Source organism: Alosa alosa, chromosome 5, assembly GCF_017589495.1.
Source record: "Alosa alosa isolate M-15738 ecotype Scorff River chromosome 5, AALO_Geno_1.1, whole genome shotgun sequence".
In the NCBI taxonomy this organism is placed as follows: domain Eukaryota; kingdom Metazoa; phylum Chordata; class Actinopteri; order Clupeiformes; family Clupeidae; genus Alosa; species Alosa alosa.
Window position 1 is genome coordinate 16233751 of NC_063193.1, and position 144179 is coordinate 16377929.

The window sequence follows — 144179 nt, forward strand, 5'->3', positions numbered from 1 at the left end:
ATGGCGATGGCGATGGCGATGGCGATGGCGATGGCGATGGCGATGGCGATGGCGATGGCGATGGCGATGGCGATGGCGATGGCGATGGCGATGGCGATGGCGATGGCGATGGCGATGGCGATGGCGATGGCGATGGCGATGGCGATGGCGATGGCGATGGCGATGGCGATGGCGATGGCGATGGCGATGGCGATGGCGATGGCGATGGCGATGGCGATCACCCTTTACTCCATTATTTTGACTCTTCTTTATCGCTGGCAAAGTACTCTTATTATCTGGACTGTGATGAGCCTTATTGTATGTAGACTCGCCAGATTTTTCCAAATCATAGAGCAGCTGCTGCATCACCATAGCCCTCAAAATTGATTTCTCTTTAAGTTGGTATTGTCGAGACATTTAATGGCAATTTAAAAGGCATATCTGGAATCCATTATGTCATCTACTGGATGAATGGAGCTAAAATGTTGTTTGATTTGTTCTCCTTTTAAAACCCCTCTCTCTCAGCCATTGAGAGAGAAGACAGCCGTGTGGCCCACTGGTTAGCACTCTGGACATGGCTTGGGAGGTTGCGGTTGAGCCCGACCAGTGGGCCTTGGCTGGGGAGCACTTATGAGCAAGGCACCCTAACCTCACTGCTCCCAGCCGTTGTAGCAGGCAGCTCTGTGGGGATTAGTGTGTCTTCACCTCACTGTATTGTTCACTGTGTACATGCTTTCACTAATTCACCCATTGGGTTAAATGCAGAGACCAGAACCTCCACAGGATCAAAAGTATATATCGCACCTTGCCATTTTCTCTCTCTCTCTCTCTCTCTCTCTCTCTCTCTCTCTCTCTCTCTCTCTCTCTCTCTCTCTCTCCGTCTGTCGGTCACGACAGTGTTTGTCTGCGAACACCCTTACTGATTTTAGCATAGTGAGCAGTCGTCGATCTGGACAGGCGGGGAGATATGCCCCACCATGCTGCAGCAGCTGGAGCTGCGCACCTGCACCGCCGGCCAGGACCAGCAGCCGGACGCCGAGCCCAGCCTCCGGCCTACCGACGCCGAAGGTAAATGGCACGGAGCATCACCATGCAGACAGTCTCTTCATTTATCTATTTCATTCTGTTCATCTGTTACTGTTCGGGCTTTTTGCCTTTATTTAGATAGGATGGTGAAGAGGAGTGAGTGGGAGAGATGGATCGGGAAATGACCACGGGGCGGGCAGCTTGCACTACAGCTGCCCTCTGTCTCATTTCTTATCTGGGTACAGAGCACTCTCTGGCTGAGTGGGAGAGAATTGAATGACTGTCTAAATGCTGGCTTACAGGTCATGTTGAGATCAGTGAGGACAGTGTAGTTGGAGGGGTTGGGGGAGGCAGATTTTGGGATCAGGGGTAATTCATTTATCCAGAGGTTGACTCTTTTATGGAAATGTTATAAATATTAACTCTCCTCCCATGCTTCTCTATGGTAGTGCATTGTGCATTCAGTTCTTTTAAAACCTGACCAAACTCCAACCTGTCCTTAGATGTCCTTGGTTAAAATTCATGGTAAGAGCATACTAACAGTGAAGTTGTAATAAAATGATCAAAGTAATGCACTGCATCTGTTTAGAGGTTTTTAGTGTAACATTGAGACATGTCTTTGTGTTTCTCTTTTTTTGTGAATGGACAGTTTGACTCCTGTGGTATTTAGATAAACCATGCTAAATGTAGGAAGCAGATGCGCTGCGTGGAGTGCCCCATGTAGAACTGGAGGCAGCTGGATATCATTTTTCAAAGTGCAAGTTCTCACTCAGTCTGTGGGTGCTTCACTTTGTCCTGTTGCTTGGACTGCATGCATGGAGAGCTGAAACCTCATTCGATCTCCGTTAAGGCTTTTATCCTTGTAGGTGACCTCTCTAATTGCTCCTTGGAAGCGGTTTTGGTTTTGGCAACAGGTCTCTCAATGATAGGATGTGTGATATCTCCTCTAAACTTTTTTTTCTTTTCATTGAAGCCCTAATGAGGCATACATAGGTTGCACCTCACCACCAGCTCCCTGCTATATATATATATATATATCTCCTCTCCTCTAAAATAAAATATATCTCTATATATATATATATATATATATATATATATATATATATATATATATATAATCCTATATCTATATATATATATATATATATATATATATCCCTCCTCCCTCTTCTCTCTCTATATATATATATATATATATATATATATATATATATATATATCTCCTCTCTCTCCTCTCTCCTCTCTCTCTCCTCCCCTCCCCTCTCCCTCTCTCTCTCTCTCCTCTTCTCTCTCTCTCCTCTCTCTCTCTCTCCTCTCTCCTCCCTCTCTCTCTCTCTCTCTCTCTCTCTCTCTCTCTCTCTCTCTCTCTCTCTCTCTCTCTCTCTCTCTCTCTCTCTTCCCTCTCTCCTCCCCTCCAACCCGGGAGGGGGGTGTAATCTCAGATTGATTGGTTATATACATAGGGAGGACAGTCCTGATTTTCAATGCCCTGTCCTGCGCAACATCAAGCAGGATGCTCTCTCTCTTTCTTTCTCTCACTCTCCACCAAGGCTCAGTGAAGAAGGCAGGAGAGTTGTCGCAATGTCACCCCAGAGCGAGCGAGTGCTGCTGTAGTGGTAGCCGCCGCAGTGCCGGTGCAGTTGAGTGAAACAGGGTGTCCGATTCGGTCCCTCTGTGTTCCTGAAACCCAAACCCAATCCCTGTGTGGTTGCTTTTTTTTTTAATTAGCCAGAAAGATATTATTGAATCTCTTCACAGCTTTGCGTAACCAGTGTTCCCTCTTTAGACCTTCAAACTTTTCTCTAGTTTCTAGGTATCAACAGACGTGTGCAAAACTTCTCATGTACTTTCCCCCCTTCTCTTTTACAGGTTTGTCTTTTACATTCACTCAATGTCATGTTGATCTTCATTAATATTTAAAGCATGGGGACTTCTGCGCCCTGTGTTCTCCTTCTCCTCCTTAGGATTTGGTGGATTGGATGGTGTACTGGGAGTCAGTGCACTTCCATGTGTGACCTTCTGTTTCTCTAGGTACAGTGGATGTAATATGTAAAAGGATCATGTTAATGAGACTGTAAGCTGGAGGAACCTTGTCCTAGAGGGAAGAGGTGAACGCGTGCTGACTTGCAGTGTCAGTTTGTCATTACATCTGCTCACAGGTCACGTTGACGGACACCTGACATAACAGTTCCTTCTTCCCTACTTGCACACACAGCCTGAGAAAGTAATTTCCACAGGGTGTGGCGAATTTCCGCGAGGCTTTTGTCTGTTTGTCTGTTTGTCTGTTTGTGCATTTTGCTCCCTAGCGTTGCTGAATTGAGTGTGACCTGTGAAGAGAAGACTGTGTAACAGCTGAAGGAGTGTTGCATACTGCTTGTATCTTTGTAAGCACTGTTGGCTACTGGCTGTTAACGAGCTCATTTTTGCTCTGTGTGTGTCAGTTTGGGGCTTCTCTTTGCTCGCCGTGACGGTGGTCAGTGCCTTTTCTTTGTCCGCTGTGTTTGTGGTGCCCCTGATGAAGACGCGCTTCATGCACAAGGTGCTGACGTTCTTCATCGCCCTCTCCATCGGGACCCTCTACTCCACCGCCATCATGCAGCTCATACCAGAGGTGCAGTATACACCTCGATCTCGCCCTCGCTCCAGAGCCACCGACTGCAAGGCCAGATCTCCTGGCTCTCGTTGTCTTTGCACCACAATCAGTCCAATGTGCTCAAACTCTCGGTTTCACTTCAGCTATATCTCACTCTGATTCTTTCACTTCCCTACAGAAAGGAAAGCCATACAAATTCTATACTCTTTCATCTTTCATGTTCATAATATGTATGTCTATCTATATACTTCTCTCTATGTCTATATATATATATATATATATATATATATATATATATATATATATATATATATGTGTCTCTGTCTCTGTCTCTGTATATCATTATATATCTCATATATATTTTCCCACATACACCAAAATAAGCTCAAGGCCATAATTAGGGGTCCAAGCAGCGAAGCTGTGGGAAACCTATTGTTTTTGTATTCATTGTTGTTCCATCTTTGTCTCTCCTTATCCCAAACACATCTAGTCTTGATGACTCTTATCCCACCCTCCCTCCTGCTCTGTCCTCTGGTCCTTCTCTTCACTTTTTTTCCTCTTCAGGGATTGACGTGGCGCTGTCTGATTCTCTGGAATCTGCCGGTGATGTCTTCATCTGCATGTGTGATTAACAGCTCCTCTGTATTCCTCCTGGGTAAACTGGGCCATCGATTTGTGTCCAACTCCTCCTCCACCTTGATAAATGGGACAGCTGTGTTGCAGTTTGTCCCGCCAGGTTCTCTCTCTCTCTCTCTCTCTCTCTCTCTCTCTCTCTCTCTCTCTCTCCTTGCTCTCCAGTGAATCAGGCTAGGCCCTCTCTCTCTCTCTCTCTCTCCCCTTAAAGCCCTGCTCATCCCCCATGAGCCCAGTGTACTCAGCCCAGTCCTTCAAAGGCTGCTTTGCCAAACGGCCAATGACAAAAGACCTGTGTTTTTTTTTTTTATGGCACACAGGGTTTGTTTATAGTTTACTTGCTAATTACAGGCTAGGCTGTGGAGGCTTTCCTGTTTCCTGTGTTCGCTGGCTGCTGTGTGGTGGCTCTCTAGGGTGTTCCGGGAAGAAGTGAGGTGGCACACACACAGAATCATTAGTGTCTGTATATCTGAAGGGATCAGCTTACTGGGTTCTGCCCTGTGATCTCGCTCCTGTGGTCAATCGGCCGGGTGTGTAGAGTAGGGTTGAGAAGTCGTGAGTGAGAAGATTGGTATCAGTGACCTATTAGGAAGCCATGCTCAGTCGGGCATGCCTAATAACCCGAGAACCTTTTTTTCTGTTGTTGAATAGGTCAGTATTATTGGTGCGTGTTCATGCAGGGCAACTCTTGCCATTACACCACAGTTTACAGAGCAGCTTCTTTGGCCAAAATAGTCATCACTTTGGCAGATGAATGTTGCTGAACATTTACCTGTGTGCTGTGCCCACTGTAGCGCTTGTAGTCCTCGTTGCCAATCCAGCTGCTGCCTTGCATGCTGAAAGCAGAAATGTATGACATGATAACCATGCAGACCTGGTATCATGTTCTGTTCTGTTCTGAAGGCACATTAATGGTAAAAAGCATCAGCATCTGGTTGTCATCAATGGGTTGTACAAGTATGTTACTTTTCCTTCTTATGGTTCAATAGAAATGTAGCATCACATACTGTACCAAATAGATTTTTTTATTTTTCACCTTTTTTTCCCTATCTTGAATTTTCTCTGTGATTACCATGTGATGGCTTTGAACAAGAACCTTATTTTCTCTCTTTCTTTTGCTTTTGGTTTGGTTCAATCAAGAATTTGTGCTACCTCTACTGTAATCCTTCACCATCCAAGAAATGAGGTGGAATGTGAATGAACGATATTCTATGATAATCTAAACTTTTTTTTTTTTTTTTTTTTTTTTTTAAATCAAACACATGTTCTCTGGGTTAATTTTTTTTCCCTCTGAAGGATTTACAACTTTATGTCTTTTTCATTGGATCTTTATTCCTAAATATCCTAAATACATTTTCTTTTTTCCCTTCTTTTCCTCTCGTTTCTCTTTCTCCCTATTGTGTATGGCGTGGGTGTTGGCTCCAGTGTGGGGTTATGGCTTCCTGTGTGTGACAGTCATCTCCCTGTGCTCACTGGTCGGGGCCAGCGTGGTTCCCTTCATGAGGAAAACCTTTTACAAGCGCCTGCTCCTCTACTTCATAGCCTTGGCCATTGGCACACTCTACTCCAACGCCCTGTTCCAACTCATCCCAGAGGTAGCGGGGGACGAGGGGTGTGGGGTGTGGGCCACTTTAAGCCACGTCTCAAGCCTCAGCGACTCTCCTGAAAGGCCCAGCCAAAGAGATAATAAAATGAGCTGCATCCAAAATTTTCTCAAAGTTGAAATTCTCTCTCAAGATTCTTTTCAATCTTTCAATTTTTTTTTTCCAATCGGTGCATTTAATCAGTCAAAATCAAAGTCTGGCGATTTATACAGATCTGGGAATATTGGAGAACTGTAGCAGCTGGGGACTGGGGAAGCTCTGAGGCACAGGTTCTTTGTTTTTTAACATGGGACCTATCGGTTATTACTGATATATGATTAATCAATTCTCTCTGCATTTTATATGTAATTAAATATACTTCACTTGTATATCAGTCAATTTTCTATGCATATTTAAAGCTGCAGTTGGCAAGTCTGACTGATTGAGGGGACTTTTGAATGTTTACACTACCACTGAGCACCTTCTCATCGGAGTTTGTGCTTGTCAGTGCGCTTCTGTTGGAGCATAGTGTTTCAGTGAATTTGAGGGCAGCCGTGGCATACTGGTTAGCACTTCGGACCTGTAACCGGAGGGTTGCCGGTTCGAACCCCAACCAGTAGGCACAGCTGAAGTGCCCTTGAGCAAGGCACCTAACCTCTCACTGCTCCCCGAGTGCCGCTGTTGATGCAGGCAGCTCACTGCGACGGGATTAGTGTGTGCTTCACCTCACTGTGTGTACACTGTGTGCTGTATGTGTTTCACTAAGTATATATACACAGTACTTATACTTACTTAATATGATCAAAGAAATCTTGCCAACTGCAGCTTTAATAGATATCCAGTAAAATGGCACAGAATCCCTCTGGCACAAATTGATCATTTAACTTGCTTGTACATAGAACTTTAAATCCACCATTTATCAAGTGTTTGGAGTTGTACTATAAAATATTTAGATTTGTATATGTTAGAGATTGACTGTATTTTGTAACTTGATAAGATTAATAGTTACATGTTAATATATTCAATACATCTTAATATATTCTAGACAATATATGACAGGTAAAAATGTTTGACTGATGACTGATGTTCTGTTTTATTTGCAGGCCTTTGGTTTTGACCCCCTGGTGGATTATTACGTTCCAAATCTGCTGTGGTGTTCGGAGGCTTCTACCTCTTCTTCTTTGCTGAGAAGATTCTCAAAATGATACTGAAGCCAAAGAGTGGAGTGAGTTATCATACATGATCTTTATTAGCCACACTACTGTAGGCATGAGCGTATTCCATTGGACACCTGCCCTGGTATTCAGAGGATGTCCGATCTGTTTCAGTTGCACGCTATGGTGTCATTTATGGTGCTGGGAGGAAAATGTGAGTGTAAAGACTTCACATTTTCAGATGTGGGCTAGGCAGGGCCAGTTCGACCTGTTTACCCAGACGGCACCCCCGGGAACAAAGTAACTGCCTACAATCTACATGTCTGTTGTACACTGCAGAAGCACATGTACGTGTGCCTGTGGGCTTGGCTTTGTGTGTCATACGTAGTATTGTTTGTTTGCCCTAAGGGTGAATTGTTTGCAGTCTTATCTGGCCCATGTGTGTGGTTTGGTGTACGTGGCAGTGTAACCAGATTAATTCATTGAGTGCCAAAAACATAATATTACGTTTTTCCTTCCCATGCGTTGAGTGCCAAAAACGTAATATTACGTTTTTAGCTTCTTTTTTTTAATTGCGAAACTAGACACACTAACACACCTTATATGTGATTTTGGGAATTCTGTGATGAATGGAAATGAAAAATATATGACGATCGAAAACTCATGAAAACGCACAATCTGGACATTTTATCATAACTCGGTTGCCGCTTTGGGTCGAATCAGTGACGCATGCACGTCATCTCAAAACCAGGCCATTTTTGTGGGTCTATCATTAGGTGGCAGTCTCGCCAGGTCTCGCTGATCACTTCCCGGAAAGTTTACAGCAGAGAATGTCTAATAAGGGACTCTGTTTACAGACAACACTTCATATTTCATGAAAGACGTTATATCTCCATTTCTAGAAAAAAAAATTTTGATGAAAACTAGCCACTGTTTAGCTTGTGATTTCTCAGGAACAGAGGCGTGTAGAAATACACGGTGAATAACACAGAGAGCTTAAAGTCTCACCTTTTTAAACGAGCCATTGCATGTGTTCATAGCTATAACACAGAATATGCTGTGGCTGTACAAAAATCATCAACAACGGTCTAGATTGCCGGCACTCTAGGACAAAGCTTCCGAAAACAGCTTGGCATTCAATGAGTTAAAGGGCATGCATAAGTGTGTTTGCTACAGAAACTACAGAGACACTGTGTGTGTGTGTTTTTGAAATTGAAATAAAAAGTAAGAATGACACTGGATTCTACGGAGCCCCTAAGGGGACATGAGCAAAAAAAAATCAAAAGTTTAGTTTCATGTGCTCACGCGAAACTTTCTTGTTTCATGTGCGCACGTGAAAGTTTCATGTGCGCACATGAAACTAAACTTTAGATTTTATTTTGCTCATGTCCCCTTAGGGGCTCCGTAGGATTCTGGACTTTTTGCTCTCTGCCGTTTCTCCCTGAACATATCCCCTAATTCCTTTTTTTTAACCGTACGTTTTGGTTCTTGGTTCTTATCTGACTATAGAGGTCAAACACAGGCTTTGGACTGAAATCTGTATTCTAACAGTCTTAATGGCCTGTGCACTTCTCTCTCATTCTCTCTTTTTTTTTTTTCTCTCTCTCTCTCTCTCTCAGGGCCATGGTCATGGCCACAGCCACTACCCTGCGGAGCGCTACACCTCCAACGGGGACCTGGAGGACAGCCTGACGGAGAAGCTGCAGAATGGCGAGGCGGGGGGGCTCTCCCTCTCCCGGGTGGACGGTGAGCTCAAAGGGGTCGGCGAGGACGACAAGATGCTCAGCACACACCAGACTTTACAGGTGAGGCGCCAGTCCGCAGATGGCACCGTGCGAGTGTGGCTTGATTTCCGTTTGACCCCAATTAAACAGGGACATGCTCCTCTGTTTCAACCATAAGTAGAGTGTTTTTTATTTATTTAAATTTTTTGGATTGTAGTAGCTTGGTTTTGCGTCTAGAGAAAGGATGGGCATTTGGTCAGACTAACTATAGCTTGACAAACTAGAGTTGGCACATTTACGGTCTGAAGTCTGTTCACACTTAAGCTGAGGTCCTGAGTCCAGGGTGGATGGCTCAGGCCAGACTGCATGGGAGGATTGGTGGGCTGGGTTTACAAGAGGGGGGCTTAGGGAGATCCTCTCTCATTTATCCCAATAGCATCTGCTGCATTGCACCTCCACAACCGCTATCTTAAGGCCTCTTCAGTAGTTGTTATGTAATTAAAGGTGGTGTAAGGCATGACTAAGTCTGCCATACTGAAGGGATATTGAAATGTGAAATGGGGAAAAAAAAAAAAAAAAAAAAAAATATATATATATATATATATATAAATATATAAAAAATATATATACACATATATACATACATACATACATACATACATACATACATAGTACTAAGAGCTCTCTATTGTTAGACCTCTCTAACAATAAGAAAGGTCACCTCCAACTTGACCTGGTTGTAACTCCAGCTCTGCCCTCTGCTCTGTAGGACACCCAGAGTGCTGGAGGTGGGGGTGGCAGTCATGGGCGCGGCGGCTGCTACTGGCTGAAGGGCACGGCCTACTCGGACATCGGCACGCTGGCCTGGATGATCACGCTCAGCGATGGCCTGCACAACTTCATCGACGGCCTGGCCATCGGTGCCTCCTTCACCGCCTCTGTCTTCCAGGGCGTCAGCACCTCGGTGGCCATCCTGTGCGAGGAGTTTCCCCATGAGCTCGGTAAGATGGGACTTCACCGTATGTGTGTGTGTGTGTGCCTGTGCACATGCGTGCAAAGAGTGTTTCAGTGTAAGATGCTGTTTCAGAGCCTTTGCATGTAAACCACAAAGTATAATCCATTTTAAATCTCTAATAAGCTACAGATTCATACTAAATCATGAAGGTCTTTAGAAGAAGGACTGGATGAAACCTGCATGAAAACGGTCTCCTTTTCCATAAATATCCTGTTTCCTTACGTGGAAATGAGGTCCTATGTCCAAAATCCTGAACCATAGTTAAGGGAAAACAATAAGGCTTCTCAAATTCCTTTACATTGACTAGCAACCTTTCTTTGAAGGTAGTTCCTCCGAAGATCAACTGAGTTTGCATGATGTGTGATATTGATGCGTCCCTGTTGTTGCCCGTGCTGTGTGCAGGTGACTTTGTGATTCTCCTCAATGCGGGCATGAGCATCCAGCAGGCACTCTTCTTCAACTTCCTGTCGGCCTGCTGCTGCTACCTGGGCATGGGCTTTGGCATTCTGGCCGGCAGTCGCTTCTCGCCCAACTGGATCTTTGCGCTGGCTGGTGGCATGTTCCTCTACATCGCCTTAGCCGACATGGTGAGCTTACAGTTAAACAAGCTGACCTGAGGTCAGGGGGGGTCAAAGACCTAAGTACAAGCTCAAACTCTATAGAGACCATTAGTCAGATAAGCTTTTAAAGGGTTTTAAAAGTTTTAAGTGCAGTATGCTGTAAACAGACAAAACAAAATTAAAACAATTTATGGCCATCTGTGATCAGAGAATTAGATTGGGATTTTATTTCTTTGTTTGATGTGTTTGAAAGCTAAAGACATTAATAGGCCTACTGGTTATGTCCTGTATTGGGCATCAAATGAAACCCTCTTAGTATGTCCTATGTGAGGTACCTTTTAAGTGTGGTACCTTTTAAATATTGCATTTTTGTAGGCATAATACAAACTGCTTTACAATTGAGTACTTACTCAAGTCATGCCATGCGCATGCGCTTTCTTTCTTTCTTTCTTTCTTTCTTTTCTTCCACTAGTTCCCAGAGATGAACGAGGTAAGTCGTGAAGAGGAGGAGGCGGGAGGCAGCGGTCCTTTCGTCACCTTCGCCATCCAGAACGCCGGGCTGCTCACAGGCTTCGCCATCATGCTGCTCCTAACCATGTACTCGGGCCAGATCCAGCTAGGGTAGCCCCACTGCACCTCGCCCCCTCCCTACATGGACCAGGGTCATGGGGCACTTACATGCCCCCCACCCCTCTATTGACCTAAGACCTGTTCCAAAGGGCTCAGAGGAAGTCCTTGGAAGACCCTCTCCATCTCAGGCCCCTTCTTGCCAGAACCTCCCCTCCTCCCTCCCTTTTTTTTTTTGGAACTGTTCATGGCAATGTCTGAAGGGACCCGACTTCAAACGCTAAAGAATATGCATATAAGTACTTAACTGACATAAGTACAACCTCTCTGATGCAGACTACCCTACGTTATTGCTTTTCATCTCATCGTTTGCCCTCACTGAACCTGCCTTCCGCCGCCTGAGGAGACACGTCTGGCCTCCTCTGTCATTTTGATGCAAAAAAAAAAGTACCGTATTTTCCGGACTATAAGTCGCTCCAGAGTATAAGTCGCACCAGTCAAAAAATGTATTATGAAGAGGAAAAAAACATATATATAAAAATATGTATGTTGCACCTGAGTTGCAGGACTGGCCATCTATGAAAGAAAGTGCGACTTATAGTCCGGAAAATACGGTATATACCGCCATCACATTGTAGTTTTGGTGTAATAGCAGTGAGGATGTGTGTCCTAGCTTCAATTCCCACCTAGTTGGAGCTCTGTGACTGTGATTCTTCCCAATGGAGCAGACGCTGTTGTTAAGGCAGTAATCCTTATTAATATTACTTGTGCAATTTCTTCTTTTCCTTTCTCTCCTTTTCCTTTTCAATGAAATGCAGAGGGAAAGAAACCTCTATGGGAGCCTGGATGGTCATGGAGTAAATGTAGCCTCGACTGTGTGTGAGACAATGGACCAGAATGGTTCTCTTGCAGGGTTAAGTCTCCATGGCTTGTAGAAACTGCCAATCATGGTTTTGGCACCATTTGGATATTTTAACATCATTCTCTGTACAGTGTAATTCCACTCCCCTGAAGGTATTTGCGTGTGCAAATAGTGATTTTTTTTTTTTTTTTTAGAAAAAAAAAAAGACACCCCTGGTTATACATTCTATACAAGGCATGGAGACCAAATATGAGCCTGTATGTGTGTGTTTTTTTTTTTTTTTTTTTTTTTTTTTTTTTTTTTTTTTTTTTTTTTTTTTTTGTCTTTATTTTTGCCATTCTTTACCTCTGTGTCTACCCAAACCTATCATGTAGGTTGTTGGTGGTAGGACTTCTGTTAAGTTCAGCCATGCGTGCCCCTGATCAAGTCTTGGTCAGGTTTCTACTCATTTGAAAAGGAAACTGTCAATAAGTTTTAAGTGCTGCTGTCAACATTACCAAACTGTTTTTAAAAAAACATATAATTTATTTCTCATTTAGTCCTTTGTGGTCAAATTCCCTAGGTGTGTGGTCTGTTGTGGAAAAAGGTGGTTTTTCACCATGTTTGTATGAGTATATTGTTACCCATGGTATTTCCTTAGTAAGGCGCTTTCCATCTCATAAGTTCAAGCTCCAATGTTGAACCGTTTTAAAGAGGGACAGAAAGCCATTCCCTGGAACATTTTTAGCTCCATGCATTAGCTGTGTTTTTTTTTTTTTTTTTCTTTCCTGAAACTGCCTTCTCGTTCATTATCCAGAAAGATAATGTGGGTATCAGAAAGACGTGAACAGACTAACTGTAGCATTATATCAGATACACCCATAGACTCCTCTCTGAATTAATATCCTAGTTAGATTTACTCTAAATGAAATTGATGCATAAACTCAATTGAAGAAAATGTTATATTCCAGTCAGAATATTCACACTTATTTTTTGTACTGTATTTGGAAAATCACAGGCTGTGTTTGTGTGGTAGAGTAGATTGTCTTTTCACATTTATGGTTAACCCTATAACTTTTACTTTACTTTTTAGTAAGCCATTCTCAAAACACTTGTTTTTTGATGTTGTTGATCCATTATGTAATTTAGATTAAGACAATGCTCACCCTGGCTAATTGTGAATAATGATCAAACTACTGCTTTTAAAATGCTTAAATGAATTGCTGTAATGGTTCCTAAGCTAGTCTGACAGTGGCACCCTTAGTCCCATCTGCCAAAGTAATGGAAATTGGAATATGTTGATGGCCTGGACCTATTTACAAAATATGCAGTGTAGTTAGTGACTGGTATGTCTCGTAGAGGCTCATAGACACAAACACTAAAATGGAGTGCTGTGCCTTTCAATTGTGTTTTGTCTTTTATGCAGAATCATGTCTTGAGTTTATGGCAAATTTAGAGCTCTGTTGAACTTAGTCCCATCAGAGCTTTTTCAAACATGACACATACACATACATTTGCATTGACACTGAGCTGGATGTTGCAGTATGCCAAGTACTTAACATCAAATGTGCAGAGTTTAGGTGTACTTTTAGAAAATCATCTGACATTTATTATTATTTATACTAATGAATCCTTGTGAGATCATTGCTTTTACCTTTATGGCTTGTGGTAGTGTTAGCTGTGTATAACTCAGAAGGTTTGTAAGCCTTGTATTATAAGTTCTTCTAAAACAGCTAAAACATATTGAGACATCATCAGTAACATTTTTCTGCAAGCTCAAAGAAGACTGACTAAGGCTATTTGTGTTTGTCACCTAATCTTGTCTTTAATCTAGAATTAACTAAACATTCCCACTGTGTTAATTTGAACTCAATTAGGGTCTGTTTCCCAAACATGAGTTAGGATCGGTCCTAGACTAGAAACTATTTTCAGTGAAATTCTCTTTTAGTCAAAATCTTGGCTTAATCTGTAAAACTGAACTTTAGATATAAAATGGAGATGTCTAGGACTAAGTTGGTCTACTAGGGAATCAAGCCATGTGCAAGAATGAGGTTCAATTTCTGTAGACTGACCGACACATTGTACTGTTACATATCGTTTCTGAAGTTGTTCTGGTGTGTTGATTGTACTGTCTTTGAACTGCTATGCACTGATTTAATTGTTTTTCAAATTGTGGATGATTGCTCAGCTTTTGTTTTATGAGTATTATATCTTAGCTAACCGTACCAATGATGACAGTGAGGACCCTCCCCATACATTTTACTTTATGTTGAAGGACTATTTGGGCAGATGATTTGGAAGCCAATTTTGTTCATCATGTGTGGACTGGTTAAGCTTAAGGCCATTGTGTGTACCCCTGGCTAGTTTTACTCAGCATATTTCACATTGATGGGACAAAACTGGAATTATATCGAAATGACTAACGCTTCAGTGCGCTCATTCTTTGCATCACATTAATTTCATTTTAAAATCGGCTAATTGTGACATATAACAATGTAAATGTGTAATGATGGAAACAATTTAACCAGCATTTGGATGACCGCTTTTCTATTAGGGGTTGTGGTGTCATCCATATTTTTTTTTTTTTTTCATTTAAGACAGTAAATAACTTACTATGAACTGGTCATATTTCATAGGTATACAAGTGTACACAAAACGTGAGAAATTGTAAAAACACAAACAATGTAATGACAAAATGTAATCAGGACAGCACAAAGTTATTATCCAAACTCACCCTGAAAGGTGTGCTATTATAGGTGCTGTTTATCTAGAAATAAAATTGTATCCTAGTGTTATGCAATCACATTGTTTAAACAGAACAAAATGGTCTGATTTCGAGCTGTGCAGGTTACTGTGTAACATTTGCTCATTGAGAATGGCCAGTGGTGTCATTGTGGCTTCCATGTAGTGTTTCTGGGTCAGTTTTGGGGAGAGCGTCTCAGGTGAACTTCATTCCAGTCCCCTTGAACAAGTTTTGTACAGTGAACCGAAATGGTGTCTTGCGCGTATGAGGATATCGTATAAGATGATGACTCTTTCACACCATTGTTTGAACTGGCGGGCTTTTAATAGTGTCTCCTTTTGGAGATGTAGGAGGAAATAAGCTGGTCTTCTCTTATTTGTGAAATAAAAATGCAAATATTTGTAAAATATAAACTTGCTTGTCTTGTTTTCTTTCTTTAAGAGTGTTCCTGCACATTCCTCCCATGTGTAATCTAGGGAGGAAACCTGACAGTCATTAGATTTAACTGACCGTGTGATTGTGAAGATGCCATCACTCACAGTAATTTCCAGTTAAACGCCAGTGACTCAAGTCTTTCTGATCTCTATTTCTCTCTCGGCTCTCGTCCGTTCATCAGCTCAGAGATTTAGAGAACTTCAAGTCTGAGTAAAGCCAGCTGGCCTGAAGTCCGCTAAACATTCTCAGTCAGGGTTGTGCCTTTTTAAAGCCCTATTTGGGTGTTCCAAGTGTGTTTGCTGGTGTTTTCTTAGACCTCGCAGTAAAGAGAAGCTTTTGCCACACTGGCAGCACTGGTACAGCCTCTTCCCTGTGTGGGTGCGCTGGTGATTTTTTTTAAAGGTTGCTTGCAATCTGAAACTCCGGCCACACACCTATTCTGTTCCCAGTGTGGCAAATCTCCTGTGTGAGTACTCCACACTGTGTTGACTCAGATTGCTCTTCTGGTTGAAACGCTTGCCACGCCGAGAGCAGGTGAATGGCTTTTCTCCTGTGTGAATGCGGAGATGTGTCCGGAGCTCTCCCTTCCTAACAAAGCTCTTGCCACGTTAGGAGCAGACGTACGGCCTCTCCTGTGTGAGTGTGCTGGTGGACTCAGATATTTGCTCCTGTGGTAACTCTTGCCACACTGGGAACACCAGTACGGCGCCTCTCCGGTGTGAATGCATGGATGCAACTTGAGATGGGATCTTAAGCTTTTCTCACAGACGGCACAGGGGAATGTTCTGTAAATCTCCCTCGTGTCCAGGATGGAGGAGGTGAAGAAGGAGTCCTGATGGACACCGCTGACCGCTGGGAGCCCAGAGGGAAGAGTGGAGGACGTGGAAGACAACCCTGTCTGATTATGTGGTTTTGCAGTTTTTTGTTAGCATTTTTAATACCACATTTTATATCACAAAAATCAGACTTCATACACCATACCTGGATCAGTTCAAGCCTAATGTCTGCTGCTGAAGAGTTGATGCTTTCTGTTCTGTGGTCAGTTCTCTCTACTGGAGGAATTAAAGAGTAACATTTACCATTATGGCAGATGTTTTTTAAAGGCTTACAGCACAGCATGAATGTATTCTTCGGTATGTGTGCACCATTTGTAACGGTAGCCAGCTGCTACATAGCTGTGCAGTACATGATTAGGTAATCCATGGATATCAAACTCAATCATGGGTCATGGAAAATGAGGAGACTTGTATCTGTGTGTTTGTAACACTTCCCTCAGCAGTACTTACCAGACTGACTGTACTCTCCATATCCATCATGGACTTCTTTAATCCCAGACACTGGACCCTCCAGCGGCCTCCGAGTGTCAGACAATACCAACGGACACTGGGAGTCACACATCCATCAGATTGTCAGAGTCAGACACGTTCATTGTATGACAAACAGAAATCAGAATTTTTTTAGTCTGCAATATATGCAGGTGCTGGTCACATAATTAGAATATCATCAAAAAGTTGATTTATGTTAGTAATTCCATTCAAAAAGTGAAACTTGTATATTATATTCATTCATTACACACAGACTGATATATTTCAAATGTTTATTTCTTTTAATTTTGATGATTGTAACTGACAACTAATGAAAATCCCAAATGCAGTATCTCATAAAATTAGAATATTACTTAAGACCAATACAAAAAATTGGTCTTAAGTAAAAAATTGGAAATGTTGGCCAACTGAAAAGTATGAGCATGTACAGCATGTACAGCACTCAATACTTAGTTTGCCTGAATTACTGCAGCAATACGGCGCGGCATGGAAGTCGATCAGTCTGTGGCACTGCTCAGGTGTTCTGAGAGCCCAGGTTGCTCTGATAGTGGCCTTCAGCTCTTCTGCATTGTTGGGTCTGGTGTGTTGCATCTTCCTCTTCACAATACTATCGTAACACCCCCAATTATCACCACTTTTGTTCAGAAATTCTAAAACAACGATGTTTTTTAACACTTCAAAATAACATTTACGAAATGAACCTTACATTTTTCAGTAGCCATAGTTGTGTAGATTTGAACAAAATCTGGTTTGGTTCCTAACGGGAGCATTTACTGCCTGAAATATCCGATTTTGTTTACCACGCTCGGAGTTATAGTGCTGGCCTGATGGGTCGCCTATTTACACCGTTTCAACGGCACATTAACGGTTAGACTGAGAATTCTCGTCGTGAAATTAAAATTCCACTGGAGCTCCAAGCGGTTGTGACACACGCAACCTTACAACACTGTTTACAGCTCCTCGAGTCACGGTAAAATGTCATTTTTGGTACATAGCTAATTTAGATACACCTATGTTGTGCGTGGTTGCGTTTCTATAGGAGTCCGCTGTCTTGGTTTGTATAGAAATGGATATTAAGTGACACATACACGCAAGACGGTGGAAATACGGGACCGGTGGAAATAGGGGGAGTTACGATATGGGGTTAAGGTCAGGCGAGTTTGCTGGCCATGGTCCTTAAACCAGGTACTGGTAGCTTTGCCACTGTGTGCAGGTGCCAAGTCCTGTTGGAAAATGAAATCTGTGTCTTCATAAAGTTGTTCAGCAGCAGGAAGCATTAGGTGCTCTAAAACGTCCTTTTTGTCTTTAGCCCAGGTGAGACGCTTCTGACGCTGTCTCTTGTTCCAAGAGTGGCTTGACACAAGTAACGCGACAGCTGAAACCCATGTCTTGCATACGTCTGTGTGTGGTGGTTTTTGAAGCACTGACTCCAGCTGCAGTCCACTCTTTGTGAATCTCCCCCACATTTTTGAATGGGTTTTGTTTCACAATCCTCTCCAGGGTGCGGTTATCCCTATTGCTTGTATACATTATACAAGTTTCACTTTTTGAATGGAATTACTGAAATATAACAACTTTTTCATGATATTCTAATTATATGACCAGCACCTGTAATACCCTGACTTGAACTCGAAAATGGCATGCTGGCAGTCGAGCCTGACAAAGCTTGAGATGATCTACCGAGAGCAATGTCAATCCTCATTTCAATCAATAATAAAATGTATTTTATACATTTTATTAACACACACTTACATCATCACTGTCATCACTTCACATACATACAGCACACTGCTTGCTACAGTAAGCCTCCTCTACATACTTGCTGCACACTGCCCACACACATACACAGCACATTGTCTTCAGGATCTTCTCCAACACACATCCTCTACATACTTACAGCACACTGTCTCATGAGGAAGCTTCTCCAACACACATATTGCACACTGCCCTCTCCCCACATACACAGCACACTATCCCATCTCCCTGTCATCCCCCAACACACACCAAGACCCTGGCAGTTGGGTTCCCCTTGAGCCCACCCAATCCCAATCCCCCCCCACCTTTTTATGCAGCCCTTGCCACTTAATCTACTAAACCCTCTTCTACTTTTTTTTTTACCCCCATTAATTTCACTGCATTTCTTACTTCCAGTAACTATATGCATGTGACAATAAACTTCCTTGTATCCTTGTATCCTTGTAATCAGGTAAGCATCACTTCATAGCTACCCAAAAAGACATGAGACTGTTATTACTGCAGCAGTGTCTCAACTGAACAAAGTGCCACTTGTCTGTCATTTTTATTTTGAACGAAACAAATAAATCATGTCCTCTCACAATTTGCAGTAACATTTGATTGTAGACTGATGAGAGAAAAAATAATAAGAGTGTGTATTACATCAACAACAGTACAGTCTGTCTGGTTTAACGAATTGAATGGGCACGCATGTGCTGTGACGTGTGGTGTGTAGCTGCAAGTGTCAGGAACAATAATACAAATTTAAATATGGCAACCATCCGTCCTCTTTCAAAATAAAAGTTTTAAATGGTAGAATAAAAGACATGTAAAGGGAAAAAAGTAATTCCGCAAAGGATATGCGCTCCCATGAGCTGGCTACACTTTCATTATCATTATTAGGCTACCATTCTTCTGCTTTTATGTTTGTATCTTACGCTTTGTTCATTTGTCAATTTAAGTTCTTAGCAAAATATTGGAACCAAACATGAACATTTTACTTTTATTTTGACGCTGTGCGTCACTAGTTACACGGAACTGATTTAATGACCAAAATAATAAGTCAGACATTCTCTGAAGTCACTGAATTTCCGCTATATCTCCCTTTTTATTGGGGGGCGAACTGCCGCTTTTCACATGTATATCTTAAGTGCTGGTAGTGTACAATGATTCATCTTTGCCATGTCAAGGGAAGACAAGATAAGTGAATCATGTGACAGCATTCACATGACATAACAGAAGTGAACGTCGCTTTGGTTCCTTTGCAGGCTCAGTCAGCTGCCAAGATGGTGCTGGTACTGAAGTGGTTTGTTGCGACTTTGTTGTTTCTGTGTGAGGCTCAGGGGTTCCCTAAGGTGGTTCGGGTAAGACATTCAGATTCACTTTCTGTTCTTTAAGGTTGCAACTGAATCCAGTCGTTTGATCAAAAGAAACATACATGTTTTGGTAAAGGCCACCTAACTCTCAGATGGACCTATAATTAGCAAAACAAAAGGTCAATGAAAAGAAACACAATTATTGCAAGCATTTTGAATTCAATCGACAATGCCTCCTAGCATAACCTAGCCTACAACATTGGGACTCTATATGTTTAACATGTGTTGCTGTTTTCCTTTGCAAGGTGTTGAATAATTTGGAGTTCACTGATCCCAAACCTGAGTTTAAAGAGAAATACTTTTCTCAAATTTTGGACCATTTCAATTATAATTCCTTGGGGAATGGCACTTATCTTCAGAGATACCTCATCACAGGTGAGTGAACTTCTATTTCGGTCGAGTCTGGCAAACATGTTTTTAATTTAAATTATTAAATAAGTATTGCTGAGACCATTCTCTTGTGGCTTTTCTTGTAGATCAGTACTGGAAGAAAGGTGGGCCCATATTTTTCTACACTGGTAATGAAGGAGACATCTGGGCATTTGCCTTAAATTCTGGCTTCATAACAGAGTTGGCTGAGAAGGAAGGAGCACTGGTGATATTTGCTGAACATGTAAGAATCTGTCCTCACGTGTGATCACCCATTACCATACATATCTTGTGACTGTGACAGTGTGACACAGATAAAGGAAGTAACTGAACTGAAAGATGTACTGGCAGACATGCTTGGACGCTGCCTTTTACCTCACCTTTGCTCACTGGTCAATTCAGTTGACCAGTCAATATGTCGATTTTTTTTTTTTTGTCATCCAGAGAGATGAGAGGCATTGTTTTGACCAATAAACTCTGTCTTTGTTGTAGAGGTACTATGGTAAATCACTTCCATTTGGCAATGACTCCTTCCACATCCCTGAGGTGGGACTTCTGACGGTAGAGCAGGCCCTGGCAGACTTTGCAGTGTTGATCACTGAGCTTAAGAAAGAGCTGAATGCCCAGGAATGTCCCGTCATTGTTTTTGGTGGGAGGTAAGAGAGAGTGTAGTCTCACATGTAGTAACATGAGTTGTCTAGGTGTGCAGCAGCATGCGCAATGGCAAAATCCTTTGAAACAGAAAACCTTAAATGTGAAATATTATACTCCTAACACATCCACTGAGCAACAAAACACTGTAATCACCTGTATCAACACTGCACACACTTGTGAAACTATTCCTTAAATACTTTTTTGTCACAGTTATGGTGGAATGTTGAGCGTGTACATGAGGCTGAGGTACCCGAACGTTGTGGCCGGAGCCCTGGCCGCCAGCGCCCCCATTCTGTCCACAGCGGGCATGGGCGACCCAGCGCAGTTCTTCCGTGATGTCACTGCAGTAAGTTCTGAGCTTGTGACGAGAAGGGAACTACAGTATGTTAGGAGCGTAAATGCTGCGGAAGCCAGCTGGGAAGGCTGCAGTTGTCGCTAACTTGTTTTTGTCTGTGTGAAGGACTTTGAGAATTACAAACCAGCCTGCCGGGAGGCAGTGCAGGAAGCCTTCCAGAAGCTACAGGCCTTGGCCCAGCAGGAAGGTATATTCACCCCACTCCACTCAGATGAGCTCAGTACTGTGTGTACAGTACAGTATGTGTACTATGGGGCGGTGGTAGCGTAGTGGTTAAGGAGCTGGGCTAGCATACAGTAGCCTGAAAAGTTGTGCCTTTAAACAAGGCACTTACCCCCAGGTTGCTCCTAGGACAATCACTACAACAAATTGACATATGTAAGTCTCTTTGGACAGAAGTATCTGCTAAATTATTAAATGTAAATGTACTATCTTTAGACAATGTGCAGTACTTTCAGATGTACTGGACTCAAGGACAATAATCATTTGATAAACATAAAGAAGCAATCAACAAGATGAAATGTTTAAAATAGCTAGATCAGTAACAAAGGCTGAATATGGTTTCATATGATGGATATCATCTATGGAGCAGTAAGAACAGAATGGGCATCTGTAACAGCACCGTGATATGCACGTCATGCCGGTTTGTGTTTCTAAAAAAATCACAGACTATGCCCGGATCCAGTCTGAGTTCAGCTTGTGCAAGACTCCATCGTCTGCAGCGGACATCCATCAACTAAGCGGCCTGCTGCGCAATGCGTTCACCCTCATGGCCATGCTTGACTACCCATACAAAACTTCGTTCATGAGCAGCATGCCACCATTTCCTGTTAAGGTGGGGAGCTTTTTCCACAAGTGACTTGCTACCACATCATTATTACAGCCCAGGTATTTCTCACCTTGACCCAGATCTGCCACCATCTCATATTTTACAGGTGGCCTGTGACACTATGTTGAGAGGGGATGACTTGATGACTGCACTTAGAGAAACTGTTGGTAGGTATAGTGAGGACATTTCACAAGTCATAAGAAGGAAGTTGCTCACTGACTCAAAAGGAAATGCTTTGTATTTTGCTTAAAATTCAGCACTTGTGATGCAGTCCGAGGATCTGGTCATTTTTTAGCTTTTTGCATCATGTACCCAATACATTTCTCTCAGATCCATAATTTTAACTCTTATGAACCCTTGTTTTCACAGGTATTGTGTACAACTCTACTGGAACACTGCCCTGTCTTGATATCTACAATCTCTATATTGAATGTGCTGATCCCACTGGCTGTGGTCTTGGTTTTGACAGTTTGGCTTGGGACTATCAAGTGAGAACCCAATTCCATCCATGTGTTTGTGTGCTGTTCCAGAGGTCTGTCCAGGCATATCTATGTAATAATAACTCTGGATGTGATGGTCGGCCAGATTTTGAATGAATGATGAATAAAGATGCACTGTTGCCTAGGTACTGACAGAAAGGTCCTGTGGGAACGTCTCCCAATTGGCTTCACATCCATTCTCATTGTTCCGTGGGAAACGCATTCATTGAAATGCCTCATGTCTCATGTCTATTTCTCTCTCTATCTCTTTTTCTAGGCCTGCACCGAGATTGAGATGTGCTTTGAGAGTAACAGTGTGTCCGACATGTTCCCTCCCATGCCCTTCACCCAGAAGCAGAGAGAGCAGTACTGTGCCAAGAAGTGGGCTGTGGTGCCACGGCCTGGCTGGTTGAAGACTCAGTTCTGGGGTGATGGTGAGTATCTGATGCAACAGCTGTCTGTTTCAACAATACTAATTGTTGGGCACTTTGGCGCACATCAGAAGGCCTGCTCTTACTCAGCATAACAAATAACCTGTATTACTGACCTGTTACCTCAACAGCCTTGTCAACTGCCAGCAATATCATCTTTTCCAATGGGGATCTGGATCCATGGGCAAATGGAGGGGTAACATTTAACTTACATTTATATATAATGAATTCTAAAGGACACACATTAAGTTCATAATATTAAGTGATGTTTTTTTAATCACTACAAACCTTACCAAAATGTCCTTTTTCACTGTAGGTTAGAAAATCGTTGAGCTCATCCCTGATTGCAATCAATATACCTGAAGGAGCTCATCATCTGGACTTGCGGTATGTATAATTTTGGTGTTTTGTTTATTGAAGAGAAGTCACAACAGAAGACCAGCTGTTGTTGCTTTATGTGTGGTTTGAGTGTCAGTCCTTGACTTTGCTATGAACAAACACTGATTTTTTTCAGAGGATCCAATCCAGCGGACCCCGACTGTGTGATCCAAGCCCGTAAAAAGGAATCCGAGATCATCTCCCAGTGGGTACAAATGGAGAGGAAAGAATCCCGGGGCCTTACATTGTAATGGAAAACCAATATGTGGGTTTCAGAGATTTGTAATGAAATGCTTGTCCTTAATTAAGGTTATCATTTTTTTTTTTATTATATATATATATATATTATATGAATAAAACAATATTTTTAATTTAGCATATTATTCTCACACATTATGTTTTACTATTACTTTGAGGTATATTTCTGACTTAAGGTTTGAATGTTTTGCTTTAATCAAATACCTGTACAAATTTGACTAAAGCCCCTATGGTTCTGGCAATTTCCACTCTTTTATTTATTTTATTTACAAGCTTAAGCCATCCTTACACCAGAACATTTTGACACGATTTGGGAAAGATTCTTGAAAGATTGTAGTCTTTTGAGTAAAGCATGCATGGGGGGCATTAATTAAAAGAAGCCAATAATCTTTCCCAAATCTTGTCAAAGTCTTCTGATGCATGGGTAGCATTCATTCAAAGATAGTGAAACCTTTCATTCTACCCAGAACGTTAGTGGTTAGATTTATAATAATAAAACTTTATGGAAGTCAGCCAAGTCAACTGGCAAGAGCTAGAGCCAGAACAAAGGATTTCTACTTTGGAGTCAAAGATCCATGCCCTTCCATCAAAGACGGAATTACGAGAGACATCTCATGAAGTGAGTACAGCAACTGGAAATGCAGAATGTATCCTGACAGGCTGATATCACTGCTGATAGAACTGATTGCATCGACTTACCAAATTTGAGTGTTGGCACAGGCCAGGTGCTAGATCCAAAAAATAAATAAATACAAAAAGAACTTTAATATAGCTCAACAACAGTCAATTCAGATGTTGCCAGACCTGTGAAATCCAGTCTTGGTATCAGAAACAGACCCAGATCAGCAGACTACAACAGCGCTTGCAGTCTTAAGGGAAAACCGCAGCCACTGAGACTGGCACAGATTTGAATACCTCCGGGACCTGGGAACTCTTTCTGGGAACGGCTCTTGGCACTTCATCACACATCCCTCGTTCTTGGTGACTGCTGTGAGACATCTAGAGGGGGGAAGGATGACTACTGTATATGCTGTCTTCCAAATGCATCTGTGTCTTACACAAAAAACTTGTAGAAATAGTGTCAAAATCTATCGAACGCATCGTTGTGCATGTTGGTGCAAATGACATTTACAAAGAATAGCTGTATGTCCAAAGGGATTTCAAGGAACTTTTTTTTATTTTCTATATGAGCTTGGAAGACAAATTTGTATCAGTTGTCCACTCCCACCGCAGGGAAGTTTTGTATTGGCTACAAGACCACTTTAAACACCTGGCTCACAAAAACATGCTTTTCAGTCTGAGAATATTGCAGACCAAATATCACAGACCTCAGTTGGATTGGAGCCAAAATCTTAACTGTCCTCTCATCACCACCCAGCCTGTTTTTCTGCCGACCTTGAGCTGGCCCTCTGATAAGTGCTCAGTAGCCGTATATAGACTTAGAAGGAACACGCCACCCAATGTCAGTAGTAATACATGTTCTTACCATCAGCAACTCTGCTAAACCAAAACACTCACCTGCACAAGCTGAAACAGCGAGACGCCAAACCCGCTCCACTGTGGGAGCCCTCTGATAAGCACAGGGCAGGTGGACATGCTGCCTCTACTGAAATTAAGACTTTGAAGGAACATCAACAGCCTGCTCAACAATGCCCAAAGCACGTCCCCTGGGACGTCACAAAAACGTGATAAGGAGGACACTGTCTTTTTCTAGCCCGAGACCTTCAGGCACCTCCACCCCCTACTGCTCCCCATTCAGAAGGAGCTCTTAAGCAGCAAAAACCTATTAATTCATATTCTTAGTTCATAGATGATTCACTGGATAATTTTAGTTGAGGATGGCAAATATAATGGATTATATTGCTCTACTGAAACTCAAGAGTCACAGGCAAACAGAAAGCACCATAGAAACAACCCAGCGGTTAATACAAACTTTAAATCCACCATGACATTTTCTTCAGCTGAACAAAGAAAAATCTGAAGTAATTATATTTGGTAAAAAGGAGGAAAAGGAGGGTTGCTACTCTTCTTGACACAAAAGGTCTTAAAGCAAAGGATTGTGTGCACATAGGCCAGAGGTAACCAACAGAAAACTAAGAGAGCAACCCCATGACTGCATTAGATGCATTGTGTATAAGCCACAGGACAGTGTTTTATGTTTTAACTTAAGGAACCAAAACCATATAGTAACTGCATCCATATTAATCGCATTACCTTATAGACCAATGAATCAGATCAGGGACAAATAAAAGAAATACCCCCTCATAGTTGAAGAAATTTTGCAAAATCAATGTATAAACCTCGGTTAATAGTCTGGAAATGATGGTAAATGAAAATCCCAAATTTAAGAAACAACACCAGTGTAAGGGTTCATTTTTTTAATTAATTTCTTGACATTAAACATTTGATATGTACACAACTTCATCATACAAAGCTCATGGCATAAAAATACAAGACACCAAACTCTTTTTTTTCCCAGAGGCACAAACAACCTCATTATAAAGATACCAAATTACATTATTTACGATATGAGGGAAACTATTTATCTGGCAGACATTACAGCTGAGAGAGAAATGTTTCTTCCTTTAGGTCCTCTTTCCACAAATGAATTCTCTGGCAATCATTTGAAAATAAACAAGGTCCGGGCACATCTGGTTTCTGACTGATGAAAAGTATACTCGTCAGACTTGTACACTGTAGCCAGAGAGAAGGCAGACAAGAAGCCCTTAAATGTGTGTGATTTAGATTTCTTTCTCTCTTGATGTATCAAACAGTAAAAAAAGCACAGTGATTCCAACATTCAAAAGTATACCCAAGGGAAACGTTTTGACAGATACAGTATGTTTGAGTCAAATCTATTCTACCATTTCAGTGGTAATCAGTGGATTAGAGAAATACTTCAATTCTTCCTCGTGGTTGCTCCAAACTGGATATCTCCTTTAATTCACCATCCCTGTCTGGATTCATAAGGTTTTCCCATCCTGAATATTTATACCAAACAATTCATAAATCAGTCTGTTTTGATAAACTCTACAAGCAATCACCACATTTTTTAACACAGTCAAAATATACACACAACTTTTAACAATGGTTCCCATATGGATTATCATCCAATGCTGCTTAGAATTGTGTGAAAGGCACAAGTGTAAATCAGTCACGGGGATGTGGATATGGTCGAGTAGCTTAGCCTTTTACAGGTACAGCTGAAATAAATTAAACATAGTAAATCATACTCTGGGGACAGTTTAACAGCCACATAATGCTATATATGTAAACCTGATTCCCATTTTTATATCTTTAAAATCCATCAAATAGTTAACATATAAGACATTCAAAAACAAACAACCCTATTTAATAAAAATATCTCACCCCCTTGGAAAAAAACTCAAGAATGTGCTAGAAATGATTTTGGTGAGTGACATTATTTTTCCAGTCCTGATCTAGTAAGAACCTCAATGCTGAAATTCTAAATTCCAGTAAAGTAACACGCTTTTGCCCCCCCTTTGAAAACTACAGCACATTTAAATCACACAATACAGAAAGAAAGCAAATCATACTCCCTGTACGCTGCACAGAGAAGACAATCAAAAAGGAAATAGAACTCTTAGGTTGATATGGTCATTGAAACGAGTAACTCTAGTGGGGGTATATACATACATATCACAACGGCACCAGTACTGAATTTAAGTAATCATAGGAATGGCAGTGAGGGTGAAATACATTACTCATTTCACAACTAATTCATAACAGAAATAAATAGGTCTGTCACAATCAAAACAACTGCATTGCGGAATGTAAAATCAATACTGTATACTAAAACGAAATACCACAAATGGCCGCTACATCATTAGATGGATAAACAGACAAAAAAATTCATAGACAGGCAACAACAGAGAAGCTCATTTAGGTTCACACAAATAAGATAGCAGCATATCCCTCATGATTGATGATGCTTAACTGGTGCATATAGACTTTGTGATGAAAACATGAAGACAGATTCACAGTAAAAAACAAACAAACACACATTTGGCTTACTATGGTTGTTTTAAGTCCGAGCCCATGTACTGAAGATGAAAAGCTGTAAAGGTATTGTGATTGGGTCGGCTTTCTACCTGACCGACACCTCTAGGAACCTCATGACTCTTCTACTCTGCCACTAACCTGATGCACCTGGATCAGCACTATGGGGAGAAGGAGGAATTGCAATCTGTTGCCTATAGCTACCGCTTCTCACTCAGGCCCAATGAAAACATGAGAAATTACAGATGACAGCGTGACACCACGCAACCATCCACAAGTGAACGTAGCACTTAGATCCGGTTGAAATACAATCGTTTCCTCAATTTTTTTTTATCTTTATCTATTACATGAGGAATTAATCCCAGAGAGAGAGAGAGAGAAAAAACAAAGCACCTTGTGAGAGACTACAGTTTCACAACAAGGGTATCAAAAGGAAACTAAAGCAAAACAGAGAAGCAGTCTGAGCCCTGAGATTGAGGTGTGTGTGAGTTTAAAGGACCCCACCCCACCGCGCGTCAAACGGTCTCGCCCGCCTCCTGAGGCCAGATAGGCAGAGGGTGGGCCTCGGTGTTGAAGACGTATTTGTCCAGGCTGATGAGGTCAGGGTTGTCTGAGAAGAGCAGGTAGAGGTACTTCAGCGTCTCTCCTAGGAAGAAGCTCTCCATCTTGTCCCGCGGACTTGGGTACTCAGGATCGCGAACGTTGTTTATGGAAGTGTAGCCACCTGTGGGAACCTTCATGGGACAGCCAAAAAATCCTCTCATCAAAACCCCATTCTTCACTTGGTCACAAGTATTTTACGGCAATAGCAAAACAAGCACGTAAACACTTGTTTGAACCGAGAATGGAAAAAAAAAAAAATCAATCATTCAACATGTCTGGTACAAGAATACACAGAAAAGTTTCTCAAAGCTTCAAAGTCAATTCAATGTTGAACTCACTCTTGTGTACTTGTTGAAGTTCTGGAGGATTTCCCATCCCCATCTCTGGTACTTCCTGTCCTTGGTGAACCTGTACAGGTAGAAGAGGCTCTCCACCGTCTCTGGACGCAAGAGGTTATGCCTGTCTGCAAGCTAATGAAGAAGCAAACACAGAACACTCTAACAGCAGGGAAACACATTACCCTAATGCTGCACTCTACATGAGACTGACTTAACATTTCTAGCACAGTCAAAGAAAAACATGTTTCCCAAAAGAAAAGTATGATACCCCTCCCTATATTGTAAAGCTGTCTAGATTGAATGACAAATACAGCTGTGGATGATAAATGTAGCTATGAATAGAAAGTCTCTACCTTCACATCGATGTCCGACGTGCTGCCTTGGTGCGTGTTGAAGTGGACGATCTCGGGGCTAAGGCCCGTCTCCATCTGGACGTACATCTGGTAGCAGCCCTCCATCAGCTGCTTGGCCAGCTCCAGGTGCTCCACCGGCAGGCCGTGGTGGTTGCCCAGCGCCAGCGTGCCCGGCAGGAAGCACACAAGATGGTCCTGATGAGAGAGAGAGAGAGAGAGAGAGAGAGAGAGAGAAGAGAGAGATGGTGAAAGACAGAGATCAGTTTATACTATCAATTTAACACAAGCCATCCAGACTCATTTAAGGAGACAGTTACCTCCCTCCCTCATGCACAATTTTTCCCCAAACAGAACCACAGATGTCAGTGAGTGAGTGAAGAAGAGAGAGAGAGAATTGAAATAGAAGTCAGAAAAATCAATGATGATATTTAACATTGGCAAATAAGATTCCCGGCTGTAAAAATGTCAAAGGAGAGCTTCGCAAGACTCCTGACCAACCATTTTGGAGCTGAAGTGGCCGTGGGAAAGTTCCCCGACGAAGGCGAGGCCAGAGGGAGAGGAGTGGCCCAGCAGGTGCTTCTTCACCCCCTCCATCGCCTGCAGGTAGTCCTCCAGCAGCCTACAGGGACGTCACAACCAAACCAGACTGATCAAGTTTACAACTTTGCATTTAGCACAAGCAGGAAATTATGGCTCATGAAAGGATTAATGCTTTTCACTTAACTCTTACATTTGTTACAAGTGCAGGGCAACAGAATGAAAATAAGTATAATATTAAAATGAATGAATAAGAATATTAAGTAGGCCTACTTGCTCAAAATGAAAAAGTAAAGCCTAGTATGACTGCCTGAATTCAACAAAACTGTCTGCAGCAGTCCTTTCAGAGATATTGCTATTTTTAATGTCTAAGGAGATGAACCAATGCAGCATGTTGACAGCTAGACATAGTTAAAAGCCACAGAGAAGCAGGCGGCAGCAAAATGGACAAAAGGTGAAAAATGCCCCAAAAAAAAAACCAGACAGGATGATGGCAGCTACACCAAGATGAAAGCCTGACAAATAATCTACAGACAGTATCCAATCTGATGAGACTAAATTACAGGGAGAGCAAGCAGAAGGACATCAAACACAGTGACGCTCAATAACAATTAGAGCCCTCTCCATCGTGCTGTTGTATGCCATTCATTTCACACCCCAGTCTAAGCCTCTACAGCCCCCCCTAATATACCCAGCAAATGCATCTTACCCAGGCAGACGTGTCTGCGGAGGCAGTCTATGTAACCATGACTGCCACTCTGCCCGATGCTTTCAGACAGATCAGTCAGCACATGGTGGGGTGGCCGCATTCGCAAGAGCACAGGTGAGGAGACGCTTCGCAAAAAAATGAGGCGGCATCACCTCGAGCTAAGAGACGAACTAGAAGCTGACGGGAGGGGGGATGGGGTGTGGCGTCGTTTGGACTCACTCGGTTTCCTTCTTGCCGCCCTGGATCCACTGCTTGAGGAGGTACTCGTAGTAGCTGTCGGCGCGGGCGCCTAGCGTGAACACGCCCAGGTGGGTGAACTGCCCGTTGTTGGTGTTGATGAACATGGGCACCAGGCCGTCCTGCTTGCCCTCCAGCTTGTGCACCCGCTTCATGACCTCGTTCACAGCCATCTGGCAGCACAACACAACAACAGCAACAACAACACATATCATTTACACAGCACTTTTCAAGGTGCCCAAAGCGCTTCACAGTGAAGGGGGAACCTCACTAAACTACTACCAATGTATAGCACCCACCCGGGTGATGCATGGCTGCCATTACGTGCCAGAACGCTCACCACACATCAGCTTTAGGTGGACAGTGAAGGAACATTTACACAGCATACAGACCAGCAACATGGGAGTAACTGTACGTACACACCGCCGCCGACTTGAGCTTCCAAAGTGTCAGGAAGTCATTCATTTTCAATGGAAGCCGGCTTCTCTCAGCTGCAAGAAGCGGCAAATCCGTCGTCATCGTCGCATTTGGCCGTCTTGAGCGACTTGAGCGTCAAGCAGAAAGTTGAAAGTCAGTCAACTTTATGGTAATGAGCTATGAAGCGGTTCAGCGACCAACGAGCAGCAACCAATCGAATAGACGGCCTTTAAATAAAGTGTTAAGATAGAACATGATCGAACGTAAAATGCTGTCATGTCAGAGCGGCCAAAGCCTCCAAAGCTTCCCTGTACTTTTTTGACAAGCGTCCTTGACAGGGCGACCAGAGCTTCTTTGGAAGCTCAAGTCGCAGGCGGTGTGTACGTACAGTTATATCACATTTCTTTTTAATAACAATTTTAACTGCTTAAGAATGAGATGCACTTCTCTTGTTTGAAACTTAACACTCTTACAGTATCTCAATAATTCATTTCTTAATCAACACATGACCAGTTACAATATGGGACTTTTATTTAACTGTAAACTTGTCCAATAAATCGACATTTGCATGGCAGGCACTGTAGACAAAAGGCTGAGAAGAGTTTAGGAATAACATCCATAAAGGTCCATTACACACTCTACCTGGTATCGTGAATCCTGGGTGACGTGACTCAATTCCCTGAACTCCAGCTGGATGCTGGTAACCTCGGCAACCGTGCTATCAGATGTCCAGCGGGGAGGGTGGGCTGTTCCTGCCCCGATGTTTACATCCGAGTATGGAATTTTGGAAGGTGTGTTGAATGCTGGCATCAACCTGGTTCCAATGTCAATCTGCAAAGGTGTTATGGCAGAGACAAGGTATCTCTCTCTCTCTCTCATATATATTTATATATATATATATACACACACGTCTTCTCCATTCATTTTTTTATGTCTTCACAGGAGACAAACTTTCCTACCCTTGCCCTAAAAGTCTGCTGCAGACCCATGTAAATCCCTGTCTCATTCTTAATAACATGTGGCACAGACACGGGAGTGGAGGGAACAGTGATAGCACTTGGCTGCCTCCTGACTCACAGCTTTTTCAAGGAACAGCGAGTCCCCCGTCAGATGGTACGTGCTGAGCAGGCCTCCCAGGATGCGAATGGTGCTCTCAAACAGATTAACGTCCACATTCTTGTTGAAGGAAAGCTCTGAAGCAACCCACTTCTTAGCTTCTTCAAATTCTACAAGAAGAAGCAGAAAAAAGGCTTTCATGCCAAAAATAACTTTCACTTTGCTAACCAAAAACTACTGTCATTTCCTTTCTAGTACAGCCATTCAGTAAACAGGAGTAAGTAAACCGACATCCTGCCTGAAAAAAACTGGCATCCTACCCTGCCAATCTAACAGCCAATTCAAGGAACAATTTTGGGAAATGCTGTTTGTTACCTTCTTTTAGGTCCAAGATCCACATAGTGTCCAGTGAATCGATCAGGGTCAAGCCTAGGCCAAACCACTCTCCGTACGTCTTGGAGAGTGGCTTCAGCTCGTCGTGGCCCCAGGCAAAATCTTTGTATCCCTTCCAGGCATGCCTAAAGGCCTCCCTCACCGCCTCCAGTCGGACTGACTCTGAAACACAGACAGACCAGCCAGTGAGGGGCCAGTGGAAATACAGGACACATTCAGCTCTATTAATAACACGGTTACACTGCAAAACCACAGGACAAGCGATGCACGTGCAGCTGAACTAAAGCAAAGCTTAACATTTTAACAAAACAATTTGATTTGATGGTAAAACCCTGAGGTTGTCACCGTTCACTGACTGTTCACAGTGCGATGAATTTGCACCCTGTGAATAAAGCCCAGTGTAGAAAGGGAGTTGGGAAACAATGGGGGTTGTTTGTGTTCCTATTGGGACTGTAATAAACTTGACTTCCAGACATCTCCTGAACGCTGACAAACACAGGCTGCGGTATAGTGTGGGTTTAAAATCCCTGCACAGGGCGAAGTCCATCACAATAACTGAGTTCTGTTGTAAGACACAAAATCCGCTCATTATGCTGTTAATAAAACCTGTCTGAAAACAGAAAATATTCAGGGGAACAGCAAAGAAAAGTCCACGAGACAGAAGCACAATACTTTTTCATGCAAAGCCTCCATGCAAACTGAAAGGCGTGAAAGGAACTAGCGTGCAGATTTAATTTAAGTCCATCTGTAATCCAGGAGTCACCCTTTGGCTTAATATATCCGTTATTACACAAAGTAAAGGCTGTATAAGCAGTAGACTAGCAAGAAGCCAATCATCAAACTGGTGCTTTTACGGTCACCTTAGCCTTCATACCTTTGAATCTTTTATGGTAGAGCACAGTTGCAAGCAGTGATACAGGATGAGGCATTTCTCAGGAGACAATGCCTCAAGGTATCAAACAGATCCATAGTGCAATTAAACTTAACCAATGAGAGTCTAGGACTCCTTAGCCCCATGGCACCTATTTGAGACACTGGCCTGGTCAGCAAAACCTTGAAGAAGAAGCTCTACTGTGGGAAGCTACCTGCCACCATACCTTAGTGTTTCCCCATTTATTCATCCTGAAACATGTCCTTTTTCATTAAGGTGTGAGCTGTAAGCAAGACTGACCTGGTTCCAAGAGGGATGTATTCTCTGCTTCAGCATCAGCCTTGTCTTTGTTCTCTTTCTCCTTAGCAGCAGGATCTGTCACTTGGTCCGCTTCAATCATGGCTCCACGCCAACTGCCAGATGAGATCAAAACAACGTGTTATACTCTTACCTTTATTACAGCTGAGAATCAGAATTCATCATCACAAGCATCACATATGTTGTGACACAACTAAGGAATCAGTAACCTGCTATGAATCTACTGGGAAACTAAGTATCCTTCGAACTTTTTTTTTTCAGTTCATCAGATCTGGCCTCCACTTTTTAACACAGCAAGCCCCCCAAGGCAGTGTTACTTGAACCAAAGGGAACAGCACTCAAGAGTACGCACACATTTTCCCAGGAGCCGACAGCCTTTCACAGTCTCACCTTACAACTGGTTTCCCATCCTCCTTCTCTGCATTCTTTGGCTCGGGTTTGCCTTCTGCCAGCAGGGCCGACGATGCGTTCCCCTTCTTCTGCTGGCGGTTCTGGAGCAGCGGTGGGCCTCGCTTGTGGGACGCCTTCCTCTGAAAGTCAAACGGGTGACAAAGACAAGGGGGGTGTGTGAGGCTGGAGTGCGGCAGATGGAGAGCCGACATTAGTAACACTGAGACGCCCCGAAGTCTGAGAAAAAGAAGGCCAGGCTGAAATGTAGGCTCCCGCCATCTCCTGCAACATTCATAAGCCGTGTCAAACTGACCTCAGAGGCCGGCTCTGGCAGAATGAGCCCAGGCGGTTTCGGAAGCTCCTGGGCGAAAGGCTTCGGGTCGCTGTCCTTCTTCAGCTCTCCTTCCTCCCTCAAAGCTCTGTCTGAGAACCCTGACAGCATGACATACGTGATGTAGAGGAAATGACATTATGTAATACGACGAACGTGAACTTAGCAAGTACAGAAGTTTATGTGGTGACTTTAATGATTTTATGATAATTCTTCACATACGCACCTCTCCAGTGTTCTGTTAGGGACGGGTATGTGGCAATGCCACAAATCAACACCAACACTGTTATGAAGAGGATCAAGCTGCGCTGTAAACGTGATAGCTGCTTCCATTTCTGGGTAGAACACATCAATTTATCACATACAAATATGTCCTGTAAGTCTCACACACTGACAAACGGAGGCATCAAATATCTACCGCCCACACACACAAACAAACAAACATACCCTGACACACCTTTTCTTTTGTTTCTTTATTTAATTTTTAGTCTATGGATGAGTACCCTTCACTGATGTTCAAGTCAGGGATTATAAACAATGAATGTGACAGTAAGGATCTGATAAGGTGCATGTTTTTTATCCCCATCATTGTAAGTATACAGGTGAGGAAGGCAGTACTCACTCTCCAGCACGACTGTCGCCGCCACTGCTTTCCATTGGTATAGCCTCTGCCCTGCTCGAGAAGGTTTAAGGATACCAATTCCTTTCTCGATGGCGAGAGCATCTCTCCACCCTTTCCAGGAAAATATCATACACACGGTCCCAAGCACGTCATGCGGGCTGGAAATGAGAGAAAACCAACAGATTTCAGAAGAGAACCACCCACCACGGAGGGTGGTACCTATCAGAGCAGTCTGACATCAGCCGTCATCTAGGACTACGTTAATGTTACAGGTTTTTATAAAATGTATTCTGTCAAGTCAACATTCAAGCACAAAAGGAGTGATAGGTTGGCATAATGTCCATTCTCACTTAAACACGAAGGGGGAAAAAACGATGTTACTTGGTTAATCTTACTTAGTGTAGCTATGCTGGGCTGACACCAAAAGTAGCGATAGGTTATCGTAGCTAACTTGCTGATAAGACCATGCATAAAGTAACGTTAAATTGAGTTCTAGTGCTAAACAACTAGTTACTAAACTGGGTACACCAAATGTACGTTAGCTGAATGAAATGGAAGCTGTACATCCAAACCACTAACACTGTCAGCTACCAAAAACTTACGCCATAACTTCCAAGTTAGCCATCTCATCCTGGCTAGCCCAACTTGTGTCATAGTCACGTCACTTAAAACTTAACGCTACCAACAATAACATACAATGATACACATAAAAAATGTGTTGAAGTAGTGGAACTGAGATAATTTAGTAACTCTGTTCTAAATTTACTGACATAATTTAACAATTGTTATCCTAGCTTGTTAGCCGCTAGCTAGCTTGGAAATCAAACTCCATTAAAAACAACATACCCTTTCAATCCTTAGCTTGCTTGCTAACGTTACAGCTAGCAATTTCAATAGATGACCTTACCTTTTCCGATGCTGAACAAGTCCTACCCTCACAGGTATCTTATATCAAAATAAATTCCACAGCTGCCCGTCAGACTCGTGCAGGATACAGTGGGTTAACAAAAAAACCTATGCATCCCTAAATGTTTTTGGCGTGAGCTAACGTTAACTCCTTGACAACTTCGTTAGCTAACATTAACGTTAAAACAATATTTTGTGAAAATCGACCCAATCCCTGTAGCGTCAATTCGAAAGAATTGCATTCTGCTTGTCATTGCAAGATGAAGATAAGACACTTTAGGGGTGAAAAAACCCCAGATATGTTCCGTAAGATTGCCCTGTAAGATCCTGACACTTCAGCTAAGTTAACATTGTGATAGGCTACACTACACTACAGGTTGTGTCATCTCTGTACCATGTAATGCCAGTCTTGCTTCAAGACAACGCCCCCTCTGTTCACATTAAGGAAATGCCGTTCACACCAAAGATTCAAGACCAGAGGTTCACACATCTGTCACACAGACTGTATAGAACTATATACTATGGTCTCACATTTAGAGTGTTAGTATTAAGTGTTTTGTGACAAAAAGATCCTGAAAAGTCATTCTTCATGACCAGTGACAGACCCCAGACCACAATGCAAGCTCAATTGAATCTCACCGACAATAGGCTATAGGCCCTTTGTGCTGAAAAAAAAGAAGGAAAAGAACATTTCTGATTCATTTCTTGCTCATGATGAAGTTTTTGTGGAGTTAACATAGAATCATCATGGAATTAAAGAAGGCTACTATTGTTCAATCTCATTCTATTTAAACTTTGAACACAGAATCAGTCAACACATCCAATAAAACCAGTTCGACTGAGTCTGTGACTCCAGAGACCAACTAAAAGCCATATTCTTATCAGCCACCACAATGCTGTCCAACGGGGTGATACTGGTTTCCTGCTCTGTTTTCCGTTTTGCCACTGGCCTCTCTCTTGGCCTCCCTCGCTGCTCTCTGAGGCAGTGATGGCCTTAGATATGTTGTAACAATGGAAGGTGTGATGTACCTCAGGAAGAGGTGTACGGGTAAAAGCTGAGGGTAGATAAATAGAGGAGGTGACCTCGAAGTAGTAAGGCACGTAGGCACGTAGCCCTCTAAAGGTATTAACGTAGAGATGCCGTTATTCCTCATGTATGAGATTAACGTGTCCCATGTGTTCAACTTTTTTCTCTGTCTCATTTCAGTTAATTGTGTGTGTGTTTATGTGTAACATACTGCCTGTCACAAACAAGTCCAATTTCCACTAGGATCGCAGGCTCACTGAAAACTCAGTAGGTGGGAGATATTCATATATATATATATATATATATATATATATAAACTTTCATCCACACAGCTCGGTGTGGATTAATTGGTAGTTCAGGGGGAACAGGTGTAAGATCAGTGTCGATCATCGATCATTTTGACAATGGAAAAAAAATGGAGTTGAACTGTGGCCTGTAACTTAAAGTATTGAGTAGTTTGTTTATTTGAAATATGTACATACAATTTGCACAATCATCCTGACAAAGAGGCAATAAATGGCATGTAAGTGCATGATAGTTTGAAAAGGTCTCTTGTCATTTAGTACAAATCTTATGAAACAAAATGTGGTGACCTGATTATAGCTATGAACATGTAAGCACTCTGCACTCTGTGTGGTCCAAACAAATAATGAAGACCACAGTTTTTTTGTTGTTGTTGTTCTGTCACCATTTTGTTTACACTCGGCATAGCCTACCAATTAATTTGAACATTTTAAGGTAATATTGCAGATGTTGCTTATTAAAACACAAAACATAATGCAGAGAAGAGAGGGAGAATGTGTTATCAGAAGGCACCACACCCCACAACTGACACTTCTTGACAGGTTCTAAAGTGTTATTTAACCTTGAAAGTGCTAAGCATAGGAACAGAGAGAGGATAATAAATCAAAAGCCTGGACCTGTAACACCCTGTAAACATCTTGATGGTGAAAATGATTCATCAGCTGAGTTTTTTTTTATATATATTACTATACAAAAAATTGTAATAAGATGAAATCTGGCAGTTATTGAGTTTAGGGAATGGTATGATATCTATTTCAATGACCAAAATGACCACACCATAAATTACAGTAAGGTTAAAAAAATTTAACCAATATACATCTACAGTAAGAAAATGAACAGAACAAAACAAATACAGAAGAAACAGCATTGTCTCAGCCAGCTAAGGCAACCACATCAATGTATACTTCATGCAAAACTTTAGGGGCACTATATTCCATCCAAAATCTGGGTCTGATCCATAAGCATTGGGAATCAGTCTAAGTCGAATGCCATAGTAAGACACATAACACAAGTTCATACTAGCTAGGTAGGTAAGTAGTGGAAAATCATAGATTATGTCATTATGACAGAAAGATATGTTTCCCTAAGTGATGAAGGTGTGCATGATATAATTGACAATGCCATGTGCACAGACAGACACCTGAAAAATACAAATGATCAGTCTGTTTCAGTTAATTATGCATCCTGGCAATATCAATGAGATTTTTAATTGCAGTCCCATATCAAAGTAAGTAGCACTTTGAGCACTGGCATGTCAAAGGTTTGTGTACAATGATTGTTGAGAAATCAACTAATTCAAAATAACGGGTAAATGTTGGAAGTTGGTGGTGAGGTTTCATATTGTTTATCAAAGTTAGCAGTGTCTCTAATTTAGAGCACATTGTTAGAGAGATCTGACACTGATTTGTCCACAGTCTTCTGGTCATGAACATACCTGATGTAAAAAAAAAAAAAAGTAAACCCAGCACTTGAAAGTACAAATAATCTTTACACAATCTAGGCAAAAGAATCATACACATAACCAACATATATAAATAAGCACCAGTATCAAGTTTCTAAAGCCTTTGTAAACAAAACATGATGTGATAATCTGCTTAAACCAAAATGTAACTGCCATGTGAAAAGGTGGACAAAGAGTTTATGATGTTCAACGGCAATTTCTTGCTGATACACTAGATTTCCTGGTCCCCGACAGCACAAAGTAGAGTACAAAACATCCTTGTCCTGGTCGTTGCCCTTTCATTTTCAGCTTTCCCCCAAATCCGCCTCTCCTTTGCTTGAGGGCCAAATGAAAAGCACTCCTAAGATCAGCTGTCCTCCAGGCTGAGCATATATGCAATTGGTCCTAACTGAAGCAAACAGGCCCAACAGTGAAGCTAAACTCTTCAGTGAGGTCACTGTTGCCAAACAAAGCCACGTCTCTGATTGGTAGAAGATCCAGGTCGTTGGTCTCAAACTGGAACACAGACTCCCGGGATCCAAGGTCGAACGCTGTACCAGGCTGCCAGAAGAATGAGGGAAATGTGAAATTAAAGCTGCAGTCAGTGTGCTTCTAGATCTAGAGTAATGACATATTTCTGAAGGATGATAGATTGTCCCTGTCTCTTCTCTGTATATTGATATTTTTCTAGTGTGTTTTTATGCAGAGGTCAGAAATGAAAGGGAACCCAGAAATGTAACACACATCAAATACATCAAAATGGCACTAAAAAAGATCAATCCTTTAAAGTTGAATTTTATTTTTATAACAATAAGGCGTATGGTTCTTTAAAAAAAAAAAACAAACATAGATACTGGTGGGAAAGATAAGTAAGTTTCAACACACATACCATACAATCACGTAATGTGCCCACAAAACTTTGCCTCCTTGTGTCAGCGAGGAATTTAATCTCCCTCTCTGTTGGTCCTTGCCTGCTGCCGGGCTGGCAGGTGAAGGTTATGTTCTGGCTGGCCAGGTTGCTGTTGAGTCTAAGGAACCTCATCTGCACCACGCTGCTCTCTGCGTACTCAAACTACCACAGGGCAAAGAGACGATTGGGTTACAGATATCAGAGAAGAGTTCAGAATAATCAAACGGAAGGTAGACACGGGCAAAAAAACCCTCTTGGTCGACAAAGTTACAGCACTTGAAGGCATATATAAAATGTATTACTGCAGTGCTGGGCTCAGTAACCTTTGTCCAAGAACTGAGTAGTGTGGTGTTTTTTATGGCCTACCTGAAAGCCACCTTCTTTATTACTGAGCCACTGAAATGAGTCTGCTTCGGAGTCCTTCAGCCAGGATCTCAGTGGTAACTGCGGGGGAAAGAGGCATACTCAGGTTTTACACTGATTGCAATACAAAAATTACCAGCATGTCATCAGAAATAACACTTGCGTGTTCATGGATATGATGCAGCAGCATGGAGATGCAAAACAAAACAGTATTCATAACTTACAAGAAAATCACATAAGAAGTAACATTTCAACAAAATTATTGGATTATTAAGTGATCATCAATAATTTGTTCACTTTTGTTTGTTAAATATAGATTGGAGATGAAGAGGACAAAAGTTGGATTGTCAATGTGCATTACATCCTCATCGCATACAAAACTGCCTGAGGTGACATCAGGGGATCACAGATGGTACCTGAGATTTCCATGGAGACAGGCATGTTTTTCCACCTGAAGTGAGGTCACAGTAGACCAGAAAGGCATCAGCAGGGCTGCCCTGATTTGGGTCAATGTAATACATCCCTGAAACAACAAAACATACTGTACAATGATCTGATTCACCATACTACAGCAGGCACAAACCAAACAGAAATACAAACAGAAATACAAACTGTACAACCAAACAAAATGTATACAAACAGAAATACAAACTCTTCACACAAACAAAAACCACAACAGAGAATTAGACAGGATTGCTTGCTCCGATTCTGACCACTGGTGAAGTTGGGCTGTGACAGCCACAGCTCAAGGCAGCTGGTGGCTGGATGCTCTTTGGTGCCCTCTGGTGGGTTTAAAAACCAACGCAGGTCCTGTTGTAGGGAATCTAGTAAGGTTCTAATCAGAGGATAGTTGGGCTTGTCTGCCAAGTAGGTGAGATCCTGGAAAGGATGACCAGAAAACAACATGAGGATGCTAATCAGCATAGCAGAGAATGCAAACTACAACAGTGACACCTGGTGGCTGTAATTCTACACAGAGAATGGTACATTAAAATAACAAGTCAGACTACATTGACTTAAGTAAAAGAATCAAAACAGCTGTGATTGAGCTGAACACTTGAGAAACAAAAGTCATCATCAACACAGAACAGCATGTTACTATGATATCAAAACGCAAGCATTGAGGAAAACTGGACAACTGTTCTCTAATTTCACAGATTGGAATACAGAACACATTGGAGTTTCTTTGCCACTTTAAGCTGTTAGACTCCTGTGTTTCCAAATAGTGTTTCAACACCACTTAAAAGTTCTCTGTGCTCAATTTGGATTGGCATCATACTTTTTAATCACAACTAAAAGATAATGCCACTTGACATAACATGCCTTCAGTTGTATCAGTGTGAGGTTCAGAGATATCCCAGGAGGTCCTGGTGCTCCCGGTAACCCCTAATAAAAAGAAAAGCACACAAACACATTATAAAAATGCATTTATAATAATATAGTCTACTGATGATACAGCACAGCAGCCGGCCTATGGACGAGTACTCACAGGTGGTCCTCTTGTCCCCTTTGGGCCAGGTTGTCCTTCATACCCTTTTGGACCCTGGAGAACAAGACAAAACAATGCTTTTTTTTGTTTTTACAAACAATTGTACTGTAAACCACTTTTCATGTACAGGTAATGCATATGTTAGCCATATAGGTGTACAGTACAAGATCACTTATTTGTTTGTATTCTGAATGCATGCTTAATGTTGTAACTAGAATGTAGAAATAATGGAAGAAAGTGCATATATAAATACATATATATAACTAAATCTACATTAGAATCTTTAATGATGTCCTAGTATTGATCCATTTTATCTACTGATAAGAATGACAGCCTACCTTTTCACCAAACAATCCCTGCAGTTGGGGGAGAAAGATACATCAGATCAGTATTTATCAGTTAAATCAGCTCTGCCACCAATAAGTCTGAACAAAATGGAAAAAAAAAATAAAACAGATAATGTGTTTAATATGCATGGTATGCTTACAGGCATGCCAGGAAGCCCAGGGGTTCCTCTTCGTCCAGGTGGGCCGATGTCCCCCTGAAAAAGAAACAAGATGAATTAAGCACTGAAATGGATGGACACCGATTGTATGGTAAATGTGATTTAAATACATGGAATTTCTTTACACCCAAAACAGTCCATTACCTGCTCCCCTTTGGGTCCGCCCTGTCCATCATTACCCAAAAGGCCCTGTGTTCCCTAAGAATAGATGTATCGATATCAGTGGTGCAAAGGTTTACCTGAATATGCATATAACACTCTGTCATGCTCTATTGCAACAATCCACTAATACATAAACTATTGCTTATTAACTATTGCTGTACATAGGTTCAAACACAAGATTAACTATCTACTCTTACTGACAATGTTCTATTTTTTTGGTTTCACACAATTTTGTGGATTAGGTAGTGCTGTTGTGGATTAGGTAGTGCTGCAGTACCTTCGGCCCTAGAATACCCGGAGGACCTGGCAACCCCCTCATCCCTGGCTCTCCCTTCAGAAAAACGTAATGTGTGAATAGGTTATACTATATATATATATATATATATATATATATATATATATATATATATATATATATATATATATATATATATATATATATATATATATATCTATATATCTCAACATGTAAATAATTGTCGGATGAGTGTAAGTTACATCCTGATCATACCTCCACACCCTTCTTCCCATTTACTCCCTTCTCACCGCGGATGCCTGGTGTGCCCTAATACCGGAGAGAAAAAGAGATTTGGATAAAAAAGGATAGTTTTAATGACATTTCAGTATGATCAGTACATCCGTTTTTCCTCTAATTACTTATATTTCAAAAGTGGTGCAATGTGTACTTGGACTCATAGGAGACTATGGTATGGTGCTGTATGGTATGGTGCTATACTTCATGGAAATAATGTTGTATATACTGTGTAATAATACTGTGTAATATACTTACATATAGCCCTTGTCTTCCTGGTGGTCCAATCTTCCCCCTATCCCCCTGTTTACCCTGTACATATTAATTACCACATTAAGCAGATGGCTTGTTCAATACTTCGATATCTGTGCTGTACTGCTGTATTTTCATAAACATATGCAATACATACAGAAACCAGCACACAGTAATAAATGATGCAAGACACCGTGTAACAGCATGAGATCATGCAAAATACACTGGTACGTTTTGTTTTCCTTCATCTACTGCTCCACACTCTCGGTCTTTATATGGAACAGGGGATAAAAGCTGCATTCCCGTCTCATAGGTTGAAACACATTAGGTGTGTATAGGGGCTCAGGGACTCCTTACAGAGAGCGAGTTGTGTTATTGAGGTCATAATAGCACCTTGGGCAATAACACATTTAAATGCTCAGTGGCCAACTCATCCCCAACTCCACTGAGGATTATATGCAAACTTAAATGCCAGCAGGACGGCACAGAGCACCCACTGCCTGAGCCTGGTGGATGTGAACATCAACGACTTTGCAGCTTTCCTCATGCTGTGAAAATGCTATTGTTTTTTGCATATTCATTGCAAAGGACTGAACCAACAGGCATGCAACTCAAATAAATTCAAAATATTCAGGACTTTGAAGGACTACAAAAAATGTCCTACCTTTTCTCCCGATGTCCCTCTAGGCCCTCTGATTCCAGCTTCACCTCTTTTCCCCTGAGAGAAAGATTAAACCTTTTCACTGCACACAAAGCAAGCAGTTGTGATAGAATACAGGAAAGCGGCTTCTTGTCTTACCCTTAGTCCACTATACCCTGTTTTTCCTGATCGTCCATCTCGACCATCTTTCCCCTGCAAGTCAGTAAACACTTAATATAATCGAGCTAGGTACATTTACATTGCTTGTAGTTATTTACTTTCCTCCTGGGTTTCTGTTGGGTATTAGCAAATGTCAGTGAGACTGTAAATCAGTAAATCAATGTAAATCAGGTTTATAGGCCAAGTATACTTGCGTATACAAGGAATTTGGTCTCTGCATTCATCCCATCACACACACAGAGCACATAGTGAGGTGAAGTACACACTAACCCGGAGCAGTGAGCTGCCTTGCTGCAGTGGCGCTCGGGGAGCAGTGAGGGGTTAGGTGCCTTGCTCAAGGGCACTTCAGCCGTGGATGTGGGCATTGGAGAGCAGTGCTCAACCCTCCCCTGCCCACATTTTTCCTACTGGTCGGGGGTCGAACCGGCAACCCTTCAGTTTCAAGCCCGAAGCCCTAACCGGCCACGGCTGTTAAAGATGACACGGATGAACTGAGTATTTTACCCTCTTCTCTATTGTTAACACAGAAGGTATGCAACTTTGGTCTGTCAGAAATATGCTCAGATGTTATTAAGTTCATTTATAACCTTATAATTAGGCCAGGGAATAAAATGGCCCATTTTAGCAGATATCTAGCGCCCCCTCATGCTTATCTGGCATGCTTATCCCCCCTTTACACTCCTGTCTGTCCTGTTCTTTCTTTTGTCCTGTCTTATATGTTGTGTTATGTATTATATGTCACTATGTCTGCATTGGGAAAATTGCCCCTCGGGGATAAATAAAGTTTTTTGAATTTAATTGAATTATGCTGATTGGCTGCCTTGCAGCCAAAGACTGTTCACAATAGGCCCCAGCAACTTCTTCAAAGTACGAGATTTGCATATGAAGGAAGAAACAACTGTGTTTCCCGTTCACAGCTTCTTTCATATGGCTTTGTGGCCATGCATCAAACTTTCCTAATTCAACAAAGCCCAGGTGTAAACATTTTCCCATGCTATGACATCTTTAAAGTAAACCTTGAGGATTAGTGATGTTCCTGAAATACAGTATGTGCAACTGGAAGGACAAATTACCGTAACACTAACTACAGTCAGAGCATTAAGCCTGCCTCTTTTTTCAGTCTGTCAGCTCTTTTTCCAAACACCTATCCAGACAGTTACATTTCCACATTTACATTTTTTGATTTGGCAGATGCTTTTATCCGAAGCGACTTAAAGAAATGAGGAATAGCATTCAAGCTACAATGCAGAGGAGACCTTATGAAGCATTTCATACTACATGAATCAATGCTATTACCAGAGGATGAGAGTGCAGATGTTATAAGTACTAGTAAAATTGTAGTCGAAGGAGAAAGTGCTAGAAGAGGAAGGAGGCAGAGGAGGGGAAAAAGGGAAGTGCAATAAGAGAGTAAAACCATATCAGGGGTCAAAGAAGGGTTTTTTGTCACCTTTTGTCCTTTCACACCTTGTCTTCCCTCAGGTCCTCTTTGGCCTGTCTGTCCCTAGAAGTGTCAGTAGATCTCTCATTAAAAATGATGTGCTTGCTGGTAGCACAGCTCTAAAAGTGTGAGCGCTCATTATTGACTAAATGTACTTGCCTCAGGTCCAGGAGAACCATTTGGTCCATCAGCCCCCATCTCACCAGGTGTCCCCTGCAAGAAAGACATTTTTGAGTCGTGCACAATTTAAATGGCTTAATTTTTAATCTGATGGTAAAATGATGGTATAACTGTGTTTTGATTGTGCACAGCTTCACACAACTTCTTGAATTTCCCCTTGAGGATCAATAAAGTATCTATCTATCTATCTATCTATCTATCTATCTATCTATCTATCTATCTATCTATCTATCTGGGGTATGACTGATAATCCTACGAGGGACTCCTTTACTACTATCCCATTTTAGAGTCTCAAAACAGGTGATTACATAATTATGAACACACTAACCCTTCTGAGCAGATGTGTAAAGAGAGATGTTGTACCTCTAATCCAGGAGGTCCGTTAGGTCCTCTTATTCCAGGTAAACCCACTGGTCCCTGAACACAGACAAAATGACCCTACTGCATTAAGACACTTGTGATTTAACACAAACTCACTACAATATTTATTACAGAAATGCATATGAATGTTCCTTACCATCTCTCCTGGCTCCCCTTTCTCCCCTCGGTCACCTCGAGTCCCCTCTTGACCAGAGAAGCCCTTTGGACCAAGTGCGCCATAGTGGCCTGGTTGCCCCATCAGTCCCTATGAAAGCAAGCATAGGTGAGCTACAGTGACACGCTACAGCTTTTCAGGAACTACTTTCAATTACATAACGAGTAACCTGTGGAATTTTAATAACACTATGTCACCAATACATGCCATACACATGGAGATCACATACACACCTTGTTCCCGAATTCTTACCTTTGGGCCAGGACTACCAGTGTGTCCTTTTATCCCCCTGTTCCCTGGTGGCCCCTTTTCAACAGGGAGTAAAGCATGTGGTGCCATTAAGACATGATCAGTACTGTACTATCTTGGCAATGAATTCAATCTGGTCTGTAATGACAGAACCCTGGTCATTCACACTTTTTTTTTTTACTTTGTCTACATTTATTTGAACTTGAACTGATCATTAAGCAATACCTGTTGACCTAAAGTTCCAGGGACACCTATTGCACCTCTTGATCCCACGTCCCCCTGAAAAAGAGGATATAATTACATTAGAGCATCAGCCACAAAGAATCACAGTAAACTGTGTATGTGGTGGTGTTGGATACCTTTCGCCCTGGAGGTCCATCAGGCCCAGGGGACCCCCAAGGACCTGCAACACCCTGCAGGTTGAAGTATCTCTTGTCAGAAAAATCTTATTTCATAGCCTTAAATATCAGAATCATAGATGAGTTATCATTAAGTGTCCTTCATGGCTCAAAGCATATAGCAATCCAAATAAAACCAACCTCTAGTCCCATCAAGCCTGAGGGTCCCACTTTCCCCATCAGCCCAGCTTCACCCTGTACAGCAACGCATCACACATTTGAGCATAACTATTGGACTTTGATGTTACACATGATACATTTGACAGATAGTTTTGATGAAGTCTAAGAGTAAGTGTTAATGTCTTGAATTACTCACAAGAAGTCCCACGTGACCCTTGTTTCCTTTACTGGCCCTGTCTCCTTTGACCCCAAACACTCCTGGGAACCCAGGCAAACCAGCAAATCCTTGTGCCCCTAAATCTCCCTTGAGATAAAAGACACGGTCACAGTCAGCGATATGTACAGTAGATGTTTTTACACTGTAGACATTCTTAAATTCAACAAAAGCAATACATAGAACTAAACAAAGATTTGGTCAATTGATGCATCAGAAGGAATTTGTTTGGTGACAGAGTAATGAGCTTGAATGCTGCAGGTGGACCAAAATAAAGCAGCCTCTTCTGCACTGGCATTTAATACATGCCTTAAAATGCAGATGGGAACCAACTACATGCACAAAAGAGCTACAATTCTCATGCATTTCTCAAACAATGTTTAAGCAATATTTACTTTTTCTCCTTTGGGACCTTTTTTTCACCAATATGGCCAGGAACACCAGCATCTCCCTGTATACAGTGAATCATCAGATATAATAGTGTAGAGACAGGCAGGCATGGCGTGATGGAGTGATCATCAGGACACTCGGGAATTGTGGGAAGGTAATAACGCTGACCTGTTTTCCTCTCAGCCCTCGCTCACCCTGGTGGCCTTGGACGCCCTGCAGCCCAGGATCTCCAGGAGGTCCTAGAGTTCCAGGCCTTCCAGACGGGCCTGACTCTCCCTATGATTCATTCATAGAGGGCAGATGATACAGGTGAGAAAGGAAAAAAGGGTAAAACCACTAAAGTACAGTAGTATTAAACAAGTATATGACACAAGTATTTGAGTACCGGTACATAGTTCCTGAAAACCGGTACATAACCGGTACATAGTTCCTGAAAATGGTGATAAAACACAACCAATAATGCAGTCCTTGGTGGAAAATGGTGGAAGTGTCTGGGACAGTCTACAAAAACCTCCAGTAGTGTGAATTTCAGTGATTGAGAATAAATCTCTCCTACCTGTTCACCTTTTTGTCCTGGCGGACCCTCTACTCCAGCACGACCTGGAAGACCCTATGAAACATAACATCAACTGCTTTTATCATGGCACATGAAGTAACACATAACATTAGACTGAGAAGAAATACAATGAAATGCAAAGTCATCTACGTGCATCTACATTGCACAACAAACAATGTTTACATTGTGACTAGATTTTTCTTTGTGCATAGAAGTTGGATGGTCAACCAAACTTATCTGAAATATGTTTCTTGTACTCTCCTGTGTATTGCTGGGTCATAGACCTCACTGACCTGTTGGCCATCCATGCCAGAAGGACCAGCATCTCCAGAAGGTCCCAATGTCCCCTGCAGGAGAGTTGTTTCATGAGATAACTTGCCCATTGTGGGACTCTCACTTTAATATTTAAAACATTTGTTTTACCTCTGCTGTTATTTCAGAACAACAGCACTATCTCGTCTGCGACAACACTGAAACTACTGTTAGTGTAACTGTCATTTAATCTATCACTTTATAAAAATGTGATCTTCTTGTGGGCAGACTTACCCTCTCACCCTTTCCCCCTGTTTGTCCCATAGGCCCATCGATGCCAGCTTTACCCTATGAAAGCATGGATGAGTTATTCATTATTATGTAATCATTCTCATTAATATAGCCGCAAGCGGCAATATGGGGGCCTAGCAGTACACTAGCAAAAAATGCATTGCCATGGCATGAGCAAGCACTCACGGCAACTTTCATGGCAATTGGATAAAGAATGGCTGAGATATCAGCTCATTTACTTTGTTACAGCACCCCTATAGCCCAAGTTACACCAATGCGCTTGTGCGTTCTCACAATCAAGTGTTAAGTCACAACTGTACCAAGTTTGACTTTAGTACATCAAAGCGTTACTGAGATATGAGCTCACTTTCCTTATTACAGCGCCCCTAGAGGCCAAATGACACCACTTTCCTTGCATGTCCTCACAATCAGGTACTAATAAGTCCTTGTACCTGGTTTAAAGGGTTAAACTATGTATATCAAAGCCTTACTAAGATATGAGCTCACTTCCAGTTTTTTTATGGCGGAAATTGACGCCATGGGGTGCGTGGAAGGCATCATCCAACTTTGACCAATTGGTGGCATGGAGAGTCAACTTTGACCAAGGTGCAGACATGAAACTTGGTGAAATTAATCATGCGATTGTCCCCAATCAGTGTGCCAAATTTCCGTGCTAGGCCCCCAATTTATGCACAATTAGTCATATTCTGCATGTTACTGCATTAAGGTCTAACTTCATGTCTCACTATATTCATTATAGTAGTCAATATAATAGTCTAAACTAAAGAGACTTTGAACCTGTTGATATTGTATCAGTAGTCTCCGTAAAATGAAACTGACACATTGTTATTTCTGGAATCAAGTGGCACCAGCTGAGGAGAGATATGATATCAGTGCACTCATGACCGATACCACTGAAGACATGAGGAAGGAGTAGGAATGGCAGATAGTTGTGTAATACCCACTCACTGGCAATCCAGCAGGTCCTTTTGGCCCAGACGCTCCCACAGGCCCTGGGGATCCTGGAGGACCTCCCTTTCCCATCACTCCCACAACACCTGGCAGGCCAAGGGGACCCTACAACCAGGAGAGTAGATATATTTACAAAGGGTGGGATTTGTAATACTTTACATTAACATTTTTAAAGTGTGTATTATGCTTTGAAGGAGGAGCAATCTGAAAACCTTCACAGACTGAACATTGGACATATATCGCAATGTTCAAAGAATTACATTACAGAATTCAGTGGGCAGAATTCAGGGGCTCATTTGTGCTGCTGGGACATTGTTTATCATGTGTTGATGAAACACTGGCACCCAGTTGCATCATACTATCATACTGCTGTAAAGAACTGAACTGAGCTACTCACAGGTGCTCCCTGAACTCCCCTGGGCCCTGGCTCTCCCTGGTGACCCTGAAGGAGAGGCAAAAATAACAGGCTTTGTATTTCTCTTCAGGCTGTACTGGTAAAGCAGAAGACAAAATAAAACAACAACAACAACAGCATGCAAATTATGTCACTTACCTGAGGTCCCGGAGGCCCTGCTTCACCCCGAGGTCCTGGTAAACCCTGGAGAACACAATTGTTATTAATGCTCTCTGTAAATGGCCACGTGATTTTCATTGCCATAGGATATGTGATTGACTATTACTAAGGGGTGATCTGTATGGTTGTACTGTACTGTGACATACTTGAGGTCCAAACTTTCCAAGCTGTCCAACATGGCCTCTTACTCCTTGATCCCCCTTTAGGACATATAACAAGTAACATTAGTGGTGTTGTGTTGACATGCATTATCACACAGGGCTTAAATTTCACTGCGGGATTGCGGGTATTGCGCATAATTTGTTCAAGTCCCGCAACTCTAGCCATCATAATGCGAGAAATTCCCGCATACACTTTTACAGCCTGTCTGATGACGTTAATATAGCCTAATCATTAAGTGGCATGAATGTGGTGCTATTGACCGGACTGATCAACTACCGAATTAATTTGAACATAGCCTCATGCAAACGCACACACACACGGAGAGAGAGAACCACTTTGCGCTTACGCAAATAGGCTACGCTACCATGGCAAACTTTTACATCTGGAAAGAGCTCCTTGGTAACTATCCTACTAGCTCAGGTCACGTCAACACATGATCCCAGAAAGATTGTCTTCGACATGTTAGTTTTTTGAACATTTATTGTATCTAATGACATAGAAAACATAATGATTTGCATACACATACCGCACTATGCACAACTTTTTATTCACTAGCAACTACAGCCTAAAACCCGTCAGGTTGAAGGGGGGCTAATTACTCCATAGAATTACTCTCAGGTATTTTCTTAAAGTGACAGGCACTCAATTACACCTACTCATCACCAATGTGCACTCAATTGGACCTACACACCACATTAAAGATATGCCTAAGTGTTATAGGTTAAACGTCAATATGAGGCATTCAAATTACTAAATATGTTTAGCTACTAGTAATTAGGCTACTAGTAAAATGCTATACTTTAAAAAATGCATTATTAAATAAATACACTCTATATGAATTCAAAAATATATGATAGAAACATATCACATAAGCTATCATTTTCAGTGTGTGTTTGTGTGTGTGGAGAGAGTCAAGCAGAATCTAGGATGTCCACTGTTGTGAATGATCCCACTACAGTATATATTACTGATGACGTCAGGGTGGTGGGGGCCCCAAAATCAAACACTTTTTTTTTAAAAGTATCAAAGTATTGAAATCGCAATTCTTGACTTGGTATCAGAATCGACCCCCCCTCCCCCCAAATTGTGTAAATCCCCCCTACATGAATAACCTAAGGGGGGAATTCCCCCCATTTTGAAAAATGAATTTTAAGCCCTGCTCACATGACACAGACATGCTCAAATCACATTCATACATAACTAGGGCTGCAACAATTAATCGATGATCCATTGATTAGTTATCAAATTATTAAATTCATTGCTAACTTTTGCTAACTAATGGTAATTGATTAATCAGAGTAATTATTTAAGGGAATAGATCCAACATTTCTGAAACTTGAATATTTGATGATTTACTTCAATGATAGTAAACTGAATAAATTTGGTGTGTAGACAAAAATTTCACATTATCTGACATTTTATACACAACAAATTGATTAATTGAGAAAATAATCAACAGATTAATCATTTATGAAAATAAATATTATTTGCAGCCCTATACATCTCTGAACATCAGTGCTGTATGTGAAGAATATTTGTTACCCTTTGGCCTATATGACCAGGTTGTCCACGCAAACCAAGAGATCCTGGGTATCCCTGTGAGAAGATTAACTCTTTAGACATCCACAAACAACAACATCCACAAACAACATTATTATGAAAAACTAATCGAATATAGTTCACATATATTAAAGACTCATGTCACATATGCCAACACCTTGTCTAGTGGGACTGGTAACACTTACATACATGCCTATAGGCCCCTGAGTTCCCTCTGAACCAGGCTTCCCAGAAAAACCCTTTTGTTCAGGCAGATAGAAAGTATACATTACAAAAAATTAAATAGAAATATCACATCAGTTCAATCTTCAAGTGTCTTGAGCAGAACTATGTGCCACATGGTTGGTCCTAAATGTCTGTAGTTGGGGTAGATCACAAGTATTTTTTGTCACATACATTTTGTTACATATACCACATGTAACAATTGACCTGTCACTAAGCCCCGCCCCCCATTGTTACCGTGTGAAAACTCGGACAAACAAACCAGACTTGATTAGAAATACATTGTGGATAAGGGTGGCGCTTAGCGACAGGTCAATTGTTACATATAGACCCTTTCAAGAGAGTTCCATTATCAGCATCATAGTTGGCCCCACAAGGCTTCCGTTTTAACATTCCATATGTTATCTTAATGCAGAGGAAGTAGATTGGGAACCAAATAGAACGTTCAAGCATTGTTTTTGTTTTTATTGTTGAAAGGGTCTATACATTTTGTTTGAAATTGTTGAATAGGGGATAATGATTTTGAATACAAAGAACCAAAAAGTGAAATCACTGCATCGCTGCTTAGACTGAAATGAAAACATGACAATAATTTAGGAATCTAAACACAAACATTTCTTTTCTAATTTGAGTGGTTGGACTTACCCTCTCACCCGGGGGACCCGGAATGCCATTTTGTCCTGGATGTCCAGGAGAACCCTGTGAAAATATGAGAAATAAGCCATCAACCATGCACCATATAACAAGGAGAGAAACAAATATGCAACCCCTTCTTAAATGTAACTTCCTAAATGGTTCATTGTACATTCAACACAGAATCAGCTGATATTCTGTGCAAAGGTTTAATTGGGGTTTGCTGATTTTAGCTCATGCAGAGCTAATTCAACCAACTTTAAGAAATTAGGGCATCCATTATCCACTAGCAGCCTAGGATGTGAATTGGGATTTGATCAGAGGGGAGCATGACAAGGATTTGAACAAATTTAAATAATTAAAAAAATAAAATAAACTAATTTAAGATTGAGAATTGTACATACAGGGCTCCCAGAAGGCCCTCCTTGTCCTGGTTCTCCAACTAAACCCCTGGGCCCCTACATTGAAAGGAACAATTAATGTTAATTAAGTTAGTCAGACATTACACTGTAAGATCACACTGACCTCCACTGAATAAGCTCAGAAATGTTCTGGTTCTTCTAAGCCCTCTTTGGGAAGCACTTCTCTACGGTTTTATAAACTGATGGACACATTGACCCCTGTTAAACTCTTTGTGACCTCAGGATGATATTTACAAACTTGTTAAGTTTTACCACTGCCCTGTTTCCACACTCACACCCACTTTGTCGCTAGTCTGACATTTACGTGCTTCTACAAAAAGGATGAGAAATGAGCTCTGGCCACAAGCTTGTGGTTAACTCCACAGAAAAAAGTTCATCTGATACTCTTCCTGACCAGTAATTAACATGTCTAAACATTATTACTCCTGTTTACGAGAATGCACAAATACTTTGAATGTTTTGTTGGTAACACTTTATTTTAATGTGTCGCTGTTACAGTGTACCTACCTAATTAGGTACAGTGGTACAACCTGTGTAACAACATGTACTATCAGGTACTATCAATGTACTTGCATTATGTATTTGTGGGTACCTACATATAGTTGTTACATTGTAATACTGAGTGCTTTTACAAAACTTTGCCAATTTGCCTACATTTTCATCAGAAGCAAAGAGCTGACCTGAGACCTGCTGGATGGGGTAAATCGGGTTATGATAGATTTGATATACAAAGCATGCTTAGCTCCAGTCAAGGCCTCATTGTCTTCAGTGTACATGTAACAGCTGTGCTGCTACAACCTTGTTACTCTTTGATACAGTGGAATTAACTGGAACAGGTCTTGTCTTGGAACAGGTCTACTAATTCACATGTACTGTGTGGTGTAACAGCAGACACGTTTCAACACATCAATTACAGGATGCATAACATCATTGACAGGATGTATATATGTAGATGTAAGTACCTAACTGGTACACTTTATTTTAATAGTTTATTCCACTGTATCAAAAGAGTAATAAATGTGTACCAACACAGTTGATACATGTACTACAGTATGTAGGGTAAGGGCAGACATGTTCCAAGACACCAATGAGACAACATACATGTAATATGTAATTGTAAGTACTTAACTGGTACACTTCATTTTAATGGGTTTATGCCACTGTATCAAAGAGCAATAAGTGTGTACCAACACAGTTGATATATGTACTATATAGTGAATTAGTAGACCTGTTCCAAGACATCGAAGACATAACATACATGTCATTTGTACATGTAAGTAATTAACTGGTACACTTAATAGGTTTATTCCACTGTATCAAAGAGTAACAAGGTTGTAGCAGCACAGCTGTTACATGTACTGAAGACAATGAGTCCTTGACTGGAGCTAAGAATGCTTTGTATATCAAATCTGTCATGACCAGATTTACCCCATCCAGCAGGTCTCCGGTCAGCTCTTTGATGAAAATTTAGGCAAATTGGCAAAGTTTTGTAAAACTCAGTATTACAATGTAACAACTATATGTAGGTACCCACAAATACATAATGCAAGTACAATGATAGTACCTGATAGTACATCCTGTTACACAGGTTGTACCACTGTACCTAATTAGGTAGGTACACTGTAACAGCGACACATTAAAATAAAGTGTTACCGTTTTGTTGTTGCTGACTGCAACAGGTGGTTTCAGGTGGCTCTATTTCCCCAAAATGCATTCCCCCACATCACATCAGATCCTTCTATGATGGTGTCTTATCTGAGAGTATGGCCATTATTTGTAAATATTTGTGTTCCTGTTGACATTTTGCCACTTTAAATTTGACAGTCTGCTTACGTACATAAGTCAAGTATTTGTGGACTTTGATACTCCCATAATGCTATCCTTAACAGACTAAGCATCAGCTGAATGTAGACTACTGAACTACTACAACTAAAAGTCAACATTCTATCAAACCTCCACTGAGCTTTTGCAATGACAATAACCATAGCTCTACAGTTGTTTTGATAAACTAAGCCCTCTTCATTTTTTGTCTTGGTAAAGAGCTAAAGACTCACAGTGACACCTCTGTCGCCAGGACTGCCGACTGGACCAACTGCACCCTGTCAATGACCACCAAATGCATTTGTGAATATAGGTTTTCAGGTTAATAATTCATTAAATAACTTCTAATCATTCCTAATGGCAATCGATGCTCCCATGCTGAAATTGGCATATATTTTGTAATTGTTATTATTGGTATTGACTGAATATTAAGTTATAAAATGGGAACCTGTGTACCAGGCTTTCCTTCTGGTCCTTCAATTCCTGGAAGACCCCGCAACCCCTATAAAGAGAGGGCACAATACACAAACTTGGAAACATGCAAGGTTTCTTGACCCTTCCATTGATGAAACCCTTTTGGGTAAAATGGATGGGTGGAATCCCATCCTATATATAAGGCTTAACATAGGTTAAAGATCTACAAGGTTAGGTTGTCGTACAGGAATTCCAGGAACACCACCAGGGCCATCCTGTCCTGTTCGACCCTGTAAAGAGCAAGGACAGGACTGTTAGTGGAAATGTGTACAATTTCATGCACCTCAATCTTGCAGCAAGAAGTCAATTTGATGACGATTTGATTAACTCTGATTATTAAAGGCATCCTATGCAGTTTCAGGTATTTTTGACAACTCTAGAGCTCCCCCTACAGTCGCGATATATTTATATTTTACTTTGCCGTTGTAAATAGCCTACTTCTTATGGCTTGTTCCCCCTGTACACAATGATGATTTTGTTGTGGAGGCGAAGGACTAAGAACAGGCAAAAACTATTTTCAAAGAGTTGTATCTACTGACAAGGTAATGTTTCACGATTCTCGCAACAACATGTATCCAGGTCGGCAATTCTTGAAGTTGCATTGCTGGTTCTCTCATTAGCGACTTTCTACAACTATGCTCTACGGCTATGCTAGGTGAACGATTCCCCTATTACAAGTTCGCTGACTATCAAATTGGCTTTGTAGAGGTTATATTAAAGTAAAAATCTGGCATAGTGTACCTTTAATAGATCATCTAACTTACAGTTGAATAATAATCACATACATACTTAGAATGCAGGTAATTGCCATGTACAGAATTGTATCTTGTTTAAGAGAATAGAAATAAAGAAATGATACCTTGGGGCCTTTCAATCCTCGACCTCCATCATGACCAGGAGTCCCTTTATTGCCCTTGGGTTCAAATGGAGAATAAGTGCGGAATGTATAATGAATGTTCAGTAACATTTTCAATGCATCTGAATATAACACAAACAAATAGAATAAACAATCATTTGCATAAACGGTAACACTTTATTTGAAGGGGTCTACACAAGGGTGACATGTAACCGTCATAAGAATGTCATGACACATGTCATGCACACTAATGACATAGTATTGATGTTTATGACTGTTGTCATTAAGTCTCATTCGGTTTTTGGAATGTCAAGTTGACATTGTTTGGGTGTCATCATTATAACAACTTGACATTAGGCAAGATGACATCATTTGAGGGTGTCTCTGTCATGACAACTTGACATTAGCTAAGAAAGAAATGCAAAATTGACATATAACTGTGTTTGGCCTGACTCATCTTCTAGGTTCGTGAAGTGGTGGGCCGGAATAATTGATTGACATGACACCATTATAATTGTGTCATGAATACTTTCCTTGGCATGATATTGTCATGACAACTTGACATATAACTGTGTTTGGCCTGACTTATCTTCTAGGTTTATGAAGTGATGAGCCTGAACAATTGGCTGTCATGACACCATTATAAATTAGATATACTCAACATATTGAAGGTGTATTGCAGATGTAACCCATTTGAAAATAGCCTACTAATAGGGATTACATTATTCTAGTTTAAAGGAGAATTCGTGTGATATTGACCTAAAGTGTATTGAAACATGATACCGAAAGTGTGAACGTATGTCTCATAGCCCATCTCGGCTTGTCCCCTGCACTCCAAAATCTGGCTTAGTTAGCCGATGCTACCAACAGCTTTTTCAATAGTGGTGCTTCGCATCGGCTAGCCATGCAAATAAATCACTGTTTTACACCCATTTACGAGGCTCAATGTATCTCCACACTTCATTGGTACTTCGAGGGCCCCGGACATTTAAAACGAGACATTGAGAACTTTGAAAAAGCACTGGTAGTTTACTTACAAGACGATTTATACAGACAGTATCTTCAATGGGTTTAGCGCTTGCAGCAATCTTGAATTTAGTCATGATAAGTTTCGAAATCTAGACGAAAGGTATGATAAGGATCAGATCCAAAAAATTCAGTGGAAATGCATGGATTCCAGTTTCTTCCAGTAGCAGCAACTGGAATCCATGCATTTCCACTGAATTATTTTTGGAATCTGATCCCTTATCATACCTGTTCATTTCTACTGCATCGCTAACTAGCCAGATTTTGGAGTGCAGGGGACAAGCCGAGATGGGCTATGAGACATAATGCTCACACCGGGTATCATGTTTCAATACACTTTAGGTCAATATCACACCGGAATTCTCCTTTAATATCTAATTTCTTGATTACTTTTAGTTATGTTTTCCCTGCACACCGTATTTGTCCAGTAGGTGGCAGTGGTGGAGCTGCATAGAGGGGAAACTGCTACACTGATTCTTAGAGAAGAAGATAGAAATCGCAAACAGCAGGACAGCAGAACGATAGTGAGCTGAAGCCTTATTTAGATTTTCCACACTGAGAAGAAAAGTTAAAAATAACATTGAAGAGCTAGTTAAAAGGAGTTTTCCCACCAAACCTACTTCTAAGGAAGGAATAACAGCAAAGGGTCGAAATTACGACAAGGAGTTTACTTAACTTGTATGAGTTTTCTCCAGTGAGTGTTTTACACGTGTTCGTCATTTATGTTAGTAGCAGACATGGCGTGATAGATGTGTTTAATGAGTTAAGCACGTAAAAGTTTTATTTTGCTGTAACTCAGTTGTTTAATGCATTGTGTGGAAATGTATTGATGGTACTGCATAAGCTAAAAACCAATCAGAGTTGAACATGAGTTTAATGATTTGAAGTGCTATTTCATGCTATGTTGAAGCCATGTTAACAACGTGATATGCTAGTGCTGAAGTTTCATGTAGGCTATGTAGTGAATGTATTGATTAAAAATAAGAATAAGCTACTACAGTTCATAAATATGAGTTATATTTCCAGATCTGCTAAAATGTATCGAGAGAGTAATTTAATTGAATTGTTGCCCTGCTATGCAGGTTGTTTTTTTGTTTGGATGCATGATTTGAGAGTGTTCCATTGGACAAATTCGCCATTGGACACGGGAGGCAGAAGAGCAGAGGGCGCGAATGATAATTTTGCCTGCGACATGAACTGCTTCTACTCAATATGTCTTCATTTCATCATAGCCTACAGATAAGCGCGAGATCTCACCAAAAAAAAAAAAAAACATACTACCCAGGTAGATGGACTTATTATTATTTTGGGGTTATTTTATCAGAGCTCTGAGGTCATTTTACTTTATATTTTTCTCAACATGTGTTTAAAAGGTTGAAAACTAAGAGAAATACTGATTTTCACAACTAAAAGGACAGAAAAGAAAAACAAGGTCATACTGTTTGATATTTGATGTTTAATAAATGCCGGCTATATGTTCTGGGTAAACTATTTTGGTACTTTCATTTGTCTACGCCTCTTGTGAAAAGTTCCTTAGAAAGGCAGCACTTCACTCTACATTAAAATAAGTGCCCCTTACACAGACAAATATATATGTCTCAGGGGAATCGAGTCCCTCAAAACACACCTTAAAATGATTGAATGGTACTACTGGTTAGGAATCCGTCATCGTAATGGTGTGTTGGGTAGACTCGTGCATGATTTGAAAAAGCTGCAGAAATGATGGCAATGAAATGGTGCTTAAAGACTAGTATGTGAATAGTTGAATGCATGTTCCACATGCACAGTTAGGTTAGCTGGCATGGTAACATGTCCATGTATTATGGTTTTGCAAAATGCATTGCTGAAATAAACTCTTAAGTCATGACTGAGTATAGTATTTGTTGTCATTATAGTTGAAATTAGACTCAATGTTCCAGAAATGTAAAATGTACAGAAATAGGACCTACATGATAGTGTAGTGACACTTAATGACATGTTCAGGAAACATCTCAGATGGTTCACTGTACTTTAGGTCAAAGGTAAGTATTCATGACACTGTCAGGAAACTATTTTGGTGTAATAGTTATTTGTGACAGCTTAATGACAAGTCAAAACTGTACCACTGTAGTTGAGGTCAAGGAAAGTATTCATGACACAATTATAATGGTGTCATGACAGTCAATTGTTCAGGCCCTTCACTTTACAAACCTAGAAGATAAGTCAGGCCAAACACAGTTATATGTCAAGTTGTCATGACAATATCATGCCAAACACCTTGCATTTCTTTCTTGGTTATGTCAAGTCGTCATGACAATATTGTAAATGGGTTACATTTTCTTGGCTAATGTCAAGTTGTCATGACAAAGACCCGTCAAATAATGTCATCTTGGCTAATCTCAAGTTGTCATAATGATGACACCCAAACAATGTCAACTTGACATTCCAAAAACCGAATGACACATTATGACAACAGTCATAAACATCAAAACTGTGTCATTAATGTACATGACATGTGTCATGTCATTCTTATGACGGTTACATGTCACCCTTATGTAGACCCCTTCAAATAAAGTGTTACCGCATAAACATTACTCATAGAAATAATTCAGTAAAAAATCCTCATGAGCTACAATTTTAAATTCTCTAAATTAAAACAAGACCGACCTTGGGACCTTCCTTCCCAACATCCCCCTGGAGACCAGCTTCCCCTGCTTCACCCTAGAGAAGAAAAAGATCCACAATCATCAGCAGTGATATGGCATAAATACCATTCATAAACAGGGTAATTTCTGCTTTAGATGGCGCATGTTAAAAACATCTGTTTAGCTGTTGAGAGCCATGGTTAATCATCTGGATTTTACGCATACCTGATTTCCTGGCAGCCCCGGCTGACCTCTCTGACCTGGTGAGCCAAAAAGGCCAATCTGACCCCTCTCTCCTTGAGGTCCCATGACACCAGGAACACCAATAAGACCCTTGTATGATGAAGAAACAGAAAAAGAGGGTATTAACGAATGGTCATCCGCATCATGTGCAAGATCGTTCTTTAGGTTCTTAACACCAGAATGGTCAAGCTATTACTCTTTATGTCAGCAAAACACATTAAAAATACTCTAGCAGATGAAGACATGGGATTCATTTGGCTCTATTAATAGCCCTTCCACCTCCACAAATGCTTAAGTTTCCATGTCAATATTTTGGAGTTACTTTTAGATGTACATACAGTACTTGCTCTCAAAAAACTATCTACATTGACAATGTCACATAGAACACCCTTTACAGTTTGAAAAGCGAAACTAAGTTCATACAGGTGCAGCATTATCTAGATGCACTCCAAAATGTCATGGGTTCTTGTTGGGCCCATACTACATCTTTCCACCATGTGAGATGAAAAATCGGCCCAGTTGTTTTTGCCCAACCAACCAACCAAGCAACAAAAACTGGGCATGGAAACATAACCTGCTAGGCAGAGGTAACAACTATGCTCTTGTGCTCTGGCATACAGATACAGATGAATGACTCCTCCTCTCCATGGCTGAAACATGGAAACAGGTATCACTGGTGTAATTAATGATTAAATTGAACTTTACATGGTCTCCTTTAGATCCAGCATCCCCCTTGTCTCCATTATCGCCCCTTGGGCCCTGTGCAAACAGAGTTCATCAGTCAGGAACATCACCCACCACTGCAATTTATTATGAGAAACTACTGACCATAAAAATGGCAAGATATCTTACTGGGTCTCCTCGAAAGCCATTTGGACCAGCAGTTCCTGTCACACCCTGAAAATGAAAAGATCAACTATATGATCACTCCCCAGAAGATGACACAGAGAGGTGAACTAATTGTTTTGCAAAACTAAATGTTTTTTGTTATCAGAGATATCAGACAAGTGGGTGGGCTACCACTTACACTGGAGACTAAATTAATGTCTTCCCTGTTGTCTTTGTCTGAAGACGTGGGCCATTTGTGCTTTTTGTATCATGTACAGCTATGACAGTTTGATAGCTTGCAAAAGCAGATATATTTAAACAATGCCATTTCTATTTTTGAACTTTTATTAAGCCAGAAAAAGACCACGATATAGAATAGCTGGCCAGGTCATGTAACTAGGTCAAAAAAACAACAGGGCAGCATGATCCAAGTATCATCAAGCCAATGTACTGTAACCTCATAGCTGTGGGGATGTGCCATGAATTTGCTGTAGCACTTTTGTTATGTGAATTGAAACATTTTGTAGTCATTCATTGCATAATTCATTGTACAGGATGTTGTCTTGAAACGAACCAAGGCCGTTAAAACTTGTACAATCTATCATACACTGTAAATGTAAATGTAGAAAGCTTGAAAACTAATGTTCTGCTGTATTCAACGGCCAGAATAGAGCATAGGTTGTATTGGGTTACATCCAGGTGTGTGTGTGTGTGTGTGTGTGTGTGTGTGTGTGTGTGTGTGTGTACAGCACAGTATGTGTGTGTGTGCATGTGACAAAGGGGGTGGGGGGAAAGACATGAGGTCACTCAGCCATTTAGTAAATACATTTTATTTAATTATCAAATAGAAATTAAATGATTAAATATATATATTTCATGCCCATAACTTACGGCTAATATCTGGTCACAGTTAGTAAGCACGTTTAACATTCCAACAGGCAGTGATGAATAAGTTCTGGTCAGGAGTAGCATGTCCTGTCATACTCACCATAGCACCTTCAATGCCCTGCAGACCTCTACTACCAACTGGCCCATCTCGGCCCTAAAGACAGAAAAAAACGTCTTATGACGATGCTCCTGGTGTTATCTGAATAATCCATTTTCTTTATATAGACAGCTGGGTTTTAGTTAAATAATAAAAAAAAAAACAATGACTGTGAGAAATGCTGATGTTAATTCAACTTACAGAAGGCACTTACAAAATAGTGATTACTTACTAGGTCTCCTTTAAGACCCTGAGGACCACCCATACCAGGCAAACCCTGTGAATAAGCGGAGGATTTATTTGTATGCAGAAAATGGAGTTGTGCAAGAGTGCACGACTTGATATATACTGTGTACAGTTGAATGGATATCCCAAACTTCCACGAACATCTTTCAACATGGCCTTGTGAATGTCTGTTCTCTCATGGTGACTTATGCATGACCTAGATATGGTTCCAAATTAGGTAATATTTTGACTTCAAGAGATCCTCAACAGGGAAATGGGTGATTCTACCCACAGTCCTTTTTATAAGGGCTGTATCTCATTACATTGAACTCATGAAGCTAGTTACACAGCTTTACAGCGTCTGTGGCCTCATCATTTGCCAAGATCCCATAGCAACACTTCATGTGAGAACATCTGGAGAAGAACGAAATGTAATAGGACAAAGCAGGAGAGTTGGGATGTTTAGGGTGAGTTTTCACATGCGCTGTGTTTTAAGGAGGTCTCAACAGACAGGCCATGGGGAGTTCCCCATTGTGTGCTGCTAGTGACCGCAGCTCCACGGCAGTGCAATAACATAGCTGCTGCTGGCTACCCGGCAACACTCTACACCACTGGGAGAGCACCATCCACTTGAGGATGCCTGAGTGAATACAACCACTAATGGCCTACTTTGGGAAAAACTGCTGTGTGTACACCAAAGGAGAATGTGAGGATTTTTCACACTTTGCTGTATTTTTTATATCGTTCTGGGTTCAAATTTGAACAAAAAAACATTAAAAAATGGTCCAGTTTAGAGTTGATGATGAGAATAATATAACCGGCAAACATAAAATTAATGGAATCTTATGCATAGCTAGCATGCACAGAAGTAAACCGCTTGATTTTGCCACTAATGGAGTCATATATGTTATTGTAAATGTAAATGTAAGCACAACATGAAAAGGAGCCCTGCAGAGACACGCCCGACTGTGTCTGTTTACCTAAATAAACGTAGGAAAATGACAATTTCTAGTCAGTTATCTAAATGAGAAGAACATGTAGCATGCATCTATAAAGTGAATCTCCAAAGCCAACATACTTGAGGTCCTCTGGGCCCTGCAGGCCCCCGAAACCCCTCAGCTCCAACCAGACCCTACATGACACCAATGCAGACAGTAAGGGTGGTTTAAAAAATAAGCAACACTGTATTGTATGGATTGCAATGCTAGAAGGACAACAGATTGCATTATGTACTATACCTGCGGGCCTCTGCGACCAATTGGGCCAGTGGGCCCGATATCACCCTGAAAGTGTGACAGGAGACAGGAGACAGTTTATCCACGTTATCCATACTCATTTGGAGTGCTGATTTGAATTCTAATTCTAATGATAAGCTCACCTCTGTGCCGTTTACTCCCTGTGCTCCGACCATGCCAGTAACTCCTGGGGCTCCCTGTTACACACACACACACACGTGCACATGCACACACACACATCCAAGTATTCAAATAAATTGAATATCTTTCAATAAAAGATGAATAGGTGTTACTTCAGGAATTAACTGAGTGTATGCTCACCACTGCCCCTGGTGGTCCTGATTTGCCACTGCGTCCAGGAAGACCCTAAAGAGCAGAAGAAACAGATGCTTATTAAATAGTTCAAGATAGTTCAAACAGTAATTAATAAATTACAATGTCCAAGTTACACACCTCAATTCCTGGGGTCCCTGAAATCCCTTGTATACCTCTATTGCCCATGGGACCCTAGGCCAAAATCAGGACATGGATGCAGTTAAATACTGCATAAAGGTAAGTAATTTACGTCAGGTTAATGAAACTATTAAACCAACCAAGTTTTTAGGTCCCACGTCATACTGTGTCCATAATATAATGTACTTATGAAGGTTATAAATGCAATGATTTGCTTTTCACAAATATGGACTTTTTACAGTACAGTTCTCCGGTTCATCTAGCAACAATACATACAAATAAGCATTATATTTATTGATTAGTATGTAGTAGGCTACTTGAGAACAATAAATATTAACTTTTTTTTAATTTCTGACATCCTTATACTGCTGTACTTACAGCTGGACCAACAGGTCCTGGTAGCCCTGGTTCTCCTGTGGAGCCCTGGAAAACAAAATGTTTTGAAAAAATATGCTTCACATTTCGATGTTTAGTCTATGATGAAAGATTACTTCATGGAAATATAGCATAGCAATATAGGCAAGGCAAGTTTATTTTTATTGTCAATTTCATAAACAGAAACAATTCAATGTGGTTTACATACTGTATAATATAGTATGAAGAACGTGTATTCTCAATACAGAAGGATATCAGTCTCAAATTCCATGTCTCAGATTCTCTTTACAGGTAACCTAATTATTTTAACTACTATGGTATTACATTAGTTCAACGGATGCATTGATTAATGCAAATGATAAACTGCATCCAATTCATGTTCAATTTCTTTCCACAGGGGGGCAATATTTTTCAGACATACAGTTCTGCACGCCCCCTAAGAGAGTACATGTGTGTTTTTAAAGTATCTCTTAAATTCAGTCCTACTGAGAACTACATGATCAGTTACCTTCTCTCCTTCTCTCCCTATATCACCACGGAGGCCTGGAGCACCAGGAAAGCCCTGTTTTGGAGGTAAAATACAGTATAATAGAGGTGCATCAATATTTCATTCGTTTATCTGTTCAAAACTCTTCACATTTCTTACCTGAAAGAAAAAAACATCCATATGTTACAAAATGTAGTTATATATAGCTTATATATGTATGTTATATATATACATTATATATAGTTGTTATATATGTTATATATTTGTTTTTAAGAGAGTGTGCTCATCTTCAAGCAACCTCTTGTCTTGGCTACTAATTGTGATATCCACTTTTCATGTTACAAAGATGAACAGATGGCAATAACGTCTGTGGAGGGATGGCAACACAATGACATGACAGCAGTGGTGTTTGTGATGTGTGAAGCCTCGTACCTCCTCCCCCTTCTCTCCAGGAGGAGCAGACTCTCCTTTGTCACCCCGTGGGCCCTGGAGTCATGGAGGAGAGATGGTGTGAGTCAGCACTTTAATGGATGCATATCTGCACATTATACATAGAATATCTTTCCAGATATCCTGCATTTAAATACTGAGAACATTGAGGATAATTTACCTCACTAGATGTTACTGTCTACAGCACACCTATCATTTAGCAAAAGGAGAATGGTGCTGTATCTTACCTTTAGGCCAGGTAATCCTCGAGGTCCAGGAGTTCCATCAGGCCCAGGTTGTCCATCTCTACCCCATGTCCCTGCTCGTCCACTCACTCCCTTAGGCCCAAAGCTGCCCTGGAACAAACACACTGGACACTGGAACATTTCATCTCTACAGGTCGGTCAACTCCACAGAGCACATAGCATTGCTTATGTACATCCACAACCGTACTGCTGCTCCTATCTATATGTGGTACAGGTCAGACATTGTTTGACCCTTATTGACTTTTGATTGAGCTGCAAACCCAACACCTCTTGCCGCCTCCTGGCAAGCACGAAGTCTAAGGACAAACTGTATTTTTGGATTGTGTGGGTATGGACAGTGGGCATGTGATGTCATAAGAGCCATTACCATGTCGCCTCTGTGTCCGGTTACCCCTCTCTGTCCCGGTTCTCCTGGAATGCCCTTATTCAAGCACAAACAGACAATAAAGCAATCAAATACTTTAACCCCTAAATGGGGGAACTACTTCATAATCAGCTTTTGCTGATAACTCCATACATTTAGTTTGTAAAGACTGCACTTACAGGAGGGCCAGGCTTTCCCATCTCCCCAATTGGTCCAGGAGAGCCCTGCTCTCTCTACAACATCAAAAGGGGGAACAAATTAGACAGGTCTTCATACCACGCAGATCATTATACTTCTCAATGTTTTTGGTCTGTTGAACATTTCATGTAGAGGCTTTGTTTTGAGGGAGGTCATGTGGCAGTGACAGGCCAATCTCGTTCACATGTGCCCAAATGTTTCAAACAGTAGGAAGCTATCTTGCACTGATGTCCAGGTAAATTAGTGTGTCTTCATTAGCAAGCAGGCCACAGGAAGTTTGTATGTCTGAATATGTGTAAATGTAGGTATTTGTGTTGTACTTACAGGCCATCCTGAGTGTAAAGCTTGAAAAAAGGATGTTCTCTGTTGATAGAACATAGAATGGGAGTTAAGATAGACATTGTACAAACTATCATCCATACGTAACTAAGATGGCTCAGACATTTTAGACATGTGTACCTCTGTAAGCTAAGAGTGAGCTACTTTCTCCTGTATGTTTGCCTAAGGTTTTAATCTAACACATAACATCTTGTAACGTGGGCTGCATTGGCCTACATTAGGATCCAGCCAAATGAGAAGCGCAAACGGCACAGTGTTGAGAGCCCCATGGCTAACTCCCAGATGGCACATAGAGAAGGTGGCACAGTGTAAGCTGTCACCATGGGCCATAAAAGTGGATTTCTGAATCTATATAGACATACAGTATATACATACATACACATATAAACACACACACTCAGACAGACAGACACACATACTTACATACATACATGTACACGCTTACACGCAAACACATAGACACACACAGTCTAAATGCAGGTCTATTGAATTGGCCATGGCTCTCTTGCTTCCCTACGATATTTGTCTTGGCTGGCGAGCCAAGTCTTGCCCTGGGGTTGGACGTAATACCGCTGCTGGCCCAGTGAAAGAGAGGCAGAGACAGGATGAGAGGGGTCAGACCTCCCCCACGGCACTCAGCTCTCTGCCGGCCCAGGCAGCCCTGAGGATCAGTGTGTCTGTATGTGTGTGTGTGAGTGTGTGTGTGTGTGTATGTGGGGTGGAGCGGGGGATATAACATCTGTCAGAATGGCCCTGTGTGCGCGGTCGGAACTCCCCGGCAACACTAGCTGCATTCACGGCGTACGCCGCACGCTCGGCCCCGGATCGCCATCAGTGCAAACAAAGCCCGCTGTGCAGACGCATGCACGCCAGGGTCACCGGCTTTAGCTTACAATGCTCTGAAGACAAATCATCCTTAATTACTTGGAGCTGCCCGCCACCCCAGGACCACACCGCAATCTCACTCTGCCATATCCATCTAAACAGACTCCACACACTCGAGGAAGGAACTGCACAACTGGGCCAGAAATAGAAACTAGCACAGGGCCCAAAGGTGAATCACATACGGTCTTAAGTTCTGTTCAAACCGTAACATGTTTGCACTGGATATGAGGAGATATTCCATTGGTACAGTAAATATCAATATCAATGCTAGGTCAGAAAAGTATGCCATCTCCAAATCTTCTGGATCACACATCCCTTGCCTACAGCGGTTGTCTGCCAAGTATACACAAACCTTCATAAATGCTCACTCGATGTACGGCAAAAAATGACAATGTAAGTTTGTTCGAAAACAAAACATCCATTGCACAAAAATGCAATTAGATCAGAGAATGCTTAGTTTGTGTGAAAGCGTGATTACAATAAGATGAGTTATTATGGTCGTGTCAGACACAGATTCTCCCAAATCAAAGCATGGCATACAGTACCTCTCAAACGGGGCATACATTGCAATCTTCCATGCTGAAGCATTTAGTTGATTGCAGCTATCAGCCTCAATCATGACAAAATCCATATAATGATTTGTTGTTTAAATGATCTAATCCAATCCAACATGGATCAAAGAATTTGGAACACGGCTCATAAATGCATTCAGACAATAGAATCCAATTATCACAAGTCCTCTTGGAGGCACAAAAACGTAAAAAGAAGAGAGCAGTGGTTAAAAAACATTTCTGAGACATAGAGCAGCAAATACTGCATATAAACTAGTACATGTACGCTACTGCAACATACTGCTCTCCCTGTGCTAAAGACCTTACAATTGTCCCACAACTGCTTCCAATTACATCACTGTAAATAGTATTTTGGATTGCGGTCTCACGGAATAGAGATCTGAAATTGAACATCAGAAATGGTCGGCCAGCCTCGGCACGGGCACAGAGATGCGGCAGGTCACTCTCAGGTCTGGACCAGTGGGCGTCAGCGTGGGTGCAGCGACAGTCTGCGCGGGTGCAGCACTTTCCCACTGCCAACAGCAGGTCCTTGTAAGCTGGAGCTGAAGCCTGACGAGGATAGCTCCAGCTCCAGCTCCTTGGCCTGGCGCGCTTTTTAATTTCCATGGCTCTGGATGTGTCCAACTGTCATGACTCAACCCTTGCTGGCGTGGTGTACAACCCCACTGAGGGCTGAAAAACAAGGAGTGTATAAAAATAAAGCGGACCAACCCTAAAAGCGGCCCAGTCCTCCGGGGTGTTCCTCCACAGATAGAGAGAGGGCAGGCCGGGAAATCCCGGGGGTCCAGGCTCCCCCCTCATCCCATCCCTCCCAACTGGGCCTAGAGAACCCTGAAAGCAGAAATCATGTCAGTATTAGACAGTATTATGTCCTGTGCGTCATAAAAGACTGAGAAAGAGGCAGTGCAGCTCTCGGCTGTATTCTCAGTTAGAAATGCAAATTAATTTGATTTGTGTGATATTCTGTGACTAATAAACAAAATACTCTCCTTTTTAAGGCAGTAGAATGAATTGATGTACATATCCCATACCTTGTCACCTTTGAACCCAACAAAACCTTCTCGTCCAGCACATCCCTGAAGAAACATATTAAGAGTTAATTATCCAATATGTGAATACAACTGACACTCAGTACAACTGACAGTTGAGAATAACAGAAAACAAAGTAATCATTGATGTCATGCCAGCCAACTGAATCCACTGGAAACTGGTACATATCCTTAGACAGCACAATTTCAGCAAGTCACCATCATAGGTTTTGTAAATATTTATTCTCTGGTCTGTAATTTTGCAAAGAGCAAAATAATATGCATGGTGGCCAAAGTCTATATTTAAGAGTTGTTTAAAATTTAGACAGTTTGAGAGAACAGAACAAGGATTTAAACAGGGGAAAAGATGTGGGTATGGAATGGAACAAGCAAACTGAATCTAAAATGTAATGTGGCAAACAAACGACTCATTATCATAAATAAATCCACATTACAATTTACTCTGACTTGTTTCATAACACAAACTGAGAGCTATATTATTTAAGCTTTAAAAAAAAGAAAGCTGGCAACGTCACTGTATCCCACCTTCAAGACATCAAGTGTCTACTGTGCTGACAGACAAGAAAATCACGGTAAATGTAAATCCTTTGGAGATAATGCATATTTCACATGCCATGTACATCAAGCACTGGGTGAATGCCTGGAAATCAGTGAATGGCTACTTGTTCAGAAAAGCTGCAGAGTGGACCCTTCACTGACTGAAGCTGCTTCTAGTCTTTTGCCGGATCTCATGCAATGCTGTAGTATCAAAGTACCAAAATAAACAACACATCACTTCCAGACTTTAAATGAACCAATACAGCTACAATTAGCCTCTCTTTCACACGTATTAACATCCCCTCAATTCAAAAACAGTACACGGTCTCTCTCCCTTTTAAATTGTAAACTTCAAATGAGAATAATGCAGTATACACAGACATGATAATGCCCAGTATACACAGACATTTATCATCAATCACTGGATGGATATTCTGCATGCAGGTCATATAAAGGGCAAACTCACTCTCTGCCCCGGAGGACCAAACGGTCCTGGCGCTCCTCTGAGGAGTCTATATTGCCTCCCGTCCAGACCTGTGATGATATCTCCATGCTTTGGTACAGCCTGTGGCACAGTGGTGTGCCCAATGCCAGTGACTTGGTTCCTGCCCTGTCCTCCATTGTCCACTGTGGTAATTTTTGATCCACTTTTCAAAGGATCAGTTGATATAGTGTGTGGCAAGAGGTCCTCTTCAGTAAGTACATTTAGGTCAGGTTGTTGACGTTGGGCTTTATTGGGGTGTCGTTCTAAATCAGTGGCGGAGGGAGAGTCCAGGTCAATGATTCCATCTGAAGGTCCTGTCTGTGTTATTCTGCGGTCTGCACTTGTGCTTGGACTCAACGCTGTGACGGAGGTGAGCACTATGCGGTCGTCGGTTCCTTGGCTGTGACTGTTTGTAGTGATTACTGGGTGCTTAGCAGCTTCCACGCCACTCTCCATTGCAAGACTGACATTCTTAAGGTCTAAGTTTTGAAGATCCCATTCGGTGTTATTCTTTGTTAGATCACTGACATTCAAGCCCGAGGACAGCTTTGGGACCTGCCAAAATAAAACAAAATAAACAAGTAGGAATAAATATGTAGGTGAGACAAAACAAGGAGTGAAACAGACAAAACATTTGAGAGAACTGGTGCTTTGAGGATAGAAGCTGACATGAGAAATATACATCATAAACATGACTGAATTTTTATGAATTTTTGATTACAGCTATTCTGGGTGGAGGGAACAATTCCACAGGGACGGAGTCTATGCCGGGAAACATAATTCAGTTGAGAAAGGGGCTTGATTAAAAATACCCCATGATTCTACACAAAAGACCAAAGGAAAATCTCAAATCTCTGAGTTCATGAATGACTTTTATATGTGCCATCAGACCATGAAGTAAGAGGGATAAGATTGCCAGACTGATGCCAACCACTCGTGAAAATACCAAAGAGTTTCTGCTTAAAAGGGCACTCCCCCGCCCCCTCCAAAACAACCCCCGGAGGGCTAGCAGCTGATTGACAGAAGGAAAGTGTATTGCCTAAATCATCACCCCCTTCTGCCTTATCTGTTGTAAACAATAGGCTTCTATGTAAGCAGCAACATAAGCAGCAGTTTGCTTTGAGAGACAGCCTGACTAAGATGAATGGACCACTTGATCCTCTGTGGGGCTAGACACTGTTTGTCCAGCTAATCTTTTGGACCCTCTCGATGTTGGTGGGGATGGTGGGGCTCTGTGTTTTGCCCTAACAGAAGTAGTAACTGGAGAACGATATGAAACACGTTGGTTAGTCAGTGTTTAAACTAGATGTTGCGTTGAGTTTGGACTGGAGCTGAGAGGAAATGAGGTCCTTTGAGTGGCATAATGTATGTAATATCAAATTATGGAGGAATGCATTTACTGCCCTGACATTTCCGAACACATCAGCCCCACATGGGCAATCAGGGGTTGTTAGTTGATATGTAATTATGATGATGGATGTGATGTTGGTTTGTGCCGATAGCATCAGTGATAACAGAACAAAAATGGTTTCCTGTCAATCCATTTCCTACAACAGTTTGATTCTGATAAGGGAGCAGTATGAACAAGCTGCCCGAGGCACCATGCTAGGTCCTGCTTTTGTGAGGTCTCAGGTCTCTTTTTAAAAGCAACTAAGATTGTCTCCTTCCAAGGTTCAATTAATCAAACCTCTATGCCATTCACAGCATAGCATATCAAAACATACATGAGCTAAATGAATTAGCAGAAAAAATAGCAATGTTAGTGTAAAATCAGCACAATTATCAGCCCGTTCTAAAAAAAGCATCTATCCATTCATTGTTTAAAATGTATCCATATTTATTTCTGTAAATTGTGTCCTACATATCCATTAGTTTTAGTGGAATTGTATTGTAAATATAAATGCCTAAAAGAAGGGTTAAAGATGTAACAACTAATTGCTCAAGAGAGTCCATCCTTTGCGGAAAAGGTCTATCCCTGAAGGTATTCTCCTGATAGGGTCACCTTTAAGGCCTTGAGTAAAAAGAGCAAATCTACCAGAGATTGTCAGAGATTAGCCCTGGTCAAGCCAGAGCGAGAATCCTGACCCCCAGAGAGTCTCCTCCACAGCGGCCTGTTATCAGTGCGGAGTGTGCTGCCGGCCTCATTGTGAATTATGATGTGGAGCATAAATCAAGGTGGCGACACTGAAATGAAAAGGCTATTTGTCGGCTATTTGTCTGCTGATGCAGCTGGGCAAACACTATGAGTCACTCTGAGAGTAATCACTCCAAGAAAGTTTGAGGGAGGGAAATACACTGTCCTCGAAAACAAATGAGGGCCAGGAAATGAGACAAGTCAGGCGTGGAAGGAACATGAGGAATTATTTCAGAAATATGTTTTCAATAATCTATGTCATTACTAATGCAAAGAGTAGAATTCCGCTGACTGAGAAGAAACTTGAAACCGAGTGACAGATTACAGTAATATCCTTACAAAAACAGAAATAAACACTTCATTAAAAGGACATTAAAATCTATTGATAAAAGTGCCATAGAAAGAGTCAATATAATGATATTTTGTTGATGCAAATATGAAATTATTACCGAATGGAAAGGTTTAAACCATACGATCATGCAGTTCCCACAAATTATGATCAAGCAGCAGAATTCCTTAAGAACACACACACAGATATAAACATGATGAGAGACAGGGACAGGTTGGCTCCCCTACCTGATCACTGCCCAGAGAATCCACATATAATCCAAGCAGAAGAATATCCAGCATCACCCAGCCTCTAGCCCTGGACTGACCGTGCATGGCTGCAAGGGCTGAATGCATCTCCAACCTCCCTCTGCATCCAAACTCTTCCAACATGTATAGGGGACACTCGACTCCGCAGCACTCTCCAAGATTGAGTCATTGCAGACCCACCCAGTTCGTACCTCTGCCTTCTCCCTGCCCACCAAACCTAAAAGGGTGGTGAACACTGCTCCACCCCAGTGACCCATCCAGTCAAGAGCATCAATAAGGATGTTCATGGCTAACTATAGCAAATGCAGTTACATAATGTCAGATAGAAAACAATTAATGGGGGCTATTTGTGAACTGTGGTCTTAAACCTCATGTCCCTGTCTGCTGTTGGAGTCTAAACGTATACTTATACTTATTCATTTGGCTGACGCCTTTTTCCAAAGCGACTTACAGTTATTGCAAGGACCACTCTCCCCAAAACATGTCAATCAAATCCATGAGATGATTGAACATAACCGTGCTTTAAAAGTACCTCATGAGCTGTGCCGATATTTTCTCTAGGAAACCAAACACATCCAAAACAGTTGGTCTGGAGCCTGGGTTCCTTGGGTTCAGATTCAAGAGACTCCAAGCCACCATGGTCCACAGGCAGCTTTTATCAATACTATTAGTGTACCAGCAAATTGTGTAGAAGAGCGAGTCATTTTCTCACCACATACAGTACAGATGGGGAAACCTCTAATCTATAGCAATTAATCAAAGGCCACATGAAAAAACACTGACGAGGGATAGTTCTAAACTATCTGATGAGTATATCCAGAGGAAAGAAAGCTGCATGAATCTACTAATTTCTCATTAGGGGGGGCCACTGAAGTGCTTTCCAAAAAGTCTCATCATGTCTAATTAGATTGGAAATGATAATTTCACTGTGGAGACCTACAGCACTCTGATTCAAAGCTGTGGGAGAGGAACGCAGCCAGCTCCTTCAAAGAGGCTGGATTAAACCATGACGACTCCATTCGCCAGTTCTAAGAGCAGAACATGGACCTCGTTGTTCTTTGACGCAACTGTATGCATCAGGCAAAGACCCTTAGGTTTTCACAACTTTAATAAAGTTCCCTTGAGGACATAATCTTGCTCAAAACAAACTCCCTATCTCAGCCATCGGCTATCCCTACAACTTATAATTGCTTCCAGAGACACTTTGCAGCCAAAAGGGGCTATAGTAAGCGCACAGAGACAGTTATGCTTCCCAGAGGTGGGTGGTGGTGGTGGTGGTGGTGGGGGGCTAAGTATAGATTACTGCTAATGTGATGAGATGACAACAGGTCATCAGAGCAATAAAGAGACCATTGACACCTCAGTGACATAACATTTACAGCAGGGATTTATTTAGCGCACAACTGGGGCATTAAATTACAGGTCGGCGAATATAATGACAGGTTTAACCGCTCCAAGACCAAAGACACTGATGATAGGTGCACCCTGCCAAGGGACAGGAATACTGAGAGCTCTGATATGAAATAAGAACAGCGTGGGACTCCAGTGAGGCCACCACGAGAGCCTCTAATTATTCCCCCTCTCCAGTGAGGTGTATTATCACTCGCAGGCCACCTCTAAAGAGGGAATGTTTCCACTGTGATGGTACACTGTGCCCTTTTGGGGCCAAATGCGCAGAGGATCATGGGAAAACATGCCTTCATCATTTAAAAGCATGCCAGCAATAGGAGCGCAGCCTAAACTTCATAAACGTGCCTTACCCAGAAGGCATCTCTCCAGCTGTGGGTTTTGGCCTTGGCACTTCTCAGGCACTTAACAGTGTTATTTAAAACCGAATGCCGAGGTTTACACTGTGTGCATACGATAAACAATAACCAGATGTAAAAGAGGCTCTGGATGTCATCATTGATGGTACAAGTAAAATAATTGCACTCTTTTCGCAGTGTGCTGTACGCAGATGTCTGAGTTCCACTTGGCCAAACTTACTTTTAGTGACCTGTAACCTAAGGGCTTTCCTCGAACCAGAAACGGCACGCTGTGAGGTCATAATTTGCTATTTTATTCAGTCAGGCACAAATGATGAATATGACTGTATAAGAGCTTTCAGCTCTATGGTTTTGTGGGGCTCTTACTATTATGTCATTCCATAACTTGCTGTCATCCTTCCCAGGAAAAGACTACACTAAAAATTAAACCAGCATGTTCTGCTCTGACTATATGAGGACACTGAACCATTTACACTTGTTTCTCAAAGATTTGGCTTCAGTGCACAAATCCCACTGAAAGGCACCAAAGAAACCCAGAACATACTGTATATATTAACGCTATACGTTTTAAACTTTGGATGCCTGTAACATTACTTCCCCCCTGCAGAGGAAAAGCCATCTTTCTGTATCTGTGTTTGGGTTCACCAACGACCCTGCAGGTTTGGATCCTTTCACTCTCAGATTTCAATCAGTGACTTTGAACTCATGCCTGATTGGTGTAAAAATGACGCTGCTCTGTGTCCTATTCGGTTGTTAAGTCCAAATAGCTTTTTGGTCAAAAAACGTTTACTAGCGCAGCCAGCCAGTTTTTGCAACTTATAAACCTTGTCACCATCACCTCCTTTTTATTGAGAGTAAAACAAAACCGGTTAACTTTAACAGAGCAATTACTATAGCTGTGCAGCCAGATGATACAATCAAGGGTTACGTGCAGGCTTCCGCAAAACATAGGATTTTATTAGGTTGAGGCAACAAGTGAGTAGTAGGATGACAATTTTCTTAAAGGCTACACTGAATAGCAGAAAAAAAACGTTTATTTTACTGTCTATGGAAAAAAACGAGCGACTTTGAAAGCCGTTGGACCCGGAAAAAGATTTATTAGCCAATTATTGCATCATCACTTAATAACCGAATAACCGCTACAAATTAGCAGTATGGTTTTATGGAGACTGTGTTATTGCTGTGGTACCTCTATTAGCAATTTGCTAAATTGCAAAAATGTTTTTATGGGGCCAATACATCTTTGAAGGGAATTCCCTTCCTCTGACAGCGACTGCACACCCTCTGTGTATGGAGAACAGAACAAACTTAATAAGATTACACGTTTCTTAACAGAAAATATATCTGTTGATAGCAGGGCAAAATATAAATTTGTATATCTTTAAATAGGGATAACATTTAGATGTACAGTGTGCAATAAGGATGAAGCAGACCATGTTTTCTTGTGGTTTTACTTGCCTGGTCATAACCACACAAACGCACTTTGGACTTCTTTAACAAGCACAATCCAGAAACACCTTAATCTCTCTGAAACAAGCCCTTCCATCCAAAGCACTAACACTTCAACACAAAGTCCCAGCCCTTTTGTAGCATTTGGTTCCATTGTAGTTAGGCAGTTCCCATGACGGCAATGAATCAAAACACTTTTTCCACTAAGGAAAATAAGCTACAGCTTTATGGGAACACATGAGAAATCACTGTAATCCCCTCACTTCCGTCTTGTCCATTTGGAGACTATTGGGGCTATCCATCTCCTCCAAGCTCCAGCTGAGGCCTATTTGCCCCCTGCTGGGGCCACTGATTTTGGCCATTTAGAGCACAGTCATTTCTCACCGTTTCCCCTGACCCAACTCCCAAGGTGAAAGTGTTCTAACACCCAGCTGCAGCTCACTGTCATTCAGAGATGGGCTACTGCAAGAGTATCCGCGCACTGGGGATATCTCACAGTTGCCTATGCTCACCCATACTCACCGGAGCCTTCGTTTCTCTGATGCCGGGCCTCACATCTTGTGTCGCGTGCCCAAGAACTGGGCCTTCGTCATCAGCGGAGCTCTCTGTGAGGTCTATTGGCTGCCCAGAGGAGAATAAGCTCCCCTGCAGAAAATAAACGGCAAGAAAAATGGAAAATGTAACATAGTCAGTTAGACATCTTAGACAACAATGTATAGTGTTGTTATTCTCTGTTATAGCCTATGAGAGGGTTTCTGACATGTAAATCAATTATATTGTGCTGGTTTAGATGTATAAATGTATTGCTTTACAACTGTTTTTTTTTTTCTTTTTAAAGATTTTCCCATCTTTGCCATGCTTTTTTGAGTGCTTATATTACTCTGTCACAGGGTCAGCTCTCGTTTACCTGTGTTTTATCTGTGGACCGCAGGGTCTTTGAGACTTCGCACTCCGTGCTGTAGAGGCTGCAGTGATATTTGGCGGCGTCCGAGTCTCCCATCAGAAAGGTCATCTGTCTCAGCTCTCCCTGCAGGGATAAGCACACATGTCCATTTGCTCCGGCCAGAGGTGCAGAGCCATGCAGCTCTGTCCACCCAGATAAATACACATCTCTCCCTAACAGGACGTGGATCTAGTTCAACACAGTCCACTCCCTTTGTGCTTAACATGACTTTTTTTTTCATCTCTGTGTTGGGGAGTAGCCATAAAACTGACACTATTGGATGACAGGTGATTGCTTTCTGAAGGGTGAGGGCTTTGGACTCAGGCACACACGGGCCCTTTTAGCACTTGGCACTGACAAGCGACAGATCCTTGGATGTAGCCCATTTCCTAATTTGAAAGACAAGTGGGGAGCACATTGTTCAGACCTAGTTGTCCTGGTTCCAAAATAGACAATAGGCAACTTGGCTTACTCTAACACTAATGCCGTAACACAAGGGATTAAATATACTGTATCTGGAGACAGCAGCTGCATTAACATATACTTAGCCTTGATCAGATAATGATGTGATCTTGATCATGCTCACATGACAGGAGAATGATGTCTACCAGCTTCTCCAGTTTGGGAAAAATTACAATTTCTTGCTTGTAAAAATACTAAAGGAACAACTGAGTCACATGTTGGGTAAAGTCCACCAATGTAGGAAATCTTGTATTTTCATCACCCAGTTAAAATGAACATACATCCATATATTCAAAGTAAATCTTTGCCCTGTATATGCTCATTTATTTTTTTTATTTATCTGCATTGGTGGCTGGCAGAATGTCATCATGGCAATAGTTCAGCTTATCCTGAAACACTGTGAATACACTTTATTTCTGGACAAGCATTCATTCAAATAATTTTGTGTTAATGTGCTTTCCTTTAATACCAAATGGAAACAGCATGACATACAGTAGGCAACTACACCTCAAAGATCCTGCTGACATTGTTAATATTTGTGAAATCACACAGATCAAAGTCTTGTCATCACTAAAACGTCATAGACTGTGTCATCACATACAATACATCTTCTGGAAGTCCATCATTGACGTCTAAAAACATGACACAGATGTTCAAGGTATGTGCAGTCTTGTGCACTGACAAACACAGTGCAAGACTTGGCAACCAGATCTAATAGTAGTGATGGATCGCCAGAGATGGAGGACAGCACTGGATTCAATGAGAGCTTCACACTCCCAGAGTACCTGCAGTTTAGGGGCCTTCGTTGTCTTCTGCAGGAGCAGATTTATGACCAAATGCTGAAGATGACCAGATTCCACAGCAATATGGAATGTGCTGCTCTATAGATGACCCAAATGCATGCCAGCAATAAAGTGATGCATTTCTGTTGCAGGCACTGACAATTACACTAACCACAAGACATGATTCACGTTGCATCAGGAAGTAAAACGTAAAAACCAAGAGCATGGCAAAAACTATTGCCCTGCTTCCTCATGCTTTTCTTTTGCTTCTGGAATGAAGGTGTCTATTTTTCCAATCTCATTTATGAAATGTCGGAGTCATAGACTGTCGGAGTACATTAGAGCAATTTTGTAATGAAAGCAATTGGACAGATGATAAAGCAAACACAGAGAGAAGAAAGAAAAAAAAACATTGGTTCTATACTTACCTCAAACGGTGTCTCAAATCCCTCCAGGATGCCACCTACAGTCAGCAGCCCCTCCGTAGTGATGCCCATGTAGGGGTAGACCCACTTTACCGTCTCAACCAGCACACAGTCTACATACAGTGCCAGCCCTTTGGAGGACACTCCAATAGAGACATGGTGCCACTGGGAATCAGACACTGAGACTGGAAACCTACAAGAAGAGCCCGGTAGAAGGGATGTAGGTTAACATGAATGTCATTGAGTGGTGTGAAAAAATGTCAACATAGAACTTAACTTGTTTCAACATTGTAACATGTGTCTTAACCATATGTCTTAACTTGAAGTCATGTTCCCAAATCTGTGCCCCTCGAAACACATTAACTGCAGTTAAGGGTAAATTGACATGACTACATTTTATCCATTTTGAAAGTCTATTTTTGATTTTTTTTGGTAGTTGTTAATGAAGTAACAAGAAACAGTCTTCATCAGGGCATGCCAGGGCATTGGTTGTTGTGTTTGGAGTGGTGTGTGTGTGTGTGTGTGTGTGTGTGTGTTTGTGTGGGTTGACCCACTCATAGTCGCGCTGCTGTGTGCTGATGAAGGTAAGGCTGTAGGGCCCGAGACGAAGCTGCAGCAGGACGTGGTTGTGGAAGTTGAGCAGGGTCAGCAGGCTGCGGTCCTCTTCCTGAGAGCTTCTCAGTTGGAGAAGGATGCTGAACTCCTCCGCAAACCTGCAAACACGTCAGAGGTGGACACACACAAGCACACACTCAAACACTCCCTTACAAACACAGAAGCATGTTGTCACATGCCCACACTAGCCTACAGTATTTAAAAGCCTAAAGCCAAGTAGACACTGTGCACAGATTTTCAGTCGTGTATGACACTCACACTACACGTTTAAATCAGATACAACTGCTGTGCTCACATTGTACATTCAACTGCGGACACTGCAAGAATTCTGACATAAGAAAAAGAAAAAATTCTGACATGTTAAAAATCCAATCGGTTTTGACGGGAGTTGGAACGCTGAGTGTTATGTCTTCTACTCGGGCACTGTGAAGCTGCTCAAACTGCATGACAAATTGGATGAGAATTCGGCCTGATTCTAAAGTTACTGGGGTCTGACTGAATCTGGGCTAAAATTGGGTCAAAATCGCACAGTGTCCGCTCAACTTAAGCATGGATCGCACAGGTTGAAAGAGGTACCAGCATACCAGTATAGTACTTACTTGACATAACATCAAAAAGCATACCTACAGCATACTTACTTGGCATCAAAAACATTGTTTCTTTAAATTCTGCTACTATTTCTTGGTCATTCTTTAATGTTTCAATCTAAGAAAACTGCATGGAGCCCCTTTAAACACTCCTGATATTGTATGTCAAACACACACACACACTCTCTCACACCTTCTTTCAGTCACCCCTCAACACACACTTTAAAATCTCAGCATGCCAAAGACCTCCCAGCAAGAGAGGGTCAACCTCATACCAGCCAGTATCTCTTTCACTGCTATCGCGCAATCTAAATTACCTTAATCCGAATGCCTCGGCTGCAGGCATTGCCAGGGTAGAGTATACACCAATTTGAAGAACGGGACACTTTGAGTCCTCTTCTGATAGAGTTACATTATTGCTGTCCAACCCTGAAATGTGTTCTAGCAGGTTCACAATCTCTGTGGGGGAGAGGAACAACATTTACCAAGATGAGTCTTCTCATCACTCTGTGGAGTGGTATGAACAAAATAGCCATTGCAAACATTTTTGTTAATGTGGAAAACCTCACAAGAATTTGTCACTATTGATTGCTGATGCTTAATGCACAAAACATGATGCTCTTTCGTGTGTTTTTCATACAGACTCAATAACATTACACTCTTACTTTTGGGGCACGCTAGTTTACCCCAAACCCCAAATGTGGTCAACATTGAAATCTTTGAACAAACACAGCTAGCTATCGCTTCCTAGCAAGTCTTTAATCAATCACAGAAAAGGAGCCGTTGAGTGTTGAGTAAATGGTCTGCTTCTACTCACACTCACTTAAAAAAAAAAATCAGAAAAAGAAAAAATATATATTTTATGCACCGTGGATGCAGGGGTTTTTGCTGGGGTGGTCTTGAAACAAACAGCAACTGTCCTCCACCAGCTTACCCCAGCCCCCTCACCCCCGGTACAGTCTGCCCCCTCCACCCGGGTCTTGCCCCCCGGCCAGGGTCAACACAGTCACGAGGCGGCCGCAGGACCCTAGCAGCGGTGCCAGGACCACCCTGTCTGCCCCGGCCCTGCCTGTAGCCAGTGACTGACTCCGCTGCTTTTAATGGATGATCTTGAAAAGAACCATGGGAGTTCCCAGGACAGATTTCATTTTTCCCACCCTGATCTCTTGAGGATGGAGTCGGACAGACGTGGTGAGAGGTACCCACTGATGGACTTTCCATACCACTCTCTCCAGCCTGACGACAGAGTCAATGGATTCCTCCTGCCTTTATATGCCCCCTAACTCTCTCGTTTTCCCTCTGATGGGTTTGACAGTGAAAAGTGAGTCGGTGGTAAATTTTGCAGTTCTGCACTTACAAAGCAATGACCATATTTTGCAATTCATTTATGAAGGACAAAAACACAGGACCCACTCTTTAAGATGACAAAAGCAAAGATATACTGACAAGGGACTAATGATTCAAGTCAGGTTGTTTATTTACAGTTCCTACAGACTGTCTGATTGAAGACAGTCTGACTAAAATTTAGTTTAATTTTTAGTCTTTCACCAGACCAAGCTCAATCTGGGCAAAAAAGAAATCGCCAGCAGATCAGGCTGGGTTCACCCAGCCTAGATCATTTTCTTGTAATGGAAAATAAGGCGGTTTTCTTAAGATCATGCAACACTTACCACACTACTATTTTTGGACAAAACAAGAGAAAAATGGTCTGCTACTATATTCATACATGCTCTTTGACCTTTTGAGAAAGCCACAAACTAGTACAACAATTCTGTTTTAAGTTTAGCCAAGAATCCTCTCCAGTCCTCAGTCAGCAGCTCTCTCTTAGTCCATCTTCTCCAACATCTCCAGCCCTGTCTGTCCAGCTAGGTGACCGCCTCTGCAACCATATGCCAAAGCCCCCAGTCACACATGGGCACGCTCATGATGCATGGACACTCATCATACTGTGATGAAATCTCCACATTCCATAGCGCTCGGGGCTACAACCCACCAAACAGAAGAAACCCGCTGAAGGCCTGTCACTAGGGCGTATAGCAATTGGTTCTCCTTCTAGTGAGCTGAGTGTAAAATTGTTTTTGGTTCCATCTCAACAAGATGCAAATATCACTGAACCAAATCTTACCACTAATTCTGCTTATGAAATGAGTAATTTAATGAACTACTAACACAGGTACTGGTCTGTGTAATAGTAATTACAATGGCCTTGCACAAACACAAAATCATTTTGCAGATATTACTGCTATTTTTTGGATGCAGTGTTTTTGTTTTTATTTTTACCTGCTTCCTGCAGTAGTATTTGTTGGTTTTAGATTAGATTTGAGATTAGCAGATTGGGTTTGGACTCAGCAGTGGTAGTGTTTGGGGTTGGTGCAGGGGGTGTCAGGTTGTGAGGACAGCTGTTTAGTGTTAAAGGAAGGACCCGGTTCTCTAACTCTCTAACTCCCCCGAGAGATGCCTGGACAACCAGGGTATGAATGTTCATAAATCTCTTACTGTGATGATGGCAAGGAATTTAGACATGGATCAATGGGACACAAAGTGCATTTCCAATCATACCTGTATTTTCACCAGAAAGTGAATGGACTGTTTTACCACTCCTATGTTCAGCATGTAGATAACTACTCATGCATCAAATAAAGAGATCAACACATAGTATTACACTATCAAGGTTCAGGGGAACACAACTGACTAAACCATCTGTTTGCTGATGATGCTCCAAAGTTATTGATTGAGAGAATCGTGCCTTTCAATGACCAAATGCACACAGCACTGAAATATTCTTACAGTAACTCTTCTCTGCTCCCTTCTTTCACTTCAAAAACACAAGCTGAATGATGGGCTTCTTGTTCTGGGCCAGTTCAGGGAACTGCACTCCTTAAACAGCTCAATATGAAAATCTACAGTGCGGCGGCCGCGGTGAACGCTACCAGATGAGCGCCTCAATGCTCAAAGGGTCACTTGTGTCCAGGTGGGAGTGAGAGGAAGGCAGGCAGCCCCATCTTGCTGCCATCTGCCCGAACATGAGGAGACGCCTTAGCCTCTGCTGCACAGCTGAGAGCGCGCCGGCTTGACAGGGCGTTTATCTTGCTCAGTCAAAGCTGCTGAACTATAGGCTCCCACGACACTTACACCTGTGGGCCTGTAGGGGGAGCAGGAGCTTGGCATGCCACAAGAGTGAAAGCGGAGAAGGCAGCTCAAGTTTGGAATCAGAAAGTGGTAGCATCAAGTGTGAAGGTGTGACAGGCTCAAGTTTTCTTAGGTCTGTTTCTTAACATGCAGAGACAGGCAGAGAATGCCATCATCCATATCGCACATGATGATAATAATGGTGATGCCAAACCAGTTACACTCAAGGAGTTATTGTTGGACATCAAATAGGCAAAGTAATTTATTGGCAAAAGAGGAAAAATGTGTTATAGGCCTAATATTGATTCTATCTTTCTCTATTACTAGCCCCAGTTATGGAAAAATCTATGAAAGAGTACCTTACATCAGTGAAAGTCATCTGACAAGAGGACTATAGGAAATAAATTCCATAATGTTTAAACACAGAAAAACATAACATGTAACACAATGACCTAGTCTTAGATACAGTTTTGTTTACGTTGAAAAACAGTGTGGAAGGAAACTGTTGCTATGGATTCATAGATGGCCTTTTCCTTCTTGGATTACCTGTCAATTGTCCAAAATACCTCAACAGGAACATGGTTATGAATGCCAGGCTGTAATTTTCAAGCTCCATTCATCTCACAGGACTTGGTCTGTCTCAAGTCGAGCTGAATTTGTTTCTCATTTAATGCCCAATTAGCTTTCTATGTGCCGGTTTATGTTTCATTTACATGGACAGTTAGCCAGAGGGAAATCTTGAGGGAGCACTTAAATAGCTGTGAGGTTCAAAGAAAAAAAAAAGTTTCCCTTGGAGACAATTCTGGGTGTACAGTAAGTTTACAGTGCAGGTACTTCAATTAATAGTGTGTGGGTTACCCCAACAGAAGACGGCAGACAATAAAAATACCGATATGCCTATAATTTTGCAGTTAAACTGCCCTTTTCCTAATGTCGACATGCTTCTCAGACATCATTTTCTGCCTCTGCCTTTTCTGATTAAGGGCATCAAGCCACATGTGGAGACTAGAAGTTTCACATTAATATTACCACCATGCAGCAGTGCCACAGTAGATGACCTCATAGACATACCACATTGTATGCCAGGCGTTTCATTTGGCTATTTCTCAGGCATCCTGTGATATACAACTGAAGGGGAACATAAACTATTCCACAACAGCATCCTGTTTCAAATTCGACTTTCCAAATGTATTCTTCCTCACTCTAGTATGCTTTTTAAAATACCTCTTTCATTTCCTGCCTTCGTGAAAAATGACACTAAGAGACCACTGGCTGAAATAGCCTACCATAAACGGAAAAGGAAGGAAATCCAAAACCTTGACACCCAGCACTGGCATCCAATTACCATATTTTCTTGTGCAGTTTACCCTGATGGGCATGCAATGCTAATATAATCACATTCACTGCTCAAATGATAAAATTGCCTGATCTAAGTCACCAAAATATTGGAGGTATGCAACACGACTTACTACAAATATGTAAAACACAAGAGAAACACTAGATTTATGGTAGAGATCTCATGAAGTAAAACAAAGACAGAAACCCATGACCATGAGAAGGTATAAAGAAAGAAAAGCCCCAAATACAGACATTTACACACACACACACACACACACACACACACACACACACACACACACACACAGTCCCACTTAAGGGAAATATATCATCTCAGTCAAACATTACTGATTCATATCACAGTCTGAGAAAAGTGTGTTCAAAGCACACTGCAGCATCTCATTTAGGCATTTAGTAGGATATTAATAATCTATTAGCCGAGTTATTAAAAGAGTTCAGAGGGGCCTAGAAATGGTGTACTAGCTGTTCTTCAAATGGGTATGAAGACGTCGCTGCATTCCTGTGGAATAGCTTTGGAGCTGTGGGAAAGCATGTTCTATATGTGACATGTCTGCATTTGATGTCAGACCAGAGGGCCTAAAATGTTTATGGGTTTTCTGTTGCAATCAAGGGAAACTGATTACTTTGGACAAGGAGAGGTCACTGAAGAAAAGCATACACAGAACACATCCCTGTAAATCTTGGACAGCGGAGGAATGAAATGCAAACATTAGTGATTTCATCGCCAGACTCCCCTGGGACACAATGGCTCAGATCAAACTCGCACAGAGTGAGGGAAATACAAGCCTTTTGGAAGGAGGACACTGACTTCACCAGAGACCATACATTCTCAAGTCATCACAATCACAAATTATCTTCATTACAAAGGTAATGATTCTCTCAGGGTCCCATTCTAAAACAGAAACCCTGGCAATGAAGAAGTAGTTTAACGAGTAGTTTAATTTCACATCCATGTCGCACAGAACTCCCTTTCCCTCTCTTGAGCACTTTAGCAGCATATTCCTTTTTAAAAACATGTTTTGGTTTGACATTTCACATGGCAATATTTAAGCATGCATTATGCAAAAAAAAAAAAAAACAAGAACTGGCAGCTTCTGTGTGAGTAGAGTGATTTGGGGTCTCCAGCACTGTGCTGTATGTCTGTGGCTGCCCTAAGCCAGCAGACCCGCAGCGCTCTGGTCTGGTGGTGACAGCAATAGCGGAGGGTCAGTCTGGGAGAGCTCTCTGCTGAGAGATGGAAGAAGAGCCCTCCCGGCTGACCAGCCTCTTATAGTGGAACGGTGCGCATTCCTGACTTTAATGAGTACAGGCTGCTGGACGGGAGTGATTGCAGACAGTGTCCTGTCTGTGTTCAGACATGGACTAGGGCAACAGCCTCAACCAACCACCCTCATCGCAAACAGCATGTTTTAGGATTCATTTGCAAACAGCACGTTTTAGGATTAATTTGAATGGTCCAAATCAGATTTTATTAGTCGTTGTGCAAATTGGTGGGGCTTAATGGTGAACAACTACAGTGTCTAAGAGTGTGGGAACTGTGCAGAGTGTTGAGGTGCATAGGTTCAAGGTTGCAAAAGCTAGACGTAGACACAACTCTTTTTTGCATGCATACAGTGTACATAACACTGTAATTAAACACCCCAGTATTTTTTAACTGCAGTGCATCACCTTTTTAGCATGGACTATTTTTTTTTTTTAAATAGACAGTCAAAATATGCCTTATATTATAAAATCATCATTGTCATCTTTGCATACCATTGGCATTTTAAAAAGTACCACCTGCGGTAGAAGCAATAGCTAGACCTGCCCCTTGGTGATGCTACTTTTGAACACCATATGAATGCCCCACACAACAGCACCTTGGGGCATTTTTACTGGAGCTGACCAGCAGTGCTGCAGGTAAGAGCCATTGGGCCTGTGCAGAGTGCTACTGGTCCTCCTTGGGGGAAAGAAAACACCTTTCAGCTCTGTTAGCTACTCCTGTGTGTCTTAGCATTACAGCATGTCTACACTCATTGCACGTCTGTTGTTAGGCTCAGCAGCAGGGCCTGCTATATACCACCAGGGAACCTCTGCTTTAATCTCCACTCAGCAAATATGCTAGAATAACTAACAATGGGAAACAGGTTTGAAGACTTATCACAATAGAACTACACGGGGGTATTTCCTAAACAGAGTATATTTTGTATTTCATGTTATCAAACATATCCTTCCGTCATAAGTCATTTATGCATTTGAAATACTGATAATTCTACATGCAATAATGTTTCATGTCCAAGTCATAACACAGTGTCACTAGTACAGGCATGTTTTCATCATCTTGCTGAAAGGGCTTTAACAGAATGAAACTTGAAGCCAAAGCCAGTGATCCTCACATGACAAACCGTCTCCCTCACCTTCACACACCAACGCTGCTGTATGTTATATACAATGCATGCTCTCCAGTGCTAAATTCCTTGGCCGTCAATCGTTATAGATTTCGGAGGTCTCCTAACATGTTCTGGCTGACAAATCAATGTCTTCCCTGGATGTCAAAAGACAACTGTTGAAAGCTCTGACCATTTAAAAGCTCTGGCAAACAACATCATTCTGACAGACAGACGACAGATTGTGTGCACAAACACATACAAAAGTTCAGAAATGAGTCTGCGGCTAATGTATCAGAGAATGACATAGTCCAAAAGAACAGTGTGATTTAACGAACAGGATGTGATGTGATGAGAAATGTTAGTTTGAACATCGGCATAACAGTGATTACATGACACCTAGCCAGGTGGTAGGCTGACTCCAATGTAAAGGATGAGGAGTGGAGAGCTGCCTCTGCGGATCAGTTTAAAACTATCCACCATGCAGCTGACCCAGATAACCCCTTGAATCAATTTCTCACACTAATCCCATTCGGCCGCAGATACAGAGCACTGAACTGGACTAAAGCCACCTTCAAAAAGCGTAATGCTGTCACCATCACCTTAGTACTGCCTTGTAGACTTATGTTTTTCACTTTGATGTGTCTATGTGGGTGTCTTCATGCGATGTGTTTTGGTGTTGAATGAGTATGGGATATACAGTACTGTATGTTACTTGTTATACATCATATATTATACTGTATGTGCTGTGTGTGGATGGGATACATGTCACATGGGTGGATGAGATATGTCACAAGTGTGGATGGGACATAGGCCTATGTGTTACATGTTATATGTGTTTATATGTGGTGTGGTGTGCTATGGAACATGAATGGAAAATGTGTGGAAATGATTATCTATGGGGCAATAACGATTATATCTATTTATTAAAACAAGCCTACGGGTCACAATGGCTTACACTACGCTGATGGCACAGACATGACATTCACAATTCAAGCTTGGGAAAACTATAATCTGATAGCCATGATGCCACAAGGCAAACTATTAAGACCGTTTGTGCTCTCTTCATTTCCACATTAGCATAGTTAGTCCTCAGCATAGTTTAGTCAAACTTTAGGGCAGTGCAAACGAGTATACTGACAACCTCAAACATTTATTTGTTAAATGCATGTTCAGAACAGGTTTTTCATTTTCTAAAGTGAATTAACTTTGTAAATTCAATAAAAAAGCTCCTAAACTATTTTATGTTTCACACTGAAGCAGGATATAAAATAGTACTCATTTCCACACTGTTAAACATATTTCATATCTCGTGTAAAGTCTCAGAAAATGAACATTCACTAACATGTCTGGACTATCTCAGCTCCACTTTGGTGTAATGGTCTCCAGATTCTCAAACTGCAAGGGAGGCCTTTTGTTTAAGATTGGCTGCTGACCAGAGACATGATTATTTATCAAGGATAACATTAATTATGTCTGGTATCACATCGCATAGGCTGCTCTTGGAAGGCAGCCCCTGAGGAGGACGCGGCCAATCCTTTCATCCTGCTGTCAAAAAATTACAAGGCAGCGCAACTTGGAGATCTCACAGCTGTCAAAATCAGGAGAGCCTTCTCTTAGACATGTGATGTAACCTTCAAAGCTACTGTTTACACAGCAGCCTCATGGAAGATTATTCCTCTGCACCCAAGTGTACTTCATTATCAAGGATGAATGCATAACTGATTGGGTTGAGTTAACACACAAAAACATGCTTAAAAGTACGTAAATGCAAATTGTGACTATCCACGATTGTGAGATTGACATGGTTGGGGTACATGTCAATTTCAGCAACAAAAAAAAAAAAAAACAGGAACGATATACTGCCATAACATTGTGTGTTAGTCTATTTGTACAGCTGTTCCAGAGAATTCAGTATGTGCAACTGATCATGCATCATGTCAGCAGTGCATGCTGGGAGAACCTATGTTTTTCCTCTGGCTCACATCAAGCACGAATCCTTCTCTTTATATTAGGACTAACTAAAGGGATCGTGGCGGAGCCATATCATATGCTGTATGCACAGACGATGGCAAATTGACAAATTATGTCATGCTACTCCATGAGACATAGGTCTCAGTCATCTTAATGTAATGAATCATGTATGAGCATGTGATGCAAAACTAAGACATCCTGTTGCATACTCTTATATGGTCACATACACTTGGACCAAAGTAGTCAAAGATTCAAATATCTCTGTATCTCCAAACCTTTACTAGCCTGACGTAGCCATACTCAATTCTATTCAGAATCTTCTACTGTCAAATGTTGTGGGCTGGATCAATTCTGGCTGGCTTCCAGGCCCTTTACATCAACAGTAATCTAAAACATGGCATGCACCACCACTTTCATAAGGACATTCTGTGAAGTTATAGCCTATGGCCACTTCTATATCCTCATAGTATAGTTTAGGTCAACTATAGCTTTGCTCAAAATGTTACATAAACATCCCCATTAATACCAACAGAAAAACATTCCAAGGAATCCAAATAGATTTAAATGTTCCAAAACATTTGATTTGCGTATTTGACACAAAAACAAAATTCTCCAGCCCATATGCATCTATGTGAATGTTTGTATAGCTGTGAGCACAGCACATAATACCTATCTGCTACTTATGTCAGATGTCCTGTTTGTCTGAGTGCATGTGAGTTAAGAATACCTTGGTTTGGCAAGAACTGGAGTGTATAAGCTAAAAAACACTTTTCGGATGTTGGATTTAGATGTTTACATGACTCAAGTGGGGAGAGGGAATTCATCTCATATCAGGTAACACATAGCCAAGTTATCTAACTCTGAAATAGCATCTTTTAAAGGGGTTAAGATCCCCTGGACACACCAGTAATAAACCAATAAGCATCCACAATCCTGCAGTCCAGTTGGCAGTGGGCCTGTCTCTTTTGGGTCCAATCCCACAGGGTAGAACCCAGGGGATCCTATTGTAGGCCTTACATAGACACACCAGATCATTATCAGATTCTGTCACGGAAATCTGGACAGTATTTATAAAATAGTCCAGAGGGTGTCACTTCAGCAAATCAGGTTGCGAGAAGAAAACTGATAAGGTATGGGAAAGGGGAAACTGCAAAACAGTTTAGGTAAGGGTTAAGAGCAAACAATCAACATAGTTTAGTCCAAATATTTTAAGAGCGCAGGAAAATTGAACACTTGTCCTCATCTGATGCCATGTCCAAGGAATCCTGCTGACTTTTTTCCCCCAGCTGCCTGCAAATTGGAGCTTAGGCTAAGGATGCGCTCATTGACTGACAGTAAAAGAGACCTGATGCCTCAAAAGATGTAAGTATGATACGAGGACACTCACAATTCAGTACAAGAGCCAGAAAATGGGTCCCCGGGACATCTTCTGCCAACCACCATGGAAATCAGTTTGAAACAGCTATCAGCCATTCGTCTAAATCAGTTTCACTCAAAACCGCAACATACAGAGAGGCACAGAGAGCATGTATACCAGATAAGCTTCTGCGCCCATGCCCAAGTGTTGGACTAGTGTTTTGTGAGTTAGGCTACCTGAACTTGAAATTACTTAGTTAGTTTGCATTTTCTCTTCCACGTTACTACTAACTCAAATAAAGTAAGTGTTCTCGACAGATTGATCAAAACTAAGTCAACCCCACTTACTATTTCTTATTAATTTGAATGTTAGAATTTACAGTGTAGGCCTCCACAAAGCAGCATTGAAAATAGGCCTACGTCGCTAAGCCAATAGCAACTCCTTGAGGCCAGGATAGGCACTAACCTGATGCTAGATAATAGTACATGAAAAAAAATACTAGACACAGTAATGGCTACAAATAAGTCGAGCCACTCAGTGACTCAATTAAATAAAGAATATTAAACGGTAAACAGTATGTTCAGGTCCACATACTATTTTCAAAGGTTTAGTCCACCACACTGAATCAGCTAAACGTAACAGACTGTAATATTATGCACATATCACGTGCCGGGTTTGCTTTGAGCATCCATGTCTGTGGCAAAGGGATAAAAGCGTCAGTGCAATTCGGACAGGCTCTTGCTATAAAAAAAATAATACAAAAAATTGAAACACTTACCTGTATAATGTCCCGAACCTACTTCAGACGAATTCACGTGTAGTACTGCGTAAGTGCAACGTAGAGTGGCTATGATAAAGTACAATTGAAGTAGCCACATGATGCTAATTTATGTTGACTTGATTATTTCAGGAGCTTAGGTCCCTAACCAACTCGAATTTATTTCAAGTTCGGCACCCTAACCCACCCATGCATGAACTACACACTCACAGTAACCCTTTGTCAAAATAATATTATGCTATCATATGACTTTTATAAGTAAATATAGATTTTAAAGACGAAGTTTGTAAAATGATCACAAAGCAGGCCAATCCATAACCAGACCCCTGGCCCCAGCAGTCTTGACTCTTCTGATCCAACCCAACTTCATCACAAGCAAGTGTATCCAGATCCCCGCCCACATTAGCAGTGTAGACCAATAAAATAACCGCGTGAAATCCCCATGGGTCGGCTACACTTCTTACTGGTGTTAGTAGGCCTACCAAGACTTAACTCTGGTGAGGGAAAACACATGGAATGTTTTTTCTTCTATCTACTGATACCTTGGTTATCTACTACTGATATACTTCTAAAACGTATAGCCATTAATAACACAGTGAGCAGCCAACGTTAGTGTGTTTATTTTTTGTTTTAGTTATTTTCAATTTCAAGGACTTCATACAAAATGTTTAAGTAGAAACAACAGCAGAATTTAAAGTCTGGCCATTGAACATAAATCAGGCAACAAACGATCAGTTGCAGAACCCAAATAAGGTATGTTCCAACTTTGTTACATGGAAGGAACTGACCACATTTTTTTCAATACATATCGATATAAAGTTTTTTTTATTTTTATTTTTTCAACCCCATAATTTATATCAAAGGTAATTTAAAAATAAACAAAATAATACACTGTATCAAAATGTACGAAGATAAACAATGTGTATGTAAACGTGCACATACATTTTTTTTTTCAGACCATGCAAACATTACTTTTTTTTTTTTAAAGAGGAAACGCCACATTTAACTGGAAGAAGTGTGCAGAGAGAATTTGTGAGATTTCAGATTAGGTCAACTTAGAGAGTGGGTGCAGAATGCAGATGTGTACAGTATGTTCCGCCACATAGGAATGCACTGTGACATTAAAAAGACTAGGATGAGTGTAAAGGCATACAAAACAAATTCATTAGAGTGGACCAGCTCTGAGGACATTTTATAGGGAAACTATGTAATGAATGCTGAATGTAAAGAATATGCTCTACTTCAAATCAGTCATAATAAATCTGAGGATGTTATTGTATGCACATTCTTTTAGCCAAGTACCCCTTGGTAACTGATCAGTCAGGCCACATACAAAAATAACCTGCACTGTTTTTGTTTCTTTTAAAACTGTTTTCCTTCGACAAAATGGGTAAACCTGATGCATGCAAATATATAAACTTGCTGTTTGACTCATTGTTTAAACATATTCTAAGGATCCGCCTTTTAAGTCATTGTGCCGTTATACATTTTTTAAAATATATTTTTTCATCATTTTACAGTTTTTTTTTATAGAAAACATTTGGTCACAATCATGCTGAAGCCTGGATCTAGATAGCCCAGCAGGTAAAGCTACAGAATGGATAAAGTATTTTTTCAAAGTGTCTTCTTGTTGCATAGCCCTACTTGAACAAGATTCTACAACAACCCTGGAAACATACAGAACCGCAGATGAGTTTATGGTCAAGGAAATCATCTGACCCCAGATATCCCCCTCCCTCTCCCCCAGTGTCTCCAACATGCTGTGGCTTGCAAACAAGCAGATGACATCTGGCCTACTGGTTCAGGTACATTTACCTGCTCCAGGTGAGTGGGATCAAGTCAATGCAGTGATATACGGGTGGTGACAGGTCAAGCATAATAATTATCAATGGTCATAATAACACTGTTCACCAGCCAATTCTTATGCGGTTCAACCACCCACCGCAAAACATTCAGAATTACCAGAGTGTTGTGGGAATTCAGCATTGAGCTCTGATCATTGCTACATGTACATATCACTAGTCAGTGGGTAAAATGGCCGATTGATCATCTTTTCTTACAGGTGTTATTCAAAGCGAGTGAAAGAGTGTGTGTGTGTGTGTGTGTGTGTGTTGGAGAGCAGGGGGTGGGAATACCACAGAGGGATCCACTGTACTGTTGCCAGGTCCTTGACTTCTCACATACTTTCATCATGGGTCTGTATCTCTGTCTTACAGCACTGCACAGTGTTGGCAAACACACACTGTCTTTCCTCTTCTTACCTCTGCAAAATTCCATGCTCTCTTTTGTGTTCTGCTAACATAACATAGAATTTGAAGGCAATAGCTAGCAATGCTTCCTCAATAGAGTCCTGACTTACCAGAAAAGAAGAAAGGTACACCTTCACTATATTGTTCACAACCCCTTTCAACCAAGTTCAAGATTTAAACATGCAAAGTGTGTAACTCTGGCTATGTAGTCCCATGTGGACTAATATAGAACTACTGCAGTATTATCAGATGTTTCTGAGCTACACATTTCCCCACCGATTCAGCTGTACTAAAGGTTAGGAAAAAAAAACTCAGCCCCAAAAAAGCAATCATACGGTCATTTCCATTCGAAAACATTCCCCATTCCCAAACATACAGTGCCATTTATGCTGCCAAATAAGGCCTTCTGCTACATCAACTTGTACTTCTATTTTTGCCTTGTCCAGCTCCCTCAATCAAGTGTTGATGCACTATAAAACAAATTTGCATCGTTACTACAATATATTTAAAAGGTTAGGCACTTCGTAATAATATCTGAAGCAGTCTTTAAGAAAAATTTGACCTGACAAATGGTGAACTGTAAGCAATTTACATAAAACACATTTGTTTTTACAATATACAAAAAGCACAATGACTAGGTAAAATATGCACAACAGTATGATACAAAAAAGGAAACAAAATGTATAATCCATTTCTCTCTCCATTTTCACACATTTGTGCAAGGAATGGTCAACAGCAGCAAAAACAAACAAGCAAAAACAAACAAAAACAACCATCGTCCCTTTCCATTAAAAAATAAACCTGGTTGTGTTGTAACATATGTGTATCTGCCATAGAGAATATAACTTCCACACAGGCATGGTAAAATCTCAGAAAAGAGTTGAGTACAGAACACACCTGTTGTGCATTTTCTCTAACGTTCATCTCCTCGCAACTCGTAGCAGTGGTTTTTTTTGTCACCCTGTCTAATGGTCCACCCTGAAAACACTACCGTTCTCAGGTCAGTGGACGTAACACTTCTTGAAATGGCAGAACTGTGTGCTGAAGTGCTTGTACTGTTCTACCCTGCTCCATGCAGTGCCATGGGCTACTGCTTATCTACCCACTCTTCAGGAGAGAAGCCTCCACAGTGCCAGCTCTCACACAAAGTCAAGAACGAGGAGGAGAGACCATTGTGTTACAACACAACCTAGAGATTCCACCGTTTTGTGACATAAACCTTTCCAGGCAAATTGTTCATGTGCTAGACTGTATGCTTGTTTCAAACAAAATATTAAAAAACATTTTCAGGTCAACTCAAGTCGTCACAAATAACTGACTTTTTTCAGGTCATCTTTAAATATTCTGCTTTGGTGGCCTTTGTCTGAATCCCCTCAGCAAACTCAGTTGAAAGCAGATGCATACACACACACACACACACACACACACACAACAACAACAACAACAAGTAACAACAGTGTAAACTACTACCCCTTTGAGCAAGATGATAAAACTCATCGAATTTCCTCAACAAATACCTCTGCAACACTCCGTTATGTGGTAAAGCCATGCTAGCACCATTCGTCCTCCCCTGCCTCCAGGTAGTACCGGGGCACCCTGCCCTCGGGGATCTGGCCGCCGCCAGGGACACCCATGTTCAAGTGGTACCCATTGGGCACCCCGCGGAACAGCTGGGGCGGCAGTGGGGGAGGGAGGGGCCCTGTGTGGTGGGGAGGGGGGTGTCCCACCACGGCGATGGCGCGCGTGCCTAACACCAACTCCTGGAAAGCGGCCACCTCGTCCCGGAAGTTGCAGGGCTGCGGCTGCAGCTGCTGCTGCTGAGGAGGAGGAGGAGGAGGAGGAGGAAGTGCTGCTGCTGCTGCCGAACCGTACAACTCGGCCGGGCACAGGAACGGCTCCGAGCTGATGCGCACAAAGGGGGTGGACGACGGCGATTCGCGGCCGCTGTGCAGGAGGGCGTTGTGCTCGGACTGCCCGCGGCTCAGCCGGCAGGGGCTGGCGGGCGCCCCGGCCTGAGCGCCCACCACAAAGAACACGGGGGAGGAGTTGGCAGTCCTGTAGGCCACTCCGGGACGAGGGGTCAGGGGAGTCTGGGGCAGCTGCCTGCGGCCGCGACTGGGGGTGCTAGCCCCCGAGGTGGACATCACCGGGCTCCCCTTAACCCAACCACTGCCCTAGATGAAAAGTGAAGAAGCAAATCAAAACAATACAAAAACAATGGCGGTAACACGCCGGAGGGGAGAAAACAGAAAGGGATGTGGGGAACAGGTCCACCCAACGGACAGGCAGAGGAAAGGATAGGAGAGTGCAGATGAGAGTGGACAGTGGACAGGACAAATGGACAAAATGGAAATACAAGAACATTGAGAGTTTGATAAAGTAAAGTATGAATGGTTAGTGACAGAGAAGACCACACGGATAGACCAGCATCGTTTTCGATGTTGGAGAACAATGGTAGGAAAGACACAAAAACATGTGCACAGATAAATGGTGAAGAAAGAGCAGAAAAGAGGAGAAGCCATGAGAGGTTGCACTAGAAGGCTGGAAGTAAAAAAAGGAAGTTGAATTTCAACAGAGACAGAATCAACTGTGTTAGTCAAACTTAGACACAAGAAGAGCACAGAATATCAAACAGAGAAGAGAACAGAATAAAAAAGACTTCTGAATACATTTCATCTAATTTTCTTTCCATTCATCGTAAACCCAGACAACTGATATTCTCTAGTAGAAAAGTAGAAAGTCGGGGCACATTCTTGATGCTGTATTATTACCACTCTGAAGACCTCTCCCATAGAGACCAAAGTCAAACTATGTGATTGGCCCTCTGGGAACAGTAAGTCATGGCTTTCGCCCTCAGTGGAATCTCACTTTCTTTTACTGTACTCAAAAGTTTTAACCCTTCATGCTCTTCACACTGTTAAGGCAGGCAAATCAGAGTGATCATTTTCAGTTCTGAAGTTTGGGTTCAGAGATTGGAGTCTCATGTCTGACTGTCAAAACAGCTGATTTTGGGGTTCTAGAATATGAGGTTCCACTATGTGAAGAAGAGTGCTCAGCTGACATGGCATGTGAATAGAGTGAGAACCTGGTGTATGTACTATGTCAATTCTGAGGCTAATGTTAAACTACAAGCCAAATTAAGATTCTGAGGATGCTTGCTCAAGGTGTAGTGCAACTTACCTAGTTGGCATGTATATAATAACCATAGGACACCTTTAAATAATGTGTCTTTTTTTTCGCATGTAGGTGCCGACATGAGTAGCAGAACCAACATTTATAACTGCAGAAACTAAAATAATCGAACGTCAAAAGCGGACAGCGTCACACTCATGTTGGAGCCTAAGTCGGCTGGGGAGATGGCCGCCCCGTCCCACCTGCTTGTTGAGGCCGGGCTCATGGGCCTCGCTGGGGGAGGTGGCACAGCTGGCAGTGGTGGACTTGGTGGCGGTGGCGCCGGCGCCGGCGCAGTGCTCCCTGCTGTTGTAGCGGTCGCAGGAGTAGTAGCGCTGCTTGTCGCCGGAGGACGAGTGGTGCTTCCTCTCGTGCGAGCGGCCCCGGTCGTGCGCCCGCTCGCGGGTCGAGGGGTCCCCTGGAGGCTCGCCTGTGGTGCCTGAGTTGCCATGTCAGAGATGGATGGCAAGAGATGGTGTCACAATTTGAACTATAAATAAAAGTACAAATCACTGAGGGCAGACAGAGGTCAGACAAGGTTAATGTGGCCACATCCTGGAATAGCTGAACCCTAATGGCTTGATGGCTGAACCCTAATGGCTGCAAATACTAGGTTACAGTGACTTTTTCCTACCCAGCCATACAGTAGAGAAGAGTATACTGTACAGCAGGTGTGGTTGAAAGTTTACTACAGAGGTTTTCAGTGGCATCCAAGGGCCACATTTTATGGAATGATCTGATAAACTGAAATTCATCGCAGATGAGACATCTCATTTGTAAATGTACCCATATCAGCAAAACTTCCTGATGGACACATTCAGACTGCTAACAGCATCCCAAAACTCAAATATCCTTCAGTCTGGGCCATTTCCCCTTCCCTCTAGAGCTTGGCTTCCTTAAACACACACACTACAAAAGCACAGTCTGTCACGTTTTTTTTGTTCTTGTGTGTGTGTTTGGACTTTTCATGTGAACACTTCCCTCTCTCCCCTCATCACTGTCATGCTGAGAGGCGCCCATAAATTAGCGGGTCATTGGGTCTGCGCGTTTGTCAGCCCCTTTTATCTAGGTAATAAAGGCCAGCTGGAGCGGAGCGGCTCCTCGGCCGCACCCCGAGACCGCCGCGCGGTACACTGATCTCTCCCCCAGATGATGCCCGGCTACGAGCAGGGAGCTGTGGCCCCCACGCAGCTACTAGAGGGCTCTGAAAGGGCTTGACATCCTGCTCACACTGCTGCTGCTGCCACATTTCAGTGAGTTTGTTTTACCACCATCAGATTTAAGGATTCTGGTGTTAGTATTATCTGTGGTAGTATTTAATCTAACTAATGCTGGTATCATCCTGAGAAGGTAGATGTGGAGCTGTTTTTTCACATTAATTTTTGTTCATAAATTCTAATTGGATTCTGATTTGGGGCCGTGGTAGCGCAGTGGCTAAGGAACTGGGCTAGCATGTAGTAGCCTGAAAGTTGTGAGAGTTGTGAGTTTAATTCCTGGCTTTCCACTGTTGTGCCCTTGAGCAAGGCACTTAACCCCAAGTTGCTCTGATGACAATGGCCTTTTTACTGTAATTGACATATGTAAGTCACTTCGGATAAAAGCGCCTGCTAAAAGAATAAATGTAAATGATTTCAATCCTGTCTAAATAACCTCAGGAATAGCCCCACTTCCTGTTAAAGTGGTCTTAAATGAATGTTCTTCAAATCTTTCAAAAAATTGTGTTCCCCCCGTCCCCCCCCCACTTTAACCCCTGCATGTATGGACAGAAGAAGGATATGCTCCTCATATTGCAGTGTTTTGCAAGTGTCAATGTCAGGATCGACAACCGTGTTTTTGTTTGCAATATGAGGTGTTGTGTTATGTTGTAAGAAGCCACTAACCCAGATTACTGGGAGGCTGTCCATTGGGGGACCTGTCCAGTGACCTCTGCTTCTTCTCACGGTCCCTGCGGTGGTGGCAGCGGTGGTGGTGATGATGGTGATGAGGCCGCTCCTGAGCGGGCCTCTCCAAGGTGTAGTCTCGCAGGTTGACCTCCTGGGGGCGCTGTGGTGCAACGGTGGACGCCGAGCGCTTCATGGGACTGGAGTCAGGAATTGGCTGCAGAGTAATAACAAACAGTCATTTTTTTATTGAAATGATAATTTAATAACAGGAAAGAAACCCTGGCCTGCAGACTTTAATGTGTGTTTGGTATTCAGGACGTCTACTTCTTTGTTTGGCTAGGACATGGAGGGGTAATATACAGTGCTCTAATATATAGTGTTATATAGCCTCTAAACCATTTATTTTCCAATCCTGTCTGGCAGATGAGCCTGGTGTTGAGTCCATCCGCCCTGCTCTTTCCCTGATGGCTTTGAAAGGTGTTGGCCAGCCAGCCAAAGGTTAAGGCGTTCAGCCAACGGCAGCTGACCCAGGTATCCCTAAACCACTCATTTCCAGCGGGCCGGCTCTCTGGGCCAGACGTTTAAAAGCATGCTTGGACCATCAGCTGTCCTGGTAATGAGCTATTATATCTGCCATACAGTGATGATAAAAAGGCTGGCTGTCATCCTTAAGCCTCCACCCCCCCATACACAGGCCAGCATACTGATTTACAGCTGAGCTGTAACAGGTACATTTACTGCACTGCATACAAATCTGTCCAGGACAAACAGAGTAACAGTGTACAATGACAAACCACTATGTATTTACAGCATGCACTGTTCATACAATGTAGAGAGCATAAACAATGATACATGCAATAGTTTCAAAAAACTACAAAAAACAAGCACATAAGCAATATTTTTGAGCAATGCGCCCAAAATCTGTCCTATGTTTACATATAAAATTCTACATGCATACTAGTGCATCAGGACATGTCAGTCATTTGTGACAGGACTGTGAAGCTAGTCTATATAGCGTCTAGCCCCTATGCTTATGTGTAGATTTCTATTTAATTTAAGTTCTACACAAGTTTTAGAACAGATTAGAACAGATTTATCTGAAATATGATCATCTTAATAAAGCATGCCTGTACTTTGTTTTTTAATATACAGAACAAATTAAAACTGTCGTCTGAAACTGTTGATGATTTAAGATGATTTAACACACTGATACACTGATATTATCTCATTCCAGTAATAACTAAATCCTGCTATTGAATACCCACTGAACTCATTCAGCATGTACCTATCTCCACCTGCCCTGTGAAACAGTCTATGATATGACCAGAGGACATGATTGGGTACGTACAGCAAGCATCGTCCCTGGGGAGTGTCTGGAGTGGCTCCTCTGTCAGAGTACAAGTTTGGAAACGAGGGCAGGAAGACATACAGAGGAGATAAAACAAGGTGAGACACACAGAGACACAGAAGCAACGCATGATTAAACCTTATGAGTGTTATTCACCTGGACAGGTTGTACGCAACACTGGCCGAAATAAGCACTCAGTGAGGAATGAGATAAATACTGTAGGTGGGCAAATGTCAATAATGTCAACAGTAGATTTTCTTTTTTTTAATGAAGGACTCCTTCAAGGGAACTTAAAAGCTACAGTAGGTTTGAGGCTCACCTTCTTTGTTTCAACACTTGGCAATATATCAGTGCAATGATAACCAGAAATCTTCAAGCTCTCTGTCTGGCTGCACACAATTCACTTTTTTTCGCTGTCAATGAGTTGGCTGTTTTTCGCCTGCCAAGGCCGAGACATCACGGGGGAAACATATCTCACCGTGTCGCTTTTGTTTTTGACCGAGCCAAACTGCTGGATCTGGACCAATGCCAACCACTGCAACTCAATGAGGGCAAAGTCAACCCATTAAATTCCCCCGAAAGGAGGACTGCACATATATGAGATAGTGCTGAAACCACAGACTGAGAGGCTGAAGGCTGTTATCATGGGCCACAGTGGTTAAAAAGGACTAACAGGCCAGCACACATTCAGATAGAGCTCATTTAATAATGAAATTAGGAGCTTTTCCTCTCTGACTGAGTCAAATATTACGCAAGCTTTCAAAATGCTGCTGACAGACTTGTGCAGGGTTTTTTGTGACATAAAGAGCATACGATTATAATGAAGGTATACGAACATCAATGCAAGTCCCAGAGCTCAGTGGGACTGCTTAGTACCTCAGCACCCCTTTCTGATGTCAGATTTCTTTTTAATTATGAAAAATACTTCCCATTCTTGCTTGAAGGTTTTTGGAAATTTAAATATTACATATTTCCCATGCTTGCTCTGTGATGTCTGCATCTCCCATAGGATACATTATTAATAAGAGCATGAACGTGGACACTCAAGGACAAAACATGGCCCCCCAATCATTCCCTCTCAGCCAAGCTCCCCATTTGTCCTGATCAGTGCATTCTGAGCCTTGAGGTAACACAATTAAGACTCTTCTTGTTGCATGCCTCCAGAGGAAAGAAGAGATATCACCCTTCAAATGTGCAACTAACAGTCAGGAAGAGCTGCAGTCTTTTTTATATAACTTGCCCAGGGTAAAGGATAGCAAATGCTCTGCAAGAGGTTGGTAGTACCCCAAAATCCAATTGAATTTACTGCCAACCACATTTTTTGTGAACAAGCTGGACCTTAAAAGCCCCAAAAGGTTATAATCTGGGCAGAATTGTATGAAGTAATGTTGGCAATACTGCTTGTGTTCACAACACAGCCATACAGGCAATTTTTTTCAGGAAATGTTTAGTGAAGGTCTTAAGAGAGAAAATTGAGGAAACAGATTTTCCGGAATATTAATCCATGTTCCCATTCAACCATGACGCTGTGAGGGGAATGTTCCAGTTGCTGGTGTGAAAGGGACTTCAGATGAGCTCTGAGTAAGACCAGCAGTGTACCTGCATCTCAGCGCTGAGTTTTGGCATGGACACAGCCCTCCCCTGGCTCTCCAGACAAGACGAGGCTCCGCTGTTGGCACTGTGTTCCATCTTTCTCAACTCTACTGACTCCTACAGAGGAGAAACACACACACACACACACACACACACACACACACACACACACACACACACACACACACACACACACACACACACACACACACACACACACACAGCCATTACTACTCCTCAACCCAATAGACTCATCAAAATAACGATGCATTTTCATATATAAGTACAAATATATTTTTAATACACAGCTACACATACTACACTGTTCCATAAAATATTTCTACTGATAATTGTGTTCACATGATCGCACTTGTGTACCTTGGCAGTGGTTGGATCTGCCGTATCATCCGATGGTCCCCGGATGATCCGTTTACTGGGCCTCTGGACCTCTCGTGGCTTCTCCGAGGCCCATGAAGAGGACCCTCGAATGTTGCCATCATGGCTTTGCCTGTGTGGAGTTGTGATGGGAGAGGAAAACTCGGTTAGATCTACAGCACCTGGAACCAGGCAAAGGGTGTTGTTTATCTGCAATATGGTGATTGTGGTGATTATGCTGAAGTGTGAAGGGTGAAAAATGACTTTCAGCAAGTGTCAGACATGTGTTTCTCTGTATAGAGTTGTCCCTCACAGGGACATTTAGTCATAAGTGTAAGTGTTCATTTAGTGTGCCTAGCTGAGTGGGCAGGTGTGGGGGGCTCACTCACTGCGTTCGGCCGTTGTTGAGTGCCGTGGAGCTGGGCCTGGTGTGTGCTTGGGCGTCGGAGGGACAGTCAACGCTGTTCACATCCACGTCCTGCATGTAAGTGAGGGGCAGTGTTGGTTTGAGGAGTGCGCCCATATTGCCCTGTACAGACAGAGAACACATTCAGACACTCCATTTGTGTGGGGGGAGGGGGAGGGTGTTTGTCAGTGGCAGGCAGAGCACCTCACCTGATTGGCGGTGCTGCCACCAGAGGTGGTAGCGGCAGCCTGTTCCTTCTGCTTCTGAAGCCGCTGAGCCCGGTTCTGCTTGTAGTAGTCAAAGATCATTAATGCGGCGTACACCTTCCCCACCGTCAGTTCATTGGCTGAGGCGTGTAAGAATGAAAGAGAGTAAAACAATTATAGTGGCAGTAGTAGTTTCAGTTTAATGCCATATCAGCATCTACGGTTAGATCATGGCAAAACGGTTTCATAAAGCAATATAAACTAGAGATTAAAACGAACTGATAAAAAAGATAAGAGATTAAAATTAAAGATCAAACAAACAATTTAGATTTAAATCTACATTTGATAAATATTCCCAAACTTTATGTGGTGGCACCTTATGAAAAATGTTTTCCGAGTAAAGAAATAAAAAAGTAGAATTCAAATTCTAGTAGAATTTGAATTCAGTAGAATTTTAAAAAGTGTGTGTAAAAACAGAGACATATAACAGTGTAAAAACAAAGACATATAAAAACATCCTTTAGTGTATTGGACAGTGTATTGAATCCAACAGTTAACAGTGACAGAGCTGCCAATACAGTAATATCTACAGTACAGTGTGATAGAGGTAAGTGGGATCTTCACCACAAGGTGGCATCACAAACAAACAGTCAACTGATGTCACGCAGAAATCTATTGTGAATAGTCCACTGATGTTCAAATAAATACATTAAATATATGAAACACTTAAATTAGCTGAAGATATCTCATTTAGCAATACCCAAATGCAACTTCATTTGTTTATACATTCATTACTTAGAAATGCATACGTTTGTGTGGCGTCACCAGAAGGTCCATGGTTTTCTGTGACAGGTTAGGCCATACTGTTGCCAGCTCCTTCTTCAGCTCAGCGTCACTTAACCGCTGGGCGACCATCCCTGAGAGAAACCGCAAAAGAGACCTCGCTTTATCAACACAGAGACAGTCGCAGCCTACCAAAATCTGTTATGCTTTCTCAAGCAACATTACAAAGTGTGACTATGTTTCAAAGCAAAAATAAAAACTTTCCTCCAGATTTAGGTGGTTACGATGCAGTGCAGATGACGCATAGTTAACTTTGTGCCATGAGAGACATTGAGCAGCCGAGTCTGAGAAACACACATGGTGCCATCAGCCACTCAGCGTGGCGGCACACACCCCACAACACAACACAAAACACACTAATGAGTCCAAATGGGATTAGAGAGAAAAGCCCATTAAAGAAACACACAGCGCTGCACTTAAATCACAGGAAAAGTGCTAACTGCAATAAAATTCCTCTAATGTGCAATATCTTTTTTTAATTTATTTCATCGTTCTGCTCATTTCCTCTTGATTCCGACTCGTTGGGAGTAAATGGTGCCTCAGAACTAGTGGTGTGGGTATCTGGAATTGCAAACCTCACAAAACATGCTTCCATTATCATAAAAAACACTCTTCTCTTTCGTCTTGCACACATCCAGATACTGTACACTCCTGAAAAAGCTTCTTCCCATAACAAATAAAACATGTCTAGCTGACAGCAGAGCAGACAGTAGCCCACTGCAAAAGTTTCTGTCAGTGCTGGTTGCATCACCTCCAACTAAAAAACAAGGATACAGATTGTTCCTGTGCTGTAATAATAATGAATGCACCCCCGTTCCTCACAAAGTAACACACATACATCCTCCTTTTTGTCACTTCTAGATCTTGGCCTCTGCAACCTGTCAGTTCTCCTCACCACAGTCAGCAACAATAAACATACTATGAGACCAGCGTGTAAACAGAAGCAGAAGCCAATTTAGTTATCAGACTTAGCCTACATACTAAGATGATATATCAGGTATACAATATGTATTTACAAATATTGACATGCATACTTTGCCTACATGTTAATCATTTTGGCATTCTTTTTCAGTAATTAAAACATACATTATGACTAAAATAATCATATCATTAAACAATTCTAACTGTAATTGCGAGTGACGAAGGCCTTACCTGACGCCAGTTTAATCTCCAGGGCGGTGCGTATGAGAGCCATGAGGGTGGAGGTGAAGTGGACGGTGTTGTCGTCCGCTATGGGCATGTTCATCTTCACCAGACGCTGCAGGTGCCACGGAAGGGGAGCGCAACAGGTTAGGGACACTCACACTTCAGCAGTCCAGTGGAGGCACTCACATACACCACTTCTCTTTGAGATGAAGCAGCCTGTGTGCTGCTAAGACTGACTGAAATGTTTATGGTTATTTAATGGTTATCTATGGCTAATAAGATTATGATATTATCAGTATCACTATTTTAAATTATATAAAATGTTTTATTACATAAACATTTTATTGTATACATGTTTTATTTTATAAACTTGTATTGTTATAATTAGTGGTAGTGGAATTAGTAGTAATGCAAGAGGAAGTAGCAGCACTACTAGCACTGGTAGTTAGAGAGGTGAGACCTTTGTTTGTGCAGCACACAAAACTGCTTCATCTAAAAAAGATAAGAAAAAATAAGAGAATATGTCAAACATTCACATTCACTGCTACAGGCTACCATCTGCAGCCAAGGGTGTGTTGGCGTGAGACTGACACTGATAGACAGAAAAGTGAGAAAGAAGCATGTGCACATGAAGGTGCTTCACAGGTCTTGGGAGCTCGACTCTGTGCTAACTTCACACAGATACACCGTGAAAGATAGTGGCTACTTTTTGGGCCAATGATGGCTTTTAATGTGAGCAGTAAGCAGCTGTTATCTAGTGACTTTAGTGTTTGCTTAAAGAAAGTGATTGTAGCGTGTGTGTGTGTGTGTGTGTGTTCTCCATGACATAGTGCACAGTGTTAAACTGTGTGACACTATCCTGGAAAGAGTTGAGCTCCCGGTAACAAACAGAGCATACATCAACTAGCAGTAGCAGTGCAAGAGTAAAAACAGACCATTAGAATGGAACAGGAGGGAAAAAATAACTGAAGTACATTCACACACTTGTACAAAGAGAGGAAGAGGAAGGAAGAGGACAAAGAGAATGCAGAGAGGCTAAAAAGAGTAGACATGGTAGAATAACAAGGGATGTTAAGAAAGAGAGAGAGAGAGAGAGAGAGAGAAAAAAAGAGAAAGAGAAAGAGAGAGACACAGAGAGAAAGATAGACTCATAAGAGAAATACAAAAAGGACAAACTGCTGTCTGCAACTGTCGTGGCGTAAAAACAAAATACACACTGCTCCACAAAGAACTAAACACCCATCATATTGAAGGTACTGGGGAGTAGACTGAGCAAGATGGGCTAAGAAAAGGGTTAAGAAAACAATGATACATAGTGTACCAGGTTTTGAAAAAAAGACAAACGGCATCAAGATGAAAAATTTATGTAGTATGGAGCAGTATCTACACACAAAATGTCCTCTCATTTTTTTTTTCTAAATTAATTAAGAAGTACAGTCTTTCCCCTGTGTAATTATAACTAAGTTAGTTAAACATGTGAGTATGTGTGGATATTGCAAGAGACATGAGCAAGCATTCACAACCAACCTAAGTATATTAGTAGTGTGCAATGTGCATGCTATCTCTAGCAGTGCATCATACAGTACATGATACAAAAACCCCTACACAATGCAGAGTGAGGGACAAAACCTTTACATGGGAATGATGTTGAAAAAAAAAATACAGAAATGAATTCTGATCTTCCTAAACGTTATCCTCTAGTTGTTCTTTTGTTTTAATTTTATAAGTACACCTTTCTTTATAGCTAGTATTCAGCGCAGACAGGATCCTCAAACTAACTTTTTAAGCTAAAAGGGTAAGCTGCGAGGGTAGAGTGGAAGAGGAAAGGAAGGACAGGGAGGAGGGAGGGGCAACTACACCAATTAAAAAAGTGTTGGAGCGCTGGCAAAATAAGCAAACCATGGAACAAGGGGAACATTGCGGAGCACAGAGATTGGCTGAGGAGTAAGCCAATGGAAGGAGGGGACGAGCAGAGGGGATTGGCAAGGAGAGGAGGGCTACCTTGTAGGCGATTCTCGGTGGGCATTTCTTCCCCAAACCTAGGGGTGGGGACATGTGGAGCAGCATCTCATACATATCGCGGTACTTGATACGGCCGCTTCACAGAGCAGAGAAACAAAAACCAAAATAGAAGGGAGGGCGGGGGGTTAGAGACACAGAGGAGAAATGACAGAAAGAAAAATAAAACAACAACAACAAACCAAGAGGAAAACAAACAAACAAACAAAAACAGAAATCTTTTGTTATTGAGATTTCCAAGAGAGACATGGAGGAGGTGGATGCCATCCTCGCCCCGGGGGCTGGGCGGGCACGGAGATGGATCCCAGGGGGGTCAGAATGAGAGAGGCCCCAGAGAGGCCTGATGTCCTGGGGGAGGAGTGGGGCCTGGGTCTGGGCAAGGAGGGGGAGTCATGGTAATGGTGGGAGTGAGTGAGTGAGTGAGTAAGTAAGTGGTGGAGAATGACGAGAGTGAGCAATGGCTGCATTGTACTGGAAGATGTCTACTTCAGCATGCAGAGAGACATCAAGGGGATTCTCAACATGGTCCATGGAAACAGAGGTTACAAAGCCAACCTTCTGAACCGATTTCACTTTCCTGCTTTCACTTTTTCAACCTCTCTTTAGCCATCTTTTACCTTCTCTACACTTTTTAACACCTTTAAAATACACTTTTAAGAAATGTTGTAAACAACAATAAATCTAAATTCCAGATTCTAGTCTAAACTTTATGAATACACTGTGATACAAAGCTGTCACTAGCAAAAGAGCCTTAAGATAATCCCATCCACTGGTGAGAAGCAACATGGAGCTCAGCAAAAGTGGGCCTGAGACTCGGAGTGTTATCATCGGTCAGAGAATGGCTTTGAAATCTTTGTTTCCAGTCCCGCATCCGTAACCAAAGCCAGTCAGTCTGGTAGGGCAAGTGCTTGTGTGTAGGCGAGTCATAAAGTGCACAGCCATTCATTCGGGTCACTGGGCACTGCCACGCAGCGTCCGAGAGTGGACGAAGTCGCTGGGGTTTGCAAACCTTGTATGCTACCCTATTAGGGCAGTTCTTCCCTAAGCCAAGGGGAGGTGAGATAATTCTCAACAAATTGTACATATCCTTATAGGAAATCCGTCCGCTGCGGAAAAGAACAAGGAGATATAACACAAGCTTAAGGACAGGGGTAGCAGAACAGTGTGTAGTGTTAGAGGGCCGACTTAAACACTTACAGGGCCCCCTTCTCAGTTTCAGATTCCTCTTTGAAAAATCAGCAGCCATGTTAGCTTTTAGCAAGAGAACTGTAGTCTATGTGTCTGTACCTCAAGGGGCTCACTATGCTACAACACACCCCTCACAACATCAGCTTTGTTTCTCTCTTGCTGCAGGGAGAACAGAGTAAATCACTGAGTAAGACCTGTAGGCTACTTGCAGGGGGACTCAAGGGGGCGGGGGGGTCTAGAAGGGGGGACTCTAGCTCCCATTCCAACCAAGGTGAATTCTCCTCTCGATGACAGTGGCCAGACTAAAAGTGGTATATTTGTCAAACTGCATAAGGTAAGGAGTACAATCCATCTTTCTCTGTGCTGTGGTGCCCGAAACATACCAGGCAGCCGGGTCGTACTCAGCCCAAACCCGAATGAACTCATCAAGGTGATGGGGCCCCAGGATGGAGGAGTCTCTGGTGAGGTACTCAAAGTTATCCATGATAACTGCTACAAATAAATTCAGCATCTGCAACAGATCATCATTGAAGTATATTCAAATAACAATATACTGTATATCGTATATTACATTAAATCACTTGTGTCTAGTTATGTAGCAAAACTTTTTATGTGAAACATTGCCAGAAGGGGGTTGAAAAAACATAACCATAGACTGTGTACTTTAAAGATGTTGAACCACATTCGAAGTGCATCCCTCATACACAGATATCCCAAAGATCCTGACTGAATCCCGGCACTAACACATAAGGCATTCGGAGCACTGACCAAGAAAGAACAGAGGAAGATGAAGGACACGAAGTAGAAGTAGGCGAAGTCGCTGCCGCACTCCTTGCCGGACACACCTGACCTCACATCACAGGTGCGGTGACTCAAACAGGACAGCATGATTTCATGCCAGGCTTCTCCTGTGGCACTCCTGAGGGCAGTACAGAGAGACAATAAAAGAAAGAGAGAGAGAAAGAGAGAGAGAGAAGACAAGGAATGGGGGAGCAATTAGAGCACTGATAACTCACTGTTTACCCAAACACACACACACACACAGACACACACACACAGACACACACACACACACACACACACTCTATTTTTTTGCAACTGAAAATAAAAATATGGAAATTAAATCCACTCCTTCAGAGCTGGAGTGTCGTCCTCCAGGTGGCACTTTGAAAGCTAAAGCTAGCGCTGCTCAGTGTCTCCATCCTGGGCTTGCCTGGCACAGCGGAGACATAAACAGGAGTGTGTAAGCTTGTCAGAACAAAGACGGCACAGTGACGGGTTGAAAGGACTGAGCGCACACATACTGTAGTTCGAACATGACTCCTCAGAGTACGTGTGTTTGAATTTCTGTGTGTGTGTGTGTGTGTGTGTGTGTGTGTGTGTGTGTGTGTGTGTGTGTCACGCGCGCATGTGTGCGAGAGAGAGAAAAGGAGAGCAAGAAAGAGAGAAAAAGAGAAACAGTGGATGTTCTCTAAGTGCATGATGGCACAGTTACTGAAGCAGAGAGTCTTGCAGCAGCGCCAATTAACGGCCCACCACCCAAGACCTCAGCCCGTGGGCAAGGCAGGATGGAACACTTATGGCAGTATGGAGCCCTGCAGCTGAGCAAATGAACAGCCCTCCACCCCCTGACCGAACACCCACGCCCCTTTACTGAGAACCTTGCCAAGACTGCACTGTAGGAACAGAAGGGAGGCAATCAGAAAACTCTCGGGCCCTCGCACTTCCCCACCATTATCTCTCGATTAGCAACACACTGCTGACCAGATGAGGGATGCCTGAGAGAGAGATAGAAATGGAAAAATGATCTGCCCTGGGTGTGTGAAGGACTTCTTACTCCTTTGGGGTACCATCCACAAGCACTGATGTTTCTGAGTTCAAGTTTAGGCAGCAAGAGATAAAAAGAAACAGATATAGAAGCTAAAAATAAACTATTTTTGCTAAATGCTATTACTGCTGCTAGCATGGAAAAATACATTACGCAATGTTAGCATGCCTTACTGGAGATAAAGTCAGCAGTGTCATGCTGTGAAAGGTTTTCTGTCATTGTTGCAATGTGTTCCTACCCGGAACACAGAACTGCATAATACAGAGTCTGGATGGCAACATGTATTTATCTGTCCTTCACAAGGTGATACCAAAACAAGTTGCCTTGTTAAAGCACACCTAGAAGAAAGTCACAAATGTTTGCATAGTGTTACTTTTAAGAGGGCTCAGACCCAGGATGTGACTAAGAGCTTTGTGACAATGACAGTGCAGAAAGTACCTTGGCACACAAAGGAATAAACAAAATTTGATTAAGATTTATTGTAAGTGAATTTCAGAGTGACCTTACCTGAAGAGGAGCATCAGAGCCTGCAGGAAGGTACGAAAGTTGTTATGGTGATTGATAGCAGTGTCCTCATTGAGCTCAATGTTCCCAAAAACCTGCAATTTGAGAATAAGCACAACTAATATGGAACAAATGAAAGCATAATTGCAATTAATAAAATTGGAGAGTATGGAGTCGTAGGCTACATCGAATACAGTGTGGTCTATAAAACAGCGTCCAACCTATAAACACTGCTTCTAAAGGAACTTTGGAAAAAAAAAAATCATTAGGTGTATTCCTTCAATATATCCTACACCTGACACCTTTAATACCCGCTAACTCCATAATATGCACCATATATTATGTTTAAAATGGATCATGTGTATAAAAAATGTATTTGTTTTGAAGAAATGCTTCAAAGAAAAGTCAAACCAAACACGGGAGCACCTAGGCAGTTTATCTGCATGCACTTTAATGGAAGGCTTTGTAATGTGGTAGGCAGAGAGCTTTTCAATAAAAAATAAAATACAACTGCATTTACAGCTACAGGCAACAACAATGGCACCTCTTGGATTGGCATGGCAATCCCTGCTGCCAAGCACTCTGCACACTTTAGGGCAGACTCTGAAAGCAGTCAACTGAAGCATTCACTGCATCCAACTTCTCCGAATTTTAATGTTACTTCCAATTCAGTGTCGAGCACACAAGTAATGTGTGTTTCTTATATCACAGCAGCAGTAGTTAGCCTAGCTAGCACAAACCTGCATTCCAATGATGGCATAGATGAAGAACAGCATGGCGATCAGAAGGCAAACATAAGGCAGCGCCTGTAGTCAATGAGAAGAGGGGCAGGTTTAGCTTCAGGTACATAGCTTTCTTCATGCTGCGCTTTATCACACAGGCACAGTGCTCTACCATGTCTAATTACTTATACACAGTCAATATTCATCAATTATGGAGCAGGCCATTGGCCACCTGCCAGTACCTTAAAGGACTGCACAAAGGTCCAGAGGAGGATGCGGATGGTGTAACCCTGCCGGAGTAACTTAATGAGACGCGCCGCCCGGAAGAGCCTCAGGAAGCTCAGGTTCAACAGACGGTCCTGTGGACACACACAAACATGCCAGATGACAAGATGTACAAAGACAAAGAAATCTAGCATAGTGACCGAGTACATTGTTCACCATTCATCGTAACGCACAAGCCCGAACAGCTGGCCTGTGAACTGGCCAGATTTAACAGGAGAATTAGACAAGCTTTTGTTTATTTCCCTGAATGCTGGAGTGCTGAATAAACAGATCGCATTCCTTACCCCCTGCTTTGTAGCCCGGTTTATTTTGTGCTACAATCTATCCTCTTATAGAGCTTCATTTAGCCTTGTTTGAGTTTTCTTTTGTGTACGATGAAAAAGGATGTTTTGAGAAGATTTAAATGCATTATGTCACCGTCAGTCACCTCGAATTGCAGGACCATTGCATACAAAGCTGTCTTATTCCCCATCAACCATCCACCAGCGGTACAGAGGACAAAGAGTCAAGGCACAAGGAGGAAAGAGCTTACCGTGGTCTACAAGGGCCGTAGTTTAGTCATGGCAAGCACCAGCCAAAAGTGAGTGCGGACATTGGACAGTGAAGCCACACATAAGAGGAGACGGAGAGGGAAAACACAAACACACACAACCAAATACACAAACACATGTCAAAAACAGGAGGAACAAGAGAAAGTCTCACATGTAAAGGAAGCCACAAGCACTAACAATACATCAAGAACACCCCTGCACAGTCATAGAAACAGCACTAACAATACATCAAGAAAATCCCTGCACAGTCAAAAACAGGAATGAATACCAATACATACAGTATACCTGGACAATCCCATAATACAACGAGAAAATGGATAGATAGATACATATATAGATAGATAGATAGATAGATAGATAGATAGATAGATAGATACTGTAGATAGATACAGTAGATAGATCACATCACAAGACTGATCATATAATGTCCTTTATCTATACTAAATGTAGTACAACCACTGTACAACCACAGAAATGTGGCCCCTTTAAAAATAAAACTTTGACTTTCAGACTTTGAGTTTTAATCAATCTTCATCAGATGATGCTTCTTTACCCCAGCCACTACATCTGGTCTGGCTGCAGTTTAAACTGTGTTGGCCGTGATCACCCCTCCCTCTGTGTGCGCTGGAGAGGGCCCAACTCATTTCCAAAGTGAGAGCCATTTATCCCGTCTGTGAGCCTGGCCTGCTCACCTGCCTTTGGCTGACGACTACCTGCCTGACCTCCCTCCTGCCCGCCCGCCTTCCTTCCTGCCTGCACACCTGCCTGCTTTTCCTCAGGCTCTGTCCCTCATATATGGCTGACGGAAACCTATCTCGTTATTAAGACTGGGGCCAACGGATGCTCAGGTCCATTCACTTACATTGATCTCGGTGACCAGGATGTCCGTGATGCTCCCCAGTACGGTCACAAAGTCAAAGACATTCCAGGGATCCTTCAGGTAATTCTGCAACATGGTGGAGTAAAAATAAAAAAATCATCCAGACAAGAATAATAGTATAGAACAACATGTTTTTCTTTGTAATGCATATCATTGTTTACAAGTTCAAATGACACTGTTTCAGCTGTGGCAAATGATAGACTCACCAAAGGACCAAAGGCAATGATCTTGAGGACACATTCCAGTGAGAAGAGGGCAGTAAAGACGATGTTCAAGTACTTGAGCATGGCCTCGTAAAAGTCTGGCGCTCCATGAAACTGTTGAAGTCACAGGTTACCGAGTTTGATTGCATGATGTATTTGCTAAACCAAATGATACAAATACTTCAAATATGCAAGGTATACTTTCTTAGAATTACTTAGTGCTTTGTACTTCTGAAGCACTGGAGAAAATAATGCAGTAAACTGATAAATATTTCACTGTCAAGATTTTAAGCCCACTGCAATCCATGCCTGCAAATATTTTGTCTCATTGGAACTCAGTGGAATGGTGGAAAAGGTCTACAGTCAAAAACACACTCAACAGCGCACACACACACACTGTGAACATCTATGGTTCAAAACGTATACAATTATGTCTAAAATGTATGTTTATAGAGGCCCTAAAAGCTATGCAGAACAAAACAGATAAAAGTGAACATTGGCAAACTGACCTTCATCATGAGAACCACAGTGTTGAGAGCGATCATGATCATGATTGAGTACTCGAAGGGCGGAGAAACCACAAACTTCCACATGTTATACTGAAAGGAATGCTGGTTCTGGGGCATGTAGCGTGTCAGCGGTTTTGCGTTGATGGCAAAGTCAATACAAGCCCTCTAAAAAAGATCATAAACAAACACAAATGAAAACTGTTCTGTCTGGATTTCCATGAATAGATATGCTGCTTTTCACTTTTCACATACTCCTGCCATTGTAAAGGAGACAAGTAAGGGCAAGGGCTGACACTTTCTTATTTGTTTGTTATAACGTTCCTCAACCACCAGAAATAGAAGAAAATAAATGAATAAACAAAAGATGGATTGATTCTAATGATTGCATTTTGCTTTAGAATATCTGAGTCTTTTATGACAAATATATCTCCCTCCCTCCCAGTGGTTTCACCTCTCCTGCAACAGTTAGAGAGTCGTGTTTGGTGAGCATATGGACAGGGAAGATTTATTTTTCACTGGTTCAACAGGCCTACAATGATTGCCTAATGGGGTCCCCGTGGATACAAGGAGCGAACATTTCACTGGCTCCGTTTCTATCAGGAGGGAGTGGTGTGTGTGCGTGTGTGTGACGGGTACGGTCAGGACACTGGAATTAATCGTCTACCTGTCAGCATCCCTCACCTGGACACCGCATCTGTTTTCATGGCAGGCTCCACTGCCAACAACTGGTGCATAACTGAGCACCACAAGCAGCCCATACATACTTGTGTACATAAGGATGTATGTGTGCTAACGTGTGTTAATGTGAACACTCCAACCATCATTGTTACTATGTGGTTAATTGATTATAAGCTGTTAACCAATCTGAGACTTATGTGAGGTCATTTCGGAGCAACCCATGGCTTACATCCTATACAAACAACTGCTGGCACACACCTAGTTTACCTGCACTTTGCCAAAACGAATGTGTTGAAAACAACACAACTTGCGTTGTTTTTAACACATCTCTGTGTCCAGATAGGGGCAACACAGTTTGTGTAGTTTCCTTTTTTATTTGTTACACAATATGTGTTGAAAATAACACAACTTGCATTGTTTTTTAACACATCTATGTGTCCAGATAGTGACAACACATTCATTTTCAAAGTTCAATTAATACATTTTTGCCCAACATCAAGATTTTATACCAATATCATGACTCTTGTTTGACAATGATTTATATGCATTATGTAACATAGCTAATATTACATAGCTGTAAAAGTATGTAAAAGTGTTATTAACAGGTTAATTGATACTAATCGTTGATAATTGATCACAGCCTGTGTAACACACTGAGTCACCATCCATTTCATACATTGTTGCATTCATCATATGAGGATGACAAGTTATTTGAGGGTAGCTGTAGCCTACTGGTTAGCGCTTTGGACCAGAACCAGGGGGTTGCCGGATCGAACGCCGACCAGTAGGCACGGCTGCAGTGCCCTTGAGCAAGGCACCTAACCCTCCCCGAGTGCCGCTGATGTTGCAGGCAGCTCACTGCGCCGGGATTAGTGTGTGCTTCACCTCACTTTGTGTTCACTGTGTGCTGAGTATGTTTCACTAATTCAAGGATTGGGATAAATGCAGAGACCAAATTTCCCTCACGCGATCAAAAGAGTACATATACTTATACTTACTTATTTACTGTATGCTTGAGTGCAGCATATATGTTTTTAAAAAATAGAGACTATTCACCTTACACTGTTCTAATATTAGGACTTGTTTATGACGCGTTTCAGCGTTCTGAGCTTCCTCAGGTTCGTTGAGTAAATCAAGTCATTCCCTTCTAATACATGTAAACAAGTCCTAATATTAGACCAGTGTGCGGTGATAGTCTCTTTCTTAAAGTCTAATATTCCTGCACATCACCAGCACTTAGGATCCGAAAACGGCAAATGGAGTGCACAGGGATTTTATCTTTTTTTGCAGCATATGTGTGTTTACCTCATTTTTCTCCAAACTGCACTCTGACATAGCTTTGTCACCCTGTTCCTGGAAGGTGATGATGATCAAGGCCACAAAGATGTTGACGAAGAAAAAGGGGAAGACAACAAAATAGACCACGTAAAAGATGGACATCTCAATCCGGTAGCCTGGACTAGGGCCCTGGTCCTCAAATGTGGCGTCCACCGAGTGCTTCAAGACCCTGTGGGATTAAATGTTTTTCACAACTGACTGTCTTATCGGAACTTGTCTTCCGTTGCATTCACTGTATTTCGCTTTAAAATACACCTATATAATCTAAAATTAAGTAAATTCAGACTCAATCACGCCGTTTATAACACTGTCCGGCAGATATTAATACATCACATAATTTAAAATAATAGAGAAGTTACACAATATTATGTGTAGCGCAAAGACAAAAGTGGATATCTACCCTTTTTATGGGTATGATACAGCATTGATGATAAAAACTCAATTTCCATTGTTTCCATTGTCAGTATGAGGACAGAGTGTTAACCACATTAAACTCAGCCCTCCAGGTTATAAAGGGAGAGTTTAATTGACTTATAGTTTAAGATCAAACCGTCCATCATTTTAACATATCATGCATGAATGAATTATTTAATAACATACTTAATTCAATTATTCTTTCGAGGTATCGAGATGTGTGTGTCTGTGTGTGTGTGTGTGTGTGTGTGTGTGTGTGTGTGTGTGTGTGTGTGTGTGTGTGTGTGTGGAGGGGGCATCTTAAAAAGTGAAGGAGTTATGGACAGGGGCGAAGAATTGCATTGGCATTGGTCTCTGGTGTGCTGAGCCGACAAGCTTGCACACTTGGGTTAAATAAGATATAAATCAAAGCCAATTACCCATGCTTATACAGTCCATTCCCAGAGGGGATACCCCTCCCACTGCTCCCAATCAAGATCCAGTCCATGGGTAAGATCCAGTCCCACCCACCCCCCAAACCTAAAAATATCCAGGTAAATCCTGCACTACAACAGTTTCTCATTTCTTAAAAATATCAACTCCATCCTGTTTTCCTCCCCAATGCCATCATAGCATGTATCTTGAGTGCACCTGCAAAAGCTGGGGCAGGCTATAAAAAGTAAAAGAACATTTCAAGGTCAAGAATTTACCTGAAAGACTTCCCAGACAAAACAATCACTGTTTATGATGATATATTTGTAAATATACTTTATATTATTAATACTGTTCCCCAACAATCTTCTGACCTTTTCTTCTTTTGATACTACTACAGTGCTGAGCTGGAAGGGAAACAGGGTTAAGAGTTCAGTTCTCCAAATGTGCAGCATTTGTGATGCACTACTCAGTAATGCAAACAGGTAAGGTGAAAAAAAAAAGTGAGAACACACACCATAGAGAGCCATAGCACAGCAGTAGCATTAGCGTCCCTACATGAGGCTTGGTGCCTGCAGGGACAGAGGTTAGAGTGTGGCCTCAGATAATTTCCTGAACCCACTCCCCATCATAGATATTAGAAAGCTAGATGCCGCATTGTCCGTTGAGTTCTATTAGGTGCCATACGTGAACGCGGCCGCCATATTGCTGGGGGCAAACACCTTACTGTCTATGGGCAACACTTGCTGGCAATCAGAGACACCTTTGAGCCATACTGTGAGTCATCCAGTGAGCCTCCAGTGACTGTTGCCCCCACCAATATGGCGGCTCTATTTACGCATGTTCCGGAGCCCAATGCTGTATCTAGCCTTCTAATATCTACAGTATGCTCCCCATCTCTCTCCCTCACTCATTTCCTGTCATATTTATCTCTATCCAGTCAAATAAAGGCTAAAAATAGGAGCGGGCTTAATAAGAAGACAGAGCACCAGTAGTCAACAGCACCTTTGTTGAATCCAAGACTAGTCAAGACCGAGTCAAAAGAAGTTCGAGTCCAAAATGAGAGAGACAGAGTCGAGACCGAGAGAAACACAACTCTTTACACCACTTACTTACCTATGCAATATTTTTCTGTGATGTTAGAAACACTTTGTACTGTCTCTACTTCTTTTTACACCATTAGGCCATACTGTATAGCATTTTCACTTAATAAAAGATGAGTTTTGGAAGGCATTCATTAAGAGGTGGCCAATGTCAAAGCCCAGCCATTATAGATGGATTTTAAACAAATTAACATTTCAGCATGGTCACTTAATCAATGCTTTGTTTTAAATTCATGATTTAGAAAAAAAATACATATATTTTTAAGCCCGCTGGACTCGGTCAAGGCCAACTAGAAAATTTGGCGAGACCAAATGCCTAGTAAAAAAAAAGCCCAAATCCAAATGCCAGCGAGTCCAAGACAAGTCCAAGACCATAAAAAACATCTCAAATACAAACTCGAGTCCAACACCAGACATGAATACTACAGCCTTGCTTTGTGCACAACCAATGGCTGCCTTGATGGGGTAAGTATCAAATAACATGGATGTGTATTTTCTTTGAAATTGAGCAAACGGCTCCATTTAAAACCTTTGCTTAAGAACAATGTTTTTGTTGTACTTCCAAAAGGATTTGATAAGAGCTTAATGAACAGCTTAAGCTTAAAGATAAAAGTTCATATTTTCCCGTACTTTATAAGATAATAAATGAACATCTCCTTTTACTCATAAATTCCATTCTTTCATCAATTTCTTGTACGATTTTGAACAAGGTATTTGGCTTATGGCTATATAAAACAGTAGGCTATCTTAGGACTTCCTTTTATCATGGTACTGTCTGGAGCAGGGTGTCTCTACTATGCATGGTCAGTGTGTGTACCGGCACTTCAAAGACCAGAACATCAAAACATCCCAACACTTTGAACTGTGATCGCAGAGACATAAGAGGGCTTTTGAGAGGTCACTTTTGAGTATAAAATAACATACTAAGCTTAAGATGCTAACTTTATAGACACTACTGTTTCATATCTGTAAACCAACAATAAGGAACCCACATGCCACTTGACATGCCCTTCATAAAAGATGTGTGATATGTATAGCATAGGCAGCATAGAACATACAGTATAGGCGCACCTTAAAAAGATTACTGACAAAATGTGGAATTTACAACTGAAGTATTAAATCCTACTGTACCAAATTCAACAAAACATAACCACTGAAATGTGATGGGGACTGCAGATTACCAAAAGAATGAATGACCAGTTTTATTTTTAGAAGTAAGCAAAGCAATGATATCCAGTCCTCTGAGAGCAAAATAAAGGCGTGACTCACGTGGGCCAGCCCTCTCCAGTGGAGACTGTGAAGAGTGTGAGGAAAGCCCAGAGGACGTTGTCATAGTGAAACTCGTACTTCCTCCACTCCCTAGGCTGGGCAGACACCTCGTCCTTATCATAGTCCAAAAACTGGCCCCTGCTCAGCAGGAAAAGGGAATTAAGAGGACATCAAGCTAAAAAACGATGCTCAGTGTTGGGAAGGTTACTTTTAAAATGTATTCCACTACAGATTACTAAATACATGCCCTAAAATGTATATTTTCAAAATGTACTCATTTTGAATACATTGGATTACATCAGCATTGTATTATACATTATTAGCAGTGGATGTGAGGTTATGAGAAGTTGTAAGACCCATTGCGTCAACAACAACCTACAACCTGCTTTACATGGAGGATGTATTAATACTTTCCAACACTGACTATGCTTACGTCTAAAACATTATATGTAACCCAATCTGTTCTGTAAAACTTGCTAAGGGATACAGACCACTTTCCCGCCGTTTCAGAAATCATCTGGGTTCCCTTTCAACTTGAAAGGCACTACCATAGAGCCCCTACAGGGGGTGCTCATGTTGTGATATTGGCCAGCATGTGGCCACAATAGTCTTCTGCTCCATGTTACCTGCAGTCCTTCTCCAGGCCTTTAGACTCGTCCGTGCAGAAGAAGAACTTTCCCTTGAAGAGTTGCACGGCGATGACGGCGAAGATGAACATGAAGAGAATGTAGACTATGAGAATGTTGAGCACGTTCTTGAGGGAGTTCACCACACAGTCGAACACGGCCTGAGGCAACACACACAAGAGACACGCAATGCACACAAATACACACACACACACAGTCTTAAAGTTATTGACTTAAACATTCACTTGTGGTTAATATTTTTGTGGTTGATTAAACCAATACTGCTGAATGAATGCTTTCTTTGGGAAGATTAAAGTACAGGAAGCCATGGTCACAATGGAATAAATTGACTTGTCTCATCCCTCTTATTTGAGAGTCAGAATGTTGTTTCCCCTTGGTTTCCAAAGACTTAAATCACAAGAGAAAATAACCCGACTCCCACCTCTAGTTTCTGTTAGAGCACATGTGATTTACATGTTAAGTGTAGCAATTAGCTGATTTCATTTAATGTATGATGAGGAGACTTTACCTTGAGCTTCGGCAGGCGCTTGATGGTCTTGAGGGGCCGTAACACTCGCAACACCCTCAGTGATTTAATGGTGCTGATATCCTTTCCTTTGGTGCCTCTACAAAAATCAAGCAGAGGGTTACAACATAAAAGCACATTAGCTCTAAACGATACATCTGAGGAGATATGTAGACTACTTAAACTACTATCAGAGGATGGCAAAAGGAATGATAAACATGTGTGTTACAAAATAAAATCTCACAGGCCATTAGTGAATAAATACAAGTCATTGTGAAGTAAAATACAGAGACCATGGGCAAATATGAACCACACGAGGAAAAAATTAACAGTACATAAGAAAACTACTGTATACCTTAGCCATAAATAACAAACATTAACGTTTATTCTTTTCCATCACAGACATAGATTAGTGATCTACTATTGCATGCCTTATGATAATTTAAGTGATCAAACCATGCAATCAGGATTGCATGTGTTACTGCAAGTATTGTGCAACAGGCAGACTCTGAGACCATGACATGCAAGGACTATGACAAAAGAACAACCTCAGGAAAATACATTTTTATTTTAACTGTTATCTGTGAGGTCTAAGTCTGAGATGACTAAAAGATCCCTTCAAAACTGAATCCACACATGCAGGGCACTATAAACGGGGTTTAAACCTGGTACTCAGAATAGCACACAACTAATGTTGGATCTCCAGGAATAATACACTGTTTTAAGGGCACATTTGTTTGGGCTGCCAACTGTTACATTTGACAATTAAATAAAGTATGACAGTGATGTGTCGTCGTTTGTACATTTACAGAGACATGGCAGAGTGAAACTACAGAGAGGGGGGTACCAAAACAAAGGGATGAATGAAGATGAGCTGGGAAGAGGGAAGGGAAATAAAATAAAAACTATCCACAGAAGAAGAATAAAAAGAAAGAAATATATTACAAAAAATGCTTTAAAATCGTATGATCTAACAGTGGAATCAACTGCACTGATAGTGTAACAAATAGTCAGAAAATAGCATTATTATGTTTTTATAATGTTCCTCTAAGAGCCTGTATCCAGATGACAGGCTTTTGAATATAACAAGCTCACATCAATAAATGTTTGGATGCAAGATTACCTGAGAGAAATTTTGATTCTTCAGCTTTGAGCACCATAGATGCAGAAGGCAGATATACATGTAACACACCAACCCTTACTTTTGGTGATTTTAAGATGTTCATGCCAGATATCCTTGCGTAGGACTGCTATGCAGCAAATAAGAGAAACTATCCTCAGGCACAAGCTAAGACACTGCCACAGACACAAAATGTATGATTGTTGTAGTGTTTTAAGGAGGCTTTATTAATTCCTTGGGTCGGCATGCCAACCATAAACGGATCAATTCCCAATAAATGGCAAAAGACTCCCTCAAAATGACTCTTAGTAACTTGGTTGCATGCATTACTGCAATCCTTCCAAGAGATCCACCCCTGGACCCTTACATAACATCAACTGCACTATATTACTTAAGCTGTGCATAAACACCTGTCCAGCTGTGCCTTTTATACATAGAAACTCTCATCCTGCAATTCACATACACTATGTGCACCATAACAGCATAGATGGAGGAAGCAACTAGACCCAAATTTACTACTAGGGACCATCTTGCAGGAATCCCAATCTGTACGTCTACCCGATATCTCAGTGAGGTTACTCTTAGCACCCTTTCCGTCGGGTTCTACACCAGTACAAGGGCATGCGATCTCTCATGCTCTGATGCACATTAGTCTAGCATGCGTTCACTCCGGCTAGCCTAGAGAGTTAAACATCAGGAGTAGTTTGACGACACCCACACATTTACTGGATATAAAGTCACACAGGGCATTCTGATAGCTTTCAAAGTCCCTCGACCCTTTTTGAAAACAGTGCGTTTCTAAAAATAATAATTTCAGATTTGAACAGGCTACAATTCCACGTACCAAAGCATGAATGCTGTTGCAAATACACAGAGGAAATGAGGAAAAACACACAATAAGGAAATAATCAAACATTCAGAAAAGCAATAGATCAAACATTAAATTTTTTCATAGACGCTGCTCAAAAGCCAGGGGAAATATTCGCTTTTCTGAATATTTGAAATACCTCATGTTTGGTCCATGGGAATGTAGCCTGAAATCTACAGAAATCCTGAAGAGGGTGAGCATGGTTCAGTTTGAAAGTCATAAGGGGAAAACAGTAAGTTGTATGCCAACGTCTTATAACAGTAACACCAACCCCTAACTGTTTTTGCCTCCCATTCATTTTATGTCGGCCTTTCACCTATAAAACACCCAAAGCCATTTACAATTTCTATAGAATTCAATGGGGTTGAATAACACGATTTATATGGTTTGGCTCATTATCGAGACCTCTTCTCTTTGGTCTTACGGCTAGTGTTCATTACATGGCTATAAGTGACCCTGTCTGTCTGTGTGGGGAGCCTTTGAGCAGGGCCCACTTAGCCTTTGTCTGCTCTGCTTGCAGAGCTGTGTGATATGTGAGAGATACGGCATTGATTTAGCTGAACCACCTCATCCATTACAGGATAACTACTCATGAAAATTACACTGACGACAGCAAGAGTGAGACAGAGCGAGCGAGCGAGAGAGAGAGAGAGAGTGAGAGACTGGGAAAGAGGTTCTAGTTGAAAGCCATCAGAGTGGCAGAGACCTAAGGCCCCTGACACTTTAGCTGTGGAGGTTAAGAGCCATTAAACATGGTCTAACCGGGAAGACAGAGGGGGTGGGAGGGAGGAGGGGGAAGTAAGGGGGAACACTGTGTTAAAAGGGAAGAGAAAAGTGTAGGGGAGGTCCCCACCTGGTCACGCTTTGGTGCGGTCTAATAAGGGAGAACAATGATAAGAACACAAGACAAGCACAGAGCACCATTATAGCTGCTTCTCACTCACAGACACACGCTTATCAAGATATAGCGACATGAATTAAATATTAAATACATTGTCAAGTAAGTGTTCTATGGATTATACTTGAATGACGATGGAAGCATTTTGATGGAATGCTGTTATTGCTGATCTCTTCATAATCGTTTTTTGGGTGATTCCGAGTGATGGTGTTATATCGAAACCTGGATTTGTTAACCTAAAAACAGGGAAAGCCCTCAATATTCCCAGATGATTTGGGTTAGATTCAGCAGTTAGTCATAGCTGTTCCTATACATAGTTTTGAAATACTGCCAGACGTCAGTCTTTTTTTACCCCCACACACAACAGCGGAAGAGATCAGAGAGGACATCTGACGAAGAAGTGAAATGTCTGAAGGTGGATGCACGAAATCGAATCAACGTAGGCTCAACACTGCCTTCTTGAGAGGGTGAGAAAAACACTAGAAACCCCTTCAAGAGAGACACGCCACTCATATGATCTGATGTTCCCGGTATACAGTAGCACCTTGACATGCACAGCACAGCACAGCACCGCACTCAAAGCTCGGCAGTTCGCCAGCCTGCACCTCAAGAAGATCTGATCATAGGACGACTCGACTGACAGACCCTCTATGCATACAGTACATCAGGTCAAGGGATGCTGGATGTGATGATGACCCATGTTGAACGCTGATCACATGCAGTGGTGTAAGGAGAGCATGAGACGAGAAGTCGTCTGAATCAAGGCAGATTCAAGGCCAAGGGTTCAATGGTGATTTCACAAACGGACAATGAGATGCTCGACTTTTGGCCTACCAGAGCAAGCGGTCAGTTCACCACAATCCTAATGTGACATTAGCTGAAATTCTATATGCAATCTGCAATAAGCATTCGGAGCACCCGAATGTAATTAAGAGCCATGTGATCTAATCCTAGTTGTATTTTGCAGGGATGCCATTGATCCCGGCAGACTGGAGAAAATAGGCCTTAGAAAATGTGAACATTTTTTTTTTCCATTTAAGTTGCTTATGTTGGAATCCAGAAGCCAAACAAGCTCAAGCACTCAGGCTTGCACCGCAGTGACAGTGACAGTGGTATTTAAGGATGGAAAATCAGGCAGGCGTGTGTGTGTGTGTCTGTGTGAGTGTGTGTGTGTGTGTGTGTGTGTGTGTGTGTGTGTATGTGTGTCTGTGTGTCTGTGTGAGTGTGTGTGTGTGTGTGTGTGTGTGTGTGTGTGTGTGTGTGTGTGTGTGTGTGTGTGTGTGTGTGTGTGTGTGTACAGTATGTAGATAGATAGATAGATAGATAGATAGATAGATAGATAGATAGATAGATAGATATAGATACTTTATTGATCCCCAAGTGTGTGTGTGTGTGTGTGTGAAAGGTGATGACAGCAGGGATGGATGACGCACTAATGGAGATCAGAGCGCAGGAGAATATCCCATGCTACAGCACTACCTTATGAGCTGAGCATAGGCAGACCTCGCCTGGCTCACACAAACAAGCAGAGGGTGGAGTGAGTGAATGAGTGAGTGAGAAGAGAAGAGAGAGAAATATAGACAGAGAGCAGGAGAAAGAGTGAGACAGAGAGAGAGAGAGAGAGAGAGAGTTAAGCCATTACCCCATGATGCTCCTTCAAGTGAATCCAGGCACAAAGAAAACAAAGAAAATCTTGTAATCAATTAGACAGAAATGTGCTCATTCACTACACTACTTCAGTCTGAACACAATCATTGTGAAATCTTAAGATACAACATGTACAAGTAGGGTAGACTGAGTACAGTTGGCTGGTTTTATTCATTTTAACCAACACTAATTTAAATGATACGAATTAATTTAAATTAAAACACTTTTAATTGCAATTGCTATTATTTTTAACTATTAAATTTTGCAATGAACGATTAACTATACATCATAAAAAATGGGTGTCTCCAGGTACTGTCTCAACTGTACTCCATATGGGTACAGTTGAGACACAGTCGAGACAAAAATGCACCCTATGTTTATGAGCTAGTTGTGGAAAATATAAACTACTTGGGTATACTACTACTGGGTATTATTGATTGATAATATCTTAGTCTACAAGCTAAGGAAATGGCATGCAGAATGTCTGCCAGTATCTATTTTTTGTTTGATTTTGTGTGAGCAAAAAGTGTCTCGACTGTACAGTCTACCCAGAACAAGGTCATCTTAGCTTTGAGCTTTCTGAAGTTAGGATCCAGTCAAGGGTCAACCAAGTCTGAAAAGTTCTGTTTTTTGAGGGTTTATCAAAACTATGTTTATGTTTATATTCAGTAAAATATACATTAAAAAACAGACACTGTGTGAAAAAATATTTGCAAGCTATATAATGTACTCTTCTTCCGTGTTGATGCCAACTTTTTAATGAGTCATGACATACTTTGTTAATACCCAAAGGACAGCTGCACTATATACTTTGGGGACCAATGAAACAAGACTAGACACTTCAGGAATAGAACAGGAAAGAGAACTTCAGTCATGCAGAACAGGATTTCCCAAATGCCAGTGCCGTAACTGACACAGTTCCAATGCACAACAATATAGGAATACAGCTTGTCCAACATCTTAATTATACCCGCTCAGATTCCAAAGTCACCTTTAACAATGGGGGGAAACTAACAAGAGCTTCAATAAAGGCCAGGACTGTCACTCCAAAGATAATTGAGTTACCACCAGATAAAATGATACCTGCTTAAAATGACAAAAATCGCTCACTGATTTTTGCCAGTTATTGAGTCCTTTAGTGGACAGTTTTATTGTTGACATCCTCTAAGTGTTAAGCGTTAAGTGTTTAAGTATTATTCCTCTAAGACTAAATGCACATTCTGAATGTAAATCAGACAGAGAGAACTTACGTGAAGGCAAATGCAACCAGTGCTCCACTGACCACAATGAAGTCCAGAATGTTCCATAGATCCCGGAAGTAAGAGCCGGGGTGAAGTATCAATCCAAGATCGACCATCTTCTCCCCAAACAATAAGAGGGTGTGAGAGGAGAAAAACAAACGAGGGAAGGAGAAGGAAACAGAGAGAGACAAACTGAGCTAACATCCTTTAGACCAGACAGCTGTGCATAAAACTCTTATAGCAGTCTTCACACAGACAATCGTCCACAAAGGAGGCACTTGAAGTTGGCTAAAGCATGTGTTGTCACTGTAATGAATCCAAGTGTGTGAGAAAAAAATGGAAAGCACTACAAAGTTTAAAGGACAGGGACGAACAAACCTGCGATTAAGTGATTTGATTTGGGTAATGGAAATGGCTACCTATTAGTTAAAGGGGCAAAGTGTTGTTTTTAAACAAGCCTGTCTGAAAGGATAATGTCTAATCCTAGCACAAGCACAAGCACTTACCTTAATCACCATCTCAAAAGTGAAAACTCCCGTAAAGACATAATCCAAATACTTTAGCACCTGAGTGGAGTGGAAGAAGGAAATGTTAAGACTGAAAACACAAACCAGACTAGTTCAGCAACAGAACTGACATACACAAATCACTTTAAAAATATCTAATTGACAAATGACAATTGTCAAAAATGTAAAATGTAGTTTGACTGCTGGTTTCAAGAAATGGTTATACACCTGATCACTGTGTATCATTCTTACATTTTGTTCTTACATTTCTTACCCAAACCCATGGGTCATTGACTTGAACTCACATTGTTGCGGCTGGCATTGACCTGGACAGGGTCTTCAGCAGCGAGGGCTATGCTACTCATGGCGATTACAACCAGGATGCACATCTCAAAGTAGCGTAGACTCACCATGTAATGGCACAGTCGCCTTACTCTGTTTGGGGATATGACAAATCACATGAAGCACAAATATACATGCAGATCTTAACTATGAAATCCAACATAACATAAATACTCCTGAATCCTCTAACACCTGCATGTAGCTAAACAATCTTGTGAAAGCTTTAGTGACCAGTTTTGACACAGAAACAGACTACTCTGGATTTATGGTGAACCATAACTAACTTCTCGGTTTTATGTCTTTTATTTATTTATTTATTTATTTATTTTTAAATATCTCTGTTCAAGCTGATGCTCCATCAAAATCACTAAAATCAAACGTCAGCCAGGCAGGCCCATATGGTGAGTTATAGTGAACATGCCGAGGGCGGCGACAGACATGTGGAAGTTTATGAGGGCACTATTTGTTTGCTCCTCATTGAAGTTAGTGTTTATGGGAAGCTTTACGGGCGTGTGGAGAGGCTGCGTCCCGAGTGAGTGAAGAGGCCTAGGAGGAAGCTGCCACCACTCCTTTGCTCTTCCACCATGCAGTCACTCAATCTCCTAACAGCTTTTCATTAGATGAGGAAGGGGAATATATTTAGGCATATTTAGTGTGACAAGGTACTGGCAGAGGGAGCAAGTGCCCGCTGTAGGGTGGTGTGGCGGGTGGCGGGCAGACTCACGGGTTGGTCTGGCCGAACACAAACATGGAGCTGTAGGGCAGGATGGGTCGGGTGTTGATCAGGTCGTCCAGGTTCCTCTTCTCCTCTGTCATTGGCATGGTCTCACTGTCTATACTGTTCACTGTGATCCAAAAACAATAGCAACCCACAGAAATAAAATCTAGCTGGAGTATGATGTAGTTGGCAAATTCAATAATTGCAAGCAATTCAGAAATTAAACACTATTTCAGAGTGACTAATAGTTCTGTGAGTTAATCAATCAGTTAATATTCATAACAAGCATCCATTCACCTGATATGTATTAGGAAATTCATTTGAGCAATGGGTTATTTTCATATATTGCAAATACACAAGAAACCCTTTTGGCATATTGCTGTGCATTTCAGCACATTCTGCACAGATCAATGCCACCCTGACTGTACAGTATTAATATGATATATTAATATAATATATCTTTTTATGTATTTTTGTTGGCCTGTTTAGGATATGACAGTAAAGAGAGTGAAAGGAAGCGAGTGGGAGAGAGTGTTGGGGTGTGATCGGGAGATGACCCGGACTGGACCCGAACCCGGGACCCTGTTGCTGTCAATGGCAACGGGTTCTATTTCATTTCTATTGACAGCCAGAGACAGTGCTTAAAGCACCTGGATGTCCACCACATGCACGTGTAAGGTCGAGTGTTTATATCAAGTCACAGGGGTGACGTATGCCCCTGCACTGGTACTTAAGGTACGCTCAACCTGGAAGTGATCTTCTCATGTGGAAGTAGGTTTGTTGGAGTGTGAACATAGATCTCAGGGAGTCTTACAAACCTTTGGTTTGGAGCAGCGATTTTCGCCCTCTTTAAGAAGACTGCGATTTGACAGAGTTTGACTTAGAACCACGGTTTGAAAACCATCGATTTTGTGCTTCTGATTCACGTCTTTCATATCATTCCACAAGTAGTAGGTTTGCTTATTGCAATGGAATTTTATTGAAAGTTAAAGTCAGCACTCAGTCAGTAATACTGTACGTTACTGAATACTGAAACTTTCAAGTTCTATTTGTGAAAACGATTTGTTTTCTCAGGTAAAGCCACGAAACGGTAACAAAATAAATGGCCCGCTATGTGAAGTTTGGCAAGGAGTCGTATAATAAGTGGGATAACGTATTGTCTGCTGCTCTTTATCTGCTTCACGACGGGGTCCTGTTCGCCCTGCCGGGGGTTTCATTTTCGATAATGAGCAGAGGACAATACATTATCCCTTACATACGGTAATATTCTATATAAATATCTAATCGTGGGCATGCTTGCTGAGCACTGACTTGGTATGAGGGTGGTCTCCCCTGGTGGTGAGGTGATGGTGACGGGGATGTGGCCGCTCGGCTGGCTCGCCTCCACATCTGTGTGCCTGTCCCTTACAAACACACACACAAGGAGCAGTGCAGTACAGTTTGGAATAGACACAAACATTCGGATAGCGTGTGACATCTAGGTCTGTGATACACTCGTACTGTACGTAATGTCTTTGTATTTGTAATATCTACTGTATGTACTGCAGATGAGTTTCATTGCTACTTTCCTTATCTTAAAACTTAAATCGATAATTTCATTATAGCATCAGAAGAGTGAAATTGAAACGGCCCAATATTCAATATAAATACATTGAAAACACTCAATACTTAGGATGCAATACATTGTAAACTCACAATAAAGATCAGAAAATGCTGTGGCTGGAGTAAGAGGAGGGAAAAGAGGGGGAAAAGAGCTGATTCTGACCTGTGCCTGTGGGTCCTGCCGCCCTCCTTCTCGCCTCTCTCTCTGCCCTCCTCTCCGTCAGCGGTGGCCTGTGATTTGCCGCTGCGGGGCCTGCGCCTGCTCCTCTCCCCATTGGCTCCGTTCTCTCCCCGCGAGCACCGGTCGCCGTCGTGGTTCCCCGAGCGCGAGCCGTCCATGTGCCGCGAGCGCGGTAAGCTCTTGCCCCCGCTGCTGACCACCCCGTTGCCCTCAGTGGACTGCTGTCGATGGTGGTGGTGGTGGTGGCGCTCCCTCTCTCCAGTACCTCCTCCTCCTCCTCCTTCACCCCCACCTCCTTCTCCGCCCTCGTCCACAGACCTCGGGTGGTGGTGGCGGCGCCCCCCCTCGCGGCTCCGGCTGCGGTCGCCTTTCCCCTCCCGGCAGCGCGAGCCCTCGTGGTCCTTGCTGCGGCTGTGGTGGACGTGATGCCGCCCTCCCTCCCTGGTGCTGCCGCCGCCCGTCTCCCCGTTCTCGTTGGCATCCTTTCGCCGGTGATGTTTCCGCGACGGCTGCCCGGACTCCGTCCCTCCTGCGGCATCCCCCTCGCCCTGACCCTTGTCCCAGTGGTGGTTGTGGTGGTGGTGGTGGTGGTGGTGGTTGTGTGGCCCCCCCACGGGGCCATCACCGTGCTCTACCACCAACGGACGGTCCAGGTGGGTCTTCATATCGGGCCGTATGTGCAGGGCGGAAGACATACGCTGGCGCTCCTCGGGGTCCAGCTCGCTGTAGAGCGCCTCGCTGCTGGGGCGCAGGTTGTTGCGCCGCATCTGCGTGGTGCGCTGCTCCCACACAGACATCAACTTCTGGGACCTCTGCTGCTCCCTGCTGGTGGGGATGGTCAGGGGGTGGGGGCACAGGGGAGTCAGGTGGAGAATGAACAAGTTTAACACAAGGAGCTCAGAGACATCAGTTTCAATCAGCCAGATAATTACTTCAGTGAGGAAGGTACACCACTGTGAAGGAAAAACTCCCATCCATGTGAAGACCACCTTAACACTTGGAGGGACGTCAATATGACACTTTTTGAAAAAGGTCATGAAAGAGTTTACTTTTATGGAGCCAAAGGAGTTTTCCCCTATGCTTTAAAATTCACTGGCATTTCAACTGCTTTCCTTTTGCAGGAAACACATGCTATGAAAGTCCATATTTTAATGCACAGCAACCCCCAAGGTGCTAAATAATTAACAAGCCTGCATTGGGGATTCACTGCCAATACTTCTAGCTCCAGTTCAGTACATTTCCACATGTGAAAAGAAGGTCTTTATGGATGTGCCAATACATTACAAGTCACCATGGTATTTCAGCATCTTAGACGCTCATGCTTTCTCATGCTTGTTCCTTCCTCTCAAAAACCTTGGTTAGGTGATGTTTCATTATGTTTGGACCATGCATCCTGAAATAGTGTTGCCCCAAAACCATGATTTCCCTTGGACTGGCGTAATGACATGCCATTACATCAGAGTGGCTATGATTGTCAGAATGAGTATTCATATTTATCCCTTTCATTGTTTTCTTAACTTATTATGCAAGTCAGACATGTTCTTTCCCCAAATCACCCCCCCACCACCACCACCACCATTTCCCGTGACAATGCATCTACAAACCACAGAGCTAAAATCTGGCTGTATTATAAATGTCCAATTTGACACACTCCAATTTACACAAAACAGAAACGTGTCACAATGTGATTTCAATGTACTTTCTTTCATTCCTACAGGAATGTTGTACATGGTCAAAACTGACTGATCAGTAGTCAGTCGAACAGTCTGAACATCTTGGGGAGGATTTATATGGCCAAGTTAGCACTCCTGAATCCATTCCACCAACACAATAAAAATAAGTTTAATGCTGGCAAAAATACTGAGGTCGAAATTGTATGTTCATTCCAAAGAGAATGTGGCAAGTAAAGAGTAAACTATAGGGCTTTATCTTCTACTCTGCCCTCTCCATGAGATCCTGTCTCCCCCTATCTCTCTGTTAGCACCTCAAGCCTGCCTGCCTGCCTGCCTGCCTGCCACTCACCCACGCTTCTTTCCCTAACTCCTCTGATATACAAGTCAGACAGAGGTAATGGTTTAGGGGCTACAGGGTTCTGCAAGCAGAGTCGATGGGTTGGGGGATGCGCCGGGGCTTCCTGAGATTAGGCTATTTGAGCAAGCCTACAGCACCCGATCCATTTGTGCTGATGTTATTTAGGGCCAGCTCTTCAGACAGGGCCCGACATACTGGTGTGCTGCTCGGTAAATCACTCCGAGCAATTTAAGCTAGTTCCCGATACACTTCAGCTGAGATTTATTCAGAACAAGACGTCACACACACTCATACATACACACAGACACACACACACACACACACACACACACACACAGGAAAAGATCTTTATAAATCAGGCTGTCCAGGGCTATTTCTGAAACGTAATCCCACTTCTGACACCAAGCAATTCTATGAAGTCTATGAGCAAATATATTGCCGGTAAAGGACACTCACCTTTTTAATTGCATCACACACACATAAAACTAAGAGCCCTGTCAGGGCTTTTGGGAGTCATTGAGAATTGAGAATGGAAACCACTCAGTGAGTGACCATGTGAACACATACACTGAATGGACAAAATGAAGATGACAGTTTATTGTCCATTCTTCACCAGGGGATCGGGAGGGTGGTGGTGGTGGTGTGTGTGTGTGTGTGTGGTGGGGGGGGTCAAACACAATGACAATTTTCCACAGACATCTGGGGGTGAGCATGTCTTTGGTTATACACACATTTTTGCCATTAAGCATATCTTTGGTAGTACCTTTACCTCAAGTAGTGATGGGCGGGAGAGCTGACATAACTCCTAAAAACATACAGGGCAACACAGTGTAAAAAACACAAACAAATGGGAACAAGGACTATGGCATTTTGTCAAAGTACACAGCAGAGTTAGAGGACAGAAACAAATACAGCAGCGAGAAGATTATTACCAAGAGTGTTGATGGGGGGAGCTGGATAAAACTGTACCGAGACATAAGATGGGGGGAGCATGATGGGGTAACACAAAAGATGGTGTAACCAAAGCACTTACTTCAATACGAGAGGAATTGAAACTGAAGCAGGGAAGGGAGAGACACCCAGATATTGATATCGCACTGTATTATCCTAAGCACTAATCAGTAATCTCTCTCTAATGCCTTGCCAATGTGTCATCAAAATTTCTTCAACGCAAAATCAATTGTTATTTTATATGTAGGTCATTAATGTAAATTTATACTGGAAATTAGAGGAAGGACACAATATCGAAAGTGCAATAAATCAGATGACTTCTTTCTGCGATATGTTATGAATACACTGCCACCAAATATCAATATTTGTACTAAAGTATTCAATTAAATAAAGCACAATTCAAATTCTAAACGGACTCCTTCACTAATTTACCTTACCAGAGTCTCTACTTCATGCATAAACATAAGCATGAACACTGAGAGTCAAGTTCAGTGACAGGCTATTTGCTTGTACCTAACTTGTAAAGCCTGCTTACTTGTCTATATGCCTCATATTAAATTGAACATTCACCTACTTTATATCCTCCATTTTCACACTCAAATGTGACATTATGAAACCACTGCTCTCTTGGTTGGAATAAATGAAATGTTTGCGCTGGATAATTCAATACAATGTGTGGAATGATTACTAGCTGCAGTGGGGATGTCCTGAGATATCGCCACTTGTGATGACTCATAGAATCCCTCTCCAATCAGAAATGAACAAAAACCTAACTGTTATATAATGTCTGATAACTTCATTCCTCAAATTAAGACATTGACTTTCAGAACTAGATAACATTTTTATTCAAGTAGGCAAATATTCATACGGTTTTAAATAATCAATCTGGCAGTATTTCCTATTTTAGCTGAGCAAAAGTTGTGTGAAAGGAATTAAAGGCCTGGTCCATATAGACGCCTGTCCCAAACAGGTTGAGTTTTGGTGTTTGACGTAAATAAAATCCTGGGCTATTAATCGAGGTTTAACAGTATAGAAAATGTTGCCGATATCAAGGAGGAATTGCTCACTACTCCAACAAAAGGTCAGATGACCAATTATCATTTGGAGAATCTTAAAGAGCATATTTAAGAAATACAGTGCATCCCTACTTAAATGTCAATTGCTTACATTATTTGCATTTCTAAAACCTTAATGAGTTTTCATAATCCCAAGTGACACCGTGGAAAATGAAGAAATAAATCTATCTTTGATGATGATATTAGTAAAGGTAAAGGAGCAAAATATATTCAGGGGAATTCCCTGAATCATAGAGATAAATGTGACTTTTGCAAACTGACTCTAAAAAGCTAATATTCTACTTGTATAAAGGTATTGGGTGATTAAGACAAACAAACTAAATAATTCTGAATTTCACTTTTGGGAATCTGGATTATAACATCCATCAGGAGTTTCTTTATCATTCAGTTTATGTAAATTACTATGGTTTGTGGACAACTTTGTCCTCAAATTGATTACCTAAACTTCCTAACCAACAACCTTTCTACAAAAGCAAATAAGAAACCTAGCGATGCTACAAAAAAATCCTACCAAGAAAAATCAATTGGCAAACATGGTACCCAAACTAAAACAAAGAGGTTCTCTTGAACATGAGTGTCATCACACACAAGTCAATTCAAGTGAGAATCATCAGATCCCTTCAGAAATACAATAAACAACTACAAGAACTGTTCAGCCAATTTTTTCCCCTGATTCCGCATGAGTCTATGATTGGTCTCCATAACAGTGCTCTCCCTCACCAAAAGCCCTGTGTGTGTGCATCTCTCTGTGCGTCTGAGAGAGCAGCGGTTGTGTGTTTGTCGGCACATTGTTGCTGCCACCGGGACCCACGGCTGGAAATATGATGACTCACCCGGTGGCAGCAGTCTGCTACTCTACTACTGCTGAGGGTGTCTCCCTGAGTGGAGGCTACTCCACGTCCGCTTCAAAAATACATGAGCAGAAACAAAAACAACAAACAACAAACACCCAGAATAGGAGCACATGCCAGGGAAAAAACCCAGACGACCAAAGAAAACAGAAGGGTAAAAGAGTCGAAGTGTGAAGGAGGAAGGGGAACTGAGGTTAAAGAAAATCTTAATTAAAAAATCTAGGGCTCATGTGGGAAGCAAAGCCACTGTTGTGCATCAAGTGTGCATTAATCACAATAAATTCACAGATGGTAAAAGAAGGCACTGTACAATGGACACAGATATCAACTGAACACTAGACATTAACACCATTTCCTCTAAAAAAAGAAAACATATAGCTGGTTGCCATTCATCCTTTGATTACTGTAGACTGCTTTACACCTTCGGCCAATGGGCAAGACCATACACGGAACATGGGATGGGACTGATTTGAGATCAGAGGAAGAGAAAGAAGAGAGGGAATAAAGGAAGAGGAAAAAAACAGGAAGTGGAAACAGGGAAGTAAAAACTCACGGTGAATGAATGCTGGAGACAGACGGGCTGCGAGAAAGTGTACTTCGATATTGCTTTACAATACTGCATAAGCCAAAACAAAAACAGAAGAAAACAAAACACACACACACACACAAAAAGGGAGGGAAAACAGAAAGGACATCGGAAGCAGTCAGACCCTAGAGAATGAGATACTGTCGAAGTCTGACTCTCCCCACACAATGTCAACGCAGCACCATATTCATGAACACAAATGTTACACAATAAACAGAAATGTCAGTGAACAAAACACAACTACAAATATTACAAGGAACAGAACAAAACATTACTTGTGAAGACATGTCCCCCTCACCTATTTGAATACAAATGAAAATGATGGCTGTCATATTATAAAAATGTTTGTTTCCCATGAATATACAGTAGCATTGTGAAGGAAAAAGGTCTTGTGAATCAAATGAAGAAAATGTTAACCAAAAAGTGTAAGGTAACATTAATAATGATCACATCCCTGTTGTTCTCTGATTATTCACAATTACACTTATATTAATAGTCAGATGAATGGCCCTAATATAATTATGCCCCTGATCGGTGATTAACAGTGAATTATGAATTAAGAGTATTTGTCAGTGGTTAAGTTCAGATCAGTTTGGTTTGGCCAGTTTGGTAAGTTCAGTGTTTGATTTGAGTGCAACTGCCATAAGTGTCAACTGACTGTTGAGAATACATTCTTACTGAGATATAAGCTACTTCTGTTTCCACTTAGCAGTCCCCCAAAGTGCCCTGTTACACAGCCATCTCACAGAAGAGATCTGAGTGTGTTCACTGGCCATCATTTATCAAATGTCTAGACGATTGATGCCAAAACTTTTGTCACTTGGACGATTGGTGGCAAAGCTTTTGTCACTTGAAGTACACAGTTCTATCTGTTGGAACAAAAAGCTTTGAAGTGAGGGATGAGATTAACACAACAGCACCACTGAAGGGGATACACACACACACACACACACACACACACACACACACACACACACACACACAAATAATACATACACACATCACTTTGAACAAACAAAAATATGGGACAGAGGGGAAGAAGGCAGGACAAAAAAAACTACAAATATGTCATGGGTGAAGGAGACCGCACATCATACAGTATATATAGTAATATACTTCTAGGAACAGGGACACAAGAAACACAGATCAGTGATGATGGTGTGTGTGTGTGTGTGTGTGTGTGTGTGTGTGTGTGTGTGTGTGTGTGTATGTGTTTGTGTGCAAGTGCGTTATAGTGGTATAGGAGAACACAGTCAGGATTAAATGTCCATAACTTACGCTGTGATGGAGATATTGGCCGCTGACATGGGGCTGACCTCTTTGACCTCTTTGGCTTTCTGAAGGGCCAGCTTCTTAGTGATGGCCTCCTCCTGCTCCTCCTCATCCTGCAAGGCACACACGGACAGAATGGACAGAGAAGAACAGCGGACGAAAGAGGTGAAGAGATGACAAGAGAAGAGAGGAAAAGAAAAGAGAAGAAAAGAGCGAGTGGAGAAAGCAAAGGGAAAGAGAATGAGAAAGGGCAGAACTTTAATAGAAATGGCATCATTGGCCACTGACAACAAACCTTCGCCTCTCTGCCTGCTCTCTTGAGGGACCAGTAATACTGAAGGTAGAGGTCTGTAGGTAAAGCACTGTGCAGTATTAAAGGCTGTAAATCCTGCCACTCATTGGGGAGTTTCATTACCTTGAGTTATTTGACAAACATCATTTATTGACAAGGACAAATATATATATATATATATATATATATATATATATATATATATATATATATATATATATATATATATATATATATATATGCAGACAGGCTTATGGAACCAATAAAGCTCTACAGGCTGTTGAACCATTAGGGCAGACCACCTATACAAACATGCAGATTGAGAAATGGTGTTTGATGGAAGATGTTCATTTTATGGAGTGAGCCTGCCAGTGCTGAGAGTACTTTGCTAGGATGTGGTGGCCGTATACCAGTACCTTTGTGAGTTCTTGTGCATTTGCAAGGTTGTCAACTGCAATAGCCAAGAAGACATTGAGGAGGGTATCTGTTTTTTTTTTAGTTTAAGGATACAAATATAGCATAAACTAAACCCACAAACAGCCCAATATGTTATCAGGTGACACCAACAGATGGGCGCTTCATGGTCAAGCAAATCAACTTCACAACACATCATGTAAATAAAGTTTCCACTGAGGTGAGATAGAGGTCGAGTGAAAAGGATACAGTTCCCAAAGAGAGTCAGAATGATGAAATACACGGAGGAAAACATCCCCCGGCGGACCCCGCCCTGGGACTCTATCCCATGATACATCACTGCATTCCAGTCCTCTCCTGTCAAAATCTGTGAAGTGGAGGCACAGTCTCATTACAAACACTGATACAGCGTTCTACTTTTTTATGTAGATGCATCATTCCGGACTAATTATGCTCTGATGCCTTGAGTTTTTAATTACCTGGAACACAGTAAGAATGGCAGCTGGAAATGTATCAAAATTGGTTGTGGGAGTCTCTTCTTCGAAATTAAACCTGTAAAAAATGAATACAAAAAGGAAACAAATCTCTTATTATTTAATTTGTAATGCAAACAAAACAATAATAATTTAAGGCTTTGAAACGAGGAGTCAACATCCTTTCTGTGATGAGGGTTATTTCTGCCTGGTCTTGCATCGAAGTTGTGGCTTATTTGGGAGAAAATCTCTAGTTAGCCCTAACATAACCATTACATTAGCCACAGCAATGCATAATAAATGTTTCACACTAATTTCTACAAAGCCATATAAAAACCTTTCACCATCACATATAAAGATTGTGTTGTGATCCCATTGTATATAGTGTAAGACACAATTTAACATTGCTGACATGCTATTGGTTGTTTTTACTGATTCACAGACAATGCCATGTACTGTATGTGCAACACCTACATTCCTAGTGTCAATTTCTGACAGAACCACTGAATAAGGAAAAAAGAAAGACAACTGGAACACACAGATATAATATACATCTAAATTAATTTAACTTAATGGAGTTAAGTGAAATCACACTGCTCTGTGCTGTATTAACCCTTAGAACCCGATTGACGCATAGTGCGTCAAAAACACACCCTTTCTTCTCTGTGTCATTGCTAAAGCGGGGCTTTCCAACGAGACCACGCACTTGTCTGTACGTTAAAGTATGAAAATAAAAACAATAATGAAATTAAATCAAATTGCATCATATTTAGAGTCTATACTTCTCTGCGTTCACCTGCACACCCATTACTCTCGTTTGAATTACCCGCAAACTCGTGATCGCATAGATATGGCAAGCATATCAGATGAAAGAGGAAACATAGGGCTATCCATTGGTACCATGTATATCGATCCTTCTGGCTTATAAAAACAGATGAAGTGACTGCTAAATAATAACGTCATGTACACAAACCAACGTTGCACACCCATTCTGCTCTACAAAGGCTAAGAGCAGTATCTGCACTTTTTCAAAAAAACATTTTTTGCACAAATAAGAAGTACATGATCTGCTCTTCAATCTGTTAAAATTTCATATGACTACCTAATACATTTCTTAGCTAAATTTACATTTTTACTTTGCAGTTTGTATAGAAAATTAGAGGGAAACCAAGGCAGAGTGCAGTATCTGCCCTTACTGCCTTGATTTCAATGGCCATTACTGCATTCTGCCTTTGTTTCACTTGCCCTTACTCTAATAGGGTGTGTGTGTATGTGTGTGTGTGTGTGTGTGTGTGTGTGTGTGTGTGTGTGTGTGTGTGTGTGTGTGTGTGTGTGTGTGTGTGTGTGTGTGTGTGTGTGTACAGGGACAGACTGGGACTAAAAAAGGCCCTGGACTTTCTTCTAAAAAGGCACACTACCATTCACACTCACACACACATTAGGTGTCTATCATGATACAATCTCACAATATTAAATGCCAGTGAAAGTATCATATTATCATATTATATAGTAACATATACTTTGACAAAATATAAGCAGCAATGTGCAAAGGTGTCAAGGGTTAGGTTTCGGTGTGCAGCAATGCAATATTGCTTGACATGAAAGTCTACAAGAATACCCGATTGATTTTGTTCCATTTTTACATAAATGTTTATAAATGACAGGTTGCCATTGTTAAGGCATCAAGCAGCATATCTTCACTAGAAATGTAGTAAGTATCTCCTCAATTAATATAAAAACTGAGTGATCACTTGCTACACTTACTGCAAAATGTTGTATGGCCATGTAAGTATTCACTAGTTCGCCCGTCGGCATGATTGCTATACTGAGTGTATAAGCTAAGCGCGTGTTTGGCATGGTAGCTGGCCGTGGTCATGGAATGCCTGAAGCAGAGATCGCTATAGAGCGATGGCCGCTTGCACCGCCAGTGTAAGGAGGATGCGTAACTGGGCTATCAGTGAAATGGAGGAGTAAGGGGAGGAGGAGAGATAATTTTGCGAGCGCCGCGGCGTGTGACGTATGGATAAAGAGGCCGGCTTAAATACCCTGGCGGTGGAAGACAGGTGAGTTAATTGCTGTCAATCATCCCTAAGGGCTCCTCCCGAACTTTGTTTAGAAAACATCATTAAGCAGTAATGCAAAGACAAAGCGCAGTATAGCCTATAAAACTACCAAATTTTGCATAAATGTCAAAAAGCAAAAGGTTTAATATTCACCTCACCGGTATAATTTAATTTAATATTTAATATTCACCACCGATTCAGGACAGTCTGCCCTACACACACATGAAATGCATGTAGAGCTACAGTATGAGCTTGCTGTGGTGAGATACATGTCAAAATATAAGAATTTTTATAATACGCTTTTTATATTCTTAATTCTTTAAAAATCTAAATAAAATCAATGCTAGTACTAATACATGAAATGATGGAAGATCTGGATAGCCTACACTCTGCTGAAAAAACAATATATAATATGTGTGTGTGGCACTTACAATGACCAGAATAAATCCTTAAGAATAAAGGTAGCGAAAATGCCCTAAAAACAGCTTAGGGTTCTAAGGGTTAATAACATAATTAGTATATGTATATGTGGTATGTGTGTGTTACATTTTTCAAATGCAATTGATTCAGAGCAGCAAAAAAAGATCAGAAACAAGATCATTAGTGGTAGATAATTAACATGAACCAGTGACAGAACTGAAGCAATAACGGGAAATAATTGCTGATTACTTACATACAAATGACTAATCACTCACATAGCTCCACAGAGCAACATTATTGGAGCCGAGGATCAGGCATTATGAGCAACCACACTGGGTGTATTTCATCATTTTATAAATAGTCCACTCAGAAAACGCCTTTATAACCCTCCGTATTTCTCCACCAAGCAAATAATACTGAGAAATTCTCCAGACTTGCACCCTAATAATCTTAATGCGTTCTCTTGCACTCCATATTGTATCTACAGGGACTTGATTATCCAAGCACAAAACAGAGGTACACAGTTGGAAAGCTTTAAATGAGCCGCCAGAAAAATCCGGAAATGAATGTACTCTCCTTTCCCTCCCGCTTCAGATGAGAATAGGTAGAAAAAGAATGGGCAGCGAGTGAAGTGGTGTAAAATGCATTATTTCATGTTGACTTCCTACCGGCCTTAGCAGGTTTTATGCTTTGGGCCGCAGAGGAAGAGACAGAGGAATTGGACCAGTACCTTCAACCTGTACATCAACCGATGTTCTGCTTGGGGAGTCAAGGGTTCACTCACTCACTAGAGCGCAAAATTACTGATTACAGACCCAAAAATAAGTACAGTATATCATCTGCAGTGTAGAGGAAATGCAAAGGGACGTGTACACATGACTGGGTGTGGATGAAAGTGCAGCTTTTTAAGATAAAACTTTGAACGACTTTTTAAAGAGAGCACTGGTGCAGCTGTCTCACGTTCAAAAGCATGATAAAAAAAACAAAGAAAAAACACCTGCACTGAAGCGCAAGTAAACGGATCTGCGTGATCATTGCGTCTGAAGGAAAACAAATCTCTGCTTCACCTCAGTCTGCACCAGTAGGGGATTGAGGATTGTGCTGCTGCGCCACAGAGTCTGGGAAGAGCTTTCTCCTGTTTGAAAAGCACTCGGAGTGTTTGTTTATTTGACTCGAAGATCATTACGTTAGGTGCCACGCCTGCACTGTTTATGAATTTATACGTTTATTTACCGTGTGAGAACCATGTGCACAAAAGCAATTCCTCAGTTGCAGAGTTTAATCAATAATTCATGGCAGAGAGGAATGAAACCTGGATCCCTTAATAACACAGCCTACATGCTTATCAACACAAGAATACACTCAAATGAAAAGACAGGCTAAAATAAGTGCTATCACTGCATGTCATTGGTATTGATAGGGACATTAAAAGTATTCAAGGTTCACACATCAGAGCAAAAGGTTTTTGCACATTTAAAGTGCACAGTACAGCTAAATAACTGTAAATAACAGCACACCGTCCATGAGCTGGTCATCAAAAGGATTTGACTAAAACCTATTTATGAACTAAACCTAAACCCATGAACTTACCGTATTTTCCGGACTATAAGTCACACTTTTTTTCATAGTTGGCCAGTCCTGCAACTCAGGTGCAACATACATATATTTATATATATATATGTTTTTTTCCTCTTCATGATACATTTTTTGACTGGTGCAACTTATACTCCGGAGCGACTTATAGTCCGGAAAATACGGTATATAGGTTTTCTAGTGACAGTAGTAAGACAGAGAAACATCTATTTGTCTGGACTTATGTACGTATCTACCAATCATTACAAACATATTATTTCAGGCCTGGTTCTGGTAATAAAACACTAATTTAAAATCAATAACACTCCATATTGATTGCAATGTATTATGACATTCTGTGGTAAAAAGTTGATATTTTATAGTTATAATTGATTGCATTATCTTCTGGTACTCGAACGGCATGTCGTCCATTATCCCTTACATAATGAAAATGAGTGACTGTTAAGAGAGAGGACTCCTTAATAGTTTACTCACTGTCCACCGAAGAGCTGCATGCCCAGGAGAGCGAACACAACAATGAAGAGGAAGAGCAGGAAGAGCAGACTGATGATGGACTTCATGGAGTTCAGCAGAGACACCACTAGATTCCGCAAAGAATTCCAGTACCTTCCAGAACACAGGGAAAGCATCGCCATAGCCACCGGCGTCTAGATCAATACACCCATCTGAACTCCACTGAGGTTTGCTCAAGTAACAACTCATATAGCTATCAGGTAACAGTCACTGACAGGAGTTTTCAACATGAAAGAGGAACATTGCTTAACCTATTTCTCAACCGCAGAGTATCAAGGGGTAAAATCATGGCGGGGGTATTTCTGACAGCTTACTTGGTAACCTTGAATATCCTGAGCAGGCGGAGAGCTCGAAGAACGCTGATGCCAAACGACGAGGCTCCGGGTTTCACAGCGGCCCAGACCACCTCAAAAATGCTACCGATAATAACCTGCGTGTATACAGTCAAATGTATTACACTGATTTGATTTTTGACATTACTTCATGTTATTAAATGTTATCAACCAAAAACTACATTTAAAAACATGAACAATTCACTACAATGATTTCTGACATTAATTCATCTAATTATCCTATCTAATATTATCTAATTAACTATAATGTTTCTAATTTCATGATCTAGTTTCACAAAACGTTGTGTAACATGACAAAGCATTTCCCAACACCAACCATATGTGCAACAACATCAATCATCCTCTGTCAAAATTGCGCTGTAATCTATGTGATACCTGAGTAATCCCAAGTACTTACAGCAAAATCAAAGCAGTTAAATGAGGAATGGAAATAGGTTCTGGGCCCCAGTCCATACATCTTCAGGCTCATCTCTGTCAGAAACAGGCCCAGGAACACAAACTCTGCCAAATCTGCGGGCAGACAGACGCAAATCGATAAAACTGGACACAGGGCCATTTCATTTAGCACAACTAATATGCTAAAAATATGCAATTGCCTCATATTCTATTAGAGATCAACAAAATTTACTTTACAAGCAGGAAGATGAGAATGACCCTGCATACCAAGGGGAAAATTTCAATTACATATACTGTAGTGTATTATGTCAAAGACAAAGTGCAGAATTTGTCAGTTTACCACATTATGATGATCGATAGAGGAGTAGCCTACAGTATATAAATGTACATCCATCTGAGTGTATTCTATGACTTACATAAAGCATAGGTGAGCCAGTCAGGCTGGTCGTAGTGCACTATGGCCACACACAGTGTGTTGAGCCCGACCAGACACAGGACTGTCCAGTAGAAGCCTTGGGACTTGACCATGCGTCGGATGAAGAAGCGGACCCTCTTCTCTTTCCGACGGAAATAAGACGAGCTCTCATTCTTGCTGCTCTTCACACTGGCCCGGGCGAACGGGGATCCTTGGGGTGCAGTGGGGACAAATGCGCGCACACACTAGGGTAAAGTTTTCGTTGCGAACTTGCGTGCGTCTGCACTCACTGTGAGCGCCCACTCAGCTGGAAGTATATACTGAGTTGAGGACTCAGTTGAGGACTTGCACCACTCAAGCACAACTAACAAAACTATACACAACCTAATGGATAACTCCAAAACCCCAAATGACCATTCCGTGTTGTCTGCTTCACTTTCTCACTACTTAATACATTCTGTTATTGTGATCCATGTTTTGTAATACAGAGTGAGGAGTCCTCAGTAAACCACAGTATTACAGTGCTGTATGTTAACCAGACACTGACAAACATAGTTGGCGTGGCATTATTTGATTAAAGTGAAGTTCAATAAGATTTTGAACTCCTCTCTCTAAGGTGGGGCTTTATCCCCGCCGGAGAAAAGCGAAGTTAGATTAAGGTCAGATTAAAATTAGATCCTTCCTGCAGAGCAAGTTTTGAATAATGCCTCTGCAGCCAGACCCACAGACAAAGTTTCTCAGGGGCAACATCAATCTCGAAAGAGTTTTACCTCAAGGACTACGCATAGACACATTCATGTCAATGTTTATGTTTTCCCCTCTAAACATAATTCCTCCCAAATATAAATAGCCTACTTGTTGTGTCCTGCACACCAGTTTACAAGCAACCGTCTGGTTTTGACTGAGGCAAGGACAGCTCACTATTCTCTACTTCACTTCAGCCCAACAGACCCTGTTCTATATTAAAAACTCTGTAACTCCAATTAGGCTCAAATGTCAAGTGGGCCTGAATAAAAAACGAGAGGTGAAAAATGGCTCCATTAGTATTTCGCCGCCCGCTCCAGGGCAAAATGGGCCATAATCATTTCGGGCTATTTTAATCCACCGAATTTGACTCATGCGAAGCCGAGACGCCATTAATGGAGTATGGTGTCATGTGGTCTTGCTGTCTCCTGTCGTTTCGTTTTCTTTCTCCTCCTTCTCTTAACATCTCTTTTCGTCCTCTGTGCTTCATCTGTTATCAGAGGCTGTTTTTCACTCTATTTCAAGATGATCCTCAGATGATAAATCTGAGTTTAGAGCATGAGTGAGAAGTGTTCCATCAGAAAAGTCACTAAAATATAGTCTGGATGTGGACACAGACCATAATTAACATGGCACACGTTAATATAACTTTAACACATAATTAACAAATACAACTTGAAAATATTTCAAGTCAGTTGTATTCATGAGCTTAAAGGTGCAGTCAGCGATCGTACGCGATTTCAAGCCCATAACATTTTTTGTCACATTTAGTGAACATCTCACGATCCGCTAGCTGTCCATCTCGCAGTTGCTGCTAGGGCTTTTCAATGTGTAAAGTTGAGGTGGAATGAAGAGTGAGGTGGAAGGTCAGGGTTGTGGCCTTACCAACTGAGGAGATGTCCGTGAAGTGGTCCTCCCCTTCCTCAGCATTAATCAGGTCATTCTTGCTCTTTTTGACTCTTTTTAGGACTAATGAGAAAAATGAACAGTCAACATAAACAACACACAACAACACAGATCTTACTGACTGTGCATTTACTGTATGTACTTGAAGGCAGATATTTTTGGGAATAACTTTACAGACATTTAATAGACAACTCAAGAACACCATTCATTAAGATCATCGTAGCTTAACAAACATGCTGTGAGATAAAGAATGAACCACAACATCCCACTGTCACAGAGAACAGCACCTGTGGACAGGTATGGCAGCACCTGTGATCAGTAGATTGGGCATTGTGCAAAACATCCAGAGACCTTTCCACGTACCAGCCACAATGGCACAGTCGTGCCAGTATTGTTTTCCCGCGTTTCTCCTCTCTGTGGTGGCAAACTGCTGTAATCTAATTAACTTGTCAGCCTAATCTCCTTAATTACCAAATGCTCACACACAGGCTTTGAAAGCAATACTGCTGAGAGATTAGTAGTCCTTGATAACACAGCTCAGAAAGAGGGGGTGAGGGAGATGGTGTGTGTGTGTGTGTATGTTTGTCCTCGAATGTGCATGTGAAGGAGAATGCCCCCGTTATCATGCGACAACTTGCACCATGTGTGGATGCATTTATGCTTTTGTTACATTGCAATGGACAATATTGATACAACATTGTGAAATCATAACTCATCATGAAAGCAGGACCATGAGGACATTTTACTGCATATTGTAAAAGTCATTACAGGAGCGTTGTAGTCCTTGTTTTGATTAGTGGCCACTGGCTTCAGGACAACAATAAGTATGGCCATAAAGTCACTCAGACAGGAAATCCATGGGCCTCAAATTACTGCAATAGCATCCAATGAAAAACGGTGTTCAAGAACATGATGAATTGATATACTGAATAAGTGTACCAAAAATGCAAAATGCTAATTTATGCTATTATTGTTTTGATAAGAACAGCTTGCATTAGAAGTTTTTGGAGGTGGCGGGATAAATCAATAAATGAATCACCTGTTCTACTGCTAAATTTAGAAGATGTGTATCACATTGACAACTGTTGTGATGTGGACACATTGTATCAGTTATATGCTTATGTGCATACAAACCTAAAAACCTGCTTCCCAGTGAGTGAAATGTCTTACAGAGCATTGACTGAGTGTCTGAATGGGCTGGTCCCCACCTGAGTTGCTTGGGTGCTTTCTCTTGTACCAGGCCCCATCTAGAGATTTCTCCTCTGCATGTTTGTCCTCTTCGGCCAACATGACTTCCTCTGAGACAAACACACTGGCATCAGTCAAAACACTCTCCCAAAGAAGACCATTCACAGTCACATGAAGAAAGTTTTGGCCATGCAGAAACCTAACAGGGTATGTCATCTGACAGGTATGAGATGAAGCAAAGTGTGCAGGTCACATAATACACCGCTCAGGTGGGTATGAAAAATGAGAATCCTTTAGCATTTTACAGAATTGATCATTTTAAGCATGATATTTATGTAAATTGAGGGGTTTCAATACAAAGTTTTCGAAATAACACACTACTAATACTCAAGCTGTTCGAAGTGATCTAAATAGTAACGATATCAAGAAAGAATGGACACTCTTGTAGTACAATATGGCAACACAAAAGCATCACAGATTATTGCTAATGGTTATTCACAAAGACTTCAGGCAATGAGGGCTTGCACTTAAACAGGTCTGTCCCAGCTTTGATAGAAAACACCAAGACATTCCTTGAAAAGAATGGCTAAGACTGCATGTTCATCAGAAACAGACGCCACAAGAGAAACCTCTGTTTTGCACATAAACAAAGA

General features: G+C 41.7%; 7 protein-coding genes across 8 annotated transcripts in view; 2 read left to right on the plus strand and 5 right to left on the minus strand.

Moving 5' to 3' along the window:
• Window positions 1-946: 946 nt before the first annotated feature.
• Window positions 947-11585, plus strand: slc39a14 (solute carrier family 39 member 14). The gene is given in 9 exon segments (XM_048244032.1): window positions 947-1047; window positions 3447-3616; window positions 5657-5826; window positions 6918-6950; window positions 6953-7039; window positions 8588-8773; window positions 9462-9693; window positions 10110-10294; window positions 10740-11585. Coding segments are annotated over 9 exon segments (1317 nt in total). The 3' UTR covers window positions 10893-11585.
• A 7372-nt stretch (window positions 11586-18957) lies between these two features.
• Window positions 18958-23158, plus strand: dpp7 (dipeptidyl-peptidase 7). The gene is made up of 13 exons (XM_048244620.1): window positions 18958-19276; window positions 19534-19663; window positions 19765-19901; window positions 20150-20313; window positions 20522-20657; window positions 20772-20853; window positions 21335-21501; window positions 21602-21662; window positions 21865-21983; window positions 22252-22408; window positions 22537-22601; window positions 22722-22792; window positions 22920-23158. The coding sequence occupies exons 1-13, from the start codon at window positions 19199-19201 to the stop codon at window positions 23032-23034; spliced, it is 1482 nt and encodes a 493-aa protein (XP_048100577.1). The 5' UTR covers window positions 18958-19198; the 3' UTR covers window positions 23035-23158.
• Window positions 23159-25404: 2246 nt separating this feature from the next.
• man1b1b (mannosidase, alpha, class 1B, member 1b) lies at window positions 25405-35523 on the minus strand. Its single transcript, XM_048244107.1, has 14 exons — window positions 35144-35523; window positions 34237-34394; window positions 33841-33949; window positions 33597-33715; window positions 33284-33423; window positions 32876-32988; window positions 31687-31866; window positions 31333-31481; window positions 30898-31086; window positions 29821-30011; window positions 28854-28974; window positions 28356-28550; window positions 28003-28134; window positions 25405-27795 (listed from the first exon to the last, which is right to left on the minus strand). The coding sequence occupies exons 2-14, from the start codon at window positions 34336-34338 to the stop codon at window positions 27577-27579; spliced, it is 1959 nt and encodes a 652-aa protein (XP_048100064.1). The 5' UTR covers window positions 34339-34394; window positions 35144-35523; the 3' UTR covers window positions 25405-27576.
• Window positions 35524-36605: 1082 nt separating this feature from the next.
• Window positions 36606-46164, minus strand: LOC125295358 (collagen alpha-1(III) chain-like). The gene is made up of 24 exons (XM_048244647.1): window positions 46063-46164; window positions 45888-45941; window positions 45708-45761; window positions 45574-45627; window positions 45352-45405; window positions 45082-45189; window positions 44928-44981; window positions 44544-44597; window positions 44394-44447; window positions 42926-42979; window positions 42791-42844; window positions 42133-42186; window positions 41854-41907; window positions 41620-41673; window positions 41325-41378; window positions 41163-41216; window positions 41014-41031; window positions 40676-40729; window positions 40510-40572; window positions 39900-40065; window positions 39603-39709; window positions 39190-39267; window positions 38803-38985; window positions 36606-38474 (listed from the first exon to the last, which is right to left on the minus strand). The coding sequence occupies exons 2-24, from the start codon at window positions 45924-45926 to the stop codon at window positions 38319-38321; spliced, it is 1674 nt and encodes a 557-aa protein (XP_048100604.1). The 5' UTR covers window positions 45927-45941; window positions 46063-46164; the 3' UTR covers window positions 36606-38318.
• Window positions 46080-51252, minus strand: LOC125295359 (collagen alpha-1(I) chain-like). 2 transcript variants are annotated; one of them, XM_048244649.1, is made up of 13 exons: window positions 51234-51252; window positions 51023-51076; window positions 50820-50873; window positions 49262-49315; window positions 49095-49139; window positions 48939-48983; window positions 48539-48646; window positions 47573-47626; window positions 47320-47373; window positions 47027-47080; window positions 46639-46746; window positions 46476-46531; window positions 46080-46170 (listed from the first exon to the last, which is right to left on the minus strand). In XM_048244649.1, exons 2-13 carry the CDS (start codon window positions 51026-51028, stop codon window positions 46161-46163), a joined length of 648 nt encoding a protein of 215 aa, XP_048100606.1. In that variant the 5' UTR covers window positions 51029-51076; window positions 51234-51252; the 3' UTR covers window positions 46080-46160. The 2 variants fall into 2 exon arrangements, with proteins under 2 accessions (XP_048100606.1, XP_048100605.1); XM_048244648.1 differs by lacking the exon at window positions 51234-51252 and having other exon boundaries at window positions 51023-51216.
• Window positions 51253-54368: 3116 nt separating this feature from the next.
• LOC125294596 (collagen alpha-1(V) chain-like) lies at window positions 54369-81642 on the minus strand. The gene is made up of 28 exons (XM_048243469.1): window positions 81560-81642; window positions 77982-78140; window positions 77431-77620; window positions 75723-75842; window positions 75338-75460; window positions 68852-69424; window positions 67511-67630; window positions 65328-65366; window positions 64985-65038; window positions 64809-64862; window positions 64424-64531; window positions 64179-64232; window positions 63768-63821; window positions 63263-63307; window positions 62885-62938; window positions 62753-62797; window positions 62575-62628; window positions 62435-62479; window positions 62275-62328; window positions 61204-61248; window positions 60975-61028; window positions 60011-60055; window positions 59864-59917; window positions 59141-59248; window positions 58938-58991; window positions 55269-55322; window positions 54595-54639; window positions 54369-54437 (listed from the first exon to the last, which is right to left on the minus strand). Exons 1-28 carry the CDS (start codon window positions 81640-81642, stop codon window positions 54369-54371), a joined length of 2556 nt encoding a protein of 851 aa, XP_048099426.1.
• Window positions 81643-90196: 8554 nt separating this feature from the next.
• The window catches only part of cacna1ba (calcium channel, voltage-dependent, N type, alpha 1B subunit, a), a 99352-nt gene continuing 45369 nt past the window's right edge, over window positions 90197-144179 (minus strand). Inside the window, exons 9-53 of the mRNA XM_048242785.1 lie at window positions 143547-143636; window positions 142318-142401; window positions 140690-140908; window positions 140275-140387; window positions 139839-139954; window positions 139486-139617; window positions 134942-135014; window positions 134712-134829; window positions 134465-134532; window positions 133763-133869; window positions 132452-132514; window positions 129790-129825; window positions 127276-127814; window positions 126972-127245; window positions 126518-126609; window positions 125213-125333; window positions 124452-124581; window positions 124147-124206; window positions 123650-123756; window positions 122395-122406; window positions 120708-120728; window positions 117870-117966; window positions 117341-117501; window positions 116715-116852; window positions 113485-113686; window positions 111502-111666; window positions 110996-111106; window positions 110772-110855; window positions 109891-109896; window positions 109316-109432; window positions 109092-109157; window positions 108355-108446; window positions 106788-106938; window positions 106403-106530; window positions 104814-104910; window positions 102819-102924; window positions 101633-101740; window positions 100827-100963; window positions 100601-100740; window positions 100215-100344; window positions 99843-99953; window positions 98244-98282; window positions 96893-97109; window positions 95216-95451; window positions 90197-94015 (exon numbers count right to left, since the gene is read on the minus strand). Of these exons, the coding sequence (XP_048098742.1) occupies window positions 93392-94015; window positions 95216-95451; window positions 96893-97109; window positions 98244-98282; window positions 99843-99953; window positions 100215-100344; window positions 100601-100740; window positions 100827-100963; window positions 101633-101740; window positions 102819-102924; window positions 104814-104910; window positions 106403-106530; window positions 106788-106938; window positions 108355-108446; window positions 109092-109157; window positions 109316-109432; window positions 109891-109896; window positions 110772-110855; window positions 110996-111106; window positions 111502-111666; window positions 113485-113686; window positions 116715-116852; window positions 117341-117501; window positions 117870-117966; window positions 120708-120728; window positions 122395-122406; window positions 123650-123756; window positions 124147-124206; window positions 124452-124581; window positions 125213-125333; window positions 126518-126609; window positions 126972-127245; window positions 127276-127814; window positions 129790-129825; window positions 132452-132514; window positions 133763-133869; window positions 134465-134532; window positions 134712-134829; window positions 134942-135014; window positions 139486-139617; window positions 139839-139954; window positions 140275-140387; window positions 140690-140908; window positions 142318-142401; window positions 143547-143636 (6038 nt within the window). The 3' untranslated portion in view covers window positions 90197-93391. The remainder of the gene's footprint in view (window positions 94016-95215; window positions 95452-96892; window positions 97110-98243; window positions 98283-99842; window positions 99954-100214; window positions 100345-100600; window positions 100741-100826; window positions 100964-101632; window positions 101741-102818; window positions 102925-104813; window positions 104911-106402; window positions 106531-106787; window positions 106939-108354; window positions 108447-109091; window positions 109158-109315; window positions 109433-109890; window positions 109897-110771; window positions 110856-110995; window positions 111107-111501; window positions 111667-113484; window positions 113687-116714; window positions 116853-117340; window positions 117502-117869; window positions 117967-120707; window positions 120729-122394; window positions 122407-123649; window positions 123757-124146; window positions 124207-124451; window positions 124582-125212; window positions 125334-126517; window positions 126610-126971; window positions 127246-127275; window positions 127815-129789; window positions 129826-132451; window positions 132515-133762; window positions 133870-134464; window positions 134533-134711; window positions 134830-134941; window positions 135015-139485; window positions 139618-139838; window positions 139955-140274; window positions 140388-140689; window positions 140909-142317; window positions 142402-143546; window positions 143637-144179) is intronic.

Coding starts and splice junctions, on each gene's coding strand:
- dpp7 (XM_048244620.1), top strand. CDS start 19,199: ATGGTGCTGGTACTGAAGTGGTTTGTTGCGACTTTGTTGTTTCTGTGT. Junction 20,658..20,771: donor TCTTCCGTGATGTCACTGCA/GTAAGTTCTGAG, acceptor GTCTGTGTGAAG/GACTTTGAGAATTACAAACC. Junction 21,502..21,601: donor TGCCACCATTTCCTGTTAAG/GTGGGGAGCTTT, acceptor CATATTTTACAG/GTGGCCTGTGACACTATGTT.
- man1b1b (XM_048244107.1), bottom strand. CDS start 34,338: ATGCTCTCGCCATCGAGAAAGGAATTGGTATCCTTAAACCTTCTCGAG. Junction 30,012..30,897: donor CCCAGGATTCACGATACCAG/GTAGAGTGTGTA, acceptor TTGTGCTGCCAG/ATGGCTGTGAACGAGGTCAT. Junction 27,796..28,002: donor ACTTCAACAAGTACACAAGA/GTGAGTTCAACA, acceptor TGTCCCATGAAG/GTTCCCACAGGTGGCTACAC.
- LOC125295358 (XM_048244647.1), bottom strand. CDS start 45,926: ATGGGGAAAGTGGGACCCTCAGGCTTGATGGGACTAGAG. Junction 45,406..45,573: donor CTGGAACTTTAGGTCAACAG/GTATTGCTTAAT, acceptor CCTGTTGAAAAG/GGGCCACCAGGGAACAGGGG. Junction 41,674..41,853: donor ATGGGAAGAAGGGTGTGGAG/GTATGATCAGGA, acceptor GTTTTTCTGAAG/GGAGAGCCAGGGATGAGGGG.
- LOC125295359 (XM_048244648.1), bottom strand. CDS start 51,106: ATGTATACTTTCTATCTGCCTGAACAAAAGGGTTTTTCTGGGAAGCCT. Junction 49,140..49,261: donor TTGGAAAGTTTGGACCTCAA/GTATGTCACAGT, acceptor TGTGTTCTCCAG/GGTTTACCAGGACCTCGGGG. Junction 47,081..47,319: donor CTGGCATGGATGGCCAACAG/GTCAGTGAGGTC, acceptor TATGTTTCATAG/GGTCTTCCAGGTCGTGCTGG.
- LOC125294596 (XM_048243469.1), bottom strand. CDS start 81,642: ATGGCAGCAAGATGGGGCTGCCTGCCTTCCTCTCACTCCCACCTGGAC. Junction 62,798..62,884: donor CAGGGACCCCAGGAATTGAG/GTGTGTAACTTG, acceptor TCTGCTCTTTAG/GGTCTTCCTGGACGCAGTGG. Junction 54,640..55,268: donor GAGGATTGAAAGGCCCCAAG/GTATCATTTCTT, acceptor TGCTCTTTACAG/GGTCGAACAGGACAGGATGG.